This window comes from Drosophila persimilis, unplaced genomic scaffold, assembly GCF_003286085.1.
Source record: "Drosophila persimilis strain 14011-0111.01,24,50 unplaced genomic scaffold, DperRS2 tig00000824-arrow-arrow-pilon, whole genome shotgun sequence".
Classification (NCBI taxonomy): Eukaryota; Metazoa; Arthropoda; class Insecta; order Diptera; family Drosophilidae; genus Drosophila; species Drosophila persimilis.
This window is the reverse complement of record NW_020825358.1, coordinates 727,692-866,858: the sequence shown is the minus strand read 5'-3', so window position 1 is coordinate 866,858 and position 139,167 is coordinate 727,692. Positions and strand designations below refer to the sequence as shown.

At 43.6% G+C, this 139,167-nt stretch overlaps 15 protein-coding genes across 18 annotated transcripts; 4 read left to right on the top strand and 11 right to left on the bottom strand.

Moving 5' to 3' along the window:
- Positions 1 to 10,262: 10,262 nt before the first annotated feature.
- Positions 10,263 to 19,845, bottom strand: LOC6600300 (fatty acyl-CoA reductase wat). The gene is made up of 12 exons (XM_026993286.1): positions 19,815 to 19,845; positions 19,664 to 19,743; positions 19,277 to 19,582; positions 18,992 to 19,120; positions 16,955 to 17,074; positions 15,968 to 16,066; positions 15,266 to 15,422; positions 13,992 to 14,181; positions 12,748 to 12,891; positions 12,155 to 12,274; positions 10,601 to 10,864; positions 10,263 to 10,402 (listed from the first exon to the last, which is right to left on the bottom strand). The coding sequence occupies exons 1-12, from the start codon at positions 19,837 to 19,839 to the stop codon at positions 10,291 to 10,293; spliced, it is 1,746 nt and encodes a 581-aa protein (XP_026849087.1). The 5' UTR covers positions 19,840 to 19,845; the 3' UTR covers positions 10,263 to 10,290.
- A 3,420-nt stretch (positions 19,846 to 23,265) lies between these two features.
- LOC6600302 (RYamide receptor) lies at positions 23,266 to 42,107 on the bottom strand. The gene is given in 8 exon segments (XM_002025320.2): positions 23,266 to 24,366; positions 26,001 to 26,192; positions 26,291 to 26,517; positions 26,592 to 26,713; positions 26,786 to 26,934; positions 28,838 to 29,040; positions 29,511 to 29,749; positions 41,980 to 42,107. Coding segments are annotated over 7 exon segments (1,638 nt in total). The 5' UTR covers positions 29,584 to 29,749; positions 41,980 to 42,107; the 3' UTR covers positions 23,266 to 23,694.
- A 13,024-nt stretch (positions 42,108 to 55,131) lies between these two features.
- LOC6600303 (collagen alpha-1(III) chain) lies at positions 55,132 to 66,912 on the bottom strand. Of its 2 annotated transcripts, XM_026993282.1 has the most exons (13): positions 66,889 to 66,912; positions 60,553 to 60,685; positions 58,912 to 59,243; positions 58,609 to 58,837; positions 58,007 to 58,546; positions 56,860 to 56,898; positions 56,580 to 56,786; positions 56,459 to 56,513; positions 56,332 to 56,381; positions 56,161 to 56,271; positions 55,896 to 56,093; positions 55,545 to 55,599; positions 55,132 to 55,198 (listed from the first exon to the last, which is right to left on the bottom strand). In XM_026993282.1, exons 1-12 carry the CDS (start codon positions 66,910 to 66,912, stop codon positions 55,574 to 55,576), a joined length of 1,944 nt encoding a protein of 647 aa, XP_026849083.1. In that variant the 3' UTR covers positions 55,132 to 55,198; positions 55,545 to 55,573. The 2 variants fall into 2 exon arrangements, with proteins under 2 accessions (XP_026849083.1, XP_026849084.1); XM_026993283.1 differs by lacking the exon at positions 55,132 to 55,198 and having other exon boundaries at positions 56,580 to 56,729; positions 56,893 to 56,898.
- An 11,119-nt stretch (positions 66,913 to 78,031) lies between these two features.
- On the bottom strand, positions 78,032 to 79,205 carry LOC6600304. The gene is made up of 2 exons (XM_026993257.1): positions 78,395 to 79,205; positions 78,032 to 78,326 (listed from the first exon to the last, which is right to left on the bottom strand). The coding sequence occupies exon 1, from the start codon at positions 79,142 to 79,144 to the stop codon at positions 78,401 to 78,403; it is 744 nt and encodes a 247-aa protein (XP_026849058.1). The 5' UTR covers positions 79,145 to 79,205; the 3' UTR covers positions 78,032 to 78,326; positions 78,395 to 78,400.
- Positions 79,206 to 79,433: 228 nt separating this feature from the next.
- Positions 79,434 to 81,196, bottom strand: LOC6600305 (succinate--CoA ligase [GDP-forming] subunit beta, mitochondrial). The gene is made up of 4 exons (XM_002025323.2): positions 81,026 to 81,196; positions 80,794 to 80,941; positions 80,626 to 80,725; positions 79,434 to 80,526 (listed from the first exon to the last, which is right to left on the bottom strand). Exons 1-4 carry the CDS (start codon positions 81,074 to 81,076, stop codon positions 79,557 to 79,559), a joined length of 1,269 nt encoding a protein of 422 aa, XP_002025359.1. The 5' UTR covers positions 81,077 to 81,196; the 3' UTR covers positions 79,434 to 79,556.
- A 136-nt stretch (positions 81,197 to 81,332) lies between these two features.
- LOC6600306 (CAAX prenyl protease 2) lies at positions 81,333 to 82,555 on the top strand. Its single transcript, XM_002025324.2, has 2 exons — positions 81,333 to 81,795; positions 81,857 to 82,555. Exons 1-2 carry the CDS (start codon positions 81,378 to 81,380, stop codon positions 82,357 to 82,359), a joined length of 921 nt encoding a protein of 306 aa, XP_002025360.2. The 5' UTR covers positions 81,333 to 81,377; the 3' UTR covers positions 82,360 to 82,555.
- Positions 82,556 to 83,094: 539 nt separating this feature from the next.
- On the top strand, positions 83,095 to 83,711 carry LOC6600307 (bladder cancer-associated protein). The gene is made up of 2 exons (XM_026993277.1): positions 83,095 to 83,239; positions 83,361 to 83,711. Exon 2 carries the CDS (start codon positions 83,472 to 83,474, stop codon positions 83,709 to 83,711), a length of 240 nt encoding a protein of 79 aa, XP_026849078.1. The 5' UTR covers positions 83,095 to 83,239; positions 83,361 to 83,471.
- A 2,762-nt stretch (positions 83,712 to 86,473) lies between these two features.
- On the bottom strand, positions 86,474 to 97,674 carry LOC6600308 (putative uncharacterized protein DDB_G0268364). Of its 2 annotated transcripts, XM_002025326.2 has the most exons (7): positions 97,449 to 97,674; positions 97,151 to 97,256; positions 95,231 to 95,257; positions 93,815 to 94,012; positions 88,393 to 88,640; positions 87,033 to 88,324; positions 86,474 to 86,955 (listed from the first exon to the last, which is right to left on the bottom strand). In XM_002025326.2, exons 2-7 carry the CDS (start codon positions 97,244 to 97,246, stop codon positions 86,933 to 86,935), a joined length of 1,884 nt encoding a protein of 627 aa, XP_002025362.1. In that variant the 5' UTR covers positions 97,247 to 97,256; positions 97,449 to 97,674; the 3' UTR covers positions 86,474 to 86,932. The 2 variants fall into 2 exon arrangements, with proteins under 2 accessions (XP_002025362.1, XP_026849115.1); XM_026993314.1 differs by lacking the exon at positions 95,231 to 95,257 and having other exon boundaries at positions 86,888 to 86,955; positions 97,449 to 97,673.
- Positions 97,675 to 106,124: 8,450 nt separating this feature from the next.
- LOC6600309 (serine/arginine repetitive matrix protein 2) lies at positions 106,125 to 112,626 on the top strand. The gene is made up of 3 exons (XM_026993284.1): positions 106,125 to 107,137; positions 107,199 to 111,110; positions 111,221 to 112,626. Exons 1-3 carry the CDS (start codon positions 106,326 to 106,328, stop codon positions 112,245 to 112,247), a joined length of 5,751 nt encoding a protein of 1,916 aa, XP_026849085.1. The 5' UTR covers positions 106,125 to 106,325; the 3' UTR covers positions 112,248 to 112,626.
- Positions 112,627 to 113,103: 477 nt separating this feature from the next.
- On the bottom strand, positions 113,104 to 114,702 carry LOC6600310 (cytochrome P450 307a1). The gene has a single exon (XM_002025328.2). It carries the CDS (start codon positions 114,700 to 114,702, stop codon positions 113,104 to 113,106), a length of 1,599 nt encoding a protein of 532 aa, XP_002025364.2.
- A 469-nt stretch (positions 114,703 to 115,171) lies between these two features.
- On the bottom strand, positions 115,172 to 117,633 carry LOC6600311 (membrane-bound alkaline phosphatase). The gene is made up of 3 exons (XM_002025329.2): positions 117,506 to 117,633; positions 115,608 to 116,758; positions 115,172 to 115,535 (listed from the first exon to the last, which is right to left on the bottom strand). The coding sequence occupies exons 1-3, from the start codon at positions 117,621 to 117,623 to the stop codon at positions 115,191 to 115,193; spliced, it is 1,614 nt and encodes a 537-aa protein (XP_002025365.2). The 5' UTR covers positions 117,624 to 117,633; the 3' UTR covers positions 115,172 to 115,190.
- Positions 117,634 to 117,911: 278 nt separating this feature from the next.
- On the top strand, positions 117,912 to 119,797 carry LOC6600313 (membrane-bound alkaline phosphatase). Its single transcript, XM_026993250.1, has one exon. It carries the CDS (start codon positions 117,987 to 117,989, stop codon positions 119,553 to 119,555), a length of 1,569 nt encoding a protein of 522 aa, XP_026849051.1. The 5' UTR covers positions 117,912 to 117,986; the 3' UTR covers positions 119,556 to 119,797.
- Positions 119,798 to 120,840: 1,043 nt separating this feature from the next.
- Positions 120,841 to 121,947, bottom strand: LOC6600314 (collagen alpha-1(XVIII) chain). The gene is made up of 2 exons (XM_026993306.1): positions 121,838 to 121,947; positions 120,841 to 121,769 (listed from the first exon to the last, which is right to left on the bottom strand). The coding sequence occupies exons 1-2, from the start codon at positions 121,935 to 121,937 to the stop codon at positions 120,847 to 120,849; spliced, it is 1,023 nt and encodes a 340-aa protein (XP_026849107.1). The 5' UTR covers positions 121,938 to 121,947; the 3' UTR covers positions 120,841 to 120,846.
- A 1,255-nt stretch (positions 121,948 to 123,202) lies between these two features.
- Positions 123,203 to 126,294, bottom strand: LOC6600315 (transmembrane 9 superfamily member 3). Its single transcript, XM_026993237.1, has 5 exons — positions 125,870 to 126,294; positions 125,238 to 125,795; positions 124,448 to 125,181; positions 124,151 to 124,381; positions 123,203 to 124,090 (listed from the first exon to the last, which is right to left on the bottom strand). Exons 1-5 carry the CDS (start codon positions 125,975 to 125,977, stop codon positions 123,946 to 123,948), a joined length of 1,776 nt encoding a protein of 591 aa, XP_026849038.1. The 5' UTR covers positions 125,978 to 126,294; the 3' UTR covers positions 123,203 to 123,945.
- Positions 126,295 to 126,943: 649 nt separating this feature from the next.
- LOC6600316 (chromatin modification-related protein MEAF6) lies at positions 126,944 to 128,064 on the bottom strand. 2 transcript variants are annotated; one of them, XM_002025334.2, is made up of 4 exons: positions 127,866 to 128,064; positions 127,593 to 127,806; positions 127,405 to 127,536; positions 126,944 to 127,243 (listed from the first exon to the last, which is right to left on the bottom strand). In XM_002025334.2, the coding sequence occupies exons 1-4, from the start codon at positions 128,010 to 128,012 to the stop codon at positions 127,047 to 127,049; spliced, it is 690 nt and encodes a 229-aa protein (XP_002025370.2). In that variant the 5' UTR covers positions 128,013 to 128,064; the 3' UTR covers positions 126,944 to 127,046. The 2 variants fall into 2 exon arrangements, with proteins under 2 accessions (XP_002025370.2, XP_026849070.1); XM_026993269.1 differs by having other exon boundaries at positions 127,189 to 127,243; positions 127,308 to 127,536.
- Between the last annotated feature and the right edge of the window lie 11,103 nt (positions 128,065 to 139,167).

The window sequence follows — 139,167 nt, the reverse complement described above, 5'->3', positions numbered from 1 at the left end:
TCGAGTCCTGCCACCAGCATCCCACCACCTGCAGCAGCAGTGCCTTGTTAATTGACTGCTCTTCGTGCGCCACCCCCCCCCCCCCCCTCTTTGCTGACAGCCGCCACGGCGGGAAAAGAAGTGGCTGGAAAACTGTAGCAGGCTTGGGTGGATGGCGGCAGGATCGGGAGCAGCAGCGGCAGCAGCTCATTCTATTAGCGCATTTGCATGCTTATCTCATTAACACGAAACACAAGAGTTCCGGGGCAGGGCTTCGTTTTCTTTTTTCTTCTCCACCCAGAATACCCTTAACGTGGGGTAGTACATTTTGTCTCTCCATGACAGTGGTAGTGGGTATATGGTTTAGGGGTTTTAAAAGGAAATACGAGCAAACGATCGACCTAGACATTTATTCTTTATCGCTTTGTCGAAAGGAAGGGCATCTCTCCGGCCAGCTTTAACGTTTAACCCTTAACCTGCTGCCCCTTATTTTTTCTCGATTTTTGTTTCTTGTTTTCCTTTGTACATAATTTGCATGTAAATGTCGCCTGGTATGTGTGTGTGTGTGTGGGTGGTATGTGGCATTTTCTGAATCTCCTTCTCCTCCGACAGACGACCCTCCTCTGGCTACTTGTCTCCGTTGTGCAACTTTTGTGCTTTTGTCGTGGTTTTCATTATCCCTTGCCCGCGTGTTGGCTTTTTGCCGCCGCTGCTGCTGCTGCTGCTGCCTCATAAGCCACAGGAAAACCCGTTGGAAAACCGTCAACTCCCATAGAGACAGACCCGCCACAGACTGCAACTGACACATTTGCCAATATTGACTGTACACAGTGGACCATCCAGCAGAGGCTCCTCCTAGGCCATCATCTACTCGCTCTCTCCCTCTCTCTCTGGCCTCCCGTCTCACCATAAAGGGGGGCCACTCTGGCGCTTCCCTGGCGACTTGGCTGCTCATTTCCTGTTCTTTGGGCCTATGCAAACAAAAGCCTTTGGTGGTCCCAGGACCACTGGACGGACTCTCTTGACTCTTCCGTTCGCTCTTTTTACCACTCATTAGTGACAATTTTCTTGTAGTTGACATTTGCCACGCCCTCTAGTCGCCACCCCCTCCCGCTGTTTGCGGTTGGCAGGGAAAACTTTTTTGTGTGTAGACTTTCTCCGTCCTAACAGGAGAGCCCTATACGCTGCCAGCCTTGTCGGAGGGGGGGGTGGGGGAAAAAAATAGTTCATTTTTTATATGGCAAATGCAGGTACAGGATGCTGGTTACAGGATGCACAAGGATGCACAAGGATGATGGGGCTGTACAGAGAGGCGTGTTCAATTTTTGATGGAAAACCAATTAATTGGAAAAATTAAAATCAAATATTTGCCAAAGCGCTTCAACAACACTTCAACGGGAAAAACCTCAACAGAAAAAAAAGAGAGAGAACGATGGCGGGGATGGGGAGGGGGAGGAAAAAAAAAGGAAACGGTGGCTGGCAGAAGAGTGTTGCTCTCTCTTTTACCGACGTCAGATCCTAAGCATCGTCCTTCATTTATCCTTTACCCCAATGTGTGGCACAGAGAGTGTGTGGCATGAGGCAGCATTGAGGGGGGAGGATAGAACTCTCAATCAGCGCATGTTGGCGCCCACAAAACTCACGTGCAAACACTTTACGACAGAGACCAAGGGGAGGAGGACAGCAGAGGATCAGGAACCAGCAGGAGGGGAAGGAGCACTGGAAATATAAGCGCTCAGAAGGAGCAGGAGATGCAACAGCAGAACAGCAGGTGGAACGTGGAACGTGGACGCAGAAGAAGCTTTTCCTGCTCTCATTTTGAAGTGCAATTTTGCACAGCCACAGATTTTGCCACCCACTCGCCAGCTGTTCCCCCAAGTGTGCGGTAATTAATGCAATGGAGAAACGAACGAGAACGAGACAAAGAGGGGCAGAGCGAGGGAGAAAATAACGCCAGCCAGAGCAGAGGAGCAGACGAGAAAGTTACGCAAGGTGTGTGCCACACAGTTGGATAAAAGGTGAGCTATTGGCCAGATAAAAGAAACCGAAGAAGAGCAATGCTCTCCAGTGCCTTAAAGGGCAAGGTGGCCAATGCAAAGAGGCAGATCAATTAGTGGAAAACGTGTAAGATTATACTTAATCCCAGGAAAAGCAAATTTATTAATTAACAACGAAGGAATTAATAATAAGGAAGGGGTAAAAACCAAAAAGGTAAAGGATATGGAAACAGAAATTACCTTTTATTACCAGGAAACTATTATATAGGAAGAGAAAAATGATTGTTATCGAAGCACCAGACACTAGTATCGATCAAATAATCGAGCAAAGACAATAATTAATCGAACGGTCGATATATTTTCGATTATTCAATGCTTTATGATAATAGAAATCATATAAATAATGGAACAAACCAGGCAAAAAGTACATCCTTTCGATAGTTTACTGCTGGGATAATAATAGCCTAATAATTATCGAACTATCGATAATATAAAAGCAAAAAATTGCAATATTTGATAATTTAAAGAGTACTCCAAAGAACCAAAGAACTTACAATAATTGAACGCACTGTAAGCCTGCAAGCCCCCTTTGGCTCGGTCATAACTCCGCTTTGCCTCTCGATTATTTTTATGGAACCTCAAGCGTCATTAACAAAGGTTCAAGGTTCAATGCGCCCCATAAACTGTGGCGCAGCCCCCAACCGCTGCCCGTCTTTCCACTGGCCCAAAAAGGGAAAGCCTTCAAAGAAAATCTTTAAGATTCTTTGGAATGATATAAACAAACACACAATTTGGGCCACTTAGCTGCAAATGGACGAGGAGGCTATTAATAATTCCCATTTTCTTCTTCCTTTTTTTTTTTTTTTGGCGTAAGGTCAACCGCAAAAAACACAACAGCCCCACCTCCCCCGCAGCCCGCCCAGATAATAAGAAATATGACTTGAAGCAGGAACTTGAAGGAGAATGGCAAATGGGCGACCGCAAATGGGGTCCAGGCAGAGGGCCACAAGTAAACATGGCCGAGACGATGGGGGCTTGTAAAACAAGCCATGAACAAGGGTCCAGGGTGGAGAGGGGGGGGGGGGGGGGTATCATAAACAATGTAATAATAAGGCCAACATTGTGAGAAGCGAACGCCCTCTGGTGGCGGTAGGTGGCTGGCAAGTGGCTCCCCCTGTGGGGCATAAATCTTTGCTTAAAGCCGGAGGATTCCCCGTAATTGCAAGCCATTAGAAAAACGTTAATTGTCATTAAATGAGGCTACGGAAGGGATAACCATTGAAGGAAAACCCCAGGAAAAAGCTGCAGAAAAAGTAATTCCTTTTTTTATATGGGAAATGGCGGGGGATTCCCCCTTGGAGCATAAGGAAAACGATGAAATCCATGTAATAAAATTAGCACTTTGTCCATTCGGTCTTTCTCTGGGATTCGATTTGATTTCGCATGAATTCAATTAAGTTTTGGTGTTAACATTTTTCCATTTTCCTTGCTTCCTTTTTGCCCCCCCCCATTTTCTCTATCAATCCCTCAGTCTGTTTGACAGGATAATGAGCTGGATGGATGAACTGTCAGTGGAAATTTTTAATTAAATTCCAATTTTCCCATAACGCTTCCTGCCAAACGCTTTTCCCATTGTTTGTCTTTCTTTTGTAGGTGCACGGGGGAAAAGCGACAGGCAGGGGAAAATATGACTGCAAATAATTGCATAGCAAAGAATATTGCCATGAAAAAAGCTAGCCAGCAAAGTTTTGTCGAAGGATAGATTGGATAGAAATAATACGATTTTTTATGTGATTTTTAGACGGAGCAAAGGATTGGCTAATGAGATTTTCTACTGAATTTCATTGGGTATATGGCAGGGGAAATAAAAGGAACAACCAAAGATGCTCCAAAGATAAGATTACGATCTAAGAGGCTGAGATTTTTCTTTGATTTAAGGAACATCTTAAAAAAGAGCTAGTAAAAAAATGATAACTCTTAAAAAAAAAAGACTTAGAAAAGACTTGGCAGAATCTATACAGATCGTTCTTTAAGTTTATGACGATACTAGAAGAACATGGCTCATTAGGACAAATTTTAGACCAATTTTCGTTTAAGAAATGGTAAAAAAATAGTGCAATAAAGTCCCGCTTATAGAAAATTGATTAATTTATCGGTTAAAACAATTTTAGAAGCAAAAGCTTCTAAATTTTATGGCAGGGCCAACACTCTACCAAATAGCCCATATTTTGGGTAAATAATTTCAACTTTTGGTGGAAATTTCCGCCTAGTTTTTCAACCTATTTCTAGCCGTCAAGCGGCAGAGCACTCGAAACAAATCGATGGAGCCTTCAACCTTTCCCTTTTCACACAGAGAGCGAGAGAGAGAGAGAGAGAGAGAGAGTTTATCATACGCATAGCACTCGAAGGACTCCCCACTGGCCACTGGCCATAATTGCTAAGCGTCTATAAAGTTTTCCCTTGGTGTACGGCCACTTGCCCCCGTCCCCGCCCCCGCTCCCCCCAGGGCACTTGCCAAAGGCCAAAAAGTCGGCTGCGCGTTGGTTTACCGCAAAAACAAGGAGAAAAACCGACAAAAAAAACAAAAAAAATAGCACACGGGAGAAAATTCAACTAAAATAGAAGCGTTAAAATATTGCCAACATTTCCGCGCTTTTCCACAAAACAAAAAAAAAAATGGAAAACAGAAAAAATCATGGGAGAAAAAGTTTACACGGCCGCCAGGAGGAGGACCTCTGACCAGGAGGAACAGCAGCAGCTGATCCTCGCCAAAAAGCTTTCACAGGGCAGACTCCACATTTTGGAGTCTTGGAGCGGAAATTATGTAAATTTAAGTGTTGCTGCCCCATCTAGCCCCCTCTGTCCCCTGCCCTTCTCCGCCCTGCGCTGCGCTGCGCTGCCTACTGTTTTTGAGGCAATGAAAACATGAAAGGAAAAACGGAAAAAGGAAAAGCGCAGAGATGCCAACAAATAACCAATAAAAAGCAACAAGCAACAAGCAACGGCCCAGCGAAGCAAAAAAGAAAACATCACAAAGTTTTGGGGCACAAAATTTCCCACATTTGGGTGGGTCCTCCCCCCACCCCCACAGCTCTTGTTTTTCCAGGCAACAAAGTTTTGCCGTAATTGTTTTTGCATTTTGCGGCGCACACATCGTGAGTGCCGAGAGGAGGTGGAGCGTGGGGCCAGGGGGGGAAATAGGAGCCCAAATGTGTCCTTTGGTGTATTAAAAAGTTTTCCATTTTTTTCCGGGTGGTGGGGGTGTTCGGCTTTCCAGAGGGAAAGTCTGGCAACTGGCCCAAACATTTGTCGGGGGCGTCTCGTGGTCCATTGCCCATTAACATTTTATATGCAATTATGATTATTTTTCCCATTGTGCATTTGCGGTAATCTTTGGGGAGCAACTGTTGAAAGTTGCCGTCCAGCGAAATTTAATGGGTCGTCCGCTCTGGCCGGAATCGATAAATGTTTGAGGGAAATGCACTGCCCCGTCCGCTGTAAGCCCTGCCACATGTTGCAGAATGTTAATTGAAATGAGAAAGAGAGGAATTTCATTTCATTGCCGCCAGATGATTAAAGTCAATGATTGATTTAATTTCAGTTGCACGATGATTGCTCCATTCTCCATCGCCGTTTTACTCAATTGTTCCCTTCGTTTGTGAGGTTTTCCCAGCAGTTCTTTGGGGAAAAGACCCTTGATCCATGGAAATTGCACTCAAAAGTTTCACTTTCATTCGGCTCAAGTGTGGCAGAGAGGTGCCACTTAAGGGCCTGGAAATTATGGATTAGGCCCTGAATACTGGGAGACAGGATCAACATCTTTAAGATAGTTTTTGTGGCAGAATATCTGTGTTTAAATTAGAGTATTTGAAATTTATCGAGAATATTTTCTTTGAAATCAATCGGAATTGTTGCCGGGAATATTTTTAACATTTTTATTATTTTATTATTCTAAATTTACATATATTAAAACTTTTATCTGAAATTTTAGGATACATATTTATTGGAATAGTTATCGAAATATTTTATCGTTATCGTTTTAATATCCATTGCTTCTAACCATAAAATGTCATTACTCAACAAAATAGTATTAAAAATATATCCCTATATAGAGGGAAATATAATATTTAATCGCGTATTATAAATGTATCGATATTTTCTTTAAAATCAATTGGATTTTTTATCGATAATATTTTTGAAATTTGTATTTTATCAAATTTAGATAGAAAAAATATTTGAAATTTTATGGGAAATTGTTATCAAAAGTTATCGATTTAATATCGAAAAACAAGACTTTCCATTGGTTCTATCTACAAAATTGCATTATTAAACAAAATAATATTCAAAATGTATCCCTATATCGATGAATATATAATATTTAACGAGTATTGGAAATGTACAGATAATATTTTCTTTAAAATCAATCGGAATTTTTATCTAGGATATTTTTCAAATTTGTTTTTTTTTTCAAATTTATATCGAAAAAAATATCTAAAATTGTATTGTATTTTGTATTGGAAATTTTATCGAAAATAATCCATTTAATATCGAAAAAACAAGACTTTCAATTGGTCCTATCTTTAAAATTTCATTATTCAACAAAATAATACACGAAAAAATAACGCTATATCGATAAAAAATATAATATTTATAATGTGAATTTTCGGTATAAAAAAATATTTTAGAATTTTTCGCCATTTCTTAAAAGTTTGTACGAACCTAAATAGAAGTTAATCCTTCGTCCTAGAACCCTTTCCCCTTCGTGCCAGATCCCAGGGTATCGGAATGATCCCTGTTGATCCGCACCTGGTTTTGTTTTCTTGTCTAATATGATTTTGTATTCAAGCCATCATTCATTTCATTCGATTTTGCAGTCCGAAGGAGAGAGTCAGAGGAGACCTTGTCATCACCTGAAGTCCAGAGGCTATTCCATATTGACCCTCAACAAAGACCATTCTGTGCCTGTCCCTACATGCCTGCCCTGTCCTGTCCTGTCCTGTCCTGACTGACGACTGACTGCAAGCAGCAGCCATTCTGTGGTCATTAGCCCAAAACCAAACTTGACTTCTACTCTCCTGGCCGAGATTTTCTGCAAAATTTGCAAGAAAAAGGCAAAAACGAATGCGGTACAAAGGGATGGGATGGCCCAAAAATGTATCCACAAAATGCGGACGGCGACACAAATCTTCTTTATTGCTTGCTACGTTCTGCAAAGCACAGACTGTCCCTGTGCCACATGCCTGCCTCCTGTCTGGCTACTGCCTGGTGTCTGGTGCCTGCTGCCTCCTGCCTCCTGCCTGGTGCCTGCTGAGTGTGGACTTTGACAAGAGGACATTAGGCGGGGGCTAGCAGACGAACGACTAATGGCCTTTCTGGGATCCATTTTACCTGCTGGTGGATCCCTTGGACACAGGTGCTTGGGCTTACCTGCTTTTCCTGCTTTACCTGTTTTACCGCCTGCTGTCCATCCGGATAGGTCGATTTTAAATTAAAAATCTATACGAACCAAATTTACATGCAAAAATATACATTTCTGGTTGCCTTTTTGGAAGCCATCTTTATAGGGTATACACACATATTAAGGGTATTCCTGCCAGAATAAAATATATTGCTGGAAAAGTAAGGATTACTCTAGATAATACTGTAGGTTTTTCATTTCTGTGGCGTATTCCTGAAAAATACAAATATCTTTTTCGAATTCTGATTCTTTCGAGGAAAGATATAGTTTAAGGTAAATCCTATCTATTCTATACGATATAGAAGCAAGCCGCAAGTTGTCTACGCCCGGATCTCCGGCCGAAACGAGAGGCGCTGCCGCATGACGCGTGCCACGTTTAGGGCAAATGTTGGAGTCTTTAAATGAACAGATTTTTGGGTGCCAAGAGCAGGGCGTGTCCTGTTGCTTCTTGAATATTGCTCATACGCCGCATTGCCCCGGCTTTGATGCCACATGAGCGAGCGGTCATTCCTTGATGAGAGGATGTTCAGGAAAATAGAAGGATGTGGCTGTGACTTGATTATCACCACTCGCGTGCACTTGCCCCAGCTCTCCGCTGAGGCATGCATAAATATGTTGCATCTGGCATTTGACAGCTGATGATGTTGCACATTTCCCCCGCACAGAGTCCAGTTGTTGGCATCATATCCTTCCATGTCGGAGCTGCTGCCATGACCAGACTAATTATGCAACAAAAGCTGTCAAAAGCTTTGGGAAATATGAGGGAAATTCATGGGGAAAATATGCAAAAAAAAACGCTCCAAGGAAATGGCCCTGAAACCACCGGATAGCCAAATGTGAGACGATTCCCGGGTTCGATTTGTACTCCAGCAAGAAGGTACTTACCTTATCAGAAGGGGAACAGCGTGCCCCCTGCCCCCTGCCCCCTGCCCCGGCCACGACCCACAGTGCGCTATCAGGTAGCGCGGTAGCCAAAACTGTGCAGCCAAGTGGTAAAAAGTATTCCGCATTAATTCAAGCAAAAATAAATTATAAAGGCCAAGTAGAGGGCGGGGAGGGGGAGAGGGGCCCTGCAGGCTGCAGGCTGCTGCGTTCCCTTCACTTTTCGCTGCGTTGTGCATTTTATGACGTTTAATGTGTTTCTGCTGTCAGCAGCAGAAGTTGCCACTGCCACGCTGCCTTTCGTTGCTGCCACTGCCACAGAGTAGATGCAACTTTTTCTGTCAGTGTGTGTGTGTGTCTGTGTGTGTGTGTGTGCCGCGACGGCGTTGAGTGCATTTTGTTGATTTATAATAAAATAATGTAAAAATATTACACAATAATGAATGCACGACGCCGCGCCCTCTCTTTCACTCTCTTTGGCCAGCTTTCTTGCTATCTCTTTCAGCCCACACGTCCCTTTGCTGTCCCTTTTTTTTTGCCTTGGGATGAAATATGAAACAAGGAAATACTCGAGAGGTGGAAAAAAGTTTTCCCAACGCACAAGAATATGAAATATGCGAGAAATAAAACTTTTAACTAAAATTATATATGTATACCGTTATACGTTATATATCCACTTACGTATGTAAGTGCAAGAGAGAGAGAGAGGGAGAGCGAGAGAGTGTGTGTGTGTGTGTGTGTGTTTGTATTTGTCATGTTGTTTACGCTCACTTCTTGGGCCATATTTCTTCTTTCTTTCCTTCTTTCTTTCTCGCGCGTTGAAGCTACTTGAGAAATGCGTTTTCGGGACCACGTTGCTTGAGTGGGTGCTGGAATGCCCTACCTCAAGGGCTCAAGGCCATAGCAGATCTTGGAATGTACAAAGAAGATACATCAAAGGCCAAAGAAGCTCCACCAATGGACCCCTTATAACTAGGAAAACTCATCAGAGGTGTCAAAAAAAGGGTTAAAAGGCACCATATGTGTCTGGCCATCCTTTGAAGATCTTAGAAATCCCTAAGCGCAGAATCATAAAAAATAACCATCAAAATTTGGTTGCGATCGGATCATTATGAACAATGAACAAAAGGAGTTGAAGATTGGGCTCTTTGAACACCTGGCTTTCAGCCTGGCTTGTAGCCAGATATACTATGATAACGCTCTGACTCGAAATCGTCTTAAATTCTTCCAAAAAACTAAAAAATTCCGAAATTGTGCCTCGACAAAAACGTGCCAGTTGGTTGATTTTTGGTTTAATCGGTTTTATGCAAATGAATACAATATTTAAATGCAAATAAAGCCAGAAGAACTTAGTTCGGAACGAACTGGTTCCTTTAAAAAGACTCATTTCTTAATGCTCATTTGTGCCTCAACTCTCCAGTAATCCTTGGGTAGAGTATCCACAAACTTTGGGGCCACAAAAGCCCTCTACCCTCCCCGCACACCCCGCACTCCCCGCACTCAAAGTCAACACATACTAGAGCTCACATTTTGATGCGCTTCCAGATCGTGGCGTCCTTGCAACTTTATCGCACCAGAAATTGCATCATATTTCACGAGACCTCAGCGTGACAACAAAATATATGTAGGAAGTCCCCTCCCCTCCCCTAGCCCATCCTCCCTCTCCCCTCAGAAAGAAAGTTCAGGGAAGGTTACATTTACTTACCTGAGCAGCAGCAGGGGGGGAGGGGGGAGGGGGGAGGGGAACCCCCTTCCTGCCACCCTAAAACGTCTGTCAACGAAAAAATTATGACAGAGAAGAAAAAAAAAGTTGTCAAAAGTTTTGTGGCATTCCGTAAATGGAGTACCACACGGCGTATGAGCGATGCCCGAGAAAAAGTCAAAAGATGCTTTAAGAAATGATTTTATTAAGAGCCAAGCAGCAAACAACTGCTGGGATCGTTTGATTATAATTTATAATGAAACGCGAGGTGCTCAAAGTGCAATCTTTGGCATAATTTTGAAAATCCTGAGATAAATCTTGAGCATGCACATAATTAATGAAAGGCCAAATGTTGTCTTCAGCAGCGTGTGCAGGAAGAGCATCCTAGGAGCAGGTGAAGAGTCCCAATTGTAAGAGGAGAAGCAGCAGCAGGAGGAGGTGGCGGAGGAGCAGCAGCAGGCAGGAGCATGCAAAAAAGGCCGTAAACAAAAGTGTAATTAAAAACTACTTAGTGGACCCAACCGAACCGTCTCTCTCTCTCTCCCTCTCTCTCACAGAGCAAAGAGGAGTCGTGCGACTCACCTGCGATAAATAGTTTTGCGCTGCTGTAATTTATTATCGTTAGCGTTATCCTTAAAGAAGTAGCGCCTGATGCCACTGAGGTACGAGCGAAAATATTCGCTCCAATTAATCGTGGCAATGTTGAACTGCAGCACCGTGCGCTCGCCTCTCGGCAACAGCTCGTTCAATTCGTCAATATTCCGATGCGAGAACTTCCACTCCTTCAGACCGAACCAGGCCATCATATCGATGATGCGAGAGATTTTCCTATATGCCTTAACATAGCTACGAAAGAGAGAGAGAGACCAAAACGAGCAACGGGATGAGATTGAGAGATGGTAGAAATTGCTGTCAATACATTTGCTAATTGGTTGACCCAAGAGTTCACGAAGGAGCTCTGCCACTGGCACTGGCTCTGCCACTGGCACTGGCTCTGCCACTGGTACTGGCTCTGCCACTGGTTCTGGCAGTGGCTCTGGCTCTCTGCAGCTACATAAATAAATGGAGAAAATGCTCAGGCTAATGCGCTCTAATTGCAATTTGTTAAATATTACGTATACGTTTTGTTGTCGGACGCTTGCAGGACATAAGGAGCTTGCAAAGGTGGAAGAACTCGAAATGGTGGAAAAACGTAAAGAACGAAGTGCAGGTACACTTTCGGAGATTTAAGCATAAACATGAAGGGGATCCCCACAAATGTTAAGCGTTTAATTTTGTGGTATTTATTTGATATAAAAATATTCCATAAAATAATGAAATTTCAAATTATTTTATTTGTGATTTTTAAGCACTTATTGACTCTTAATTTGAATTATTTTTTGGAGTAAATTTAAACGAAATATTGTGATTTTAATAGAGTATTGATGGGTCACTATTTCTATGGAATCTTAAGGCATGCTTTTATACCTTTCAATAAAAAATTATATTGATCTATTATTCGTGATTCCCCGATCATCGGTGGTAAAAGAAAAAAGATCATTGAGGAAAGGTCATTGTAAAAAAATCAAAGAAGGGAGATCGTTGAAGACACATCTGGGAATATTGATCGTTGAATGAAATCGTAATGTCTGAGAATGAAGTCTTTACCTACAAAATATTATTAAAAGGATTATATTATGGATAAGATCATTCCAATTATGAAGCCCTCTAGCACCTCCAGCACCCTATCCACTAACAAACCCCATATCATAGTCCCAATCTACCGTAAGGTATACCCTAACCAGCCCCAGCCATTCAATTGCCTTTCCATGTTCCATTTAAAATCCATTCAATGTAGCAAAACACCCAAAACCAGCACAGAGAAGAGGGGGGAAGGACAGGGACAGGGAGACGGGGAGATGGGGAGATGGGGAGAGAGACAGCCGTGCAACAAGAGGGAAACATGGGCAATGACTGCCACCTTGGAGAACATATTCTCAATATATGTGGGCGTGCAAGAGCAACAAGAGGGCGATGTGGCTGTGAGGCAGGGCCTGGAATGGAATGGAATGGAATGGGATAGGTCCATCCATGTGGATGTGGAGACCAGCTGGAACGGACGCTGCTGGGTTGGGGCGGGGCGGGGCGTGTACTTACATGCGCTTTTGTCCGGTGACCATGGCAATTAAATCTAAAATATAAGCTGGGATATTGTGCAAGAAAAATGCAATTGCACAATGCAGAGGCTTCGATGGTATTATAACGTACGAGAAGCACCTGTGACAATAATGCGGTCGATCGAAGGATATCGTTCGTATACGCCCGGGCAGGATATGTGCATGTGGTAGAGGATTCTCCGACCGTTTGGCATTTCAGTTCGATTTGGTTTTAGTTCGTTCGCACCCGAAAACAGTGGGGAGTTCAACATTGTTTAAATCGCATGTTTTTTTTCGAAAGGTTTGTTCGGTGTTTCGGTGTTTCGTTTCCGTTTTGGTTGTTTCAATGTATTAGCGGCAGGGTGGGGCCAGATAAATATTCCATTCGGCCAAAAATCCAACAATATTTAAGCATTGGATTAGACATGCCATACAATGCGGCCATCGTTCGTGTTTCGTTTCGTTTCGTTTCGTTTTTTTTTGTGGGAGAAATCCAATAAAGAATATTTCATTTATAAATGTTGGAATGTTTTTAGAGCAAAGGGTTTTTCGTTTTCTGTGTGTCTGTAAATGTATCTGTATCTGTATCCTCACCAAAGCGCCTTGTCGAAGGGCTCGTGAAAGCCATTGCGCGACAGTCGCATGTACTCGCCCCAGGTAATGTTGTTCACGTCGGATACGTAGTTGTAGACGGGTAGCTCTGACTTGGAGTCCGTTTCGGTGGCACTTATCTTGAATCTGCGAAGAAAGCGAACGAGATTATGGAACCACTATCAAAGGAATCACTTCTATAAAGAAAAAGTGCTGGTTTTCTACTGATTTGATTGGGAAATAAGTAATTAAAGGAACTAAAATCGTGGAAAGTATCAGTTGGGTTAAAATGCGAAGTTTAGCAGAAGAACTAGTTCATAAAGTGAACCATTAGCTCAAATCTTTCGAGAAAAAACATGTGCCAGAAGTGCCATCCACTGAACTAATTGAACTAGTTCAAATTTGAGTAGTAAAACTAGTTAAACTTTCAGTTTTGGAACCAGTTAAACTTGTAATAGATGAACTAGTTCATAAATTGAACCATTAGCGAAATATAGCTTTCAAGAATTGAACTAGTTCAAAAATTCAGAAGCTATTGATCCGCCAAAAAGGCAAGTAGTTCTATTACAATTACATTTATAAATGGAACTTGAAGATACTTTTATAGATATAGATTAAGACAAACAGAATTCCGAGTATCTTGATGTTGCGGCACGTGCACCTCTACAGAAAGCAATTCCGACTGGTTTAAATATAGTTCTTGTGGCTCAAATGAGGATTTTAAAGGGATAAAAGACGGATCTGGTGCTTAATATAGATAAAGAACTAGTTCTATGGGAACTTTTGCCCAACTTTTAACTGTCTAATGTCAAAAAACAGCACTACTTTCAAAGAACAACTATGATGCCATTCGAGATATCTCTGGCTTAAAGAACAAGTTCATAGACTCGTATCCTCCGCTTAAGAACTGGCGCTTCCAATCTTCATCGCGATACCACGCTTTCTCTCGCCGAATACTTTCCCAATGTATCTGTTGCCCAAAGGCTTATCCCGCCTTAATTTCACTGCCTTTGGTATTTACGAATTTTCCACCTTCTTTTCTGTTTTCTGTTTATTTTTTTCTTTTCTTTTTTTTTACTTGCTTTTCGCAAACATCCGAATGCTATCAGCTTACGGGTGGGAACTCTTTTACAACTCTTTTTACACATCCTTTGGCACCGCTTCCGCTTTACGTGCAGCACCGTCTGTGGCAGGGTGTGGGTGTGTGTGTGTGTGTGTGTGTGTGTGTGTGTGTGTGTGGCACTAACCTTCTGGCTATATCCCAGGCGGTTGCTATCATGGCATTCACCACATAATCGGCGGGCACCATGTTCGCCTTGCATTTGGCCGTACCGTAAATGCAACGGACGAGTCCCCGGGCAGACCAAGTGCATAAACCTGATGGCCCGTACAAATTATCAGTCCAGCCGGGAAATGGATCCTTGTACGTTGACATTACTGCAAATAAATAAGAATTAATGGCTGCTTTGTTCGAAGGAATGGAACGCCAGGAAGGGAGGGCGGTAGGGAGGGCGGTAGGGGTCCGAATCGGAATCGGAGTTGCAGTCCGGACTTTGGTTGTTGATTTTAGCCAACGTCAAAGCGATAATGGTTTCGAACCGGTATGGCTAGAGTCCTTTTAACCATTCCCCATGGCCACTCCCTCTTGCATGCCCGCTTCCACCTATTTTTTTTTTTTTACACAACTTTCCTTTCGTCTATTTGCCATTTGCTAACTGATATTCCACTACTTTGGAGAGGGTATACAAGACTGGCAGCATAGCCGAATGAATCTATTGATTCTATAGATTTGTATGTGTTAAATTAATCATCATTTGGAGAGGTAAATGTTCCATTTCCATTTAGGGTTAGAGCATACAATCTTCCATCAATTGTTGCCATATTTTGCACATTTTTTCCCATTGCCTTTCCTCGTTTCCACTGGGCACAGGAGGCAGCTTAGGATACTGGCTGCTGCTCCTGCTGCTCCTGCTGCTCCTGCTCCTGCTGCTGGAGGATGCTTTGGCATTTTTGTGTGTTAAAATAAATGAAAATTTGTTTGTGCTTTGTTCCTCGAGAGCATCGGCAGACATCCTCCTCCTCCTCTACCCGCTCTTACGTTTCGTTCGTTACGTTACGTTGCGTTTCAGGATAGAAAAACTTTTTCCACATGCATTTATCTGGTAAATCCCAAGCCCTCCCTCCCCATCCCCCCACTCTCTCTCTCTCTCTCTCTCTCTGTGCATCGAAACTCCCAAACGAAGACAATGCTGTTGGCCATTTTTCACAAAATTTTAAATATTCCTTTTTTGTGAAAGGAGAGTGAGAGAGGAAGGGACGGAGGGGGGGACCCTAGAGTATCTCCTGGCAACAGGACTTCCTCCTACTTCCTTGTGGTCTGCACATGCACATGCCCTAGGGGTATTTGTGCTAATTATCTGACAATTAGTTTGTTAAGTCAAGTCTGAAACCGCAATAAATATACCAGACAAGCAGTCCTCCCCCCAGAGCCCACCGCCCACTCACCCACTCACCCACTCACCTATGGGCGGTCGAAAGATGCCCGCCGGCATGTGGAGTGCCCGATGATTCACCAGATTCTCTGCACACTTCTTGGTCATTGTATAGGTGTTGGGCATTTGGCCAATTAGGCAGTGGCGCATCTTCTCCAGCGTTTCATCATCAAAGGTGCGATAGATCTGCAAAAAAAGCCCCAGATAGAAGCGTTATATATTTTTCAATTTAAATAACACTCATATCGAATATCTCAAAAAAATGATATCCTATGAATGCACAAGTGGTGGCTATACCCTTTGCAGAGGTAACAAAAAACTGCTTCCATTTCTGGAGTAATTTTAAGGAAAAACCGTCAACGAATATTTTTTTGGACACCATGAAAATTTATTTGAGAGAATCACATAAGGTAGACAAATAATATATGTATATCTCCCAAACAAATCGTTGAATTTTATGAAGAAATTATAGCATTTATGGAATATTTTTGCTAATTTTTGAATAAAGAATTATTGTACTCATCAAAAGTAGTCGAATATAATAGATTCACGTTCCAAATTAAACAAATATCTCCCTTAGAAACGTTAAGGAGTAGAGTAGGAGTCTCCATAGGGTATTCTTGAAATCTTGAAACTTCCACGTAGGGTATCCAAACTTCGTTGTGGCCAATTTGCACAAGTTTTTGTGGTATTTTCGTCAGACATATATTTGTATGGGTAGAATTACGTACCTGTATGATTTTTTCGTAGCCAATTTCGTTCTCGTACACTTGTTCGTTGATAAATTTGCGATTGCAGTTGCAGTACAGTGTCGAAATGTGGACAAACGACTGTGTGGACCCAGGGGCGTAGGCGTAACCGTAAATGATGTTGGAGGAAGGACAGGAATCGAACGAATGCGTGTCCGAATGTTGATTGAATTGTGTTGGAAATTGTTTGCCCGCGAATCCCCGTAAAATATCCAACAACGAAACAGTTTAAAAACGGGAAACGGGAAAGAAAGAGAGCGAGAGAGAGAGAGAGAGAGAGAAACGTCAGTAAATATTAAAATTCATATAAAAATTTCTGTATTGGGATTTACAGTTTTTGGTTTCTTGAATGCGAATATTGTTTAAATTTGTATCTCTTTTTATTTGTTGGTTTATTTATATGCAAGGAATGGAAGCAAGCTTTAAGGAGCTTTTGATTGAATCCCCACAAATATGTATAAAGGTTCCCTTTCTATCTTTTATCACCTCAAATCTCACATTTATATATCATTTCTCTAGAGGTATAGGACTTATAAGGATATACAAATAATATATAATAATAAATAATAATAAAAAATAATAAATAGTAATAATCAATAATAATAATAAATAATAAAAAAAGTATTAAATAAATAATATATACGTTTAACATAATAACCAAAAATTATAATAAATCAATTGACAGATTTATTTAATTTTTTTATATAATTATTTAATTTTTTCCTTAATTTCCACATAATACCGATGTTTTCCAATATCTTAAGGATTCTTTAATCACTTGCATTTACCAATACCCTATAAGCAATACAAATATAACCGAAGTATAGCTTTTTAATACCTTTTTAGACCAAAGATCTATTGGAATTATATGCAAAAACTCTCTGCTCGATGATTTCTCTCAAAATACTGACAATCCCGTATCTCTTTGATAGCAATTATGTGATTGTTATATCGTAATTGTTGCCTTACCTTCAACTGCTTCATTTCCATGGACAAATCGAGTATTTTCTTGGTGCCCAAGACATTTATATCAATGGCATCGCTTAGCTTTTCATTGAATTTCACCGATGCCACAACATTGAATACAATCTAGAGAGGGGGAGAGATGGATAGGTAAACCAGAAGACCCAGGAATTGTAATGCATATTAAAAATTGAAAGAAAATTCGGTGTGGAAAGCAAAAGAACAAAAGAAAATGCTCATGCAAAATGCACAAGTGATGTGCATACAAAGCAGGCAACAAACGGGTGGTGAGGGGGGGGGGGGGGGGGGGGGGGGCATTTCTGGCTGTGCCGAGGAATGTGTTGGGGCCTGCGTTTTGTGATAACCTCAAAGTCAGCAACACTCAACATCCACCAGATACAGATGCGGATGCAGAGTGGGGGAAACAGAAGGAGCGCCTGCTGGCGGGATGGGAACTGCAGTGCGACGCGTGCATCGAACATCGACAACAAAGCAATTTTAGTTTTAAAACAGTGCAAGCGTCGGTCTAAGCAGACCAGACCAGACCAGACCAGACCGTACCAGGCCTCGTCCCCGTCCTGTGCCTCGTCCTGAGTGACTTGTATGCAAAATGTTTTCACAAATATACAAAAAAAAATATATAAAAAAGTACAGTACAGAGAAAAGAAAAGCGAAAAATAGAGGAACAAAAAATAAAAGCGACGACCAACGGATGCGGATGCGCCCGGCCGTCAGGACAGGCCAGGACAGGACAGGACAGGACTGGGCAGGACAATGGCCAGCGCGCATGCCAAGCACTTGAAGCATGCACAGGAATTTTCATTTATTTATATATTGTGTTTTATAACCGAACAGCAGGAGTAGGTCCTGGAGGAGCAGCAGCATCAGAAGGAGGGGGGGGGGGGGGGGCCCTCTACTCCTCTTCTCTACACATTTTCACAGTTTTACGTGGCGGCGGGTTTTCAATTTTTGTTGAAAAGTACAATATATATATGTATATGTATATACTATGTATGTATGTATATGTATACAAATATATCGTGTTCCCCTTGTGATCAACGAAACAACAAAAGCAATACCCAAGGAGCCAGGCTATAAGCGATATATCGACCGAAAGATACCTCTTATGCAGATCGATCCAAGCGTAAACAAGTATCTTTCTATCTGATAATCCATCATCTAACTGAACTATGCTATGATTTTTGTTGTTTCTTAAAGAATTATTTGGTTTTTATGTGGAAAATATTTGTAATTATACCTTTAAATGTATCTGTAAGCCCCATACCGGTGGGGTTTCCATTGTAGGTTGTCTGACGAATGCCAAGATCTATGATCTGTCGGCATATCGGTAGCTAATTTGTCTAAAGATCTAAAGATACATCAGTCGAACTTCTTTATAACGAACTCCTCTTGTGATTCACTATATGGAAGTTCGACTGTATCTCCACCAAATGTGAAAACCAAAATCTGCAACAATCCTGATGGCTTTCGGCATTTACCTCTATGGAGATATTTACGAAACTCTCCGCCTATATTTTGTTTTTTTTTCATCAGAGATCTCTAGCCCTCTGAGATCCCCAAATCTTCGCCTGTTGTTTCTGATGGATACTACTCAAAACACATGTACCCGACGTAATGCTGGGTATTGAAAAGGAGGGAAACGAAAGAAATAAACTGACTGGCTGCCTGCCTGCTGTTGTCGTAAACATTGCGCCTGCCTTTGGCATGCAACGTTTTACGTATACGTAATGCACAAACCAGAGAGAGAGAGAGAGGGAGAGAGAGAGAGAGTGGGAGAGGGGGGCGTAGAGAGAGAGAGCGAGTGAGTGCCAGGACAGGAATCGGGGGACCCATCCAGATAGGCAAACACAACAAAAGCCCATGAAAAAGTTGCTCCACACAAAAAGTCCATTGATTGAATTGCCAACAACCGTAGAAATGGAGAGAAATGGAGGAGCAATGGAGAAATAGGAGGATATGGCGGCAGGGGCACAGGATGCGGATGCGGATGAGAATGAGGATGAGAAGGAGAATAACTCTTACCTGGACCTCAGACGAGAGCATTGCTCGGTCGGCGGCATCAATGTCCAGGTCGATGGCACTGTAATCAGCGCGTATCGGATGCACCTTCGCCAACAAATGCGGTGACTCCTCGCGCATTCTATTGAATATCTGTAGCAGCAGCAGAAGAAGAGACGATGGGTGAGTGGTGAGTGAGTCGACATCGTTGCATTGTCCTTGCTCTACCCCCCCCCCCCCCCCCTTCCACAACCCTGCCAGAGCTGACGTGGCTGGCAGTCTCCCGCATCCTGTGAGGATGACACTTACCGATTCATTGAAAAATCCCTGCAAACGCTCCTGCACGCTCATGTTGTCCTTGCTGCGTATCAGCATGTAAATTTTACGCAATCCAAACGAACGGAGCAATTTCTCTGTTAACACTTTGCCAACGAAACCCGTACCGCCCGTAATGAGTACGGTGGCGCCTCTATAGAAATCCGTAACGGGTGTGCAACTGCCACTGCCACCAGCAGCAGCAGCACCACCAGTGGAGGGACCATCATCTCCTGCACTGTTTGTCCTGGTGCTCGAGGCTTGTGCGGCTGCCTCCTCGAAGAGTGGCTCTTCCTCTGACTGATGGTCCTGCTCTTCCTCTGGCTGATGTGCCTCTCCCAGCTCCTCTGACTGATGTTCCTCGTGGACAGAAGGCCCCACATTGCTGCTGCTGTTGCTGCTGCTGCTGCTGCTGCTGCTGCGTCTCGAAGAGCTGGTGGAGGAGAAGGCCTTGCGGATGGCTAAAAGCGAGAAAGGATTCAAGAGTATTGCAGTGGCGATTGGTGATTGGATTGTTAAGGTATCGCCCCACTTTTACTAGGATTCGTTTCGTTCATTTCGTTTTGGTTCTGTGACTCCTGATGATCCGTTCACTTCAAGGGTAAGAAACACATTGAAAACTTTTCAAAAATAAACCTCGCACGGGGATTTTCCCCTTTTAATCAATAAACGACAGTCATATATCATGAAAGATTTTCCCACCGCATATGTCCAATTATATGACACACAGAGAGTCCCCCCCTGCCACCTTGCCACCGCCACAAGAGCAGATAGATCCCACCACCCGGTCTCAGGGTCTCATGGTCTCATGGTCTAACCCAATTATTCTATATGCTATATCCTCCCTACCTTCCTACCCACCTACCCCCCTACCGCCTGCCCTTCCGACTGGAGGGACATTTGTTCCATTTTTAAATGTGTTTGTGGGCTGACATTGTGGTTGCATTTGACCCGATGACCTGGCCCGACCAGCGGATATGTCTGGGGCCAAAACCTCACGCTATATGGCTTTCCCTTTTCGGCCCGCTGTCCCTTTCGTTCAAGGTACATTTTAAACAATGTTAATTATTCAATTATCAACAGGAGGACACACTGTGCCGCCGTGCAGCCGTGTAGCCGTGCAGCCGTGCCGCCTGACCATCGTGTCCTTCTAACCAGAGGTGTGACTGTATGTGCATGGGTGTATCTGTGAGGGTGCAACTGTGGGTGGGTGGGAGTAGTGCGTGACTCCCACCCTCCCACTCTCCCACTCTCCCATCCCCATCCCTATCCCCTCCTTCGTGTGAGTCGCAGTTGGTTCTTGTACATCGCGTGTCACTGCCGCCTGCTGCTGCCTCTCGTGGCACAGCATATGTTGTTTGATTGTCAGCGAAAAATGAGCCACAAGCAGCAGGCACACACACAGATACACACACACACACACAGACAATACCTCATTGCGTGACATAGTTGTGGCTGTTGCTGTTGTTGCCTTTCATATATTCGTTGTTGGCAATATGCAGCGTCTGGCCTTTGTTTGGTTGGCCATAACAGTGGGCAAGGGACATAGAAATTTAAAGAATTTAAAAGGGAAATCAATAGAGACACAAAGGAAACTTTTTACGATAGTCAGGACTATTTTTAAGTGAATTATTGAAAGGGTTCTAAGCGGAGATGTTTATCTTTTGATTATGGCATAATTTACTCAAGAATTCTGTGGAGGGTTAAACAAAGAGTCGATTAAGGCTGAAGAACTCTGAAATGCTCTCTAAATTCTATATACATACATTTCTAGGCATAAATATGGGCACAATACTTAATTGTCTTGAAAGGACTGTACCTACTCTGAGATCGAACGAAGTTTTCTATACAACAAATTTATTTCCAGAAAACTGTAATTTCGTCAAATTTTCAGTACGTTTTGCTCTCCTTAAGAATTTCCTTATAGCGAAGATTTTCTTTACTACGATTTGTTTTTACGCCCGTTACTCGAATGCTCATGCGTTTTCGATCCCCCTATAAAGAATTTTCTTAAGATATATGGACACTCGACTGTGCATGTTCCAATGTTCCAATAGTGTCTTTGAAAGGCTTAACCTAAGCCTCCTTCTACAACAAAAGGGATTCAAAGACTATCTAGAGATAATATAAAGCTTAAACACCTTTGTGCCTGCTTCGAATTCCACTTTAAACTTCCATCCTCGAAAGAAAAGCTCATCTTAAGACATTTTTCACGCGCCAAAAAGTCCGACTCCTGAGGCTTAAACCTTAGCGAAAAATCAAACCCCAAGATTTCCGGTGTTTGGCACCTTCAAAGGGTTCGAAAGCTTTTATTTGAAGCATCTTCAGCTTTCAAGTGCCCGCGGTATCCGGTTCGAGTCTCCGCTAAGCTTGACATCTTTTGAGGCGCCCAAAAGCTGCACACAGGCGGCACAGAGCTTTCGTCTTACGAGAAGAAGAACTACACTTTCTTAGAGGATCTTTATAAGAGATTTCCGCCATAAAAGAAAATCCACTAGAAAAGAGCTTTCGATGCCGGAGAAAATGAAGCGGAAACTGCCGCCCATTTGTGGGGTTTTTTCATTACACAAATTTATGACCGCCCGCTGCTGCAGCAGTAAAAATAATTATAATCGCGTAATAATTCGCAATTAACATTCCCAATTTTTATACCCGATACTCAAAATGAGTATTGGGGTATATTAGATTTGTGGTAAAAGTGGATGTGTGTAACGTCCAGAAGGAATCGTTTCCGACCCTATAAAGTATATATATTCTTGATCAGCATCAGTAGCCGAGTCGATTGAGCCATGTCTGTCTGTCCGTCTCTCCGTCCGTCCGTCTGTCCGTCTGTCCGTCCCCTTCAGCGCCTAATGCTCAAAGACTATAAGAGCTAGAGCAACGATGTTTTGGATCCAGACTTCTGTGATATGTCACTTCTACAAAAATATTTCAAAACTTCGCCCCGCCCACTTCCGCAAAGGACGAAAATCTGTGGCATCCACATTTTTAAAGATACGATGAAACCAAAAACGCAGAATCGTAGGGAATGACCATATCTTTTAGACTGCAGAATCTGAATTTTTTCTCGCCCTGTCTCTCTTTAACACACACGTAGCATAGGCGGCTTTTCTTAGAGTAAAACATTAGCGCCTAGATCTCAGAGACTATAAAAGCTAGAGCAACCAAATTTGGTATCCACACTCCTAATATATCAGACCGAGACGAGTTTGTTTCAAAATTTCGCCACACCCCCTTCCGCGCCCGCAAAGGATGCAAATCTGGGGATATTCACAAATCTCAGAGAGTATTAAGGCTAGAGTAACCAAATTTGGTATCCGCCCTCCTGTTAGATCTCACTATAAAACATCTATCTCAAAATTTCAACTCACCACCTTCCGCCGCCCCCCCCAAAGGACGAAAATCTGTGACATCCACAATTTTGAAGATACGAGAAAACTAAAAACGCAGAATCATAGATAATGATCATATCTATCAGGTTGCTGAATCAGATCAGATCAGATCATTTTTATAGCCAAAAGGAACAAATCAATTTGCAGTGGCTACGCAGCGCCCGACGTCACGCTCAGACTGATTTTCTGTCTCTCTCGCACGCACTCTTTTTCGTGTCGTTTAATATTCGCGGCGTCTGCCGTAGGAGAGCCATACTGACTTAGTATCGGGTATAACCGTAGAGTTGCGGTGTCCGCAGCAACTCACAACGTTCCCCCTGGCTTTTTTTTTTTTACTCTTTGGTTTGCTTAATGACTTGAAATGTTTATTGGTTTTCATTTTGGTTATTTAATACGAGAATAATTACATTAATTAGCCTTTCTTTTTTGTGGGTTTTTTTTTGTTTTGTTTTAATGAAAAATATGGTACACTCACACATATATACAGACATTGGGATACATATAATCGGATTTCAATAATTTATTTTAAATGCTACTCTTAATTGTTTTTAGGTGATTATCAGAGCTCGCAAAAAAAAAAATTGTATCCCAAAAAAAAATTTTTTTTTTGTGTTATAGAATTTTGGCAAATGTGTATACAAAATCGGGTGTATTTTTTGTTTTTTTGGGGACCATTTGCGAGCTCTTGATTGTAGTTGGTACATATTTCGTTTCAAATTTGATTTGGTGAAAGCTTTAAGGTTTAAACACAAGATTTTTCAAGCAATCTTTACATTCGTATGTAGGTATACAATATTTAGTGCTTTAAGGAACATTTAATTGTATCTGTAGTTTGAAAAGTTTCTTCTTCCATAATTATAATACTGTACAGGGGCCGCACTCATCTCACAATCGATACAAATCCGCTTGGAGCCATCATTTATCCGGGGGATTCGCAATCACACTTCATTAAGACAAAAATCACAGATACCAATATCTTCCTAATCATCCCTACCAGAGTATAAAACCAGCCGAACCATCCTAGAGCTGATCCCATAGAGCCTTCTGCTGTGGCAAGTGGACGCGGGACACCTCGCTGAGTATGCAGGAGCCATCGCATTCCGTTTGACCTCCAATTACCTGCTCGCAAATGCAGCTGGTTCTGCCGTCCGGCCGTGCGTCCACATTGCCGTTTAGCTACTCGCTGGGGGGCGTGTGTGATGGCAGCTCCATGAGGGCCATATCATCCTCGCACTCGATGACATTCGGATGCAGGGGCTTGAAGTTGTTACGTCGCCATGGCGGCATGGCGCCGACACTGGCCCCGGGAGCACCGTGTACCGAGGGACCGGCAAAGGTAACCACACTCTGATGATGGTAGTGTCCTCCTCCTAATGCACCTCCCCCTCCCCCTCCTTCTCCTCCTCCGTTGTTGTTCTGGCTGCACAGCAGGCTGGCATTGTTGCCGCTCTGAGCCCCATTTCGTGGTAAATGCAAACCAATTTTGGTGCCATTGTTGAAGCCCCCGCCGCCACGACCGGCGACGCCGCCAAACAGGTTACTGCGAATGCGCATCGAGGAGTTGGCATAGGTGGACCTGATGGAGCTGGCCCGCGTGTGCATCGAGAAGGTTCTCTCGTGGGCATCAAGACTGGTCTGGAACTTGCAGAAGCAGGCCGCGAATCGCTTGTTGAACTCCCGCTTGAACTTCTCCTGCAATTTAAATCAAAGTTTTAGTTCATTAGAAACCAGAAAATCAGCAGGGCCTCATGCACCCTCATTGCCTAATGAATGACAGCCAAAAGAGCCCAAGAAAGCACTCCACTCCACTCCACTCCACTCCAATCCACTCCATTTGCCTTTTGAGGGGCCGTAAAAATAGAATATTTGTTGAAAAAAGTTTTCAGGAGGGGGCGAAAGTTTACGACTTTTCGTAGATCCTGCTCTCAATCTATCTTTCACACACAATTTAAGTGTCGAAGCAAACAGAGCCCCAGGGTTTTTCCATTCGTATTTTCCCTTTTACGGCTGCTGGTTTTCCTAGGGCCTAAGATATTTGTGAATGTCTGCGGTTCCGACTTCGTCTCCCTCTCCTGCTTAGACGACTGTAGGTGTTTTGTTTATGGGCTACAGTGGAACGTGGCTTTAATTAACTTTGACAAAGTATTTTTCGTTTTCCCACCAAATTTATTTTTGTCATTCCACGCAAAGAAAAATTGACAAAAAAAAAAGTAAGAGGAAATAAGAAAAGTTGAATGCCATGCTAATAAATCGGCGAAAAAAAAACAACAACAAGAAAAATCGTATGTCAAAGAGAAATCGATTTTTAAGTTGAAAAGGAATTTAATTCGAAATAAATAATTTGAAATTAGTTCGAATGCGGGATTTGATTGGGATAAACTCTCATTACGGAAGTTCGGGGCTTGAGGAGCTCTTTAATTGCAGCAGAGTGTTCGTTATTTAATTACGAATTGAATTCAAATGATGGGAAGATGGTTCCATTCGTTTTTGGGTTGGAAAAGAATCGATTTTAAAATTTTTGGCAATGATCGGGAATATTTTCTTTGAATTTATTCCTAATTGTGGTCGAAATAGACATAATTACTGTGCTAAAAAATACCTAAAGAAGTTTTAAGACTTATTATAATTTTTTTTTTTTTTTAGTATTGTAAATAATTTTTACTCTAATAAATGAAATTTCAATTATAGAAAAAAATGGTCTTAATTCTAAATAGATTTTGTTTAAATTATACTTTGTTTTAACTATGCCTAAATATACATAGATAATACAAAAAGTTTATAAATTATTTAAATTTTAATAATAAAAGTAATAATAAAAAAAATAGCAAATATGCCAAAATATGGTCTAAATTAGAACTTAATCTTGTTTAATTTGTACCTAAATATTGTCTTAATTATGCCCAAATCTGGTAAATTTTTAAATTATAAATAGTGTCTTCATTATTGTAGTTTAATGATAAAAATGAAGAAATATTTGTTCTTAATTATACCTAATTCTTGTCTTAATTATATTTACACCAGCTTGGCCTAAATCTGGTATAAATTAAACCAAAACCTGGTCTAAATTGTACCTCAAGCGATGAAAAATCTCCCAAAAAAGGGTGATTACTTTATTTCATGCCGTTTCCCATTGTAGAAGAATGTTTAACCCTGGTATACCCCAGACAATTGCTAGCCCCACTTAAAGCCAAAGCCTGAAAACTGAACTTTTAGTGGCATTTGATGGCCTATTCCCTCTGGCGTTTACCCGCCCTAAACAAGCGGCCCCTGGGCCTGGACACACAAATGCAAATCAGGACACGAAGAGCACACAAATCAGGACTCACATTGTAGATGCCATAAATAAAGGGATTGTAGCAGCTATTGCTCATTGCCAGCCAGTCGCAGCAGAACCAAACGATGCTAATGAAATGGTAGTCGTTGATTTCCGGAATCGTCACATACAGAATATTATAGAGCTGCAGCGGGAGCCAGCACAAACCAAAGATAATCACAACGATAATCAGCATTTTGATGACCTGCAATGAGAGAGGGTGAGTGGATGAGTGGATGGCAGTGGATACAGATTGAAAAGGAAATTAGAGTCACGCTCCAGCATCCAATGCCGTGCTCCTACCTTCTTCTTGTTTTTGAGCAGTGTTATGTCCCGTGAATCCTGTGCATTGCCCGGGGCCCTCGTGCCCCACAATCTCACTGCCATTTGGATGTAAACAAAGCTGATGACACAGAATGGAACCAGATACTGCACAAAGACCAGCGAATATCGAAATGTCTGCAGCTGGTCATCCGATAGATTCTTGTTCATGCAAAAATTTCGTGTCACATTGAAGGTCTCATTGTTTTCTAACCGAGTGTGTGACGTGAATGGAGATTGAGTCATAAGATCGTTTAACCTATGCAAATTGACTGGCACTTACCACGAAACCTTTCGGTCAACTCCTCCACACGAAAGGCAATGGCAAAGGGCACGGCAAAGAGCACAGCCAACATCCAAATTCCGGCAATTATGAACTTCGATATGAACTTCGTGGGACGTGCCCTGCAAGCGCAAGAGGCCGTCTTTAATGAGGGCTCGTTCTCCTCCCCAGCAAAATATTATAGACAGACTTACCTAAGTGGATTAATGATGGCCCGATGTCGATCTATGGCAATTGCGGTCAGTGTGAACACCGAGACATTCACGCTCAGTGCCTGAACGAACGGACAGAAGCTGCACATGAACCAGGGCAGGTTCCAGCTCTGCAGTAGAGCCGCCTGGAACTGTAATGGAAAAAGGAGATTCAAGCCGTGATTTAATCAGACAGAAAAGGGGAGGGGGCGCCCTCCCAGTTTCAGGGTCAAACATCATTAATAGAGCCATTGGACCCGAACAAACAGCTCTCTCTCTCTCGCTCTCGCTCTCTCTCTCAACAAATGGCCCAAATCTCTGCTGTTTTCTGCTTTTATTCGTGTGTACCACCATTTGTGCGAGTGGGTGCCAGGGCTTTTTGTGGTTAATACGGATATTTGAGACACGCGCTGTGCTGTGTCCTCGCTTTGCCCCAGAAAATTCCATCGTTTCGCTCATCTTATCAATGGCACTTGTGCTGGCGGCGTATCTGTTGTCTCTGCCAGATTAATGGAAATTAATTGCATAAAATGTGCTGAAATGTCAAGCGGGGAGCTCAAAGAAACAGTTTGGGGCTCATAAGAATGGATTTTGTACCATGAATTTATGCCTAAAATTATACCTGACTTTGCGCGAAATTATACTAAATATTGGGTAATAGCTCTAGATAGATATTTTTCGTATAAATGAATTCTTAATTCTGGTCTAAATTATATTAATTTTTTTGTCAAAAGCCCAATTTTTGGTATAAATTATACCTAAGTTCTGGTCTAAATTATAAAACAACTTTTGCCGAAAACCGCCAGTTTGATAAAAGTTATACCTTATATTTCGCCCAAGCTCTGGTCTAAACTATAATAAATTTGATGTCAAAAGGCGCAATTTTTCGTATAAATTGTGCCTATGTTGCTGTTCAAATTATACCTAAGTTTTGGTATAAATTATAATAAAAACTTTTGTCGAAAAGCGTAATTTTTGGTGTAAATTATACCTAAATTCTGGTCTAAACTCGAATAAAAACTTATGTTAAAAAGAGAAAACATACAATTTGTATTATGCACCTTATTTAAGTCGAAACTAGACCTAATTGATAGTCAAAATGATGCCTTAAATTTTGGGTAAATGCGAACTTAGGTTGTGTCTTAGGGATACCTACAATCTGGTCTAAATTCGACCTAGATCCGTCTGTAGTGCTTTCCATTGAGGTATAATTTAATAACTTCATATTCTTGTCTCCTTTGGCAGGACTATCTTTAAAATATCGCCTTGACAACATGCTTTGAATAAATTTGAATAAATGGTAAATATTCTCCATGAGTTCGTAAATACAATTTGCAATTACTTTTTGCATACGAAATTCGTACATATTTGCATGAGTTTTATTTCCCTCGAACAGTGCACAAGCTGCTGCTGTACGAGTTTCTCCAACGTTTTGTCGGTCAAGTTATTGCACATTCCATGCAAACAAAATCAAGCCCAATCGATGGATAAATACTTCCACCTAATAGCTCTTGTCTGACCAAATAGAACAGACCTTCTCCCAATATCAAACACTCGTTACACATGAAATTGTAATTTGCTTTCAATTGCTAGGCAAAAAAAAAAGTTTTACCCATATGGCTTTTAGCACTTAATTCGATGAATACTAATCCCATTAACACGTAAACCGAAAAATCGCATTAAAATTTCAAATACTGGGTAATATTCCATTATCATACCGGCTCGTGCCCGTACTCGTGCATAGTTGTGCAGAATGAGAGTCGTGGAACGATGGCATGGAGTCGGAAGAGGCTCTTTCTAATTCCAAACATGAACGGAAATTAAATTGATGCACGATTGTGCCATTCCATTCCTGTGGTCTTGCTGTGGGTCCTTGTACCTTGTATCCGTCTGTCTGCCTGCTAATGTCATTTGCTTGTTTGATTTATGTTATGCCCCTGCGAGGGCGCGTTTCATTCAAGTTCGAAAACGAATGCCCCGTTTTTGGGCCCGAAATGAAATCCAGCTAATTGGCAGTTAAACAATAAACCATTGGGCCACTGGCCCATAACTCACCTGAAATGGTATGCAGAAGAGACCTATTATCACATCGGCAAAGGCCAAATTGGCAATATACATATTCGTTACGGTACGCATCTGCCTGGTGGTGGCCACCACCCAGATGACCAGGGTATTCCCGATGACGGCCACAATGCTGATGCCGCCATAGAAGATGGACAGCAGTGCCACAATCTCGGCGGGTGCGGCGTACAGGCGTTCTGCAAAACAGAACAAAACAACAACAAAATTGGTGGAAAAGGAAGAGGAAAATAGTTGCAAGGAAGCTGCCCTGTCGCCTAATCGGTTGGCATGTCACAAACAGTCGCAGACAGTCCCAGGGAGGATTAATAAAAGTATCATCTGTCATCTGTCAGTCAGCGGAGTCAACCACTTGGTTTACACTCGAGGAAATTAAATTTGCAGTACAATAATACTCGTATATCCATCTGGGACGTAGCGGTGCTTTTCGGCTGCTTTCCTTTAGTCACCTTTCACTCATCTGTAATTCATTTGATGTAATCGCCCCCGCCCCCTCCCCAGTCCATGAATAATGCAAGATCAAAGAACTATTCGCCAACGGGGGGTCCTGTCAAAACAGTACCTTAAACCTGGCAATGCTTTTGATTGATGAGACACGTCATGTGAAGGGCCCAGAGGGATTAATGTTGCGATTTTGTTAGTTACTTACCGAACTCCGCCTCCTCCTCGGCCCCCGGCAAGAAGTCCAGTCGTGGCTCTTGCTCTATTAGTTCCATGGCCATGACACTATGTTTTCTCCTTTTTCTTTATATTTGTTGTAATCTCTTGCTTCCCCAAGAAAATATTGATCCCCTACGTCAGCTTCAACTTAGTTGCTGTCGTTTTGCTCTTGGGATTATTTATGATGTGGAATGCATTTTATGGATTTCTTATCATCATTGCTGCAGGCTGCAAAAAAGAAAAAACTCTAGTAAAAACCGTACACCATCCATATTCAAAGCAGTGGGGGAAATGCATCTTAAAAAATGCCAAACAAAAGTAATCTCAACTTTCTGGCTCATGCCGCGAAGAGTTTTTCAGTCTCCAGTCTCCGGGTGGGTGGCTGGGTTGCGTATGAGGTATTTTTCAGGTAGAATCACCTGCCAACTTTATTAAACAGTTGAAAGGTTTACTTTGTATAATTAAGAAAGTGCACATCCCCCGCACAGTTTCATGTGGGAGCTGTTTTAAAAGTATTTGGATGTTATTTTCATGGCAAAATGACGCCAGCGCCGCTTCATTGGTTTTCAATTTTTAGAGTGGTCCTAAAACGGGCTCCCGCCGAAAGTTCAATGAATCCACCGAAAATGAGAGTCTCATTTGGGTTTTATTGACCATTTATCGGTTGGTTAACATTGTGCCGGGCGACTTGTTAATTTATTCACTAAAGAGTCAACATCATGGTTGATAGACTTGTTAATTAATTGGGCAACTAAATGGATGTTTTATTTCCGATTCAGAATTATTGTAGGCGAAACATTGGCAGACTGTGCGGCACGAAAGCGTTGAAACTGTTCGATGAGGCATTATTTTAAGCGGCTTAGGCCGCAATTTTGAATGTGGCTAAGAGAGATGTACATGTACTTTAATATTTTATAAATAATATTCACATTTTTTGAATTTAAGCCAAAATTATACCTAATTTGGGCATTAAATCTACACTTTGTTAGTTGAAAATAACCTTACATATTTTCTAGCTTATACCTGATTTAGGCATAATTTATACCTTTATTTTTTTGTAATTTTACCCCTCATTTTCGCAAAAGTTGTGCAACGTTTTGGTATCAAATAGTCACTTTAGGCATAAATTATACCTAAATTTTAGGATTATACTTGGCTCTGGTATAGAATAGTCATGATAACTAGCTCGCACTCAATTTCGACATAAATTATACCAAAATTTAGGTATAAACTGGTATAAATGTAGGTATAAACTATACAAAATTCAGTTAAAACTTGTATAAAATGAAGGCTTAAGTTACTCTGCTTGAAATTTCCTTTCCAAAGTCTATACCTCTTCAAATCCATCCTCTACTCTAGACACTTTCACCCCCTTTCTTTCCAGGCACCACCCTAACACCCCGAATACCAAATTTACTAAAAGCATGCTTAAATTGTCCCACATTTCTCTCGTAGCTGCACCTCCAACATACATACGAGTATGTGGTGATATTTTCGTAGAAACTATTACCCTTGTTGGGAGTTTTCGTGCCTTGCTTTCCTGGGAATTAGCATTTCGCTCAGTAAGCCTCTTCAAAAGCGAGACCCCAAAAGCCACTCAAAGCCTTAAATTAGTATCATTGCCGTGGCTCAGCCGAAGCTGCAAATAATATGCCAGCTTAGGACCTAATCCAATCTGCACTGTAAAAAAAACTACAAGTCGAGCTGTGAGTGGGTGTTCCGTTCAGGGCTTTGCCACCACAGCCACTAGCTCATTCTGTTCCTGGCGCTGCATCAGCGTCAACGGTAATATGGCTCGGCTCCGACATGGCTAGACCACAGAGCGCGCGGTGAAGCGGTGAAGCGGTGGCGTAGAAGAAGGAAAAACAAAGCTTTGGCACTCCGTTTAGGCGCTCCTTTCAGAAAATGCAATTAGTCTGGGCCAGATTTTCTAATTAACGTCAAAAGAACGTCTCTTGCTCTTTTGCGGGTCTTGATGCTTAAATTGCCTTCGATTTTCGATGGTCAACTTCGGGCTCATTCAAAAGACACCTTTAAGTATTTTTCAGGCTTTTCCACCCAATTAAAAACATTAAAAACACTCGAGTACAAAGAAAACCGAAACAGGGCTCATGTCAACAATTAATTTGTGAATTTTACAGTCTCTTGACTTCACTCGTGTGCGCGCGTCTCTTCGCTTCACAGGTGAGAGGACGAAAGGCCTATCGCCCCCTCGAATCGAATCAAAAAACAAAATTGAAAAATTTTGAATAGCATTTTATGGATGCTCAAGCAGCCGAATGATATTAAAAGTGTATCCTATTAGATCGTACATCAAAGTGAAAATTTCATATTAGATCGGGCAAAAAAAAAAACCATCAAAACTCAGCGACCGGAGGCAAAGGACCATCGGGGGGCCAGTTGTGATATGGAAATGTCTTTCCCTTGGGTGGCTTTTCGTTTGAAATAGCACAAGCATTACACATACGACACATAAGCTGGAATCGAGCCACATCATGTGGCAAGGCTTAGACGGGCCTGCCAGTCCCTATCCCAGACCCAGGCCCAGTCCTGTCCCCCGTGCATAAAAATCACAATACAAAAGGCAGCAAAAATAATGAAAAATAAAGAAGGAAGAATAAGATTGGCCATGAGGATGGGCATGGGAGAGATGTCCAATAAAAGAGCAAACTGTAGGCAGTTTTCGGGGGGTTTTTGGGTAGCCAAGAATTAAGCGTGTCTCCCAGGCTTCTCTTTGTTTACAATGCCAATGGACTCTGGACTCTAAGCCTGCACATAGACAAGTAGTAGGAGTATATTGCTACGCTTTCTTGTCTTTGATAGGTCTTTTGGGATAGTGTTTGTTTAAATAAATAATCTCACGGCTATTGGGCTTCCATTGTAATTAGAAATCTTTATGGGTAATGCATTCCATTTAATGTCTGAACGACGGGGACATTTGTACTCGTAAATTAAATGAGCTTAACAAATATTGTTTAAGGATTTTTACCCGAAAAGTTGCTTAAAGTTGTTTGGGCCTTAAAATATTACGTATTTTGCTGGTCTTAAATGTGTCTAAGAGAGGTATAAATTAAGCATTTAGCTATAATGAATAAAACATAACCAGAAACTGTTTTTTTTATACCAAATATAATTCCAGATTTTATACAAAAAAAAAAATATGAAAGTACATAAATTAAATGGAATTTGATTATAAATAATTTTGGTATAAATTATACCTTATAAAGCCCACAAAATTTTTAAAGTAAAATATAATAATAATATATAATAATAATAATAATAATATATAATATAATATAATATAATGTAAAGTAAAATAATATAAAATATATTAATATAAAATATTCAAACATTTTAGTTTTTTAATAAAATATAATTTGTTGCATAAAATAATCAAAATAAGATCACTTTTCAAGTTATACCTAATTTGGGCACTAATTATACCTTATTTTGGTATAATTATACCATATTTATGTATAGAATGTACAAAAAAAAAAGGGATATCCTCTAAATGATGCCTAATTTATGACTCATTTTTACCCATGTTATTTTTATACCCAATTTATACCTTTTCTGTGATAAGTTACCAAAGTTAGGTATAAATTATTTCTCAAAAATTCCAGCTTATTTCGGAATCTAAAATGTGGTCGAGACCCCCCCAGTGGGTAACGGAATTCCGCTCCTCATTTCAGTTTTGCTCGACCGCAAAAGAGAGCTTTTCATAATTTGTTTGATTGTTTTTCCCTTGACATTCTGTTGCCTTTTCGTTCGTTTGCCATTTCTGTTATTTTCCAACTGAATTTCCTGCCACTGGCTTCTGTGGAACCCATCTGGTCGATCCCTTTTAATTTGTAATCCACTTACAATTGCCGTGCGGCGGACACTTTCAATTATTACAAAATTGCTGGCCACTTGAGGTATTTTAGACCGCAAAAGCAACAACAGAGGTGGAAAATAATCAGCGGCGTGGGAAAAACACCAGACGAGTGGAAATTCAATTAAAAATGCATAAAAAAACAAATAATTGGATAATTAATGCAAATTGCAGTAAGATGTTGACCGCAACCACAAAAGCCACAACCCATTCTTCCTTGAAAACTGACTCAAAGAATGCACAACCGCACAGGAATTTTCCCCAAGTTGTTTCCCCCTTTTCCGAGCTCCCTTCCTGCCTGCTGTCGCCTGCTATCCATCAAAAGGTACAAGTTAACTGCCTCTCATTACGGCCGCACTTCTTTTGACATTGTCACCTGTCTTTGCCCCATAATGTCCTGTCAATTTGTGCCCCCCCCCCCCCCCCCCTTTCGTGGTATTCGTGGGTGATGTAGGCGTGGCTGCAGGTCCTACCTAGAAAATTAGCAAAGCATGAAATCTTTTACAAATTTCCTGACCATCGGAAGCAGGGCCGAGGACAGAAAGTGTTTCTCTTGGTGGCGGGGGGCAAGAGGTGTCTCTTTCAAAGACACGCAACACCATTGGGTTTTTTGCCAACAAAAGCCATGGAGCTATTTTTCTTTAAAGATTTTGTGGGCAGAACAAAAATGGTGCTTCATTGGAGTCCTGTTGCCAGGCTTTTTGTGAGTAGCCCGTGAAATCTTTTCTTTAGTATTTTCTGTGGATTTTTTAAAGCTAGCCCTTACCTTCAGATCTCTATAAATCCAATCTAAAACTTGATTGGTAGTTCTGGAACAAAAGCAGGTCAGGGGCTTGCCTTGTGGCCTTGACGATTGAAGGATTTACATGCTCCTTTGAGTGTAAAGATCAGGATCAGGTTCCATAAACTCTAACGAAGAAGTCATGAATCAGTCCATAATTTTGTTCTTCATTTTTGACAGCCTCTAAGAATCGCCCATCACCCGTTGCCGTCCATCCAGCAATAGTTCTTAGTACTTAGTTCTGTTTTTATCACTTCTCAACACAGCACGAAACCACATCTCTAATCCCAATAGTAATCCAATAAAAAAAACAAAAAAAAAACACCAGAAACACATGAAAAAAACACCATGAAAATGGGAATAGGCAGGAAATGGCGAATGTTTTTGGGTGTGTGTGTGGGTGGGGTATTAATGTGTAATTGTAATAAATGTGAATGTTACCCGCCGGTGCTGTAGGCAGACGATGAGCAAGGACACGCACGCACCTTCCAATAAGTATTCCGGTTAAATGAATCCCCTATTTGGCGCTCATTTGGGTTTTAGTTTTAGCCCGTGGGGCTGAAAAAAAAACACTGAACAAAATCCGTTTTGCGATTCCGACGCGACCTTCAGGTTTTTCGCACTTTCAGAGTTTTGAAGTTTCAGAATTTCACTTTCCCGCTTTCGAGCGTGTGAAGCGTGGCTCCTTAATGTAGTCCTTGCCGTACGACTATCCTCTATGAACTGTTTGGTCTGGTGTCTATGGCACAACTGTTGAACCGCCCAAAACGAGCGACACACACGACGAGCAGGCGAGCCGAACCGAAAGGAAATGCCAAGGAAAATCGAGGCAAAAACTCAAGTCTGTTCAAAACACAACAAGTTGCACTTCAAACTTGTTCACCGTCGAACAGGTTGCCGAAAAAGGGCAACAACGAATTGTGTAAAATAATATACAAATATGATGAATTTCCCCCTCCCCTCCCCTCCCCCCCAATAACCAATTAAAAGAGTGGTTTATTTCCAAGGGCCCCCAAACCAAAGCGAAATGTAACAGATATTCCGGGTACTCGGATGCTGTTGTTGGGTTAACGAGAGGATTTCCCTGCTCGGTTTACTGCTCGACTGGCATGCCATGTCATCAGCTTGAAGCGTTTTCCGACACCTGCCACCAGGAGTTTTCCCCGTGCGTAATCTAGGCTTTCATTTTCACCCACGGAAGTTCTCTTTCAATGGTAATTAAATTACGTTTTCGGTAAAAGTGTCAGTTTTTATACGCTTTCCGGTCGCTTCCCGAAACCGGAAATTGAATATAGATAATCTTGAATGTCGGTTTTTTTGATTGATGTCAGCAAATCAAAGCATTTCAGCTGTGACAGTATTCCCCAGAGATCATAAATCAAAATTCAGTGGAGACATCTCACGGCTCATTGAACCCACGAAATCCTCGGGGATGGCGGCTCCCATTTAGCATGCTCTATGATGTAGCGAAATATTTGGCATATTACATGGCATACATTAAATGGTAATGTGGTTTAACCTTTTTTAGTTTTTTTTTGTTTTCTTTCATCCTAGATTTTCTAAGCCGATCACGTTTTCCAAAACCATTTTCAAAGCACCCTCTTTTGTGCCCTCTCAAAGCACTTTTTCACGCTCTCAAGCCCCATTCTCACGCTCTAAAACCATTGAAAGAAGAAAAAACCCCTTTAAAAAAAAGGGTTTTGCTAACTAAATTTGCAAACTGTTCATCGAAACCCAAAATACCTCCGTATAGAAACATTTGATGGTAGTTTATTAAGAGGATGGCCCTGCTGTCACAGGCAAAACCTGGGTAAATGCCTTAAACAGAGTACATTACAGGCAACACCCTTAAAGGCAGACCTTAAACTGGCAACCAATAGAGCACTCCTTTTGGGGCTGGGCAGGGGGGGAAAGGGTATCAACTAGTCTAGTTTCCCAAGTGTGGGTCCCTTGAATGATTCGACTCGGATTCGATTTGGGCCTTCTCTTAGGTGGAATTCTGGCTCTGGCATTGGATATAATTCTTTTGGACACACGTGGACAGGTGCAAATGCCTTGCCTCCAGGGGGGGTGGGCTGTTGGGGATGATTGGATTGAAACATATTTTGTGCTTGTAAAAATTGATTTCATTTGAATGCCAGCATGAGGACTGTGCCGCAGACATTCCAGACCATTCCCAGAGACCCTCCCCCACATTCGAACTCCTTTTGGCTGGCGTTTTATGTATTTTCAAATCAAATGAATTCCAAGTGTGGCAAAATTATAAAAAAAATACCAATCAGGCACGCATGAAAATTATTTAAAATGCAATTAAAATTCCAGGAACAAAATGTGCAAATTCTCAAGTCCTTTTGATAATCTGTTGAGAGAGAGAGAGGGAGAAGGGCCTTTGGCTGTGAGATTTGCAAATCAAGCGATGGATTTATTATTTGCATCACCGGGCACTTGATGAAGCAATTGAAGTGCAGTTCAAGGCACTTTTATGCCTCAGAGGAGCAGCCAGAGGGGCACTCGAGGGAGCAGACAGAGGACGTGTTTAAGGAGCACTCACAGGAGACAGGCAGACAGACAGGATTGCACTGCCAATGGCAATTACAGACCTAAATCAAGTTAATCAGCAGATTTAAATGCACAAAAAGAGAACCATTTGAATCCCCCCACACTCCCCCCCCCCACATGCACGAAGGACACAAAGGAAAATATCAATTTATCAGGTAGCATGACAGCATGGCAGCATAATCGGGTGGGGTGGGGGGGCGGGTGGCAGAGGGAAACCCAAGAAGTCTGTCTACGAAAAAAGCGATACTTTTTGTGGCCAAAATATCAAATATTCAATGGAAACTAATTGTTGGTCGGACGAATGCTATGAATATTTATAGAACCGTCACTCACCTGTCACAGTCCACAACTAACTAATGGACATATATCCCACAAATCAAGACACTAACGAGAGTCCCAGGTGCCCCGGGATTGGGTCGTCTGGGGGTCATCCATGCTCGTAAATATTTAACGTTGTAATTATCGGAGTAAAACAATTAAAACCGCCAATAATTGGAGGATTAATACAATTTGATAAATGGAAAAAAACCCCAAAGAAAAATACAATCTATTATGTGTAATGCGAAAAAAAACTTTCAAAATTTTGCTTATAATTAATTCGAATTGTTTTTTTTTTTTTTTGTTCGCTTCATTGGAAAAGTGGCAAGTTGTGTGTTCATTAGCAAAAGTATTTCCACCGGATTCAAGTGAAAGTTTTTCCCCCTCTTAAAGTCTTGAAAATTCAAACGAAACTAAAAATAGACTTGAAAAGTTTCCCTCCTTTTGGCCTGTGGAAAAACGACAAAGATTTGCAAATAATAGCTATATCTTTCACCCCTCCTTTCCGTGTTCCCCCGTTGGTTTTTTGCAGACATCTTCAATGGCTCTTCAAATTTGCATTCCTCTGCTTAGACCTGTCGACAGTGGCTGGGGTGGCTGCTGCCATCCTTTGTGCTGTCTTTGTGAAAAGCGTGAAAATACAAGGACATTTTTTTCAATAAAAGTCAACAACAGTCGGTTGAAAAACAACTGGAAAAACATGTGAAATTATTAGCATATCATCAGCAAATGGATGGCAGACGGAAGCAGCCTGTTGAGGAAAATTCCAGGCAGAAAAGTAGAGCAAAAGTTTAAAATAGAATTTCACTGGAAAAGCGTAAAGCGAAAAGCTGCATCTTCAAATTGGTGCCCTTAATACACCGAAAACTTAATCCTTTTCAGGAGAGCTTTGAGAAATACGCCGGCGGATTGCTGCCGGCCATTATTCCGTTGAAATCATGAGAATGTTCGGCGCCCACACAGTCTCAGGGCAGGGCTCCTTTGCTCCTCGCTCCCCAGTCCATTACATGCCGCCTGCTACCCTCCATCTCCACCTCCACCTCCACTCTTTTCCGGAAAGCCTGAATCATTCCTGGCCACAGCAACAGGCAGGCCGGTATGCTACCATTGTCTACCATTTCGTGATTAATCGGTGATTTCATATATGTATGTAGATCACTGGCGGTCCAATACCATTGTTCCTCCGTTCCTCTAACATTCCAGTCGCTTTTTCAGAGAATTTGCCGCCTTATTTCGATTTTTTCCGATGCATTTGCAAATCATTTAAGAACATTGACCTTTTCCAAACGGAAATCCTTTGCTTTCGAACCTAAGAACCCTTGAAGGTTCACACACATCCACATCTTTGAGTGGAAATTCTCTGTAATTACCCAAACAAAAAATGTTGAGCCAACGTTCAGCGACCCGCGAAAAAACAATCTCATGTCGTGGCCCGGCTTCCCCCCCCTTCGATTCAATTTGAAGTTGAAGCTAATTTTTGGCAAGCATTCGTGTAATGGCAAGCCATTTGCCATTACAGATTCCAGCTGTTCCCTGACCTTTTCAAAGGAGCGAAGGAGCTGCTGCCTCTGCTTTTGTCCTGCCATCGGTAGGGGAGCAACAAAGCCCGAAAGCTGCCTTAAAATGAGCGAAATTCCCATCCCCAAAGGTACAATTAAGCCCCGTACGGAGAGAGAGCATCCAGTGCAGATGCAGCAGCGGGAGCAGAAGCAGGAGCAGGTGCAGGCGCAGAACACCAATGAACAATGGGTTTTGCTTTTTACCGAACAATAACGATATCAAAATATTGGCAAAAAGACACCATAAAAAAAGGAGACACAGGGCAACATCAAAGGCAAAAGACAGCAGGCATTGTTTGCTTCAAATGCTACCTTAAATACATTTTCAAAGTTATTTCCAGCCAAAAAAGTAGACTATAAATATTGCCTGTGGAAATTGAAATAAATTAAAGAGCCCAAGAGAAGCCCCTGGCCATTGTGGGGTCAAAACGGCAGCATAAATTATGTAGAGAGGGTCAGACAGAGAGAGAGAGAGAGAGAGAGGGAGGGAGGGTGCGAGAGAGAGGGAGGTTATGCAATCCTTTTCATACCTTCAAGCCCTGATGGATGATTGTAATTAATTTTGTTATGCGATATGGCAGGAGATGCGAAAAAAGTCACTCGAGAGCGAAGACAGCCAAGATCATTATCAACATCATGGCCATCGTTTCGGCTAGCAATTAGTGGTTTTATAGCAATTAAACAACAGAAATACCAGACAAAAAAACACCACCAAGAGCCAGACGGAACACACAACACATACCCGGCAGAAGGAGAAAGAAGTCCTAGAAAAAGGGGGGAAATTAGAACAAGAAAAATCCATTTGAATGCGTGTACCCTTTGCGTGTGTGTGTATGGGCCTTAGGGGTTTTATTTAAATATTTTATGGCCCACGTACAGTGAAAACCTCCTTGGAGCGACTTCAATATTTATTATTAATATCAGAACTATAAACTTAATTACATTGAAACCTCTCAACTGCCCCTCTCTCGCTCCCCCTTTGGCTGCTTTGTGGGGAAAAATATTTCTATATTTACCTACCGTAGGCCCTTCACCAGAAGGTGGCAAGAGGCAGGAGGCAGAGCCAGCGGCAGGTGGCAGGGGGCAGCCTTCAAGGCGGTTATCTCGTTTATTATTTTATGCTTTTTGGCTTTGTCTTTGGGGAAATTTCACAAGCTTGAGGGACTCCTGTCGCACCTGCAATAACACCCAGAGAACAAGTCTAATTGAAATTCTCTTGTTATTGGTCTTGTCCTGGCAACGCAGTGGACAATACAAACAAAAGGGGAAAAGGGTGCAAAATGTGAGGAAATAAGATTTGAAAGGAAGCTACTGCCTGCCTGGCTGCCTGCCTGCCTGCCAGTCTTTTGTTGTTGATACCCGTGGCTGTGTTATTCCGAGATACTTTTGGCTCTCTTTTGAGATACTTGTAGCTGACTTTTGGGTTACTTTCAGCCGACGTTTGGGATACCCGCTGGCTTTTGAGATGAGCTAAGAAAATGGTCTGTCAGCATGAGATCTTGAAAGCCAGGGAAATCCCCATTTGTTTTCGCTCTCTTCTCCATATTACTCTTTGCCCAATTAGCATTTCCTTCCTTCTGGCTTGCTCCTTTGTTTGAATTCAACTGAAATATTTACACAACTTAATTCCAGTCTCACCCCCGCCACACCACGCCCCCCCCTTGGTTTTTAACAGGTAAGCAGAAGAGCCAAAGACCCACGGGAAGAATCCGCTATGAAAATATTTGGGCATCGCAAGTAAACACAAGAGGAGGAACGCTGTTAGTTGCTTCTGCGACCGCAACTCTACATATATACCCGATACACAGTCAGTATGGCCATTAAAGGGGCTCTGAGATCTGTGATGTGAGATGCCACACATTTTCGTCCTTTGCGGGGGCGGACAGGGGTGGGGCGACATTTTGAAATACACTTGTGCAGGCTCGACATCACAGGAGTGTGGATACCAAATTTGGTTGCTCTAGCTCTTATCGTCTCCGAGATCCAGGCGCTCACTTTTTGCGATAGGCAAAGCCGACCATGAAACGTGTGTGTTAGAGAGAGACAGAGCGAGCAAAAATGAAATTGTTTTCTTGATTCTGGCTGTAATAATTATACGATCTGGTTCAGAATTTGCAGTCCAGAAGAAGTCCAGTCACGATCTACGATTCTGCGTTTTTTGTTTTCTCGTATCTTCGAAATTGTGGATGCCACAGATTTTCACTCTTTGTGGGGGCGGTAGTGGACAGGGCGAAGTTTTGAAATATACTTGTAACAGTGACATATCACAGAAGTCTGGATACGAAATGTCGCTGCTCTAGCTTTTATAGTCTCTGAGCGCTAGACGCTCGTAGAAAGACATGGCTCAATCGACTCGGCTATTGATGCTGATCAAGAATATATATACTTCATGCGGTCGGAAACGCTTCCTTCTGGACGTTACACACATCCATTTTCACCCCTCTACTCATTTTGAGTATTGGATATATAAAACTGAATATTCCAAAGGGGTACAACACTCTGCGGGTACACTGTCCACCCACGTGATTAGGGCCATACACTTCATTGATAAATTCCACCAAAATGGACTTTAAATTGCAAGACTCAAACGGTTTTTTATGGGTTTGTTTATGCGAGAATTAAATGATGGCCCCCCATCCTCCCCCACCCATTCACCATTCCCCATGTCGATTGGTATTTAATATTCTCATTGTGTTGCATGGTAATGCTCTTAATTGTAATGAAAATGCGTGTTTTGCCATTTGTGGAAGTCCATTCATATAAAGTATCCACAGATATACGAGGTATTTGTTGACTAAAAGGGTTTATAGGTACTTTCGAGGCTTTAAAATGAAGGAGGGTGGAGTTAAAGAACCATTTCTATTGGGACCTCTGAGAGTAGATTATATATTTAAAGTGAAAGGGAGGCTGAGGGAGGCTGCTGCATGACGCGCGACTTGTGCAATGCGTATCTACAGGAAGTAAAGCTACATTATAGCTAGAGAACTCAATTCTAATGGTCGTACACTAGTGAAACCCATAAATCTACTTAACCAGTTACCCATCTATAAATCTACGCTATGCTTCACTCGTTTCTTCCTCGATTAGTTATAGAAATTCGTACCAATCAATCCAGAAAATGTTTGAGATTCAATCAATATGTTTTTCCTATTTTTTGTATAATATTTAAAACTTTACTTTTACTTAAAACTTAAGATAATATAATATATGTATAATAAATATATAATATCCCCCAAATCACATACAAATAATAATTAATATTATAAAACAGAAAACAGAGAGAATATCTTTGAGATACATCCCAAAACATGGAGTATCTGTTAGTCGTAAGATTCTTACTTGGTTATTGAACGAAAAATTTAATTACTTTTTCGTTGGATTTAAATATTGTTGTAATTAATAAATGGATTTCTCATTTGGTGATTTCCGCCTTCCTTCGGTCCGGATAGTCCTTCCGTCCTGTGGGCTGGCCTCCTCGGTGTCTAATTCGATTTTTGGCCAGCAGCCCAGAGAGCTCTCACACAAATTGTATCTAAATTTATATATATATTTTTTGGTTTCACACTTTCGAATGTTTTTTTTTAAATTAAACTATTTTTCACTCATTTCACTCATTTATTTGATCAATCAATTTAAGCGTAAATTGCAGCCAATGTCGTCTGTCGAATGACAAATGGAAATTCGATGGTGCTTTGCAACAGAAAAAAAAAGTTTTCGATCGCGAGCCACGAGAACCGCACGATGAAAGCTCACGGAACCAACTGATGGCAGCTCCAGTGCCTGTTAATTTGTGTTTTCTTTTCGTGCCGGTTTCCCATTGATTCCCCTACCCCAAGCACACGCACACGCACACGCACAGCTACAGCCACACAGATACAAAGGGGGGCAGGCGCGTTTTTTGTATATGTTTTTATAAGAAAGAACTCTGACGTATGCGCGGAGTGGGAGCCACCGCACACACAAATTTCAGGTGCAGCCCAAAAAACAAAAAAAAAAAAACAAAAAAATCCAAACACCAAATTTCCAGGCCAGGCCGGGAGTCTGGGCGTGTCTCCCGTTTTATCGCGCGGGATATTTGCTTACTGATTAGTTCAGAACAAAACAAAAAAAAAAAAAACATTGATTATGCGGTGATAAGTGAAAGTTTCGATTGCGGCAATTACCATTTAATATTGGATCAAATGTGTTTGTCTTGGGGGGTTTTAATGGACTCTCGACTACGAGTAGGATCTGTATCTAATCTCTCCCTCACTCGGCTGGGCGTAATACTTGTGATTAAGTGTTTAATTTGTGGCAGACAGACAGTAGACGGTCTTGTACACTGGACGAAAATTAAAGTTTCAACTGGAAAAAAGGTTACATCAAAGTTTCCCTTCAACAAAGTAGATACAAACAAATTCGTCTATTAGTCATGGGGTTTTGGGGGCACAAAAATATTCGGGCAGACACAGGATATTAGGTAGAGTGGCATTGAAAGCAGACACACACACACACGGGGACACGGCACAAGGTCTGGCTGGGCCTTGGCAACACAATGTGTCCATCATTGACATATTATTTGGTAACCGAAACGAACAATGAATGTCCAACGCATAGACAGGGCCCAAAGGCAAATGAGTGAGGACCAAAAATAACAAGAAAATTGAGACAAATTTATAGAAGAATTTGGAAATACACACCTGTGCCATTGACCGGCACAAAAAGCAGGCAAATTGAAGCAACATTTAGGTAATTCGTAGGAAAATGTTTTCCCTACTGCTTTAATCTATGCACCCCCCCTTTATTGCAGTGCATAATGGCACACAATGGCCCCTAGAACATGCCGCAGTGATGTAGTCAATTAAATTGCCTTTCAATTACCCGAGAGCTCGATGTTCGATGTTCGAATATTCAGACAAAAAAAAAAGGTTTAGCCAAACATCAATCAATTAACGAATGCAAAATAGTTTATAAATGTGTAATCCAGCAGATACAGATACTGTTACTGTGTTACTGAAGAACACTTAAGATTGTTATTCAAACAGCGGTCTGCCTCCGGCGCTGCCTCTTCCTCTGGCGCTGGCGCTGGCGCTGCTGGCTCTGGCATCATGGCGTCCATTAGCATTTCCATGTGAATTGAATTAAAGATTCAAACTAATTTAACTCTTAAATTTCGCATTATCATCAAGCGACTAGAAAACTTCGAAACTGGTAAACTGGTATTCGGCTTTGGGGACAGAACACACCGTTAATTTTGTTTAATTAATTCAATTATTACTTTATTTTAGGCGGTACTACTAGAGTATACTACAAAGGGGGTATAGCCATCATTTGGAGTCCTGTTCTCAAAGAGTATGACAACCAGAGATGCGGGAAACAAGCTGGTTCTTTTTTCTTCCCACCAGGAAGTTGTATCTGGATGGGAGCAGGAAATGGAAGAGCCTACACGGTATCACTACGGACCGAAACCGGCCTAAGTTGGACAGGCTCCTAGCGAGCCTACCTCCCAACCCGTGAGCCATTTGAAAGGTACTGAAATGCGGATCGGACCCTTATGACAGCCAGAATGAAGAAAACTAGCTTGGCCTTAGAACACCCTTGATGGCTGAGCAAAGCGCTCGTGAGTCCAGATTGCCGAATACCTTAGGGTATCCCAATGTCGAGACACTTGCACCTGTGCTCCAACGTTTCAACTGGTTGGACTTTATTTTTATTGGGAAAATATCCCCCGCATCGTGGCGGGGTCTCCCGTATACACTTCAATTTTCTTCCGATAAACCCAAAAAATTTATGGATGCGGGGGGGGGGGGGGGGGGGGGGGGGGGGGGGGGTCTGTTCTTTGATTATTTCACTCGTTAAGTGAGTCTCTTCCTGAAAGTCGAGAGACTCGATAAAACTTCCCATGAATAATTTTCCGAAAGATTTTCACGTAACTTTTGTTTGGATTCCCTTTTTTTTATGGCCATAATTAAATGCATTCCGCATCGCTGCAGACAGCGAATTTTAACAAGCAATTGGCTTTGATTTACATCCTTTAAATCGATTCCATTAGGGCAGGCAGACACTCCCATTCCAGGCGTCTTTCTCCCGTTAATGGGAAAATCAAACAAAACAAAACAAAATGGAAATATGATAATGATTCTGAATCATTGTTTATTTATTGTCTGACTTCCTTCCGATGTGGCAGTGGCACGTGCTGGGGCAATCATTAGTTTATTCTGCAGAGCAAAATCATCAAATCATCTTTTCCTTTGCGCTTTTGTTGCACGGACGTTTTTTGGACTTTGGAACACTGGGACCCGCAAGCACGTGGCGCCCCTTTGGGGGGTGTTAATTGGTTAAGCATGCCATATAAATGGAACTTGCTTGGCGAATCGAATCGAATCGAATCGAGAGACAAAATTAGTAAAGAAGCAGCTAATTGTTGATTAGCAGGTATCTTCGTATCTGACTTTGACACGGTAGCAGGGTACAGCTGTCCGCAAGGATCCCAACTGGTTTCAGAAGGTGTGTGTGCTGCTAATGGATTGACAGCCATCATATAGACGCCATAGAAGAGGGGCGTTGGCATTTCTTTCACAGAACTTCCCCATTTTTCATGGCTCCATCCATCCATCAGGTTTGAAGGCCTACAAATTTGATTGGAAATTCAGTTTCTCCGCATTGAATGCCGCTTAACCCCTTGATGGTTGCGACGGGGGGATTATCATTTGAAGGCACACAATTTTCGGACCCTCTTTCTGTGGAAGACAAAAAAAAACATAAGCCCCTCATTTGGCCGAATGTCAAGTTTTTTCTGGCAGCTCAATTTTTGCTGTTGGGATAACGACGAGGCACACACCATTCCCCCTTTAACCAGTTCGTATGACAACGGAATTCATATACATTTTATTTCTTAAGAAGTTCTCAAGTTCGTTCAACCAATTACCACGGATCTCTCGGGAAAGTTGCTGTGCAGCAGCTGCAAATTATAGAGTGCCATGAACAAGTTTTCACCATAATCCTTCCTTTGCCCTGTGCTCCCCTAGTTTTCCCCTACTTTCAGCAGCAGATAGTACGTGACAGGAAGCAGCTGTCGGGCTGAGGTTTGGCTGTAGGAAATTCCCAAAAGTTGATATGCCTTTGAGCCTTTTCTGGAAATTTTATTGGGAATTGGGACTGCACTTAAAATATTCGTCGGCCTGCAACAGTCTTTAAATGGCTATGAAATGGTGTCTGGCATTCCACAGGGTTTCCACGCGTGTCCAAAGGCTGGGCCTGAGAATAGGTGCATCTCTAGAAGATGGTGGACTCCCCAGTAAAGCCTCATCGGTCCTGCATTGGAGCATCTGATTAAGGATTAAGGTCTCCTTACGGTTAAGGGAGATTTCGATTGCTTTCGTTGGATCTACCAGTTCCTGTGGAGGAGTCCCTGCACCAGAAACCCCCCCCCTACCATCATCTTCTGTAGAACAAATCCCCAGATAGGGGCGCAACGAGCTGAATACCTTGCAGGGCCAGTATGTAATAAACGCAGACCTAAATACAGAAATAGTATATTATGCCATACAAATATTTGTACAGAGTCCCCAACGAGGCGGCTTTCCGTACATGCAATAATTTTTGCATTATTTGTTGTTGTTTGTGGAGCCCCGGGATTCGGCTTTTATTAATTAAAATGTTGTTAACATTAGATTTTGAGCGCGTGATGCAGTGCAGGCGGCATTTAGTCCGAAGCCGCTTGGCAAATAAATAATTCCATTTCCCGCAGATACGAATATTTTTATCGGCTTTCAGTGGTGTTTTATTTATTGTAGTTTTTCGCGCGCGGGGCGCTTTAATTATTTCTATTTGCCTTTAATGTGGAGCACAGCGTCGTGTATCGTGTATCGTGTACAGCGGGCAATAGCAAACATTGAAAAATGAATTAAGACTCGAATAAAAAACCCCACCAGCAAAGATGAAGAAGACGCAAAAAAAATGAACTCTTTTTTTTCTGCGCTCAATTCCATTTGATGCCATAATATTCAGTTCTTTAATGACCTACGGAATCGCCGCTTGTTATTGTTTTTTTCTTGTATTCTAAACATTCTAGGGGAAAATATTCCATACGAAATGGGTACACCCTGGATGAGAGGGTGTTCTGTGTTTGAGGAGCGCCTGGCGACTGTCTTTCTGTCGGTGGAGGATTTTAGCTGTGCAAAATATTCCTTTTTATCCTTTATTCCTCCACCAAATTGTAGAAATGTCAGATGATTCGTGTATCGGTATATATTTCCATTCGTGATTGGCCTCAACAATTGTGTTTTTAATCCCCATTTATTATTTTAATTATTTTATTTATTTATTTCTAACGCCACAGTTGTTCTACTCTATTTTAATTGAAACAGAATGATTTTCTTGTTCTAAAATTTTTAGTATGACTAATATTTTTATTATGACTAATATATTTATTATTAACGCTAATACTAATTTTATTTTTTTAGTTATATTTGAGATTTTATTTTATTATTATAATTACATTTATTTTTATTATTATTATTATGCTTTTTACTATTATTTATATTATTATTTTTAATTTAAACAACATTTTTTTTCAATAGTTTTTAAAGTTTATTTCTAATTTCTCCCTAAATAATTTAGTTAGTTTTATTTATTCTTTTTTTTATTTATTTATTATTTTTCTTATTGTATTTATTTTTTAAAATTGTATTATTTATATTATTACTATTATTTGCATGACTTTTATTTGTATCATTATTATTTTTATCACTATTATTTTTATCATTATTATTTTTATCACTATTATTTTTATTATTATTATTTTTATTACTATTATTTTTATTATTATTATTTTTCAATATATCTCTTTTTTAAGAGTTTATCAAGTGTATCTATAATTTCTCCCTAAATAATTTTATTCATTTTATTTTTTTTTATATTTATTTATTTTTTTTCTTATTGTATTTATTTATTTTTTTAATTTTATTATTTTTACTATTGCTATTATTTTTTTGCTTTATTATTATTATTTTTCAATATATGTTCTTTGTTTTTAAGAGTTTATCAAGTGTGTTTTCAATTTCTCCTTCAATTGCATTTCTCTCCTAATAATATACATATATGTATATAATATATACTCGATATATATTTTGTATACCTTCTTTTGCCCTTCAATCACAAAATTATATATCTCTTTGCATCTGTGAATGCCCTTCTTCTAGGGTGTCCACAGGTTTGTAGCCCGCCAAACAAAACTCTTTATTTTCATTGGAATTTTATGCACATCATCAAATTATGTAGCTGTAGCCGTATCTCTAGCATCTCAGAGGCTTTGTATCTTTGTTTGGGCTTCTGCTGTTCGCTTTTTTTATGACTGCACGGAAGGGAGCTGCGCATTCGAATGGAACCAACTACCAAACGAATGGCAAATGGCAAATGAATGCAAACGAATGTGGAATTCTTTTCCGAGTGTTGTCATATGTGTTTGTTTTTTGCCGTAAGGGAAAATTACCAAATAAAATGAACTCAATTTTAATTGCTGTGGAATTCTTTTCAATGTCTGTTCCGACGATTTCCTAGACAATTTTCCACAAATTTTTGAAAGGAAAACTTTTACCCACCCTCCCTTTTTCTTTGTCTAGTTTTTTGCAAGGAATTTGCTTCAAGGAAATGTTTTCCACAATAAATGGTTGGGAATTTCAACAAAAATATGCATGAAAAATATAACCATTTCATTTTCCATTTTGGTTTAGCTGCCACACCAAATTTAAAGCAAACTTGTGGAAAAGCTAATGGAGTATGTGTAACATTTAGTAGCTTTAACCCTTCTTCGGTGCTGAGATTATTTATAAATATTATTTTTAGCTTGAATTTTTTGCAAAAATATTGCTTTATTTAACAAGAGAAATCTATTATCTTATCTCAAATTGCTCTGAACGCCTCTCAGCAACTCCGGAGGAGCAGCAGCAGCAGCACAGGCTCTTCGTGGAATGCATTTTCCCAGGGAAACTGGAGCTTCACTGCATTTACGAGTGGGTGGGTAGAGAGCGGTGGGTGGGGGGACAACATAAACATGACTTTACTTAAAATATATAAAAAAAACATTAAAAAAAAACGAAGCTGAAGTCTCCAGTAAAATGTGGAAGTAGATGTGGGTTGCAAAATTCCATGCCACAAGATGTTGCCTAATAAATTGTTTATAAAAGTTTTACGATACTTGTGTGTGTGTGTGTGTGTGTGTGTGGGTGTGCCGAAGCGTGACATCTGAAGAAGAAGTCTTAGCCATAAGTCTGTCTGTAGCCTGAAAAATAAATGTAGAGGATTTTGAGGCATTAAAAAGAGTTGCACAAATAAAAACCATAAGATACTTTTAAGCGGCCACTGTATCTGAGAGATAAGCAACAAATGAATGAGTGAATGAGTGAATGAATGAATGAATGAATGTGCAATTGGGCATATCCGTTGGTAATTTCGAATGTTTAACGACAAGGCAACAAATGAATTATAAGCAAAATTAAATTAGTAGCAGATTCTGTTTTATTGTTATAGAATGAAATGAGAGAGGAGAGAGAGAGAGAGATGAACGAGTAGAAGAGGAAGAAAATAGTTGATTAAAATACATAACAAAAGGCAATAACAAAGCGACAAACGGATGATCACAGAAAGATACTTAGTCATAGCCGCGATACGAGGAGGAGGAACCATAGCCATAAGAACGATCTGGCGTCTGCTGGCGATGCTCTGGCAGGCCCAAACGATCTGTGTTCTCGTAGTAGCCATAGCCGCGATTCCTCTGGCCCTGATAGTCGCGCTGCCAATATCCCGAGTATTGCCTCAAACCGCCATTACCTCCATAGCCGCCGTAGCCGGCATAGCCTCCCTGAGAGCCCAGGATATTTGTTGTGGGATAATAGCTGCCGCCAGTGCTCGGATAGCCGCCAGTGCTCGGATAATAACTGCCTCCAGTTGTGGGATAATAGCTGCCGCTAGTTGTGGGATAATAGTTCCCTCCTGAAGTGGGATAATAGCTGCCCGAATTGCCATAATATCCATTGTTGTTGTAGCCATAATTGTAGCCAGGATATGTTGGTCGCTGGTAATTATAGCCATAGTTTGGATATCCACCAGAGCCGCCACCAAAAAGATTCAAAACTGAAAAAAAAAGGAGCGTCCAATGTATAAGTACACATGCATGCCTCTACCCGATGGAAGACTAACACTTTGCTGAGGTCTCGGCCGTGGCCAAATCTCCGCCTGTTGTCCTGGTGGTGCCCACGCCCACCTGGGCGGGGGGCAGGCTCACGCTCCAGGCGCCTGCAAGCAACGCAAACTGCCAGAAAACAGGTTTTTTTGTTTATGGAAATGAACAGCAAATTGGACCACCAAACACTCACCATTAGCATAAATAGCTTGAACATATTTGTAGGACGCAACAGCAACAACAACAAACAAACAAAAAAAAAAGGAAAGTAAAGGAACTTCTTTGGATTCGGAGAGGCCCAGTGGTAGGCAAGACAACGTCTATTCGCAGCGACAGTTGTACGTTAAATAATTCTGCTTCTCAGACGGAGAGGCCAATTTATATTTTTCATTTTACGGCTGAGTTGCTACGTTCCTCAAACTTCAAGTCGCGCTTACCGTACCCCCGCCAGCAGAGATACAAAGATACAGCAACGACACCGCCGACACACAGAGACAAACAAAGAGCTCCCAACAACCCCACCCCCCACCCCAGCCCCATCGCCAGCCCCTTCCGCCGCAAACTCTCGCACTTGTCGCACTTTTTGTTGTTTTGTTTTGTTGTTTGTCTCAAGTTCAGTATTATTACTCATACGTCATGTAAACATGGCCAAAACGTTTCGTTCAAAAAAAAAAAATACCCAGAGAGAACTTCTGTTTGAGAGACAGACAGAACTGCAACGCAACCCCAACTCCAACCCCAAATGATACTCAATTCTAGACACTTTTTGTGCGATTATGTGGCATTATAAAATAATATTCGCAAAGTGACAAAATAAATGCCTCATTTTGGAGTCAGTGCGTGTTTAATTTTTCGTAGAGCTATTTACCTTTCAGATAACTTTAGCAAACACAAATAGTCAAAACGAAACAACCTCCGCTTCGATAATCCTCTCTCTCTATCTCTCTCTCTCTCTCTCTCTCTCTCTCTCTCTCTATCTCTTTGTTTATCCACAGTTCACAGATCGAATTTCTTTCAAGTGGGCCGCTCTTGCTTGCTTAGTATATCTTTAATTCCAATTATCCACAGAAAGTTTGTTGCACAAATATTTAAAAGACTTGACTCTTGAATGGTGTGCGGTGCGGGCTGGGTCTTGCATAATTACCGAACAGAATACACTCTAGATTTCATAATCATTGTGGAAGTTTTTCATTCATAAAACTCTGCAGTACTCGCACCGCTGGGCCCTTAACTGCAGAGGTGGCCACACCTCAAAAAGGGGCAAAAGAAACAATGTGTGAAATGCTATATAGGGTGTTACCATGCGGGCATTACACATCTTCAGCTATTGACTTGTCACATGGTCGTAAAATCCATCCAATGCCCCCCCAAAAAACTGGGTTACACATCAATTCGAAGGCTAAATATTACGCAAAGACAAAACAATGGTTTAAAGATCATCTTTTTGTTGTTGTTGGAGAAACAAGAACTACAGCCAACGATGGTCACCGAAATTAGAGTCTGGAAGCAGAAACCAACTTGAGAGCAAGCCTCGAAAGAGGGCGGCCACAAGCTCAACCTGGAAAATAAAGTCCTGATCTACAAAGCCCCTGTCTGGGAGCTGCGAAAACAAACCGGGCAAGAATCAGAAAAGGGCTGCGTTGGATCTCTAGTTCAGACATCGTCAGAGTCCTCTGCGTCCCACTTGTTGGCGATGAGGGGCCACCCAAACGTGCTGGCTCCCTCCGCCCAGCGCATCTGCCCAACGGGAGGATCTAGGATGGACCTAAGCCCTAAGAACTTGAGATAAAGACCCACATGCTACTGTCCCTGGACTGGAGCATGATTAAGTTGTATTCTCATTGTTTGAATTGTATCCCAACCCATACATCTCCATGTATCTCATTTTGCATTCGATTCTGCGTGTGGGTGCTTATTTTAGCTTATTTTGCTTTTGCATTCTCTGTCCAGAGTCTCGCTCGGACGCAGCATGCACTTGGCGTTTTATAATCCTAATCCTAGGTGGCGCAGTCGGAACGGACTCCAACAGCAACGACTGCCACACCATTGCCACTGTTTATGGCTTTCGCTTTCTATTTTTCCTCCTGATTTTCTTCCCTTAAATACCACTTCCAATACTCGCTCGATATTTGGCAGCGGAAGGGAAGAATACTCGTTGTCTGCCACAATAAACGTAGCTAAAAGCAAACAACAAGGTGGCAAGCAAAAACCTCGAACAAGAGACGACCCTACAACAAATGCGTGCAACATCTATCAGCACCGCAGACTCGGGCATTGCACCCTTGAAAACGCTCTGGGCAGCAGGGAATCGATGAACATAATTCTCACTTAGTTTTCCATAAAGTTTTATTTTCTAAATTTGTATCTTGGAATCTAATACGCCACGCTTTTCGCCCCTGACCCTGGACTAAGAGTATTCTCGGATTTACGCTGGCAAATTCCAGCCAAAAACGGTCTTTCTCTGGCTTTGGCTTGTACCAAGAATAAATTTGCATTCAACACCGTGCCCCGAGTCGCTCCAGTCAGGCAAAAACTTGAAATGAGGTAAGTTTCAGCCAGGAAAATGGTTTCCCAGAAGTAGAGTCCAGATTTTACCATTATAATAATTAACTTTACTTTATATATTCGGACGTCGGAGTCTACTTTTAGGAGATTCTTTTTTTTCAAGTTTTCATTCGAATAAAGTTCCACGAAATGCCCACGGATGGCGCCACTTAATGCACTGACGTCAATGCAACGTGAAATAGAGAGAGAGGGAAAGAGAGAGAGAGAGAGAGAGAACTCCCAGAGAAATATATATACATTTACACCTTTAAGAGCTTCAACGTCAACTTTTTACTTTGAATAATTTTGAATCTTTGAGTGGCTTGCCATTACAGAATCGGTCGGGAATTATCTGTCAATTTGTATCCAAATTTTGGGAAATTTAGTAACTCATTCGGTACGAATGCTCACACGGAATTTGGACGCTGTCGGAGGGGTTTTTGTTCTAGCAGCAAGGGCCGCGGCTCTACTTTTACACCCGGTATTCAATCAGTTTATAATTAAGCTTATATGTAACATGTTTAATGTGTTTTGAATATTATTATACCCGTCTCTCTCTCTGTCTTTTGGTATCGGCTTGTTGGCTAATGCTAGGAAGGGGTTCGGCTCACGCTTGTCATAGGAGATGGTCAAAAACATAGAGAGAAAGAGCGCTATCATATTAAGTCCTGCACTTCGAGTTTTGAAATATTTTTATTTAAATGTTTATTGATCCATTTGTGCGCCACAGTTGTCTCTCTCTGGCACGTTTCTCACACCAAGTTCAGCTGTGTTGCTATCTCGCTCTCCTCCGACAGGGGATGCACCTTGCACGATGAAGATGCATGAGAGAGAGAGACAAAAGATTTGTGAACGCGTGGACGGGGGGCGGCGGCAAATAGATTTGTTCATTCTAGCTATAATAATGATCCGATCTAACCCAGATTCGGCCATCTGGTAGATATGGTGTTTTCGTGTCTTTATGCCAAAGTGTTTTGGGCGAGGCGAAACTTTTAAATGCACTTGTAACAGTGCGATATCTCTGAAGCTATAGCTCTACTAGACTCTGAGAACTAGGCAGCAGACAAGACGGATAGACAGACGACTCTTGGGGTCGGAAACGCTTTTCTCTGGGCGTTAAACATCACATCCACACATCATCCACCACAAAACTATTCCCCTAAACCATTCCAATATCTATAGCCACCGTCCTGGCAAATTGGACGTCGAATGAGCTTATGGGGCGCCACATCATTGGTTTATCATCCACAATGGTGCTCTCTACGGCACTTCTATCTTCCTCCCAGTGTGGCTTAGCTGAGCAGGCGTATCACCTCTCTCTTTCTATCTCTTTCTTCCCGCTCTCTCCCAGCGTAGCTGGCTCTCTCTCTCTCTCTTCATCGCTTGCCCTCTCCCAGTAAGAAACGTTTTTAAATTGTTTTTCTTAAATTTTATTTAATTTCATTTAGTTGCTTTTTTGACATATAACAATTCAATATTCCGTCTCAATCGTGATTAGAGTAGACATTAAATAAACTAAAAACTAAAGTTGGTAAAGAAATAAGGAAATAAAACGAAATGAAATTATTAAAAAAAAAAATAAAAAAAGAATACACAAAATGCATAATAAACAACATGTCACAAAACAATTTTTTTCTTACAGTTTTCTTCTTTCACATTTTCGATCATCGCTCTCTTAAGTGCGAGATATTTTCGACTACAATTTGACAGGCAGATTAACACACAAGAAAAAAGCGAACACATCAATGGATTCTCAACTTCAAAACACTTAGACGCTAAGACTGGAAAGTGGATTAGTTTTTTTGGGGGAGATTTGGGAGGAGTTTGGAGGAGGATTCTGGAGCGGGATTTAAAGCGGGATCTGGGAGAGGGTTCTTTCATCGTCAGGACGTCGGGGCCGTTGTCTTAGTTCGTAGTCTCAACCTTGATCTTGTCGTCGCTAGTCTCCTTGACCTTTACCACGGGAAGTGGATCAGCCAGGACCTTAGCTTCTTCAGAGGCAGCTGGTTTTGGCTCTTCGGCGGTGGCTGACACTGGTTTAATCTCTACTTTAACCTCCTCAGAGGCGGCTGCAACTGGTTTTACCTCTACTTTGGGTTCTTCAGAGGCTGCTGCAGCGGGCTTAACCTCCACTTGAATCTCTTCGGAGGCGGCTGGTACTGGTAGAACCTCTTTAGCCTCTTCAGTGGCAGGAATGGGCTTAGCCTCCACCTTAACCTCTTCAGAGGCAGCAGGAACGACTGGAATCTCTACTTTGGCCTCCTCAGAGGCAGCCGCAACCGGTTTAATCTCTACTTTTGCCTCCTCAGAGGCAGCAGCCTTGACCTCCGCCTCGGCCTTCGCCTCCGTGGCCTCCTTTTCGCTCGTCTCGCGTTTCTTGTGCAATCTGCTGGGCAAATTCTGAGTGCAGGAACAGGGACACATGCACTGATCCTTGGGGGCGCCGCCTGTGAACACCGAATGCAGGCTGAAGGCATTCGGTATGGCCGCTGGCTGCACGCCCAGCGGGAAGGGATCGACAATGCTGTTCTGCTGCTTGTCGCTTGTGTATATGGAATTCTCATCGCAATTCGAGTAGTACTCCTGTGGCAGGATCACAACCGGCATGAGAGCGATGACGGCGCCCTTGGGTATCTTATCCGGCGGATAGAAGGCCGGCTGTCCCGGGGCTTGGGGTATCACGGGCAATTGTGTGAGTGACATGGCATTGATTATGCTGCCAAAGTTCGCTTGTCCATTGAAGCCGGAAAATTGTTTGTTAAAGTCAACAGAGGCAGGATTTTGGGGATAGTTGTTACTAGTGTGGGAGTGGGTGCTTGTGGTGCTTTGAGTGGTTTTCGATGAGTGGTGCGTCTTATCGTTGCAGACACAGGTGTCGCCGCTGTTCGGATACGCAGGCACATGCAATGGTGGAGAGGGACGTGGCGTTACTTTTGGTTCAACAACATAGGATTGTTGTGGTCGTGGCGTCGTCACCGTCGGCGTCTGTGGTACGGGTTGTCTGTACGGCGGTGGCTGTTGGGGCACCTGTGGCGTATGGTATTGTATGGGTGGACTGGAGACCTTTTCGAAGGGTCTGGGCGTGGATGGCTGGTAGACAGTGGGTCTGGGAGTCGTTCGTGGAGTCGTTTCGTATCGTGTCACCACTGCTGGAGTGGGCGGTGCGGGTGGTGTGTGCGGTACAACGTTGTGCGGTCTCTGTGGTACTGTATGGATATCAATATTACCGATTGTTACTGGTGGCTTATTATCCTTCTCAATAATGATAGCCGGGACCTTTGGCTGTACAATCGTTGTTGTCGTTTGGAATGGCGGAACGGGAACAGGAACGTTGGGAACAGGAACGGGAACATGGTGTTGGGAAGGTGGTGGTGGTTGAGGTTTTTTTGGTTGTGGGATAGAAGGAGGAATATAGGTTAGTGGTGGCTTTGCTGTGGCTGTGCTTGTGGATGGTTTCTTTTGCACATAATCATTATTCTGTTCGTAATTGGGCTTGAAATTGATTACGGGTGACTTCGGAGGTGGTTCGATCTTAATGGTCTGTGAGTAGGATGGTGGGGGTGGTAGCGAGATTTTACCCGGTTGATCTGGCGGCAGGTATCCGGGTGTGTCCTTGTCCGAATGCCTGGGATCGGTGGGCGGTACACGGTTGCCGTTTGGTGGTGGTGGCCCCGGTGGTCCTGGGCGGTCGGGTCCGGGTGGTCCCGGGCGGTCGGGTCCGGGTGGGCCAGGGCGACCGGGTCCGGGTGGGCCGGGAGGTCCTGGGCGTTGGGGTCCTTGCGGGTAGAAAATTATCAAGTTAGTTTTGTCTTTTGTGAGGCTGGGAAAAGGGGCGGATCTTACCCGGTGGCCCTGGTGGTCCTGGACGAGTGGGGCCGGGTGGGCCGGGAGGTCCATATGGTCCTGGCCTGGTTGGCCCCTGAGGTCCGGGTGGGCCGGGAGGTCCAAAGGGTCCTAGAAAGAGGGTTCCTTTAGGTTTCGAACTAAAATGTTTAAGGGAAATGTGAGACCTACCTTTAGGTCCGGGTCTAGTAGGTCCATTGGGTCCGGGAGGTCCTGGATTTTATGGAATCGAAAATGAAAATGTAAAATACTTTCCTAGGGAGAGGTTGGTCCTAAAGGACTATGGTTTATTTTTATACCTGGTGGTCCAGGTGGGCCGGGTGGTCCGTTGGGGCCGGGTGGTCCTTTCGGGCCTGGTAAAAGTCATCAAACATTTAAGAATCATCCTTTAAGTGGTTTCCCTTCCCCGTTTTTCTTACCTCCAGGTCCCTTGGGTCCTCCAGGGCCGTTGGGACCGTTGGGTCCTACACCGCCGCCGTCGCCATTGCCGCCGTTGCCGCCCTCGCCGCCGTAGCCGCCCTCGGGTCCAACAATGTGGACATACGGAGGTGCTGGCGGACCGGTGGGGCCTTCAACGTGAACATATTTGCCCGAATCATCGTGATAATATTTGCCATCATTAATACCTAACCCAAAAGAAAACACGATGCATGAGTATATGGTACTCCAAGGGATCTGTGGCGCTATGGGGGGGCTTACCTTTGTAACGTCCATCTTCACCTCTATATTTACCGTTGCCTGGAGAGGAAGAGCGTGGGGGATGTGGAAATCGTTCGATTAGTAAACATTTCATACAAGTTTTGTATCAATTCAAATTAACTACTAGTACAGTTACTAGCTACACTAATCACTAACTACAGTAATCAGTAACTAAATTACAATACAAAAAAGTGCTACAAAAAAAAGGATACAATAAGAGGAGGGGACTACCGACACCACAAGAAAAATCATAACAACAAAAGCGGCAAACAAAAAATAAACAAGGATAATGGTTGGTTAGTATCAACATCTATATAGCGTATGGGGGGTGTTAGACCAGAAATCGATCGATCAATGGCTATCGATAGTATATCGATTATAAGTGAGGTTAAGGAATTAAAGGAGTTCTTTGGGTTAGTTTTCCATTAGTGTTCCATTGCTCAAGCATTTCATATTTTTTTCTTTTTTCCAGGTGCATTATTTGTACAATATATGACAGTGTATGTGTGTGTGTGTGTGTAGGTGTGTGGTCTGAATGTGTGTGTGTGTGTGTGTATCGGTGCAAGCATGATTGATATAAATATACACACATATATCTGTGTGTCTGTGTGTGTGTTTTTCATTTCGTTTTCAACTTTTTTTTTTTTTGTTTTGGGTGCATATAAAATATATAGAAAGGATTTTTGTGGAATTTGTGCGCTCATTTAAAAGAGAGAGAGAGAGGTGCTCTAAAAAAAAAATCGTGCCCTATATCGCCTAAACATATAGTATATAGTGTGTGGTTGGGTGCTTTCTGGATATTGAATATTTGCAAGAAAAAAAAAATCAAGGAAAATGAATAAGAATATTTATATATTGCTGATCTTTGGCTGAAAGTAAACGAAAGTAAACTTAAAATAGTTTAAAATTTAAATAGAATTATCATCTAAAAAGAGACATAAACATAAGTTAAGGGAATCGCTTAAAGAACTACGAGAAAAGCCTGGAAGGAAGCAAAATTTGAACGAACATTTCGGGGATCGTTGTGCCCTTGAAGATATCAGTTGTGAGTAGAAGACCCCTCGCTATATCCTCCACAGATCGTTCAAATTTTGATCTCCAGGGTGGGAAGGGGGGATGGGGGATTTGTTGTTGGTGGAGGGCTAACCTGATACGTATCCAATGGCCCCAGGAAAACCGGTATCGGTGTGCGTGTAGGTGCTCGTGTAGGTACCCTCATCGCCAGGACGATAGCCACTGCCAGCACCGACTCCAGCACCACTGCCCGTGCTATAGCGATCGCCAGCACCGACGCCGTTGCCATTGCCAGGGCTATAGCGATCGCCAGAGCCGAAACCGGAGCCGCTGCCGGGACCAGTAGCGTCGCCATTGGCATTATATTGACCCGATCCCAGGCCTGTGCGATCTCCATCCTTGTATACCGGTTTTCCTGAGGCTCCGCCTCCCGCGCCGACAGGGCCCAAGGGTCCTGGGGGTCCAGGGGGACCAAACGGCCCCTTGGGTCCATTGGGTCCGTTTGGACCGCCAGGACCGCCAGGACCGTTGGGTCCAAAGCCACCGAATCCTCCATTGCCGCCATTGCCGCCTCCTGAGCCGCTGCCGCCATTGCCGCCATTTCCGCCGTTGCCTCCGTTGGAGCCAACCACATGGTTATAAGGATTGCTATCCGGCTTGTATTGGCCATCATCTAAAAGAACACGAAAGACTAGAGTCCGTGGCCGGGAGGGGATCGCAGAGATCGGTTCTCACTGTTGCTGCCCGGAAGCAGGGTGTTCACAGAGTGGAAGGATGGCGCCTGATCCCCAGGATACTCGCGATGCGTGTGTCCCTTGTCGGTGCCGAAGAGCCCTGTGCCCTGGGGCACCAGCGGACCCGTTGGCTTGTGGATGGGCAGACTCTTCTGGTCGGAGCCCTTCAGTACCGGAATGTTCACCGAGAACGAGGGTATGGCATCCTTGCTACCCTCCTTTTTCTTATACTAGAAGATCGATATATCAGTGAGGATTTTATCTGGAGAGAGAGTGTTCTCTTCCTCCTCCTTTGCATCCTTACATCATTCTCCACAAAGTAGGGCACACCCGACTGGGCGCCGTTGGCAAACTTGCCGCATCCAATGGGGAAGTAGAGTTCGTGCCACTGCAGCAGAATTCCTGGCGCCGAGGGACCACCATCCGTCTCATTGTACAGATGTGGGGGGAAGGTCTCGACGGGCTTCTCCGGCTCTACTGTCCTATAGCCATGGGCATCGGCCACATAGTGTGTGGCACGGAGCAGATGGTAGGGATCGATCAGGCCGTAGCAGCCATAGGTGACGCCATCGGGTCCACGGGTCTCGTGATGGAAGTTCCCTGTCTTTCCCACATCATAGCCATAACGATAGGCGTCTAGTTTTTCGATCGTTTACGAATTTGTGGGTGGGTGTTTGTTTGTTTGTTTGTTGTTGTTGTTGTTGTTGTTGTTGTTGTTGTTGTTGAAAGAGTAATGTTTTAAGAGGTATAACTTTGGGTTTGTGGTTTGTGTTTGTGAGAATTTTGTATGTGACCCTGTAAAACCTGTAAAATGTTGCATAGATATCCCTAAGAATCTCTATCGACCTGGCTATCAGATATCTGTTACCTAAACTCTCTTCTGAACCTAGAAATCTTTCGTAAAAGGCGCTGGAAGCTGCAAAGGTTTCGTTTATCCAAAGGCATTTTAATAATAAGATGCCGAAGGAAAGGCACGAGAGTGTCCAAGCAAAAGGGCTCTCTTTGCTCTTGTTGGCTCTCAGATTTGAGCAAGCGAGAGAGTGCTGCCATGCTCACTGCAACTTTTTTGGTGTCCTTCGTTACATTTTATTATTATATTGCCTTTGGAATAATCCTAGCCATATATGAGATATATATTTGTATATAGGTAGTATTATAGTATATAGAAAATGTTGGTGTTTTTGTGTGCTGTTGTTGTTGAGTTGTTGTTGTTGTTTGTTGAAGTTTTGTTGTTGTAAAAACTTTTTTTTAACTAGTTTTTTTTTTGGTTGGGTTTCTTTTTTTGTTGTGATAGGAGGATATGAGTATGCAAAGCTTTTTTTCATTTAAAATTTCATGTTTTTCATACAAGAAAAGGTATGTAAAAGAGAGAGAGAGAGAGATAGTGGCATAGAGAAGGAAAAGAGACATATAGACAAAGAGAGAGAAAGAGGAGGAGAGAGAGATATAGATAGATGGTTGTTTGATTGATTGATTGATTTGATTGAGCGTATATATATATATATATTTACAATTTGAATCTACGATTTCTACTGGGGTGAAATTTTTAGTAAAGCTGCTACAAAAGAACATACTACAAAGGACATTCTAATGAAGAACGAGGGCAGTGGTAGAGGTAGGTTGGTGGGGTGGGGTAGGGGGTATACAAATACTTAAGACTAAGGTACTACTAGTACTAACAACTACATTAACAAATTGGTTTTATCTATGAAAAAAACACTAACTAAACTGCATGGAATGGGTGGATAGTGGGGTTTTTTTTTTATAGGATAGATACAAATACAAGGAGGTTCTACGAAAATACTTTACATAAATTAATGTTTTTTTTTTTTTTTTTTTTTTTGAATTGAATGTGATCTTTGGAATGGTTTTATAAGCAGCTTATTACAACGTTATAGACAGCGGCGCAATGGTAAAGGGAAGGGGAAACGTGTTCGTCACTTACTTGTGTCAAAGTTAGAGGAATAATATTGTTGATTCGTTGTCTTTTGATCGTTTATATCGAGTATAAGACGACGATTCTCTGCATCGAATTTGGCAGAGTAAACGCATTGCACCAAGAAGATGCAAGCGACGACCTGGAAAAGCCACAAAAGAAAATGATTAATGGAAACAGCTGTTGAAAAGATTTGTCACATTCAAGGCACGCCCACAAACTCTTTAAAATGTATGTCTTAACTACGGCTTTGGTTCGGTTTTTTTTTTTTGGATGACTCAAACAGGCAACAACAACAAAAGTTTGGGAAGTTTTGAGCTCGTTTTTACTGTTTCGTACCATCCCCGCAGCAGCCCCATTTAGATCCGGTTCGATTCGTTCCCAAAAAAAATGCCCCAAAATGTCAAAGGCATAAAATAATCAAAGCACAACATTCCTCGTAGCTTGTGGCTTCACTCGTCAAAAAAACGTTTTGACGGACGGTTTTTTGGCTTAAGACTAGAACTGGAACTTGATTTTAAATATGCTAATTTCCTTCGATTTGTCACAGTCGCTGCGAAAAATGTCAGCCACTCTGCCGACTGACTGAACGTTCAAGAAGAAACTTGAAACTTGGCTCCCACTGACAGACACTTTAATGGACAATTAGCCGAGTTCTTAATGCACTTGTCGACATTTTGGAGTGGCAGTCGCACTAATCAGTCGAATAATCATTGAATCTATGCCACATTAGTAACTACGGTTATGCTGCGTTTAGTTGGGAGTTTTGATAGTTCTTGGATTAGCATCGATTCTTCGTTCTCCATTGAGTTAATTTAATTCATTCCACAGTTCCGGATTTGTGGCCATTTCCTTATCAGAAACGAGTTATTTTATTAGAATTCATAAAAGGCAGTCATATTTCCTAAATATTGTAGAAGGAAAAGACCTTCACATTATGCTAAATACAATAATAGTTCGATTGGTTTATGATCTTTGATAGATTGAGACTGCGATTGAGAGCCTCCTCTTCAATCAGCCTCTAATTATGTGCCTCCATCTCTTCGTGTGTGTTTGTGGGTCTCTTCCCCATGCGAAACAAAAACACAATCTCGTACATCATCGCATTTGTAATATTTTGCGCTTGCATTCGAACACGAATGAACGTGTCTCCCAACAACACAAATCCCAACCGTCTGCCACTCGCTGTTGGAGTGGGTGTGCGCTAGAAAGAGAGAGTGGGAGACCGAGCTTATCTCTGAGCGGAGTCCACGAAAATCAGCATTGAAAAGGAGACGAACAAAAATGTGCATTGCTCAAAAGACGAGCAGAAACGAGCACTGGGCTGCGAATGTGTTGTTGTTTTTGTCTTCTTTTGTGCTTGAGAGGCAGAGAAACATTACAACGTAGAAGGAATTTCTCCATACGGTTTTTATAATCCACCACAATTTAGGGCATTTAAACTTCGTTGACGCCCATTTCCATTAATCTGCCCATATCTGAGGGTTTTGTCTTAAGGTTAAAGAGAGATGTCTATGTATATTAATTATATTGGATAACAATGGTTAACACCCGCTATAGATTTTGCGGATAAGGTCAATAATTTCTGTTTTTCGTTTTCGCTATTGTGGGGGCAAATAAAATGAAAACCAAACCATGTGAAGGAAACCAAAGACACAAACAAAACCAAATAAATTTCTCATAAAAAACAAATTTATTTGACCATCGAAAACGGCATCGAAATATGAAATCTCATTAATGCAAATTGGTGGCATCGCATCGGATTGGTGCGTACGGTTAACTGTCTTTTGATTGGCATATCTTCAAGTTTAAATTGTTGCCAAATCGACTGCTCCCATATCTCCATGAAAAATATCTATAAAATGACTATAATTTATAATGCCATAATATCCAACAGCTGCTGACAACGGAGGTCGTTTCCAGCCACCGATACGGCAGGGGAGGGCCTCTGGAGGGAGGGCCCATCACATTTTTCATAATAAATAAAGTTCAAGCCTCGGCAAAGAGTTCAATGATTCATTGAGTGAGTGTCTCAGGGAGGGATTGCGTATTACAAAAGTTTTCCATAATTTTCATGTGATTATTGATTTTCTAGCATGCCCCCCCCCCCCACCCCCCGAAAGTTTGTCTGGAGAACTAACGTGTTGAAAGTTTGGGGCTTTGGGGCTTAAAAGTCGGTTCAGGCTGGGTTGGCAAAATGATTGATTGCACGTGGTGGGACTATTGGGAGGCACTGAAGGTTTAGTAGGGCTATATATTCCACACTGCTGGAATATGTTCCCCCAAAAGGTCTATAAAGTAGGGCCAATGAGTTCTTTAGGTATTTCCGAAGGAGAAAGAAAGAAACACTGCCCTGCAGACCCCTAGCTCCTTCCAAGGTAACACTCAAACTTCACCCTGATCTATGGCATATTGCTGTTTTGCATCCCTGTTTTTGGGTTTGGCCGCAGACTGAAACACCCATTTGTTATAAATAATTTGTCTACGCTTCAATGGAGGTGAATGGGGGCTGTGGCTGGCTGCTGCCAAGCCTCTAATCAATTTTCAATCAATTAAGAAACCAAACGCCAGGCCAGGCCAGAAAAATGTGGGCCACAGAGACACAAAAGAAGTGTCGGTAAGAGAGTATTACTTTTAAGTTGAGTTTCAGTCTGGGCTTCGGTTTGAGCCGCAAATGCAGTAAATCAAGTGGCCCGTCAGGTCCGAGGCGTTGCTCACATAGATCATTCGAAGACAAGTGGCTCCTCTGTGGCGGCATGACCCAAAAAGCCACAGAACTCTACGCCTTGAGAACGAACGCATGCCGCATGGTGCATGCTTCAAGCGTTCTACAATGAGCCAATGAATCTTTTGCCAAGTTTTCTTGCCATTTGTTGCTTTGCATAACTTGAAAATTTATTAATCGACTTATTTGCACGCACCAGAGATGTTGGTTTTTCTGTTAACATGATTTCAGCTACAACATTTTCATGATGATCATTCCGGGGGCTCCAAAAACACAGAAACCGGTTAAGACATCTCCATCTCCAGACTCTTGACTGCTTTTTGCCCTTTGGCGGTTTTTAGAGGCGAAACTCTCTGGCATTCAAGGTCAGTCTGGCATGGGCCCATTGCATTGAACAGCGAGAAAAATATGTTTAATAAACTACCATAAAAACAAAAAAAAATGCAACCGATTATGCGACGCGAGGGGAATCTCTGACCTTAATCGATGACACAAGTTTTTGGGATGCAGTTTCGTTCGTTCGATTGTTCGGGGCTGGGCTGCGACTGCATGAAATTGTGAAATTTCTTTCGTGCTTGTGAAATCAAATATTTCCATAAACCAGGCATAAAAAAAAAAAAAAAATGTCAAACAAACATTTTTAATGAACGCCCAAGCCTGTTACCCGGCAACAAATATCATCAGAGACAACAAAAGAATTATTAGAACTTGGCAAACTTTTGTAACCCACCAGAGATCTGAATCGATCGATAAAATTCGATTGGGAAACAGGTCGAACCTGATGTGGCTTTAATTAGCAGCAGCGTCTAGAAGTATTCTACCAGAGCAGAGCCAAAAGCTGATGGAGTTCATTCCTCAGACAGATCAAATCCCTCTCAAACAATGATGGGAATGTACATATACGAGTCTACTTCCTTCCCCTTTCCAAATCGGGGCAGATTTATGGGAATCATTAAAAAATAAATACCGTTTCATGGGTACATCTCTTTCGGGAGTGACATCATATTAATTTTAAATCGAAAAGAAGAAAAAAAAAAACTTTTACTTTCAACTTTTGGCATTTTGTGGGCACATTCGCATAACATTTTTCGTTCAAGCCAAAGACCGAACGAAGACTTCCTCCTCTGCCCACAACAGTCTTTGTCTCTGCTAATCGCTGTCTGGCAATCACCAAAAAACTCATTTGCATTTCTAGATTTTTCATTAAAGATACACGCACAGCACACACACACACTACACTCTCTATATATCTAAATATCTATAGATTTTGATATTAAAATCAGCCAAGAGATTCATAAATTAGAGCCAGACAAACCACAATCTGTTTGGTGTCTTTAAATATCGAAAGTTGGGCAAAAAAAAAAAAACCCATGGAGATGGAGAGTTGGCAGAAAGAATGCCTAGAATGGATGGGCAATAAAAGTGAATGGGACGTGGCTTAGAGTTCCATGAACTCTTACGTAAAGGGTTCAAGAATAGAACTTTGGAGCAGGGAGGAAGTTTGAAGGTTTGTCCAGCTCTTCAACAAATAGCTCTCCCGTTGGGCTCTCCAACTCCAACATCTACCAAGTTTCATACCCCTGGTTTCTTTAGTTCTTTATGTTCTTCAATCTTCTATTTGGTCTTCCGCTAACTGTAAACTTAATCCATGCAATGTCCCACATGTTTAATACTCCCAACACTCTCTTTTACAGCCGAAAAAATCCCCCTTATTTGTTTCAAACTGTTTATGAATGCCAGACACTCCACTCATGAGTACATTTTATGACTCGAACTCAACTTCTTGCCTACTACTGTGTCCCATCGGATTAAATCTCTGCCTCTCAAATTGCAGATGAAAATTCCGCGCACTCTTTAAAATTCCACAAACAATCTTCAGCTCTGGAGGGGGAGTGCGAGTGCTAAAGAAATCCCAGAATTCTGGGCCAAAACGAGACGATGGGCCCCTGTCAACGCTTGTTGCCGCAGGGCATAAACAATCTTTTACTCCTACCACATTTTTTTGTTCGTACGTGTCTGACAGAAATAAGCCGCATGCTGTCGTGATAAATTCTGTGAGCCACCAGCTTAACCCCCAAGCCCAAAAGAAGGGGTCAAGGGACCCCAGAGACAGAGAGAGCGAGAGAGACAGGCTTTTGGCAGGTGACACAAACCCAAAGCCAAAAACAATTTGGTTTCTAGTGCGAAATGGAGATGCTATCGCGGCATCATTATGACACTTTATATATACATTTTGGGGGTATCTGTATCTTTTGGGACAATTAACATGTTTTGGTTGGGTATTATCTAAGAATTTGCTGGGGTCTCATACAAATTAACACTCTTTTCGGATAGTTTTTTTTTTTTTGTTGGTTGTTAATGAAGCAAGTCCTTGACTTTAAATATCATGACTTTCTCAAACGGAACTAAGGCTTGGAATAAACACCCCAATCACCAATCACCAAACCCCAAAGTAACAAATGATTCAAAATCATTTGCATACCTTCCGATAATATCATTTAATACAAATTTATCTGTCACTTTCGACCAGAAATTCGCTTTTGTTTGGTTTCTTGTTTTTTTTTTTTTTTTTTTTTTTTTTTTTTTTTTTGTGCTGTGTCGCCGCATTTTTGGCCATTGACGCATCTCCTACTATGCAAAAAGCTCAACAAATTACGAATATCGATTGGATTTCAATGACAAAAACTGGGTAAAAACATGGGCAAGACGTTTTGCGTTGCGGCTAAAACAAATAGTAGGGCTACTCATCGAGAAACGCTTACGAAATTGCCGGTATTCGTCTCTTGTTTGCCTAGTAAAACGCCGGGCCCGATGAGTGCCATTGCTATTACGCTATTCCTATTCGTACAAGCCATTCATTTACCCCCCTACTCGCTCGTACTCGTACTATAACCATTCATTTCCCTTCCACTAAGTTGCATTCAGGCAAATACTCCGTACTTGTGCAAATAAACCGAAAATAGTAACAAAATTTGACCCGGACTTGTTGTCTGTCTGCTCATAAATTTGTAATACAAGCAAATGACATCGTTTCTGGAATGAAAATCGGAATCGGAATCGGAATCGGAATCATTCGTTTGTGAGCTATTGAGCTCGACAAATACTTTGCCGCATTTTGCTGCATTCTGTTGTGCTCTCGAAGCCTTCAAAACTCTACGGCTGGTAGGTGTTGCCATGCATAGTATGCCTTTTTGTTTGTTTGAAATCAAATATTCGAGTCAGACGCATTTTTTTCCCTCTATTTATTTGGTTTTCTTGTTTGTTATTAATTTTAGCGATTGCCAAGTGTTGAGGACAGACGGAATGGAGTTCAATGATTATTAAAAAAAAAAAGAGGTAAGCAAAGATATAATTTTTGTAACTGTTTTGGAATATATGTGGGTGGAAAAATGACTAAAAATCCACAAAAAAAAATATTGAAACTATAATTTCTTTTTTTAATAAAAAATGATAAAATATTATAGAAATTTCCAAAATTCTTTAATTAAACAAATATATATCTAGTCATTCCTTTGAATATCCAAATATCCTTCATTTACACACCCAAAACTTTTGAAAGATTTAAAAAAATATATTTCATACACAAAAAAAAAATTATAATTAAAAAAAAAAAAACTCACCATGCAACAAACTGCACGCGCCATTTTGCAACGAATTTTTTAAGGGTTTTGTTTTATTTGACACAACGCAACGCTCCAGTAAATATTTATTTAGGTATTTTATAAATTTTACAAATGGAATAAACTTGAGTTATCCAATTTCCAATCTTGAAAAAAAAGGAAGAAATATTCATTACATTATTGAACACAGATTTCACACTAGACAGTTTTTTTTTTTATTTTTTCCTTATTTCTTTTTTGTTTATCCTTGCAATTAGTTTAATTCTTTGTGTTTTTTTTTTTTTTTTGCATGTGAGATGATCACGGATCTTGTGAGATCTCTTGGGATCGTTTGAGTATTTATTTACTTTGGGGAGCCTAAACTAGAGCTCATACCGTGGTGACCGATCTGGACGAACTGAAGATGAACGCATCGCGTCTTAGCCATATAAACCAAGAGGCAGACGCAAAACGAAGCAAAAAAAAAAACACGAAACACAAATAAAAAAATAAAGACAGACTGAAATCGAATTTCAAGACGCGCTCAAAAAAGTGTACTTGAAAGCAGCAGCGCGACTCCAGAGGCAGAGCCAGAGCCAGAGCCAGAGCTGGCGTTTGTGGCTTAAAGTGCGTGAGTGTGTGAGTGAAACGGGTTTTAAACATATGATTTGTATACACTGTAAAGAGGGTGTTATGATTGAGATGATGGGATCAATATCTGAGTCTCTAGAGGCATCTCTAGCATATCTTTGGGTACATATGGGTACCCTCGGTAGCGTAGGTACTTATAATAGATAGATCAACGCTTGGCTTCTATGGGGACTCTTACTGCAGGTCTTCTCCAGACCTACTCCATGTCCTGCTTCCGATTCAGAGCTACTACAGAGCTTCTACTGCCTAATGCCGAGAGAAACAAGACTTTTTGACATAAAGTTATTGGTCTCTAAAGATATTTTCACTATTTATTACAAATTAAAGACCAAATTTGATACAAATGGACTCAAAAGCAGCAACATATCTCTCCCAATCTGCAATATACAAGCCAAAAGTAGAGTAATTCTTCAATAAGATCCTACTTTTTTGGTCTAATTTTCAAGGTTTTCTGTGCCACACACGATCCAAAGGGTTTGCCTAAATCACACATATGAGGAATCATAGGAAAGGGTATCTCATATTCAATGCCCAAAGCGTACATTCGTGGATTTTGTTAATTTATTTGGCCAAGCGCCGAGGAGAGATGAGCTTGAACTAAGTCACAGCCGGAACACCGGATCGTATACTTGATAAATCTCGCACTTCTCCGAGCAACACTCTCTCTCTCTATCTCTCTGTCTCTGACTCTTTGGGATCCTCTCTCTCTCGGGGAGGATCTGCTTGCGTGTCCCAAGAATTTAAGTTCACTTTCAGGTTATTCTTTTTTTTTGTTGGGGTTCATTAATATTTAAAGATTGCTTCTTTTTTTTGCCTTTATTCTGTTCTCTCAGTTTTCGATGTTTTATTGTTTTGTATTTTGTTTGTCCCGAAGAACGTTTTCAGTTCTTTTTTTTAATTGAAAATTCGAGTTTTTCGTGTTTTAGTTTGATTTAAGTTTATTCCTAATCGAAAAGTGATATTTCAGCTATGGATCGATGGATGGATAGATACAATATTTGTTGCTATTTTCTGATAGTTCTCTTACTATTTAGTTGGTTTATTGATTTAATTAAAGCTTTGGCTATCGCAAAAGAAGAAAAAAAACAGCATAAACGACTGGCTGCACGAGAAATCTATTGATTTCCGTATACTAATTTTGTTCGTTCCTTTGATATGCAAGAGGCGGCCATCATTATTAGAATTAATCATGGATCAATGGTGTTTCTATAAATGTATATTTTCTATATTTCTATATTTTGAAATGAACTCAGAGGCGTGCACAGCCACACACAGTAGCCACAGAGGAGATTAATGTTTAGAATGCCGTCTAGTCTAGGAAATTGCCCAACTTCTATATTTGTAATCCATTTGGCCATAATTGAGACACCTTTTCCGACACGTTTCCGTTTGATGATCCGCTTAGATGCGGCTTACGAATGTTTTCTCGTCGAACTGCCTGACATTTAACGCACTTTTGTGCGGATTAATTTACGGTTTTAGCTGCGGGAAACGTTTCTCGGCTGCTCTTGAGGACAGCAATTGACACAGAAATTAATCGGCCTCTTCTTCGGACCGTCTCTGGGGCGCATAAAACAGGATGAATTTAATGACAATGCTTAAGTCAAGGCGAAAGAGTCGAATCGAATATAGTACAATATATTGTTAACGATTTAAATGAAGAAAGAAATCGCCTCTGGGGGCGGGGGACACAGCATGCAGCGCAGCTGGGGATTGGTACGAGATCTGCATGCACGTGGGTTTTTTAAAAGAAATAATGTGCCAAAGGCTATACAGATCAGGGACCCACGTTCGAGGCTGTTCAGGCAGAGATATAGGGAATATTTTTGCGAAGAAATATTACACAGTAAGGAATTGATTGCATCATTGAAAGCCAGTCATTCAAGGATCTAAGGAGTCCTCCTGATCCCAGGCTTGGAAACCAAACCATCTAGAGGTGCCCAAATTTCAGCTGGCATTCCCCCACTATTATTCAGAGGAGAGCTGAATCCTTGATAGAAATACCCTGGATGTTCTTGAAATTCCATGCATTTTTAACCCTGAAAAAGCCTGGCATGTTCAGAGCATTATTGAAATGATTTCAAGTATTTTTCGTGCATTATTTGCAAGCCTCGAACTGTGCCCCAAAGTGGCTCAAAAGTAAACCATTTAAAAACTGATATTGTTTCTTTTTTAACCGAGCTCTGTTTTAACTTTAGTTCATATGTAAATGCATTTTTGACAGCTGTTTCATTGAGTGCTAAATTATTAAGCATAATTTCGAGATAATAAAAAAAGAAGCCAACGCCGGCAGCAAAAGTGAGTCAAGTGTTTTTGGCCCCGGCAAAAAAAAAAAAAGGGACAAAGAAATGCTGTATAGTATATTTATATTTAAATTGTATTTAAAGCCAAAATTTAAGCTCGAACGGAATTTAAATATAGTATACGTTTTGCCTGATTTTGCGAATTTTCAGCGCCCACACATTTGTATGATCACATCACATCACACACGCATCGAATCCACACAATATACACGACCGGAGGCTGTTTCGGAAACGACCTTTGTGGAGAACAAAACCACACAGAAAACCCAATAGATATTTAGCTATCATCAGTCGCAAAACAAGTTAAATTTTGAGTTAATCAAAATTCATAAAGTGGCAGAAATAACCGACCACAAATCGAAATAGAAGATATGTTTTTAACAAGCCTCAAATCTCAGATCTCAGATCTCAAGTTCGATTTTGAACCCCCCAAAAGATGATTGAACAAAACAGAATTCGAGTCAGCTAAAAGCCACGCAGATTGGCCAACATTTTTTGTGACCAAATTTAGAAAGCCTACCGCCACCATAAACCAGAGACGCCGAAAAGTGTGGCAGGCAGCAGCGGCTGGGGCAGGGGCAGGGGCAGGGGCAGGGGCTGTGTAAATACCAAATGTCACTTGGCTTGTGACTCAAGAAGCAATCGGTCGGTGATGCCTGGCTGCGGGAATGCAAAAAGCGTTTAATCGGACTCCATAAATCGTTCAACCGCATCGAATGAGTCATGTGGATGCGCGCAGGGCAAGTCCCTTGATCCCTGGTGTTGCATGTGGCATTCGTTGACCTTCAGTGCGGGAGAGCCACGCAGTGCCAGTGTCCCTTTGCTGCTGCTGCTGCAGCTGCTTCCGACTCCGGGTTGCACGCATCATCGGTGCTGATGCTGAAAGCTTATGTAACCCCAAGTTGAATGACTCTCTGCCCCGTTGCCCTTGTGGGATCGCAGAGTTGAAATCAACTATGAAATCCTGCCTCACCACAGCTCTCTTTTATTTCTCATGGTGTTCTTTTTGTGGCATTTCCGGGCGTTGCTTTGGGTTTTTGCCTTGATTAAAAAAAACGCCCAAGTAATGTCCGTAATCCTTTAATGTCATGCTGCAGCTGCTGAAAGGAGAAGTTTGTGCAATGAATGGCCTCCAAGTGAAAGGGAAACGAATGCCCGAATGCCCCGAATGCGTCACACAGATGCGCAGATACGCAGATACATTTACATCCGCTGGAACATCGTTTTGGGCAGCCATAAATTAAACAAGCCGAGAGCTGCGATTTACGATTTAATTTTATCACATAATTCTTTGGGAACCTTTCGCCATGCTTCAACAATGTTAGATACGGTTACGGTTAGATACGCAGATACAATTATATCTTCTTGAAGTTCTGGTAGAACTTGTGCCTCCATTCGCACCAATTTCGAATGATGTCATTGGGTGTTTCATTAAAAATGCATTAGTTAGGTCTTGTATTAATCAAAAAGTACCACACCAAAGGCCTATGACGTGTTCTGTGGCTGAAACAGTGGAGGACTGAGGGTATCTCAATATATGTGTCTTGTTAAAGAATTTACTAATCTCCCCATCATTTATGGGGTTTTTTTTTTAAGATTTATTATACAATATTTAGGGATTCTAAACAGGAGTGGAGTGGGTAGAAACGGGCAGCAGATACTTTATAACCAACGACCGAGGGGCGCTGCCGCACGTATTAAGCGTTTTCCAATATTTGTATTTTAATATTTCATTCGATTTGTATCTTGAATGAATATCCACAAATTTGCAGGCCCTCTGTTGGGCCCAACCCTTTAGGCCCTCAAAACCGCTCCTGTAACCCCCTCCACTGCCCACCACACAAATTCGTGAGAATTTCACTTGAGCCAAAAAGAATTTGCTGCCAATTAAAACTCAAGATAATGCCAAAAGACAAATGACAGTAGAGCCTCGTCTGCCAGACCGCCTGTCCGCCTGCCTGTCTGTCTGTCTGTCTGTCTCTCTGTGTGTGTCGGGAGTGACAGCCCGCAATTGTCGGTGGCATAATCCCCTTGGCCATTGGCCATCTTATCAATGATATCAGACACCCAGAACTTGTTTCTGTTTCTGTTTCTGTGTTGGCCAAGGTAGAGGTTGTTGGTAGTAGCAGCTGCAAACAGACATAAACAAATCATTTGCATACAAATTGTTGCCCAGTCTTTGAGATGCTGTGGAGAGGGGGGAGAGAGAACATACATAAAAACTTCATGTATCTGAAATTATAGCTAAAATTTAGATGGATGAGGGCGGGGCCATACAGGTGCTGCAGGCAGGTGCTGGGGATGTGGAATGAAGGCTGAACATGCCTCGGACAAAACTGCAAACAAATTTCCTTCACCTTGTTGCAATCAATCAAAAGACTTTTGCTGCGACACCATACGAGAGTCTTCGAGCCACTTCCTCGGCCGTTGGTAGATAGTACTTCCGTTTGGGACTCGAATTCGATTCGATTCGATTCGGGGTTTTTTTTTTTTGGGTGCGAGATACACTTTGAGCAGATGCTTGAGCGGGGCTTATGTTGGACACAAATATTCGCTCAAGTATGTTAAATATTGTTTCAAAATCCAGTCGGAGCATTAATACTATAAATATTTATTAATTTATAAGCGGAGGCATTTGTTTGATTTATGAAACCAAATTAAGCTCAAACTGAAAGCCAAGGCGCAAGACCTTTTAGCTGATTTTGTGGGCAGCTAAAGAGAAGGCCCACATCTAATAGGTTTTCGGCTTGAAAGTCTCTTCAAACGGTCGCCTTTTGACACTTTATTTCCCTTGGGGATTGTATTTTCCGATTGCTGGAAGGGACAAAGGAACAAAAGGGCTTTAGCTACCACAAACAACGACCACAAAATCGAAATGAAGACACAATTCAAAGGCGGGGGTCGGGGTCAGACGACAGTCACCCAAAGTCTCACTCGACTCTCTCCCTCTCTTGGTTAATTGAAACGGAATTGAACTTGGGGAGGAGATCTTTGACTCTCCAAGTGGTGATTAGAGCAAGGGAGATAGCAATCGTTGGTTGTGGGATTAGGACAAAGATAAAAACTTTGGCTAGATGGTCGCCAATTCCTCTTCCCGCTCTGAAGATCTGCAGTTCGTTTATTGGCCATTTAGGAGAAAAAATAATATTTCATTTTGGGGGTTTTCAGTAATACCTCTTCCCGGTGTGCAGATTTTAGACCAGTTTTCGTTTAAAAAATTGTACAAAAATAATTCAATAAAGTCACGCTTATAAAATTTAGCTAATCTCATAGAAAAATGATTAATTTAAGAGATAAAATTATTTTTCTTAAAAAAAAAAGGCATTCTTAATAAAAATACCATTCTTAAACTTATCGATTAAATTATTTTGTGCCTTTCAAAGATCGATTATTAATCGTTCCCTGCCATGTGTGTATTTTAAAATTCCCCAACCAATATTCCACCATACCCGCTCCAAAGAGGGTTCAATATCTCCCAAAACAAAAGAAGAGTGAAATAAACCTCTTAAACACCACACCTACTCTTTAAGATACGATGATATCAACGATGATTTAGCGACAGACGATTATACAGATTATCTTTGGTCTACAGGAATTACCAAACGCTAGAGACAACTCGAATGGAATTCGAAACTGAAGCAAAATTAAAACCAGTGGCATTGAGGCTTCGCACAAATAAAGACAAACATTAATCTGAATATCTGAAAATAAAGTAAAGATCAGTTCAAAATTAAACAACATTTAAGCGGCCCCGGGCACAGCTGCTCCTCGGGTGTCACACCAACAATTTTACGATCCATTTCGAAAATAAAAGCCAAGAAGAATTAGCATAGAAATAATTCAATTAGTCGCATTTTTGGACCGCCATTAGCACAAAAAACTTACTTAATATCGGAACATAATCAACAACAAAAAAAACAAAAACCTTTGCAAAAATCTAAAAAAAATAAACCCAAACCATCAAAAAATCAAGAACTATTAGAACTTTTACGATTGGCACACAGCACACAGCCGGACGTCTTTTTTTTCGCTAAAACAAAGTTTATTTGGTGGCTAAATAAAAAAAATAATAATAATATAGGTGTTCTGAGCAGAGTGTGCGCATAAATTAGAATTAGAGTATTCGAATTTGTTCCACACTGGTTGGATCGGTTCGATAGAGTGTTAATAGGACTTTTCTTTCATAATTCCAGACAAGTTTCTTATCTGAAAGTGCTGTGAAATGTATTTTACATACAAGTTATGGTTATGATCGCTGTCGCTGTCGCTGTGGCTGTGGCTGTAGCTCCTCCCAAAAAACCATATCTAATGAGGCGGATCAGCACTATTTTTATGTCCCCCAAAATGTTGCGTGTCCGGATTGGCCACTTGTTTGGGTTTGGTTTTGGGTTTGGGTTCGACTTTTGGCCATTTAAAATGATAATATCTCGATAAAGATGGTCAGAATTATGGTCATGGTGGAGGGATACTGGTTATGTTATTGCTGTGTGATATAATATTCTATAAAAACTAAGACTAAATGACACACCACTCTCCCTTCCCTTCCCCTCCCCTCCCGTCTCCTCTGCTCCGCCTAGAATGTTGTTCTATTTTAAGCGCTATTCTGTGTGAAGTTCAAGGAACTTGCTGACGCACATACAATGCCTCCACAACGGTCAGACTTTGAGTGTTCCAAAATCTACGGGTGGTCTGACATAACTGGATGATGGATTTTTTGGTTAACAAATTGAAAGAAAACACTGTTTAGAATATCTTTAGAAATTCCTTTTCACTTTCAAAGAAAGCACAAGCCAACGAAACTCGTCTTTTGCCAAGAACTTTCTTTGCCAGGAATATGGGCAAAGAAATCTGTCCGCTTTCGGGCGTTTGAAATTGAAATTCATTCAACTTTTAGCCATAAAGAAATGTTTCAGCTTTTGCGGGATGCATATATTAATGGATTAAAACTTGCCAAATCGAAATCCCAAGCAAAATCCTTGTTAAATCTCGTTTAAAGCACATTCTGAAAATACCCACAGCAAGAAAACAAGAATTCAAATAAATATAAACCATTAATTAGGAAACATCAGCCGGCCAGATGCCACTCTCCCGATCTGATCTTTAGGATCTATCTGTGGCGGATCTGTGGCGGACCTTTTAGGCGGATGATTAAAGCGGACAAGTTTATTTAGTAGTCCAGCAGTAGTCGCTCCAAATGGGTTTGCTTCTCCTGAACCAATTTGTGTAAATTGTTATTCGAATGTCGTTCTATTTGGCAAACAAAACGAGACCCAAACAAAAAATGTCTATAAACTTTTTAATGACCTTCGCGCGGCAGAGACTCAATCAATATTTATAGATTACCAGCAGAAGCCACAGCCACCAGCCACCAACCACCAGCCGCCAGACAAGACAATAAGTGGATATTTAGAGGAAAGTTTGCTTTGCGTGTGGCACAAACAATAATCAATCTAATGGACCATTGCTTATTTATTATAAAAGAGTTTATTTTTAAGAGTTTTGCGTAATCGCAGGCGCATACCCGCCATACTCTCGGTTTCGATTTGAGGTTTTTCTCATCATCAAAATACCATCGAAAGTCTTAACTCTTAATTTCAATTTCAATGTAGATGGTTGGTTACGCGTTCATTGACGTTCGATTTTGATTGAATATATTATGCAAAATGTTGGCAATTAATCTCTGTGGCCAGCCAGCCAGCAAGCCAGCCAGCAGTGCCAGTGCCTAAGAACAGGTCTATTGCCTTTTGTTAATGAAGCAGCCAGCCATCGGTTCTGTCGCGTTTTTGGAAATTAACTTTTTTAGATTCTGGTTCTTTGCATAGCATTCATGTTCTCAACTGTACCGTAGCGTCTGGTATCGTATGTGGATGGATAGCCGCATTTTATGCAAATGGAAAATCTTGAAACATCTTTGAAAACGAAATTAAGCAAAAATTTATTCTATCTTCTGTTTCTATATTTTTTGTTTTTTTTTGTTTTTAATTTTAATTTATTTGCTTAAATTTATTTCTCTTTATATATATATATATTATTACCCATACATAGTTGTGTTATAATCTTCCGTATTTCGGACAGTTCGGAAGATTGTTCATGTTAATTCCCCATGAAATAACGAATCTTAAATCAAATTTAATTACAAGACTGCTCCAAAATGCGGTGTCAATCAAGCCTGGGGGCAAACGACTCGACAATTTTCACACACAGTTTAAGTTTAGTTTAAGCCGCATAGTTCTTAATCCGTTCCGTGTAATAACTGATTTAAGCGGCCAGGCAATGCCTCTTAACGGCATATGAGGTCATACCGAGAGTACCGTGGGAGGGTGGGGTAGGGGGTAGAGGGGTAGAGGGGGGGGATTGGCATAATAAAATCCGTAAATAAATTCGCGTTTAGCACATATCTTAGCTGGACAGCCCCAAGGCTGCGATTGAGTCAGTCAGTCATGAGACAGGCATCCGGTTTGCTTTGAATTTGTTTTGTGCTAATCAGATCTGTAGCGAATCCCCATCCAACCATTCAACCATCCATCAATCCGAACTATCTTCAGGCCGATTTCACGCCTCAACAAGTCCTCACGAACTCTGACAAAGATCTCTCTCTCTCCATCTCTCTCGTTGGCGGTCGCTTCCTTTCCATAATGTCATTGCCAAGTCAGGTCACAAATATGTGGGTGTGTGGTCGATATTTCTCTCTTAATTATTCCCTTATAAGTCGGCGGTATATTAATATATTTCAATTTGTTATGGTTCCCATTTAAAAGAGTTTTTAAGTGTTCGAATAACCCGCTGCCCAGATGTGTTGACAAAATGATCTAATACTTTTGTTTTGCGGGGTTTTTCGAAAGGCCAAAAGAGCCTTCAAAAGATCAAATACTGTATTTCCATGGGAGTTAAATGAACAATTAATCAAGTGGAGTGGTTGTCACAGACATACCATTGAGAGACCTTTAAAATATTACATTTTAAACGACTGTAATGAGCATAATTAAGGGGACTTACATTGGTTTTGGCTGTGGATTGCGATTAGGATTCATTGGTAGCCAATACTGGGAGTATCAATTGAATTCTTTTCAAATGAATACAGAACTCCCTATCGATTCCCTGTCTTCCCTGCACTTTTGTTCTCAACTAAAATTTCCCAATTGAATGACGTGAAAACCAGACTTCAAAATCGTTTGGCTTGACAGACAGATTCTCTTCTCCCTCCCCGCCCGCCACACGTCATAATCAGATGCCCATATCAATTGTTACTCCAGACAAGCGATGCATATCCATATCCCAGGCATTGCCTCAGAAGCTGCACACGGGACAAAAGCTTTTGGTTTTCCCAAAACAAGCAGCGCCATGGGAACAGCCGACAGCCAAAAGCCGCTTGGAAAAGCAATCATTGTTCGGATCACTCGCTCTCTGGGCGTCCGCCTTGAACTCGCACGCATCGAAATGCATTCAGATATTGTTACATATTATTATTTGTTGTTTTCTTTTTTTTTTTTTTTTTTGTATACAATAAAAACTTTATTCGCTTTGTACATCAAAAATGTTACACATATTATTATTGTATATGGGGAGGTTGTATTTGTTTTTGTTTTTGTTTAATACATTGCTAAATTCATATGTAAAACAGTGCATTGGAGATTGGAGATTGGACAAATACTAATCTATAGATCTCTATTCAAAAAAAATACATATTTCGAGTATAAAAGGGATTCTATTCTTACAAATTATTGGACGTTTTCGCTTAGGTTTCTTGTGGTTTTTGTCTGGGTAAATGGTTCCTTAATTAAGGCACTTTCTTAGCAGAAGTTTATGCAATCCAAATGGGGGGCGGGGGGTGGTGGTTTGGTTTGGTTTTGGAATGTTTTGGTCGTCGCAGGTCTGTGTTGATCAGGTAGGTGGTCAAATCTAATAGTAATATGTATTTTAAGCACTATAAACTATACCAAAAAAGCTTCTCTAATTAAGGCACGAGTGTAGTATTTCGTTGCTAGTTTCAGCCAGAGCTCTGCGACTTTTCAAAAAGTGTACTATGTATGTGGCACGGGGGGGGGGGGGGCACGGGGTAAAGGGCGGGCGGCTGTCTGTGTGTTAATTGAGCGAAAAAGTTCTTGATATGCAAATTGTCATATACTCTACATAGATAAATGAGTCACTTTTTGAGCGTCTTGCATAAATACTGCAGAAGGAAGAAGATTTCGGATACATTCAGTCTTCGTTTAGAACTCTTTTTTCTCGTCGTCGGATTGGATGGATGATTCATAAGTACCAAAAACTGAAAGTTTCTTCTGATGTGATGCTGGGTTATAGGGTATTCTCCGACTGTCTGTAGTCGTTGTCGTCGTCGTCGTCGTGTCGTCGTCGTCTGGCAATTGCATAAACATTTCCAAGTATAAAAAAAAACTATATATAATTATTATGGTGAGAATTCTTCGTAGAACTTTTGTGTTGTGTTGTGGGGACGGAATAATGTTTCTCTTGATGCTGCTGCTGCTGCTGCTGCTGTGGCTTTTGCTAAAAAACAAAGAAGGTTAAACGTCTGTGTCCATGGCTTAGATACAGCCAAACCAAACGCCACTTACCCGTAACTATCCGCGGACCAGCTCGAATCGAGTCTGCGACTCTTTGAACTGCAGGCGCTTGCGTTGCTGGACATGCGCTTCGCTGAGGAATAATGTGGCCGCCACCAGGGTCAGCACGGAGCCCACACAGGCCAGGATGAAGGACCAGCCGAACCAGTTGTTGGCATGCTCCGGCATCCAGCCATTCCGATTGCCAAAGCCGGCAAACACAATGACGGCAATGGCTGCACAGACGCCAGCGCCGAGCAGAACATAGCCCACCGATCGGATCAGTGTGATGAAGTGCTTCTGGTCGGGTCCGGCGCAAAGGAAGAACACCAGCACCCCAATGGCACTGAGCAGCATGCCAATGAAGGCGAGTGTGTAGAAGAACTGTGTGGCAATCATGAAGGCTGGCAGCAGGAATCCACGTATCTCGTCGTAGCCCGTGGTAAATGGGTCATAGACCCAGCGACAGCCCACAAAGAACCGTCGCTGGCTGTCGTCGTTGACATCCGGCAGGGAACGGAAGCAGTGCACCCACAGGCCCAGGCGATCCAGCTTGGCGCCCGTAATGCGGTAATCGCTGACCAGCCAACTGGGCGTGGCGAAGGCAATGGCGATAAAGGCGAACGCGAAGATGAAGACGCCAACGCCACAGCTGCCGGAGAGGGTGCGTCGCTTCATGTTCACGGTGGGCTGTTGATGGTGTAGGTGGGTGGGCAGATGCTCCTGGGAATCCTCGCGTGCAAAATGAGACGACTTTTGCATTCTTTGTATGGGAATTTTGTATTATTTTCTCTGATTTCGATGGAATGTTTGTTTGTTGGGCTTTGGGTGTGGACTAGGGATGGTATGTTGACAATATATTCATAAATCGATATCGATAAAGCAGTGCTGCCATCTGAAACTCTGTTAACATGTGCGCTTAACAGCACACTTTTCGCACTCAACTAAATGTAAATGGAATATTTGGTAAAAAGTTTTGGAAAGATCTTCAAATATATAAAAGTTGGTCTCTCTCCTTCCTCTACGACTCGTCTTTTACACGACGCACCAATTATTGTAAAATAAAAACATAATCTGGGTTATATTCTTCGTTAAAAAACTTAAAACTAGAAGGCCTGTCCAATGTAAATGCTAAATGTGCGTCTGGAAGACATAAATCGCGCCATCCTTATCTCTAATTCAAGGCAGCTACCGACTTTTGAGCGGCATCATCCAGATCACTGGCCGTCTGAATGGGCAGTCCCGAGTTCTTCAGGATCTCGCGGGCCTTGTCCACATTCGTGCCCTCCAGCCGGACCACCAGAGGCACGTTCAGCTTCAGCTTCTTGGAGGCAGCCACAATGCCATTGGCAATGGTGGCACAGTTGACGATGCCTCCGAAGACATTCACCAGAATGCCCTTCACTTTCGGATCGGCCGTGAGGATCTCGAAGGCCTTGGCCACCTGGGCCTCGTTGACGCCGCCGCCAACGTCCAAGAAGTTGGCCGGTGAGCCGCCGTTCAGCTGGATGATGTCCATGGTGGCCATGGCCAGGCCGGCGCCATTCACCAGGCAGCCAATGTTGCCGTCCATTGCCACATAGTTGAGGTTGTACTTGGCCGCCTCGACCTCACGGGGATCGGCCTCCTCCTCGGTGATGTCCATGGCGAAGATATCCTTCTGCCGAAACTGGGCATTGTCGTCAAAGTTCAGCTTGGCATCCACCGAGATGACCTCGCCCTTGTCCGTCTCCGCCAGTGGATTGATCTCAATCTGCACGGCATCCACGGCCTTGAAGAAAGTGTACAGCTTCTGGATCTCCTCGGCGCAACGCTGGACGGTGTCGCCCTTGAACTCCAGGAATTTGGCCACCTTGATGAGCGTGGCCTCTGGTATGGGCTTGCCAATGTCCAGCGGGACAGTCAGAAGCTTCTCGGGCGTCTCCTCGGCCACGGCCTCAATGTCCATGCCCCCAGCGGGCGAGGCAATCAGCACGGGTCCGTTGTGCTCGCGGTCCAGCAAGATGCAGAGATAAGTCTCCCGTGTGATGTTCACGCTGCGAGCGACCATCACTTTGTTGACCAGAATTCCCGATTTTGGGGTCTGTTTGGTTATCAGTCGGTGGCCGATCATCTGTTTGCTCAGCGAGAGCACATCGCTCTTGCTGCCAAAACGAAACAATTGCGAATACGTAGAGAGGAAAAAGGTCAATTAATCGTGTTATCTGTCTGGTGCTGCCGCTGTGGCCGCTTCTATATCTTACTTTGAGGTTATGTGGACGCCTCCCTTGAAGCCATTGTCGAATGTTCCCTTGCCACGGCCGCCGGCCAGTATCTGCGCCTTCACCACATACTCGGGACACTCTGGACGTGACAATTAACATCAATTAAAGCAGTGATTACATAAACTCCGACCGGTTCTTGCCGCTTACCGAAAGTCTTGACAATCTCTGCGTCGGAATTGGAGTTATCCAAGACCTTGAATTGTTGGATGGCCACGCCGTACTTCTGGAGCAGGTCCTTGCTCTGGAACTCCAAAAGATTCAGCTGACGGACCTGCTGCTGCAGCAACAACGGGGTCTACATCGGGGGATAAACAAAGAAGACAAAGGTCAACTCTCTTTTTCTTTGCGGCTTAAACAGATGTTGGGGCGCCGGGGAAACCTTATGAACGAGCTGGCGTGTGCAGGCGGCTGCTTTCATCAGGAACGACATGTTGGCTGCACTTGAGAGGCACTCGCTGTGACGGATAATTGAATTCAATTTATTTTTATGGCGCAGCGCACTTTATTGCTGAATATTTTATGCCCCGATTGTTTAAATAAACGTCGCCGCCACCGCCGTTTGCTTATCACACAAGTGCGCGAGGCTGCCAGATCGCGGAACTCTGCTGTTACCGCAACAGAACACTGTTAACATTCATCCAGCGCAGCCCTGGTCGTGGAGCAGCTGTTTTTGTGTACTTTTTTCACATTACCTCTGTGGGAACAGAGTATGACGAATAAACCGCATTTATATGATTAACGCGAGCGAGATGGTAGCCAAAGCCACAGTACAGCCTGTGCTGGAAGCCCTCCCCAGCCAGGACACACTGCCGCAGATACCCATCATCACCTCAGTGACATGCTGCTTTGTTTTGTCCCTGCTCTATGTGGGCAGCCTCTACGTGTGGAACACGAAACACAATCGGGACCATCCGGCGACCATTAAGCGGCGCTTCACCAGCGTCTCGGTGGTGATGCTCTTCGCCCCGTTCTTTGTGTGGTACTTCTCGTCGCCGGAGCTGCTCAGCAGCGAGCCCTTTGCGAAGTTGCTCGGCTTTCGCTGGGAGGGATTGTGGCAGGCTGTGGTGATTCCCTATGGCCTGACAATGCTGCTGTTCGCGGGACCCATCTTTGTCAACTGTCAGAACGAATCGATTGGATCCTACTTTGGTATGTTCTGGGAAACCTGCTGAAACCATTCCGGATTGACCTTTGCGGCTCTATCATTTAGATCTGGACTACTGGCGCGGTTGCATCCACAACATCATGTGGGTGCGCAATCATGTGATGGCACCGCTCAGCGAGGAGTTTGTGTTCCGGGCCTGCATGATGCCGCTGATCCTGCAGAGCTTTTCGCCCATGACGGCTGTCTTTATAACGCCCCTCTTCTTTGGCGTCGCCCATCTGCATCACATCGCCGAGCGACTGAGCCTGGGCGTGGAGCTGAGCACCGCCCTGCTGATCGGTTTGTTCCAGTTCATCTATACCACCCTCTTCGGCTTCTATTCGGCGTTTCTGTTTGCTCGCACTGGCCATATAGTGGCGCCGTTCGTCGTCCATGCGTTTTGCAATCACATGGGTCTGCCGGACCTGCAGGATCTCTGGCAGCAGGATATGTGGCGGCGAGTACTGGCCATCGTTCTGTATGTAGCTGGCCTGGCGGGCTGGATCCTACTGCTGCCGATAGCCACCAGTCCATCCGTCTATGGGAACACGCTCTACTGGAATGTGTAGAAATATTGTCGTTCTTATAGCTAAATTATTTTGTGTTTTCTGACTGTGGCCATAGTATGACACGCTCATCTGTACTTATGTATCATGTTTAGATATTAATTGCATATCAAACCAAATGCTGACTGCATCCATTGCACCCATTATATATAAACATGTATATCAGCAAGTCTTCCGTGCAATTTAAACAAATTAAAAGTATGTATAAATCAAAAGAATATTCAAATTTGTGCGCCCTCGACAGCCCTGGTTTATAGGAGTTGCGAGAAAACGCAACGGATATAGGATTGTGGACAGGCTCTCATGAATGCAGAATCTAGCCAGTCTCTGTTTAAAAGGTATTTCCACGATATTTTATTCAAATATATTCAAATGGCCATACTCCGGTTGCAAAGCAACAAGTCTTTAAATGACTTGACTGTTGTTTTGTTGAACTTTTTTGCTTAAACCTTGTTTTAGTCAACAAATAATAAATGGGGGTACTTAAAAGTAATTCATCTTGTAGAAAATTAATTAATCAAAAGGATAAAATTATGTGGGCAGGGCTGAGAGATCTATCTAGCCAGTAAGATTCGACGGAATATCAAAAACGAGGAATATGTATAATATAACTAGAATTCGTCAGTATATTGACGGTATATTTCAAAATTGAGACGGTATATTTTGGTATATTTCCGGGAAGTCGGATGGTATTTTTTATCGATAAAGCCGCGGTCACACTGCCACACAATGTTTAGAGAATTCAAGCAAATATGCGATAAAAAAAAGAAACGCACAGAATACGAGCGACTTAATTAGCCAACAACGCAGGACGAACACGGAGTGCAACCCAAGGATAGGCGAGCAGACACCTGGAGAGAATTCGCGAGAGAGAGAGAGTTCTGTAAGTCGTGTGCTGCTGCTGACGTCTCGGGTAGCTTGTGCCCATGACAACCAGTCGAGATAGTAATTATAGAACGTTTAACTAAGCCTCGCCTCCTTTTCTTTCATGCAACGCGTTGCAGCCACGTCAACGCTTCTGGCCGGGAACACTTATCTACGCACCCAGACACGGGAATCACGTTACGGAACGGAAGGGAAGGGACACGCACACACTCCTCCATACACGATACACGATGTATTGCCTGCAATGCCTGCTGCCGGTGCTCCTCATACCAAAGCCCACAAATCCAGCGCTGATGGAGACGCACGTGATGTTCATAGTGCTCTATCTGGTGGGATTCTTTCTGGAGCGAAAGCCCTGTACCATCTGCAGCGTGGTGTTTCTCACCGCCGTCTCCCTGATCTGCTACAGCGGCGTGGGCAACTGCATCTTCTGGGGCAACTGTGAGGGGCATCAGTGTGAGAATGGCTAGAAAAGATCGACAAGCCCAAAGCCAGATCGTAGCGGTGGCAGTAGTAGTAGGCAACGAATTGGAATTGGCGTGGAGTGCAAGAGGAGTAGGAGGAGTGCTAATCATAATAATAATTATTATAACATGAAATTACGTTCGCGTTGTTACAGCTTTACACATCCTAACGAAAAAGAAACGATATATAGGAGACGGAGGAGGGAGTTAGAGAGAGGATAATTTGCACAAAAATACAAACTGAAAAATCGGTGATACAAGAGTGAGTGAGTCCGACCAGGCGGTGTAGAGAAGGAGTATAGAATGTTGTTCTTTGTGTGTGTTTTTATTTAATTTCCAAACATTGCTCCCCAACTGTTGAGCCCCCACACCCAAGAAACATCTGTCATTCTTTAAGTGTTAGTCATTTGCGAAACAAAAAAATTGTATTTGTTTTTAAGGCTTAGACGAAACGAATTTGATTTCGAAAGGTTTTACCAATAGCGCTACAAAAACGTATTGTACATCACGTAACCCACCCCATCCCCCCCACTCGTCAATGCAACTTAAAATTAGTCATACACACTATATATACATATATACACTTAAAGCTAATTATACAGAAAACAAAACAAAAAACAAGGATAATTGTAAAGATAGTACTGGTATGAGCCAAAGGAAGCTGCTGCTGACATCGGTTGTTCGTTCCCCCTGTTGCCCCCCGTCGTGTGTGCACATGCAAATTGTATATAAACATACGGATATATCTTACACACTGATTATTATATATGTATACTATATATAACTGATAAATATATATATGTATGTATGTATATTCTTAACTGATTAACAAAACAACAAAAAGTATGTAAAAAAAAACAAAAAATGTTCGATTTTTGCGAATTTGTATGATTTTGAGCCGCGAATGAAAACAGAAAGCAAGTCTAGAAACATAGAAAATAAAATATATAAATGATGCTATTAGTTTTTTAAGTATTTTGTCCACAATAGTAGATTGTGGGAGTCTACACGAGGCACACCGGGATGGGTTCGGATGCTCGATGAGAAATTATGAACCTTTTTAAAAAAATGTGTCAAAATATTATTACTACTGGAGCTCAGAAACCTTACTGAAGAATCCCATAGTTTCCAGCTCTTTTCTATGCTAATTTCCATCCATAATACTCTATCCGATCAGGGACTAGGAAACTAAGGAACTTTGACAGCACAAACCTTATTGCAGAAGATTTATGATATAATCATCTGAATCCCATAGTTTAAACCTGTTTCTCGTTCATATTTTATTGAAATTCCTTTTTGTCATCCATAATACGCAGTGTTCCCTTTGTATTTATTAGATGTATTCGATTTGTGGTGTAAGTATATGGGTTTGGCACCCAGAAAGAAGCGTATCGGACCCCATTAAGTACATTTATTCTTGATCCGTCTGTTCGTCTTGTTTGATGCCTAGCTCTCGGAGACTATAAAAGCTAGAGCAATAAAATTTTGTTTGTAGACTCCTGGGATATCACACAAAGAGCGAAATTCTGTGGCAGCCACAATTTTGATACGAGAAAACCGAAAACTCAGAATCATAGAATAGAATCATGGCCATGTCTAGTAGATTGCCGAATATGGATGCCGATCAGATCGGATTATTATAGCCAGTAGAAATAAATGAAATTGCAGTGGATTCGCTACCCCGTCTCGCGCTCGCGCTCTCTCTCTCTCTCTCTCTCTCTCTCTCACACACATACACACTCTTCCTCGTGCAATGTGCGCCCCTTGGCGGAGGGGAGCGGCTGTTGCTAGTTTAAAAAGAGAGAGAGAAAGAGACAATTGTAAAGAAAAATTGAAACATATACAATACAGAGTGAAAGCATTAACGTTAGAACATAACTAGCGGTCGTGGTTCCTCTCTTTCTCTCTATGTTTTGCCATATCCCATGACAAGTGCGAGCAAAATGAAGAGATCCTGAAGAGAGAGCGATAGCAAAAGACAGCATGCATCGGCTGCGATACCGATTCCGGCGTTAACGTATAATTACGTATAAAATATATTGTATAAGTTACATTAATCATAAGCCCACACATATACCATATATAGTCTCTCTAAATATAGAGCCGCGTCCCTTGCCGCGTCTTTAGCTTCAGTCTTGAGAAGAGACTCCAGAGAAGGCTCAGGAGTATTTCTCCATTCCCCACTGACTTTTAAACTCCCAATTGATTGTTCTACATTTCTACGGGCGGACATTTTCTTTGAAGAACGTCCAAACCCGAACCAAACTTTTGCAGACCTTGACTCTCGTTTTGGCTAGGCCTAAGGGCAAAAGAAAAAACCACCAAAATTCCCATTTTGATTTCCAATTATCCACAATTTTATTCGCTTCAAAATGTGTGTATGTGTATGTTTGGTTGTGTATATATATATATATATATGTATATATATTTATGTGTATAAAATGTACAAATTTCTCACATCGTTTTTTTTTTTTTTTGCTGCTTAGTTTTTTTGTTTTTTGGAATTTGATTAAATCAAGGGATCGGATCAAATCGGATCAGCAACAGATCTCAGCAGACGCTCTTTCTTAATTTACTAAACAACTACACAAGACAATTAATTCATTAAAAATACGATAATAATTTATGTACAAAAATTTCCATCGGATTTATTTTTTTTTTTTTCATGTGTGTGTGTGTGTATGCAGTGTTTGTGTGTGAGAAAAACAAAACTGTAGACAATTCAAAACAAAAAAAAAAAAGAGTACTGAAAGAAAAACTGCATTGGAAAAACTTTCACAATTTTCATTCATTTCACATTTTGGAGATTCACAGGAGATTTGCTTCTTTTTTTTTGGATTTGGATTGTGGAATGTTTGCTTGTTTGTTTGTTAGACACGCAGATACATAAAGATATATCAGATATATCGGATATATATAAATCATATATAAAATATACAAATATACGAGGGGGAGACATATAGAAGAAGGCCACAAAAAATATGTTTGGAAAACTCTTTAAATCTTTTCTTTTGGTTTTTTTTTTCTTTCTTTCTTTTGTTGCTTGCTTGATGTTTTTCTTTACTTTTGGGGTTTTTTTTATTGGGGACAGAGGCTGCTACAAATTGAATTCGTGGGGGTGGGGGGGTGGTTTGGTTGACTCCTTGGCTCCTCCTTCTACTCCTCCTTGGTTTCTCGTCGAGATTCGATTCGCAGAGCAGCAATCACAGGCGTGGTCTTCTTGTTACTTAAACGGAACGAGGCTGGACGACTGTCGAAGGGATTTAGAGAGTGGAAACAACATTTAGTCAAGGGATCCAAAGGGATCTAAGGGATGGATGAACTCACAGTGTGGTCGCTGCGACTCTTCGGCGGCGGCTCCTGCCTCGATCGCCTGCATCATGGGCACGGGAATGCGCACGGGCTGGGCCAGGCTGCGGCCATAGACCATGCGGCCGAACTGCAGCTGTGGTGGCTGATCGGGCATGGGTGGGGTCATGGTATCACGTGGCTGCTCGGGCAGTGGCTGCAGGATCAGGCGCTGCAGGCGCATCTGGGGCTGCTGCTCCGGCTGCTGTTGCTGCTGCTGCTGGTGCTCGCTGGTCTCCTGCTGGTGCTGCTCCGGCTGCTGCTGCTGCTCGGGCTGCGACTGGGGCTGCGTCTGGGACTGGGATTCGGTGGTGGCCTGCTCCGAAGAGCTGGACGAGACGTCAGTGCGCTCATCCTCCTCGCTGGAGGCATTGCCCTCGTTGGAGTCGGTGTTCTCCTCGGCGGCCAGGCGACGCAGTTCGTCGGTGATGCGGTCCTCGGCCATGCGCTGGATGCTGCGCAGATCATCGGCGGTGATGCCCACACGCTGCAGGGCCATGCCCAGGGGCATGTGCTGGATCTGGATCTGTGGCATCTCGCGCTGCTGCTGCTGCTGCTGCTGCTGCATCTCACGGTGCTGCTGCATCTCGCGCTGCTGCTGCATCTCGCGCTGCTGCTGGATCTCGCGCTGCTGCTGGATCTCGCGCTGCTGCTGGATCATCTGCTGTTCGCGGTGCTGGGCGGGGATCTGCATGGGCACATCGTCGGCCACGTGGATCTCGCGGAAGGGCAGCTGCTGCATGTGGATGCGCAGGGTCTGGATCTTGGGCTGCTGCTGCTGCTGCTCCTCGGAGGACTCCATGCGCGGGGCCTGCATCACCTGCGGGGGCATGGGGGGACGCATGGGCAGGTGCTGGAACGGGGGCGGCAGCTGGCGGATGATGATCGGTCCCTGCTGCTGGGGCAGCTGCTGGTGCTGGTGCATCTGCATGGCCGGCGGCATCATGCGCTGGGGCATGTGGGTCAGTGGCATCTGGTCGGGCATGCGGCCGAAGGGAATGGGCACGCGCTGGAATGGAATGAACATGGGACGCAGGGGCTCGGAATCCTCGTCAGAGTCCTCCTCCTCCTCCCGCTGCCGCTTGGCCTCCTTCTCCTCCCGACTGGCCTCGTCTCCGCCATCGCAGAAGATCGAAATGCGCTCCCCGGTGATGCGGGCCTTCTTGGGATCTGTCGTCAGATTCACGCCGAATGGCAGGGCCACCGTCTTCGAGGGCGAGTCGACAATCTCCTCGGCATGCTTGCGCTCCACCACGCAGTTCATGCGGGATCTATAGACAGGATCATGGGGTCATAAAAAGACTCAGGCCTTAACAAACCAAAAAAAAACAAAACCTACTTCTTGTTGTTCCGCAGAATGGCGGCTGCCAGGTCGCTCAAGTCCAGCTCGAGCGGCATTTTGCCGGGCAACTTCTGCAGCTCGTCGGTCTCATCGCTCTCCGAATAGGAGTTGTCCTTGTCCGAGGTGTTGTCCTTGTCCAAAGAGTCATCCTTGGCCGACTTGCGCATATCCTGGTCGAGATCTTGCAGCTCAGAATCATCGGCAGAGTTGGGTCCGCCCAGGAGAGGTTCAGCGCGGGGGAGTTCCTGAAAAGATGCCAAATAAAACGGGGGACAATTAGATGACGACCTTTACTCCTTGCTTTATCTACTTGGAATAACGGACAGGCAAATAATAAGGGAATACACAGCCAGCAGAAAAGATTATACACTACGGTTCGACATGCTCTTTGTGTACAGATGTACGGATGTGTACCTCCCACAGACACTCATTATCTCCCCCTCAAATTGGATAGGCAAATAGGGAAGTCTTAGATCATCTTATATCATCCTCAAATTGTTACAAAAAATTACTCAAAAAATTGTCGACTGTAACAGCAATTGTTCAATTTTTCAATTTTCTAGTAGTTTTCTTGACGGTTTTCCACCACCGGGCTTCAGGGCTTCAGCCGCTTCGTGCTCGAAACAATGAGAGATCCGATGTGGCTGCGATTGGGGCAGAGTCATTTGCCTGGCGGAGATGTGACCCCAACCTACATACGGACTCTCGTCAGAGTCGACTGCGACTGAAACCAAGAGTAAAATGCCATCGAAATAAACTTGTTTGTTGTCTGTTGGACGATGAAGCTCTCGAGAAGTCTAAACAAAACAGCAACAGAAATTACATAATCACAACAGTCACCAGCAAATGTCTATGTCTATGGGGCTCTCTGTGTGTGTGTGTATCTGGGGGATACGTGGCTAAGCATACTTCACGCCCAGCCACAAAACACAAACAGCAATGAAAATACAATTTATTTTATTTTGAAGCTCATTAATGCCAAACCATGAAAACGAGAGGGATGCACACTCTATAGAGAGCCAAAGATAGAGCGGGATGGAGCAGTGCTATGGTATGGATAATGCCTTATATATCCGGTTTGTGGATCGCTTATTTTGCAGGTCATCGTGTACTTGACAAAATACAAAACAAAAAAAGAGGTTGACATTGAAATAGAACTGAAGAGATCTCTCTCAATGGATTTCCTCTATGTAGATTTAAACAGCTGGAAGTTTGCTTTGGTATTCTATAAAGTTCTTTGAGTAGAATTCCCTATAAATGGCCATTAGTTCTCTTTGAAATCTTTGGAATAAGTAGCTTATATACAAGTTCTTGTCGGGTTTGCAGGCCTAATATAGTTCCTGATTTTCTAGGGAGTGTTTAAGGAAGTTCTTTTTAGGTTCTAGGCCCAGCTCTCTAGAGATTGGTTTGATTTCATCTTTTTAACGATATCTAAGCACAATACTCGGGTATTTATTGACATGTCTCACTCCCATAAGTTCCTAGAAATGAAGTGATTCGTTAAGCTGTGTATTTTTGTAGCTTTAAAATATTTTCACCTGCTTAAAGTTGCATCTATTATGGGTCTCAAAGTTCTCCACTTTATATCTCACAGATAAAACCAAAGGTTAAAGTCTCCAGACTCTCATAAAGACTCTCAGTAGTAACCCAAAATGAGTACAGTGATAATTATTTGAGGCAAAACTTTAACCGCAGCCACAAATGGCGTTCGTTCAAAGAAATCTCTTTTCACAGCAGCTTCCCAGAAAAACCACAGCAGTCTATCTGTCTGTCTGTCCCGTAAACCTGTCTCCAAAATGCAGATTAAACTCGAATCGATTCATCGCGAAATTGAGTCAAAAACCTGAGTCATGTGGCAGGCGGCAGGTGACACACTAACTGAAAATTTCACTTTAAAAAATATACGACTATGTACCTGAAAAACTGGCAAAAAAACAAACAAAAACGAGAGGCCAGAGCCAGCGCCAGAGCCAGAGCCAGAGCCGAAACCAGTCAACAAAATCCAGTCTAAACCTCTTCCGTTGCTGTTGCTCTACCGATCGCTGGCTTTAGTTTTTCAAGGCCAACAGCGGGGCTCGAGATAAGAGATCTATTATAATACAAAGAGAACATTTGTTTGCCCCTAATTTGTTTTTGTGTGGAAACGCCAGCGGCGCACGAGACGGAGATGCGAGACGAGACATGTGGAGAATCGACTGTTGGACGGACGGACGGACGGACGGACGGACGGACTGTCGAGAGGCGCATTAAGATGACAATTAAATGATTACAAATTGAATGCTTTGTGCAATTAAAATGACAGACAGGCAGTAGGCATTTGTTGTGCAAAAAAAAAAAAACAAGATTTATTTATAGCCCAACGACTGTCCGGACGGAACGGAACGGGACGGAGCCTGACGCAAGCCTGCAATTTGAAATTCTAGAGGCACTCCAGTAATTTCTTTAGGGAAATCATCCATAAAAAAACGCAAAAATCAATTTGCATAGCTCGTATGATAAGTTGTTCTCCCTCTCCCTCTCCCTCTTGCGTTTCAAGCTTTTATACATATATCTTTGTATCTTTGTGGCTCTGTATGGTCGCTGCGAGTACTTGTTTCTTTGTAGCTGTATCTACAAGTACGCCGTATGTGTGTCTTACATAATCGTCAGGCCAAAAACCATTTGCTTTGTCCCCAAAAAAAAAAAAAAAAAAAAAAAAAAAAAAAACCAGCAGAGAAGCAAAAGATACGAAAGAAACGAAAGACTTAAGCGCGCAACTCGCCTTAAATGGCAAACAGTCAACAACAGACTATGGCCAAAACCACAATGGAAGAGGGGCCGCTCGAGGGGGGGGAGTCCCCAGTCCCCAGTCGCCAGTCCATTGGTCTTCTGTAGTTGACTTTTGCAGATGCCTTCGGCTGCCGCTGGTTGTTTGCTTAGTTGGTGCACAGCGGCGCCAGACCAAAAACAAAAACAAAACAAAAAAAAAACCAAAAAACAAACTGACAGCCAAATTGCATTATGGCCAGGCCTGTTGCAAGAGCGATGGCCACGTGAGAAGATTGATCTTCATCTGGGCCAGATATTCACACACTGAAACCCAACCAAAGAGGGTTTTGTGTGCCCCAGCCTTAGGCAAGAGACGATACATCATAAATATGCAAGTCTTTTCTGCATATCTAAGATGATATAGGTATACCCTAGCGATGGTCCAAAGACTAATCTGTGCTAAAGCGGGTCTCAGAAAATGATTAAAATGTAATCACATACAGGTTTTTGGCGACAACATCAACCAATTTCGACTTTAACTCTAGCTCTGACTCATTTTTGGGTTTCATTTGGGAATCTTTAGAGTTCTTAAGCTGAGAAATTCACTGTGGTAGTATTGGTAATGGATTACAGACAGCTTAAGGAACAGTCTATCTATATAAATCTGAACACCATCAAAGAAAGAACCAGGGGAACTATTCGTATGCTTAGATTGGTTTCCTTTTTTAAGATCTATCCCCTCTCAATCTGTTGTCAGATCTGCAGGCCCCTCTCCCATCTTTCCAGCTAGCCTTTGGAATCCTCTAAAAATATCGTTACCAATTATTAAAGATTGTTCAAAGTTGAAGCCATGAACAATTTTCAATCATCTGCTTCATTAAAGGAAATCGTACAGACTTTCACGATCTTCAGAGCCATCTCTAGTGGCTGTCTGTGGCTGCTGTGGCTGCTGTGGCTGCTGTGTCTGTGGCTGCTTCTGCTATTGCCACAGCTGATGATCTCTGGCATTTGGGAATCCACATTCAGCGGCAACCACAATATGCTGCCGCGCCCACACGCCCGCTGCCTGAGAGAGGAGGCGCGCTTGAGTGGATTACGGTTTGTGTATGGTGGGGGCCTGCTTGCAACATTTTTTGTTGCCTGGCAGCCGTTTGCTGGCTGCTGGCTGCTTTCACTTTGTCTGGCATTTGATTCGCAATTGTCTGCCGCTCCGCTGTTGCTGTTGCTGTTGTTGCTGCTGCTACTGTTGTTGTTGTTGTTGTTGTTGTTGTTGTTGTTGGGATGGTGGATGGTGGTGGCTGCCTCTCCTGGTTATTATGTCGCAAGCTCCACCATTTTGGTGTCCACTTAAGCGTCAAATTATGGGAATTTCGCTTGATTGAATTTATCGTTGCATTCGTTCAGTCATTCACTCATTCACTCACTCACTCACTCACTCACTCACTCACTCATTCGTTTACATAAGCCACAGACCCCGATCGAATCGGGTTGAATAACCTCATCCTCATCTTTGGGTATTGAAACCACCATTGAAGCCACATCTATGATCTCTCTAATGCTGTTCAATTTTTGTGAACTTTCCACTGGCTACCATTCTCTAATTGAATATTGATGGTAGTCCCCCCCCCAGTCCCAGTCCCAGTCCCCCTGCACAGTCGCCATCATAATTAACTTGGCAATCACTTGGAAAATGATTAGCGAATTGTCATTAAATTTGAATTATGCGCCCTGCCCAGTCATCAGCCATCTTTATGGCCATAAATCTAACCATTTTATGGTTACTTTTTTCTTTTTTTTTTGTGTTATGGCCATTCGTTTAAATCGGTTATATACCCGTACATATGTAACGTTATATGGGTGAAATTTCACAAGGAAGCACGCAATTGTCTTATGAAATTGCTTATTCAATCAGTTTTGATTGAAGCGGTGGGCACACATCCATATATGGAGAAAGGTTTATAAACTATAGGAAGTCTTTGGCTTTTATAACCATAGAAATTGGTACGTTTAAAGCGTATAAATTACAATTACAACACAAAAACACTTTTCCCACAATGTCTGCCTCAGACATTTTTGTTTTGTTTTTTTGGCTTGTTTACCTCCAAAGAAAACCCTCTAAAAATCCATAATTTCTTGTACAAATTTCACAAAATTCAATGGCATTAAGTTCCCAGTTCCAGCCCAAATATTCGACATATTATACATCATAATTCTAGTGCCGGTACCGGTACCGGTACACTGCCTGTCACAATTCTACAACCCACTTTGGAACTAATAGCGCGTGCAGTCCAAAAAAAAACAAAAAAGCAGAAGCATGGCTTTCAGGGGAAATTATACACGGAATACACTTATTTTGTTGTCTGTTTTTCGGCTATCACGAGATTGTACCTACATTTTCCGGTAATTATATTTAATATTCGAATATTTTTATTGGTTGCTGGGGAGGGGAGGGGGGACGTTGCTGGTGCAACCAATCTGTGGCGTGTGTGTGGCAGAGCCAAACCAAGCGAAGAGCTACTCGTATCATTAACCAACCGATCTATTATTTTTCCAAAACACGATACGATATGTACGTACGGTATATCTGATGATCATTGAGGCAGAAAGGAGGATATACATCTGATGTTCATTGAGGGGGAAACAAAGAGGGTTGGATTGGACTTGGACTTACCTTTCCCACCTGTTGCAGGGTCTCGAGCATCAGCTCCTTCTCCAGCACCGAATCGAGGGCCTGGACCTGGTCGCACGAGGCCTTGGCCTGCAGATACGATGAGGCCAGAATGAAGGAGCCCAGGATAAAGGCCGAAACGATGACGGTGAAGGCGGTGATCTTGGCGATTTTCACCGAATTCGCCTGACGCTTGTAGGCCTGTAAAAAGAGAACACACAGAAGAACCACAAGATTAGCCATGAGAAATATATGTTTTGTATTTTGTATGCAATTTGATTTATTGTACGAGTACGTGCTGTTTTGTCTATGACCTCTATCTCTCTCTCACTGTGTGTATTGGTTTTTTTTTGGGGGGTCAAGCGACCTTAGTCTACAAAATGTTGCTCTTTAACCGGGCCGCTTCCGATCACGTTTCCCCCTTGAACTTAAGGGCAGACTTGAAATTTACTTTTGGAAAATATTTGAGTCAGCAAAAGAAAATAAAGAACAAATGTTCTTCAAGTGTTTTTCTTTCAAATGTTAATGGAAAGCTGACAGTGAATGCCAGTTAGATCATATCAAATATTTGCTTTTCTTTGGGCAGATCTTTTATTTATTGTTTGTTTTGGGCTTATCTTTTATTTGCTTTACTTTGAGCAGCGGTTTTTGTTTGGTTTTTGAGCAGAGGTTTTCTGCGGCTGTCGGCTGTGACTAATATCGAACTTTCTGCTTAAGGTGCAAAAATTTACAAGTCAATGCAAAAAGCATGAAGACCAAATATCAACAACAGATCGAGTACGAGTGTACATATACAAAAGAAAGAAAAACATTGGGGTTTGACGTTGATTGCATAACAGGAAGAGGCGGCACTCTCGGCTGTGGCAGAGGCAGGGGCAGAGGCAGTCGAGGTTCGCCGCAGAAATTGAGGAAATGCCAAGCCCAAGAGGAGGCCCAAGAGAAAACTCTTGAAGTGTCTTCCACTTCACTTTGGTTGTAGGTGCAGTCAGGTGAGGCCCCTGCCCATGCCTCCTGCCTCTGCCCCTCTTTTTGGGTTGGGTATACATGTATCTTCAGTTTTGTATCTTTCGAATGTGAGTATGTGTGTGTGTGTGTGTGTGTGTGTGCAGCGAAATGTGCAATGAGTGTGTGCTTTTTTTTAACACCTTTACGTGCGTGGCGTGGCTTGGCTTGGCATGGCGTGGCGTGGCCCCAAAATGCAAGTTGCGAAAGTGAATTTTGTGAGTGAGCTACGAGGGGGTTGGGGGGTGGTAGGAGTGGAGTAGTGATCATCGTCATGCAGTGAAGTGGAAGTGAATGGATCCGATCGTCAGCGGACACTCTACTCTACATATCGTACGCTAATGCGGGGTTTTAATCGGTGGTTAATTTTTTTCTTTTCTTTTTTTTTTGTGCAGACAAAAGACTTGAACGACAAACCTGATGATTAAAGTTAAAAAATCCCATCTGTGGTTGGTGTTTGTTGTGTGGTTTGTTTTTTTTTTTTTTTTTTTTTTTTTTGTTGGTGTGTTTTTTGGGGGTTACAGGGAAAATTTCATATTGTCAATCACGGTTTCAGATGCGGAGAGGGTTTTGATTTTTTTTGCATTCACAAAACGATTTTTGTGGTTAGCACACACACACACAAGCACACACAGAAAGATACATAAAAACAAGAAAAATACAGAGAGAAAAAAAAGGTTAATGAGATTGCACTGTAAGGTAGGGGACAGCGGGGAAGGGGATGGTGGTTGGGGGATGGGGGATGGTGGATGGGGAGGGGGGGACAAACGCTTAGCAATACTTAGCACATATGAATGGAAAAACAAACAATGCAGAAAAGGGAAAGCTCTTTGGCCAAGGGTCGCTCTTTGAAGGCTAACCAGCACCCAAGTGATCGAGTGACTGAGGCCCTGATTGATGGCCTGACTGATGATTGGTGGTAGGACACTGTGGATTGTTTTGAGTTATTAGAAAGGTCAGCGGGAGAGAGCCCCTGGGCTTTTGGAGATCTTGAGATGATAGGAAAAACGGGGAAGAACCAAGCTTTTGGTCTGGTAAATCCCCACCACACTCGTTGGGGAGTTGGGGCCATGCATTCCGTTCCCCTAAACCCCCCACAAATGGACTGCCTCCCCACAAAAACCTTTCGTTTTTCAGCACCTGAACAAATCTGTCCTTCAGTTCACCTCCACACACAGAGAGTGCACTTCAATCAGGGCCCTGTCTGTCTGTCTGTTGGATAACTGTTGGCTTTCACTGTAGGGATTGTGAAAAGGGGGGCAGCCCCCGCAAAAAAAAAATCTGTTTATGGCTGAGGCGGATGCTGACTGTTGAATGCCAAATGCAAACAAATGAAAAAATGAAAAATGGAAAAAATGCAATTTATGTAAATTTCCATTTTTACCCACACACAACGACAGACAGACAGAGAGACAGGGAGACAGGGAGACAGGGAGAGAGAGAGAGAGATCTAATAATCTAATATATACTATTATATATGTATATACAGATATAGTATGGCTGGGAAAACGGGTTGAACAACTCAAAGTACGAGTACTAATAGTATATCTTGGTATTTGTTTAGGTTTGTTTTTGTTTTTATCATTATTAGCGAACGTCGTGACTGAAGTATTAGAGGTCTCTTGTGGGTCTGGTGTTTCGATTTGAGCTGGTTTTCTATTTGTCTAACCATAATGGGGGTACACAGATCCATTCACACCTCGTCTCGAAGAACGTCAGCGATTGCTTATTTCTGATTGCTGATTTCTGATTTCAGGTTGTTGGTGTATCTTGCAGATACATGGATGCATGGACTGTGGCTGGGTCTCTGCGTGTCTCCCATGGAAATGTCAACCAGCAATTGTCAAAGCCACTCACGTTGCATGCACAATCCAGACAATAATAATTTTTAAAATTGCACATTAAGTGGAGAGACAGAGGGGATTGCAGCAGCAAATTGCTTATGCATGCAGCAGGCTTTCCTCCACCTCCACCTCCACATCCACCTCCTGCTCTGAGGCATAGGCGCTCTGGCTGATTGGGTGAAAATGCTGCTCACGTTTGCAGCTGCGTGCAGACGGAGACGCAGACGCAGACCCTCGCATTGCGCATACGCTCTGTGGTCCGCAGGCGGATGTGCCACCAGCAGAAGTCTGACCCTGGAACCCACTTGGCTGCCGAACTCAAAACAAATCTCGGCCCAAAAATAGCGCAAATAATTGCCAATCAAAATGGGCAAAAAATGGGACACGTTTTTTTTCCGTAATTAAAAGGGGTTGGAGCGGGAGGGTGGGGGATGGGGGATGGGATAGATGCATATTTGGATGGGTAGGGCTCTACTGTACGGTATGTACTTACCGGTGGCGGCTCACTGGCGGTGCTATAGACCTCGCTGGCCGCATAGTCGGGCTTCATTTGCACGGTAGCCATGGAGACGGTATCCTTCTCGGTCATCTATAAATCACTATAAATATGAGGATCTGATTAGATTTCAATGGATTTCAATGGATCCTTTTCGTTTGTGGGGAGGAAGGCTTGGGGGTAGGGGGGAAAAAAAAAAGTAAAATCCAAGGACATGCATTCCCTTTAGTTCACATTTGAGCACAGTTTCTCTTTCCACAATTTTCACTTTTCGTAATTTTTTCTCTTCACTTACATAGAAAATTTTTCCAAAAAAAATTCGAATAAAAGTAAAAGGAAGTTTTTGTTGAACTTTGCTGCGTTGTTGTGTTGTGTTTTTTTGTTTGTTTTTTTGTTGGTATTTCTTGATGAGCGAAAAAGTTGTCTGACCAACTTTTCGATTGTGGGTATATATTTTTTTTTTTTTAGCTGGCTTTTGAGGATAACGGAATACTACGTCTTTGCTGTACGACTGCCACTCGCCGTCTGAAGCCACAAACGCGTTTCGTTTCAGATTTTTCTACCAGATTTAAAACATTTTTCGACGCCAACGGCAGTGGCGCGCCGACTGCGGCAGCGACTGCAGGCCCCACAGTCACACAAACAACACGTACAGGTAGAGCAGAGACGCGGCGGCAGCAGCAGTGACGCTGACAGAGACAGCTGCAAGATCAGCGGCAGACAGACACGAACCGACACGAAAAAAAAAAACGAAACGAAACGAAAAATAAAAGTAAAACAAACAAAAAAGCAACAAAAAGCACACGAAAGCTGGCTTACGAACACACACACACACACACATGGAAGCGAGCTTTGCAGTCGAGCTTGAGCAGAGCAGAAACAAGAAAGCGAGTGAGAGAGAGAGAGAGGGGGAGACGGGTACTCTGGCTGTACCCTGCCAGATCAGATCGATTAGTTCTATGAAAACGTTATCAGACATAAACAGATGATCATACATATTTCATAGGAATGTAAACACAATACTGGGTACGTATTATTTTCGAGCCCCTGAACAAACGTTTTCCATGCTAAGAAAACTGTTTTCTGATTACCATTAACTGGAAAATGGTGTCTGGTTGCATATTAATGGACATATGTATGAACGAGTATTAGATTTGCAGCACAAATGTTTCTAGAATTTAGTTGAATTTACTAACAAAACACAGAAGTTTTCCTCACTACAAATCGATCGTTTCCCTATTATTCGAAAGCTGCTTTTGTTATCTTTCATGGCACAGAAGTTTTCCTCAGAAATAAACTCTAGTGTGTTTTTAGCAAAATTTATTAGAACCCAGAGCTTAAAAGAAATCAAACCTCTTATGGGATCAAAACTTGTGCCCTCTATAGCAAAGTTCTACAAAAAACTATGATACCCCAAGCTCAGAAATCGAAAAATAAGTACTCGCCTGTGTTCGGACAGTAGTCGCAGAGCTACTCCCGTGACGAAGAACTAAATTGAATATAATAATATAATTATATTGTATGATTTTAATGGAACTCGTAGTGCCTGGTACATACATATATTCTATACAACTACTTGTAGAACTTTTTGTATATGCATAGTTATATTTATTTGAAAACATCAGTTGTTTTTCAACCTTTCTATAGGCAAAACAATTCGTTCGGCATTCCCCCAATTAGTTGCAGCTAATCCAATTTAAAGGGCGACAAGCAGAACCAATTGGTCTATGGAAGCGTACATGCCTTAGCCGTAGGGTAGGGTATGGGTATGGTATGGGCAAAAAGCTCGGCACACTAAAAATTAAAGGTACTTCGTACTCCGCCAACACATCCACGCACACACACACACACACACACACACACACACACACACACACACACACACACACACACACATATGCATATAAACAGATCTCGTATAACTCGTATAACTCCCCGACTTTAAAAGTTGTTGGAACCGCTGCTGCTGCTTCAGCTGCTGCTGCTGTTGCAGCTACTCTTTCTTGTTGCTTTTGCACTAAAACTTGATGTTTTTGTTGCTTACGAAAAGAAAAAGAAAAACATTAATTTTTGTTGTTGTGTGTGTGTTGTTTTTTTTGTCCATTGTTGTAATAATTGTAGCTGGGGCCAAATGCAATGCACTTGTTCCCCTGCCCCCATACAGAGGCAATACAGAGTAGTGCTCATATTATAAGAGATACTATTTATATTGTATAGTATATGCTATATAGACAGCGTTCATCTTGATTGCCGGCCGCCTGCTGTGTGCTTAGATTATTCATAATTTCTGGCGGCATGGCACGGCATCCACTTTGGGGGCACACACAATTCTCAAAACGAATCTAAGGTTACGGGTGGGTATCCAAAAGCTTACTTCGAATTGATAATGATAATGCCTATCCGACATTGCTTATACGCCCTGTGGCCAATCCGTTTTTGTGTTTTTGGTTTTTGGTTTTTGGTTTTGTTTTGATTTTCGTCTTTCCTTCTTTCTTTCGGTGTGTTGTCTGTTTTTGTCTGGGTTTATATCATGCTAGATGCTCGTTTATTATCTATTTTTGGTGACCCAAGCTCTTATGTAAGCTAGAGATCAGTTGTATTTTTTTTTATTTTTTTTTTTTGTTTTTTGGTTTTTTCGGACTCTTTCTCTGTTAATTGCATAATTTTCTGGGTTTATGATTAAAATGTCACAAGCCAACGAACCAACGAACCAACGGAGCTGGTCAAACTCTCCAAGTGATTAGTCAATAGGAGTGAACACAAAAAAAAAAGAAGAGTGTTTTTCTTTGTCTGTGTTTATGCAACGCCCCTTCAAATGATAGAGCTAGAGAGAGAGAGAGAGAGAGAGAGAGAGAGGGGATGCTGATGGGCCTGGGGTCTGTCTGTGTCTGGGTCTGGGTCTGGGGATCATCCTCCCAACCAGCTAATCCCATGGCTTTCATTTTCATTTTACTTGCGCCTGGCTTTTTCCCCAATTATTAATTAGAGTTACATTTTTGATTGTGTTTTCTCATTGCATCACAGATTTTCCATTCATTTCCCTCCATTGAAAAACAGGGGGAAAATGGGAATGGGAACGCTTGAATCTCAATTTCATGGATAGCTTAACAGCTGCCATTATGGACTGACATTTGTTCTTCAAGAAAACAACTTTAACAACTGGAATTCCCCCAGCAGCAGCAAAAAAGAAAAATATATATATATATATATAAATCTGTATGCAAATCGCATTCGTCTCCGTATCCAAATGACCTGCCCTACGTTCGAACCAACGAATAGGAATAAAAATCGTATAGGTATTTCTAGAAAAACAACATTAGAAATAGCCAATTCCAATTCCAGGTCTAGTCCGACTTTATTCCAGGAATCTACATATATATGACCCTCCACCATGTCTCTGGGTTTTTTTCTTATCAAGAAATTATTTATTATTTATTAAAAATAATGGCCACAAGCTGTAAAAGTATTGTCTCGTTTGTAGAATCGTCTCAATTAGCAAATCTACGACAATGTCTGCCCCTCTGGCAGATGATAAGTTTTGAGTTTTGAAAGCTTTAGCTATAGATATTTATATATACATATACATATATAGATATGTATGTACATATGTATATCCCAACCATTCGTACCATTCAGGGAAGGGATCTCAGGCTTTACGATCTGGTGGGGATTTTTGTTTTGCACCGACTATAAACATTTCTACTCAAGCTTGCTTAGAGCTGAAAGATGCGCTAGGCTTGACTCGCAAATTGGCACCCGGCTTTGGCCACAGATACAACTGCGACTCCAGCACCGGCTGGAACTGCTGTAGAGATCCGGCGCTACGATCAGAGGTGGAGGGGGGGAAGTGGGGGCCTCTGAGGAGGTACCAAGCGGCGACGTGGCACCGGTCTTAGGCTTGGGAATTGTGTAAAATGGAAACAGCAGCAGCAAAAAAAAAAAACTGAAAACAAAAACTGAAAACGAGCAAAAAACAAAAAGCAAAAAGCAAATTCAATGCAGCCATCGAACGGATACACACACACACACACCTATACCGACACCGAAAGATACATGCGAGTATCTCGAAGATACAATGAGACGCCGCTGCCTAATAACTGAGGTTTGTGCATGTGCAAAATAAAATCGAAACAAATCACAAAAAATCTCATAAATAATAGCCACAACAACAACAAAAAAACCACAAAAAATGAGGCTTGTTTCATAGTTGAAGCTTGTGATACTCTCACAGATGGGATGCTACGATAGTAGGCGTATGATATAGGGATTTCCAGCATACCAAATCATTCGTTTATAGAAAAGACCAAGGAAGAACCAAATGAAGAGATAGATAGTGAGAGAGAGAACTATGTAGATACTCGTATATAAGCAGAGAGACAGATGCAACGATTGAGTGTTAAAGATAGCGAATGAACGAGAAGGAGGGCCCCCTGCACACTCGCTTCACTCGTGCACCAACCCCTGGCTCACTCGCTTCGGTAGCTCGGTATGGGAAATATGTACATATGTCTGACGACGCCCCAAAACTTTTTTATATAACAAAGAGATATCGAAAGACAAGGCTGCTTATAAGATGTGCATAGAGGGGCGCCTGTCAAAATACATACGAGTAATAACAAATTACGACTACAAGTTTTTAAATCAGATGGAGACCGTTTAGACGAGGTTTAAAACTCTCCTCGAAACCGTAACAAACCGAGACGAAAAGAGAGTGAAAGAAGGACTTTGATTCCTAGTGCATGAACAACTTCTATGAATCGTAATACCCTCTACAAAAGTGTATCCACAACAACGAAAAACCACAAAAGTTTTCGATCGTTAGCGCAGCTCTCGTCGTCGTCTCGTCGCCATTTTGGCTTTTGGCTAAAATTAGCTAATAACAATAAAAAAAATAGAAAAAGCAACAAACAAAAACCAAAAAAAAAAGGTAAACAAGCGAACCAAAATAAACCCAGAAAAATAAAGTTACGAACATCCGAAGAAAACCAAAAGCGATATAAACAATCATATGGGCAGGGCGGACATTGACGGGTAGGCGTTTGCAAGTGGAAATCAGAGTCAAAAATGATAGGGTAATAACGATCATACATACACCGTATGTATGTACATATATTAATTAATTGAATTTTCAACGGTGCCAGAATGAATAAATATTCAGCTTTATCCTCTACCAATTGCATTGGTAATACTTTTAAGATTCTTCAATAAATTGAATGCAGTTTTCTAATATGATTCGACTATAAATTTATACTCAATTCAGTTGAGTTTTCACTTCATTAATTATAAATTTTTCCCTACTTCATTAGTGGGAATCCAACTTCCTATTCGCTCGGCAAGTACATACATACATAGTACATATATTTCAATCGCATTTGCTGGGAGTTTGGTCACGGGAGACTGAACGAAGCGGCGAGTAATTACAAATGAATTTTCAACTGTTCAAAGATTACTTCCACGGGGATTTTATTTGATTTTTGTTATACCCCGACGAGTACACGTAGCGTACAAAGGTACGTACGTACATATGTACAATACAAAGTACATTTTAAACATACATACATATACTCGTATGTTTGTATGTACAGGACCAGGCAGCAAGTAGATCTAGATCTTAGATCGTACATAGGAACAGGTATCCCTTAGTCGTATTATTATCCATCTGGTTTCTATATTATATTACCCTCTCTGTCTATCTTTTCACAGAGAAACTGCGTTCTAAGAATTCATCAGCTTTTGCTGGCTAACTTTTTGTGTGTCCGGCTATTGGAACGAACGTGCGACCGCCGATTAACACCTTAATGTTAGAAACCCCAACTGGAACCCTCCACCCCTCTCTCTCTCTCTCTTTGGGGCATCCTGGGGACTGAGCATTGAGCATGTGATGAAAGCATGCCCATAAAAATTAAGCCAATTTGGATAGGAACAAAAGAAGTTTTTGTCTGCCCAGCAGCCCGTAAATTGACGGGGAAGATCTTCAGATCATTCGTGTTTTTTTTTCGGTTTTGTTTGTTGTTTTTCTGTCTCTCTCTCCCTGTCTCTGTCTCTCTAAATATTGCCAATTAGCGACGCTTCTGTTTTGAACGATCTATCCATATCTGTGTGACGGTATGGATGTGCATATTAGTATGGGTATGCGCTTGAAATAGTTTTGGGTTCTGCTTATACCCTCACTCTGGTTGTATTTCTTTTGATTCCATCAGAGAATGTCCTCAAAAGATAGCAGATGCATCTACAGATGATGTAGGATATTTAATAACTATTTTCATAACTCAAATCTCAACCCATTTGGAATGCCTTGTTGTCTTATCTCTGTCCAGAGTATGTATACATTTGAGATTAATAATGTTCTCTAGAACCTTCAATAAACCCACCCTAGAGTATAGTTATTATCGGCTACCTTTCAGCACTCTCTCGGTCTCTGTATCTCCCCCGCCCTCTTTTGGTTTACATTGTGTATTCCATTGCAATTATCACATTTTTTTTTTTTCTTGAATGGCGGATTTGTTAGTTTTCTAGTTCAAGCTTGGATCGCAGCGAATGTCAATGACTCGTCGTCATTGCTTTGTGGTGGGGGCTTTTTGGATTGGAACCTGCGGCTGGCCGGCGAACAGCATTTACCACCTTGCCATCTAGCATCTACTGTGGCATTTACCATCCTACCATTTACCATTTACCATTTACCATTTACAATTTACCGCTCTCATTTGTCACAGCCACAAACAGAGTGCCGTGCCGCCGCCCTCAATGTCCATCGAGCGTTGCGCTTTTAACGCTTCTCGGGTATTAATTGCCTGCTCTATACGTACCACAGATCATGAAAATATATACTATGTACGTGTACCGGGTTTATAGGAAAATTAACTACATTTGTAGCCATACATATTTGGCTAAATGCGGCATTAAAAAAATGTTAATGGGCAAGAGAGTTACGTTGTTGTGGAGTAGAGGAAGTTGGGTACTGAATTAACACAGAATTTATTGATGATACCATTCCATTCCCCCAGAAGTCGTAAACGAGGGGAAAGAATCAATCATTTGTGGGATGGAAGTACTATTCCGAATGTTGAATGTTGAACCTATTGTTTCACCTTGGATTCATTGGTTTTCGTCTCAATTTCAGGACAAAGCAGTCCCTCAACAGACCGTCAAGGCTTTCACACCCAGGTGCCAAACTCAAGATGTCTCGTGGTCGCCAAAAATATAAAAAAAAACCAAAGTCAAAGCCCCCTCCCCGCCTGAAGACCAGATACAATGGGCGGTTGGTTCCGTACGCACAGCGGCCGGCAGTCAGGCAGTGAGGCGTTTGTTCGGGGACATCCCAGTTGATTTTTCGACATCTTCCCAAACAATGGTGGCAGTGTTTTTTATTGCACATCCACTTAGCGGGTGAAGATTTTCAAAATGCGATAACAAGTCGCATTTCGGGAGTAGAGTCGTCTTTTTTCTCTTGGGACTTGACTTGTGACAAAGCTGAGAAGAAGAAAACGAAAAATCATTTGGGGAGCAACAGATTACACCGATAATGAGGGAGACCAGAGCCAGAGCCACAGTGAGGAAGGTTATTGTGGGGCGCCGCGAATTAATTTGCACCTTTCGCCTCTGGTTGCCGCGCAGTCGCACCAGCAGCTGTCGTGTGGCAGCGGCAGCAGCAGCAACAGCAGCCGTCGGAGAAAGTTGCATGCAAATCCACAAAGAAAGAAAAGCTTTGCTGGGGATGGGGCAGGGGATAGGAGGCAGGGAGATAGACACATGACGTGACGGGGCGGACAAAAAGTGCAGCATCCAAGTCAATTCGAGGCGCTCTCTTCTTTTTTTTTGTGTGTGTTTTATTAGCCATAGGCAACCTTTTCGCCAGACACCCGCCCACCACCCCCCGCCCGGGCAGCTCAGCCTCTGGGCAATGTCATAATCTTTTGTGCGGTGGCTTTTCCACCGTTTCGCTTGAGTTACATATTTATGTGTGCTTTGGGTGCAGCAGGCCCAACGGTAATTGTAATTTGTAATTTGTCATTTATTTGCACTTCGCATTTGAGTGCGCCCGCTCGCTCGCCCAGCCGTCAGCAGGAAGCGGAAATAAGTGGAGTTTGCTTTTGCCCGACTGCATTTCGATGTTTGATTGCGTTTCACGCAGTTTATGTTTAGCGAAAACTCGTGATGCATGTAAAAGTCGTTGCTGAACAAACAATAGTTTGAAATTAATTCAAATTTGTAATGTAAATTGATTTGTGGATACACTGTGTGCTGTTAGGCGCAAATTCGCATTCACACAATTTATATTTGGCGCGCACCTTTCGTATCCAGTATCGAGAGCCGTTTCAGGGGATTTGGTGTTTTTTTTTGGTATTTTTTCTATTTTGTCCAATCACTAACCATACAGTATATACTGTATGGTTAGTGGTCCAATGCAGCAATGTAGAAACCGTGTAGAACTCGTGTAGAAATGCCATGTAAAGCAATGTCCCAGGCCACATCAAGTTCTAATTCGAGATTAGCATTGAATCCTTGAATTCTGCCATCAAAATCTAAAAAGGAAAAAAAGGCCAACAAATTTTGAATCGCATACATATCCCCTGTAGGTGTCGCTCTTGGTAATTACACACAAATGTGTAGCAAATGTGTAGTTATCGTGTGTTACCATGTAAAAAAATAAATTAAGTGGACCTTCCACGATTCCAATAAAGATGGTACTTAAAATGAGCCACTTTTATATAAAATTGATTAGATTATCGGGTAAAACTACGTGTTCATGGCGTAGAGTCCTTGATGGAGGAACGAGGAACATGATGGATCTTAATAACAAATAATTCGTCAGTATATTAACGGGTATATTTTGAAATTTGTGACGTTATTTTGGTATATTTTTAAGGGTCAGACCGTATATTTTATCAATAAATCCGCGGTCACACTGATTATATCAACATCGACCTGAGTTATTAAAAAATGAAGTAAAAAATGGCATAAACATATAGTTCCATACATGAACCGGAACCTGCGGCGGTGGTTGGAGAGCTGAAATTGATGACATCGGCCCGTAATCCGCAGCCGAATTGATTGTACCTTAACTATATCGGCTTTCACTGTCAACCAGTGACAGCAACGCGGCGCCGCCATTGAAAGAAAAAGCGTGTTCTAAACAAAAACGTTTCGAGGCCACCGACAAATTGATGCAAGTATGTCACTAACGACGGCAAATGCAGCAGCAGTACCAAGAGGCGACGCAGGAGCAGGAGGAGGAGGAGAATCACTTGGAGGACTTACCAGGGAGCTGCACCCCCCGCCGACACAGCAGCAGCATCATATAAGGGCAATCGATGAATTGCAAGATGGAGACACCAGCAGCCTGGAGCCGGGCGAGGTGGTAACCCCGCCCCACCTCATCCACGGAGGCGCTAGCAGTCCCGCACTGAAGAAAGTTCTGACCAAGGACGCGAAGAGCAAGACATTGCGCAAGCTGGCACAAATCGATACGGACGGCGGCAAGGTGGCTCTCCTCGAGCGGGACGGCATCAGGCGCAAGGAGGCCAAGGGCAACACGCCACGCGCTCAGGAGAATGGAATTTCTCGTCCGCCCTCAGAGGATCCCGATGACAGCGAAGGTCTGTATTCGGACACGGACTCCTCGGGCGAGGAGCAGAGGAACGTGGAGGATGTGCAGCAGGCCAGGAAGGAAAAGCAAGCCGAGGAAGCGGCTGCAGCCATGCCGCCGGCTGACCCGTCGGTCGGCCCTCCATTTCTCGGCCACAACCCGCTGCGGTTTCACATGCGCCCGCCGTTCTGCGAATATACTCGCATGGGGTTCATGCCGCGAATGCCGCGAGGCGGATTACGCATGCGCCCTCCCTTCTTCAACCGGCCCCCCAACCGAATGGGTGCGCCCAATATGGGTGGCGCCCCGCCCCCAGGATCCTATGGACCAGCACTGCCGCCTGCCCAAGGACCCCCTGTCAGCTCGGGGCTCGGCAAACGCTTGATGTCGGAATTACAGTATGTCTTTGAATTATTTGCGAAAGAAATCTTGTTTTAAGATCTGTTTGATTTGTCACAGGTGGACGACGACGCAGCCTCCCATACAGTACAACTTTAACGTGGTGTCCGACTGCTCCATTGCCAAGCACAAGGCCTGCCAGGAGAAGGCGGAGTCAAGTGGCAAGAAACCGCCACTCAAGGCCAAAGAACCTGCCAGCGATGGCCTGAGGGATCAATCGAAAGGCCGATCTGCGGATAAGCACAAGGAAAACGCAGCCAATGAGAAGGACGGGAAACGATCCAAGGAAAGGAACAGCGAAACTTCCAAGGAGAAGAGTGCCGAAGCCCCCAATGAGAAGAATAGGAAAAGTTCCAAGGAGAAGCATCGACGCAGAGATGTGTCCAAAGAAAAGCTTAGAGAAAGATCCAAGGAACATCCCAAAGATATGTATATGCCCAAGGAAAAGAACAGAGACAGATCCAAAGATAGGCACAGAGAGAGATCCAAGGACAGGCACAGAGAAAGATCCAAGGAGAAAAAGTCGAAGGAAACCACTCGAGAAAGATCCAAAGATGACAAAAAGAATGCGAAGCGACCTAAGGACTTGAAAGAGAGCTCCAAAGAGTCGCATACAAATCATGCAGAGAAGCCAAGAGATTTTCCAAAGGAGATTTCCCATAGGGACAATAAGGAACAGCCCAAAGAGCATCGCTCGAAGGAAGGAGTGCACGAACAATCAGCTGAAAAGCGTCGAGAGCCCTTGAAGGATAACAAGTCGCGGCCAGGTTCTATGGAGAAATCCTCTGCAAAGTGTTCCAAAGAAACCGCCAAGGACGACAGCTCCAAGGACCGTTCGGGGGAGAAGCCCCGCTTGGACAAGTCACATCCCACGGAAAAGAAGCGTGAGCGCACCAAAAAGCGCAGTCGAAGCAGGAATCGTTCGTCTGAGAGTGAGGATAGGACGCCACCGTTGACGCCTCCGCGCGAACTGTGGCTGCCGCTGCCACCGCTGCCGCCGCCGCCGCCGACTGCTGCCAGTGAAGCGGTGGACATCGATGAGAAGCCAAAAGGTTTGGATATATTCGCCGAATCCCCGCCAAGACAGCAAACTGTCCCTCAGATAGCCCACGTGCCCAGCCCTGCCTTAATCATCAATCGGAGTACGACACCGCCTCTGACAATGCCACCAGTGGCACCCACCGCGAAGGCAGCTCCCCTGCTCAAGGCCAGCGAGATTTACAGTCGCATTGGAGCCCTGCTCGAGGACAATGACCTGCACTTGGAGGCCCTGCTGGCCACCAAGGAGCAGCTGCTGCGCCGCACCAACGAGCACAAGGAGCTGAAAGAAGCACCCAAGAGTGGGCCCCAAATGGAGGTTAAAGCAGCGGCGCAGAAGGCAGTCAGCAGCGACTGGGAGACAGCAGATCATGGCCAGGTCCTGCCGCGCCGTGGGAATCCCTTCAGGAAACAGGAATCAGTATTAAATGAGCGAAGATCAACATCTCGAGCAGCCAGTGCTCTGGGGAATGGCAGCGCCTGGATGTACCGCAGTCAGTCGCGGGAAAAGGAGTCCGGCCATCAGCGACACAGCGACGAGTACAAAGAAATCAGCATTAAGATTGAAAGGAACATCTCCCCGACACCGCTGCCCATGCCAATGATTGATGTAAGCCACATCAAGCTGGAGCGGAATGCGACGCCGCCTTTGGACACGGAGCGGGAGGTTCTCGTGCGGAATGGTGCGGTGGCAGCCAATGCTCCTCCCCCGCCACCGCCAGCCACAGCCCAAGCCAGAGCCACAGCCACAGCCACGGACAAAGGGTCGCAGCAGGAGAGTCCCGACACCGACGACTACATCGACAACTGGGAGAACGACGACTCCTTGAGCAGTATGCCCAAGACAGCTGCTGCCACCAGCATTGCTCCACCATCGGCTGCTATCCGCCCGCTGTCCACCGCCGTGGTGGATGAGGCAACAATTAGTGGCGACTCGAATGAGGACGACACGAATGATCTGTGGAATGCCAAGAGCACACCGCCGCCAAGGCCGAAGGGACCAGCCATTCCATTGGGCGGTGCCAGCCAGGAGCATCTGGTCAACATCTATGACAAGTTCATGAATAGTATTAATATGTCCAGCGAGGGGCAGATGGTGGCGGAAGCCACAGCCTCCAAAAATAGTTCCTTAAGCAATTCCACTGCCGAGACTGAGACCTCCTCCGGCTCCGACTCGTCGACCAGTAGCAGTAGCTCCGACGATGACGATGAGTCCAGCTCAGCGGATGACGACGACGATGAAGAGGAAGAGGAGGAGGAAGATGATAATGATGCTGCTGCTGATGCTGATGCTGTGGAGCAGGAAGCGGCTGAAGGGCACCTTTCGGAAGAGGCAGCCCTGATCTCTGTGGTCTCCGAAGCCTCTCAAGAGTACGCACCAGAGAAGGAGCAGCAGCAACAGCTGCAGCTGCAGCAAAAGAAGAACAACGTGAGCAAAGATTTGCGCAAGCTGAAGAGCCTCGAGGACAATCTGGCCAGGATTCAGATGATGCGCGAGAACTACGATTCGGGGGATGAGATCTCCGAGGAGCTGCTGAAGATGGAGTCCCTGTTCCTCATGCAGCGGAATGCCATCATGGACAAGTATCGCAAGCAGGAGCTCAAGTCCCAGCAGGATGTGCAGGAGAAGCTGGAGCCACGCTCCCCCACTCCCGTGAACAGCATCTTCGATGACAATCGGGAGGCCATCAAGCTGACGCTGTCGCCCATGAAGCTCACCCGAAAGCCGGCCATCTTTGACAACGACGAGACGGAGCACCCCCACCCAGCGCAGCAGCAGGCCGTGAAGGTGAAAGTGGAGGAGGGCCAACGGCAGCACCAGCCACAGATCGCCAGCCAATTGAGGCGCCCCAAGGAGATAGCAATTGTAAAGCCCACCATCGTGGCGACGCGCACCAGGCCCAGGATTCCACGGAGTACGACGCCAGGCGGAGGCAGGCGTTCGGTCAGGGAGAGAACTCGTTCGAGATCGCCCTCCAGGAACCGAGAGCGAGCCTTTCGGCGCGGCAGTGCGCGGGTTTCCAGCCGGGGAAAGGACTCTTCCCGTTCACGCAGCCCGCGTCCCCGCTGGCGTCCCCCCTCCCCCCGACGGGGCATTCGCTTGGGAAAAAAGACGACCGGCATGCGCAGCCACAGCAAAAGCGTGAGTCGTAGTCGGACCCGTAGCAGGAGTCCGAAGCGCAGCAGAAACCGCTTCCAGAAGGTGGGAGGAGGCAACCGACGCCGCGTCTCCGTGTCGCCGGGTCCAGTGAAGTCCCGGCCTCCCCGCTCACCGCCAGTGCATCGACGGCGCTCGTATAGCCGCGAGAGGGAGCGCCTATCGTCGCGATCTCCGCTGCTGTTCAGGCCCCCGTCGCCGCCCATGCGTCGCAGCTGGTCCTCATCCCACTCGCGTTCCCGCTCGCCAGCCAGAAGAAGATCACACTCCAGAACGCGGTCATCCACCAGATCGCGTTCCCGCTCACCCCTCGACGGCCGACGGGAGGACAGGGACTTTGCCGACTACTTTGGGGAGGACCAGAACCTAGAGGCGGCCGCCTACTACTACAACATGTCGCTCCTGCACGGAGAGGCCGGAGGCGAGGACTACGATACCTATGCGGCCTACATAGACTCCGCCTACCACATGGAGCAGGCCTACGCGCAGCTCACCGAAGCAATGGAGATGCCCGCCGGTGTCTACGGGGAGTATGGCGCAGTCATGGAGACATCGCCGGTCCTGCGTGAACTGCCCAAAGCTCACGTGCCACCAGGGGCTGCTGCAACTGCTGCTGCCTCTGCTTCTCCTTGTGAGCTGCTGGAAACCAAGGTGCCCAAAATTGAGCCTGAGCTGCCCAAAGATGCAGCTGCTCCTCCAGTGGCGGTGTCCGTGGCTGTTCGGAAGGGAAATGTCCTGGAAATCGTGCCAACGGCAATCGACGAGGATGAAGACAGGTAAAAGAGAGAGATAGAGATAGATAGAGAGAGAGATAGATATAAAGAGAGAGGGAGATAGAGAGAGTCACTTTGGAATAAATTTATAATCAGTAAACCCCCTCCCGCAGGAAACCCAAGAAGCGTGTCAATTTTGTGGACAGTGTCAAGCCGAACAATGAGAGCGACAGCGAGGATCGTGTTATTGTCATCCGCGCCGTGGACCGGGCCATACAGCAGCACCAGGAGCGACGCGCCAAGGCTGCCGCCAGGCTGCAGCGCCTTCGGGATGAGCTACTGGCCGCACCACCGCCACCGCCACCAGTGACGCCGAAGCCCCCAGACCAGGAAAAGGCGGTGCTCGTGCAGAAGAAGTCCAAGATGCGCTACTTCCACCTGGATCCGCTCAAGCGTGAGATTGTGGTGTCGCACTCACGCGTCCTGCGTCCGCCCATGCCCCGCTTCGATCGCAAGCACTTTGAAATGCTGGTGAAGACGGGTCGCCTGCCGCCGCTGCCGCACGGCTTCCTGCGCCATCGCCCGCCCCTGCTGCCCCGGAACGCAGACCCCGCCACCAAGGCGGCCATGCTCAAGGAGTACTTCAGCAAACACCCGCCGCCTCAAACGCGAATGCAGCTGCCGATGCCCATGCGCATGCCGATGCGGATGCCGACGAGAATGCCCATGCGAATGCCAATGCGGATGCCACTGATCATGCACGATGGGATGCCCATGCCCATGCCCGTGCCCGTGCACAATGGGATGCCCTACTTCCTGAGTGGACCGCCACCCTCGTCGCCGCCAGTGTCGATGCCCATACCCGTGCTGGGGGCCCACCCGTACCAGAGTTATCCGCATCCACATCCACATCCGCATCCACAGCCCGCTTCCATGATGCCAGCGCCGACCAGCGGACTGCTGCCCATTCCCATGACTGTGGCACTGCCAGTGTTCACGCCACCGCCACTGCCCACGTTCACGGTACAGCCGGTGCCCACCATTCGGGAGATAATGCCAGTGGATATACTGCAAAAAATAGGACCGCTGCCCAAGACGCTAGATCTGGATGGCGGCTCCACGCCCCGGGCGGACGAAGTGAAGCTGGACATCAAAGAGGAGCCCTTGGAAGAGGCACAGCTCCTGGTGGAGACCCAATAGCATCCAGTCATCACAGAGCCATCCCGCAGCCCGATCCTCGATCTTCATTTCATAGAAAATAACTTTAGATAATTCTATCTTTAATACAAAAACCACCCCCTCTTTATCTGTAAGCCCAAACCTCCTAAAGGTTTTCTCTATTTTTTTCCCCATTTTCAAAATTGTTTTAAAACTTTTTTTTTACGGACTTATCATGTGAACAAAACGCATTTATATATAAGATTTTTAACATATTTCTTAGTGACTAAGATAGGCACGATCCGACACTGAACATTTATTTGTCCCATGATTTCTAAAAGAAAACACAAATTGTAAATATACGAGTGTATCGGAATAATCCACGTGTACCGGCAGAAACTAAAAAAAAAACAAAAAACATTACATCATATAAAAATATATATATATATACTATATTGATGCATTGAGGCGGTGAAACGAATCGAATCGTTTACTAACAGTGCCACAGTGCGGCAGTAGAGAGGTAGTTCCCAGGGAATCTCCGGCATAAACCGAGCAACCATAGTCCCAAAAAGCAAACATTTCACGCCTTCGAGTCCTAAATTATTATACATATGCAGTTTTTATGCGTTCCAATTGATTATTTATTTTTTTTTAATTATACAAATTAGTTGTTAATTATGATTTAATGCTGAGGATACCTGATGGACTGCTGTCCTCGTGCTACCGCACTGTGTGGGCACTGTAGTCGATCGTTTAGGATTTTAAGTACCGTAATAGCTCTTAAGTTGCGGCGGCCCCCTTTAAGGATGTGCTGCTACCATTATTTCTTTTTTTTTTTTTAGATATAGCCAAATATAAAAAAAAAATACTTCTTACTGCCTAGATGGCTGCCATTCTATGCCCTTCGTGTGAGGAGCAGGGGAAAACAGCTGGCCGGCAAGGCCAGGCTGGCGGGAGTTATCCTAATTGTGGTCGGATCCCCGCTGGACACGTTGTAGCCCTGCAGGAGGTTGGCCAGGAGCAGGAAGCCGAATCCTCTGACCAGATTCTGGCCAATGCACGTCCTCTTGCCAATGCTGAAGGGCAGAAAGTGGGGGATGTTCTTGCGGAGCTGGAACTCCTTCTGGTCGCTTTCGATGCCCGAATCGGAACCCCTGGAGTCCCTTCTGCCTTCTGTCGATGCCTCCAGAAACCTTTGCGGCTCGAACTGGTGCGAGTCCTCCCAGTGCTCTCGACTCCTGTTGAGCACATAGTTGTTGATGAAGACAATGGTGCCGGCGGTGACGCCATGGCCAGAGATCACCAGATCCTCGGTGGCCACATGCGGGACAATCGGAGAGGAGGAGTAGCGCAGCACCTCAAAGATCGTAGCCATCGTGTAGGGCATCTGGTGCATATCCAGTAGATTGATTTTGCGCTGCCCCTTGGAGGATACGGCATCCACTTCGTCCTGTATCCTGCTGCCCACCTGCGGATTTTTGGCTATGTAGGCCAGGGCCAGCATCACCAGATTCCCCACAGCCGAGTGGCCGCCGATGAAGTCCTCCAGCATAAAGATGATCGTGTTGCGTGAGACATCCTTGTCCTCGACCAGACTCTTGAGCAGCGCGTCTGTGAAGTCACTGTCCGGCTCATCCACATCGATGTCCAGCTCCCGGTGACTGATGATCCGATCCATGATGAAGCTCCTTATGGTCGATGACCAGTGGACGATTTTGTTCAAGTGGCGCCGATAGAACGGGTAGAGCCAGGGCAGAAAGTCCAACGGATGGCCCTGATTGATCTCCCAGAAGATCTCATCAAAGTACTGCACAATCTTGTGGAACTCCTCATCGTCGTAGTCGAACCTCTGGGAGCACATATACTGGCTGAACATATTGGCGCAGGCCCGCAGGAGAAACGTCTTCACATCGAAGGGTTCTCCGGGCACCATCTTCGCGTCTATCTCACGGATAAAGTGCTCCATTTCCTCGCAGCCGATCTGGGACATTTGCATGTAGAACGACGAGGATTCCCGCGGAGAGCAGTGGCGCCGGGCCATATTGCGGCGCTTCTGCTGGAGCTGCGACCAGTCGCAAAGGGCCAAGGAGTTGCTCCTCTCGCCCCCAAAGAGCTTGTGATATCGCAGAAAGTCCGGTCGTCCACTGACCACCTTTCCATTCAGATTCAGGACCTCGCGGATCAGTTCCAGATTGTTGACCACCAGGCAGCGGGTATGTCCGAAGGTCAGCGAGTAAATGTCGCCATATTTCTTGGCCAACTCTGTGAATCCCTCAAAGGGATTGTCTCTGTATTTATCGAGAACATTCAGGTTTCCAATGATCGGCCAGGGTCTGGGCCCTGGGGCCTGTTCATATATTTGTTCACTTTCCGTAGAGGATTTTCCGTTCCTTATGGTTACGCACACGCGTCTCCGCGATTTGTATAGAATCCGAATGTAAGACGTGACTATTATAGCCAGTAAAATGGCAAAAATCAAATAGACTATAGACATTTTCGCGTAGTTCTTGCCACTTGGGCACATAAACAGCAACTGCTGATGGCCCAGCGCATCGAATCAACAGGTAACCTACGTCTAGGGTCCTTCTCAAGGCTCTGGGAATGTTCCAGACATACCTGGAACCTTGGGCCAGAACTACCTGTAACTCTAAGGGTTTTTTTTGCCTTTCGCAAGGAGAACATGTATCGTCTTGAACGAGACACTGATAAGAGAGGGACGGATAAACCAGTAGGATAATGTGCATATTTATTACAGCTATTACTTGTGGACCATGGCGAAAAAAGGACACAAACCAGCTTAAGAAGCTCTGGAATGGGATTAGATGGGTTTTTATTGTTATGGTAAGATTATTCCCACATTTAAAGTGCAAATTATTATTATTTTATTATTTTCTGTGATCTTATGGGCACGATCCGTAAAACTAAGATATTCTATGTGGGTGTACTTATTTTGCTTCTTTCTATGTCAGACTTTATTTGGAATTACTCTTTGAGTTTATCCTCCGAAAAGGGACCCATGTTGGCGGCATAGGCCATCATGGCTGGAATGGAGCTTTGCTCGTAGTTTCCGGTGAACAGATGCTCGAAGGGACCCGAGGCGAAGACGCCCACATCCTCGGCGCCATGGGTCTCGCTGCTCAGCGGAACAGTGGCCTGGAAACGGAAATCCGCAGCCGTTGTGTCCACATGGGAGAGATCCAGGCGTCCGTTGTCATCGCTGTAGGTGTTCGCGCCGCTGCCAGGGCCATTGGCATACGAGAGAATGGTGAAGGGCAGCTCGTCGTCCGCCTGATTGGGGGCCAATGAAAAGATGTTCTGGCGGCGGCTCTACAGGAGAAATAAGGGAAGGAAGGACCGATTAGAAGATTGATCGCCTGACTGAAGCAACTCTCAGCTTACAGGATAACCATTTATGGACATGGTGTGCGAGTGATCCGATGTGACCACAATCAGAGTGTCATCCTCATTTGTTAGATCCCTGGCCAGCTTCACAGCCGCCGCGAACTCCGCGGTATCCTCGAGCGCCTTGTGGGCCAGCGTGGCATGATGGGCCATGTCGATCCTGCCGCTCTCCACGAACAGGAAGTAGCCCTGATCGTTGCGACTCAGCAGCTTGATGGCCGACTCTGTCATTTCGGAGAGCGAGGGCTCCGCGTACTCCAAGTGGGAGCGCTGCCGGTCGCCGTGGTAGGGCAGATGGGAGGCGTCGAAGAGACCCAGCAGATAGTCGGTCTGGTTGAGATCCGTTTCCTTGAGGCCCTTCAGCGACCAGACATAGTTGCCCTTCGCTCCGCGATTGGCCTTGTCCTCCTGCCAGTCCTTGATCAGATCACGGCCATCGTTGCGCAGTCCCCAATTGCCCTCCTCGTCGTGCATCAGCTGATCCCGGAAATAGGCCCGTCCGCCGCCCATGATCACACGCAGATCCCGGCCCACGTTCCACTCGACCAGCTGGCGGGCAATGTCCGTGTTCACTTCGGTGCTGCAGCCGTAGTCGCTGATCTGGCCGTCGTGCTCCCAGTTCCGCTCCGCGGTGTGGGCGTAGACGCCAGCCGGGGAGGCATGAGTCACGCGTGCCGTGGTCACCAGTCCCGCCCACTTGCCCGCCTCCTGTGCCCACTGGCCAATGCTCTGGGTGTGGGTGCTGGCGTCGGCGCCTCGCACACAATCCGCTCGCTCCACCTGGGCATTGACGCCAATCGTGCCGTAGTTGGCCTTGACGCCCGAGAGGTAGGCCGTGGCCGTGGTGGCCGAGTCCGGGGTGCGCTCGTCCACGGCATATGTCTTGGAGAGTCCCAGGTAGGGGAACTTCTCGAAGTAGACCTGCTTGTTGCTGTCCCCGAGGAAGGCACGTGTGGCCGCCACCGTGTGCACCGACATGCCGTCGCCGAGGAACATAATCACATTCTTGGCACGGTTCTCGTTGAGTTTTTCATGGGTGGCCAGCTTATCGGCGAGAATGGTCTGGGCCTTATCGTGCCAGAAACGTGTTTCCAGCTCCTCGTCAAGTGCCACAAAGTCGCGTGATGGCAGCAGACGGGGATGTTGGTCTATTTTTACAATCAACAAAAATTATTGAACTTTGTATTAAAATCTAATCGTTGGTTAATCAGCTATAATTAGGGTTCATAAATATGGTAATGGTCTATGATTTCATTTCTGTTTTCAATAATCATCTAATCCTTGGATCTAATCCTTGGATCTAATCCTTGGATCTAATCCTTTGATTCAAACGAACCAGGACACCCGTGATTTCCGGCCCTGCCATCCGCAATGCCCCCACCCAATTCTCGACTTTCTTCGAACATCCCGTACAGATCTAATCAATTCCAAGCTATTATTATATTTGTGCCCCAGACTCTTCAACTTTCTTTCTTCCGCCATAAATATTGATCCAATCGATATCTAATCAGCTCAGTTTGACTTTCTTTCCATAACACTTTAGCTCTTTGGCATTCATATAACCTTCCGAATCGTGTCAATTTATGATCCCATCGTTCGGATTGAAGATTTCCCCGTTTTACATCTGCTAACCTCCAAATCCAAGTACTTGATGCTTGTGATTATGAAATAATTAACATCGCAAATGATTTACGTTTGAAAGTAACTCAAAAATAGATTTCAGATAAGATTCCGATCTTAATAAGCGAACAAGATTTCAGATACACAATCGCGGGGCATTGGTTTTCTATTGGTCGTAGATAGGAGTATGCGCGTTTTGGGGTTTTCAACGAATGATCGTTGACGACCGATTGCTTTCGGTTCGTAACGTTTAACGTACGAACGGTGCCACTTACCATTCTCCTGCTCTTCGGATAGCCCGGCCCGTACTTTGGGTGGGATCGCCGAGGACGAGACCAGCGCGACCACAAGCGCCAGAGAGCCCAATATGAGAGGCACAAAAGTTTTCTGCATCTTCAGACGGTTGCCGTTAGACTGTCCAAATTAGCCGAATCGAATCGGTTATATAGCCACCGATTTTGCACACTTTGTTACTGTAATACTGCTGTATAGTACGTGTATTATATGATTGTGTTTTTGTGATTTGTGGAATCTAAAGTGGCCATCGATTAATGATTATCTCGAGTGGCGAATGGAAACGTGAGTATCACGGTCTGGCCAAGGAGGAGCCATAAATTCTAGCCCCTGGCCACTGCCCTATCGACTCCTCACACGAGCGGCACCTGATCTGGATCGGGGGCTATATAGCGGCCTGTTATGTGCTGAAAAGTACAGTATTCACTTGGCTAACGCAGTGAAAGCAACGTGGAGAGAGAAATGACTCTGACTCTGAAGTTCTTTGTGGGCCTGGGCCTGATCACCCTGGCGCTGGGTGCAGCGGTGCCCAAAAGGGCACCCGTAGATGACGAGGAGTCCATGCATCCGCATCTGCCAAGGAGCGCCCGTGCCAGGACGAGCAGTGAGGAGGCGACCCAGGCATACTGGCACGCGGCCAGCAAGCAGCTGCTGCGGGAAAAGCTGAGCCATGTGCGAAACACGAACCGGGCCAAGAACATCATACTCTTCCTGGGCGACGGCATGGGACTGGCCACGCTGGCTGCTGCCAGGAGCTACATTGGCGGCGAGGAGCAGAAGCTCTCCTTCGAGGAGTTCCCCTTCACTGGCCTCTCGAAGGTCTACTCCGTGGACAAGATAGTGCCGGACAGTGCCTGCACCTCGACCTCCTATCTGTGCGGCGTGAAGGCCAACTACGGAACCATCGGTGTGAACGGCCATGTGCTGCGTGGCGACTGCCAGGCCATGGCCAATGCCAGCAATCATGTGTTCTCCCTGGGCAAGTGGGCTATGGACAGCGGAAAGGCGGCCGGACTGGTCACCACCACGCGCGTGACCCATGCCTCGCCCTCGGGCGTGTATGCCCACACGGCGGACCGCGAATGGGAGAACAATGCCCTGCTGGAGGAGGGCTGCGGCGAGCAGGCCGAGGGACTGCAGGACATTGCCATGCAGCTGATATACGGGGAGGTGGGCAGCCGGCTCAAGGTGATGCTCGGCGGCGGCAAGAGGAACTTCTACGATCCCGAGTTCTATGACAAGGGACGTCGCACCGATGGCCGCAATCTGGTGGAGGAATTCGAGGCGCTGGACGCTGGCAACACCTTCGTGAAGACCCAGAAGAAGCTGCTCAAAGTGAATGCCACAGAGACGGGTCGTCTGCTGGGGCTCTTCAGCAGCGGCCACATGCACTATCATGTGGAGCAGCTGGCCGATCCGGAGAACAACGAACCGACTCTCGAGGAGATGACGGAGAAGGCCATCGAAGTGCTGGAGACCGAGGAGGAGGGCTACTTCCTCTTTGTGGAGGGCGGCAAGATCGACATCAGTCATCACGATACCATGGCGCGCATAGCCCTCGACGAGACCGCCGAGCTGTCGAAGGCTGTGAAGCGGGCCCGCGAGATCACCAACCCGGAGGACACCCTGATCGTGGTCACCTCCGATCACTCGCATACGTTCAGCGTGGCCGGGTATCAGCCCCGTGGCAGCGACATCTTTGGATCGGCCAAGGCGAACGGCCTCGATAATAAGCCCTACCTGCCCCTCAGCTATGCCAATGGCAAGAGCTTCGACTATTACTACAACACGGAGACGCACCAGCGGGAGGATCCCGTCGTCCTGGCCACCGGGGACTTTGATCAGCTCTTCCCAGCGATGGTGCCACTCGAGTCGGAGACGCACGGTGGCGAGGACGTGGCCGTGTTTGCCTCCGGTCCGTGGGCGCACCTCTTCACTGGAGTGTACGAGCAGAACACCATTCCGCACATGATGGCCTTTGCCGCCTGTGTGGGCGATGGGCTGACCGCCTGCCAGGCTGCCACCAACTGATTGACAGCCAGAAGGACTCTTAATTAGGGCTTGACCACTTGACGATTCTCACGTCCGCTTTATCATCATCAATATCAATGAATACTCAAAAGATTGATAGATGCCTGACGCACCGTTCCGCCTGAAAGGAGCTCAAGAAACGAAATTAGATTGGGGATTACTTGTACATTCTATAAGACATAATTTCCAATCAATAAATACCACATATATATACATATATAAATATATATATAATCAATATAGTTGAATTTGCTTATCTGTTTCAAAGATTTTCACATGACTTTCATGACGTTGAGGGTTTTACCTCTGGGTATATTCATTCATTATATTCATATAATCCCCTGTCCGTCATGCTATATCTAGATTTTCTACCTTTGAAGAGTTCCTAGGTTCCTATGTACCTAGTCTCAATACTCAATATATATTCTCTGCCCAGTCAAAGGTTCTTTACTAATCGATGGCAGTATGATGAAATCCATTTAGTGACGTATAAAGTTGTACCTTTGGGCGGATAAAGTGTGTAGTGTCTGTTATGATCGGGATCTCTGACACACCCTAGATTTATAAGGTCTACTGATTGTCATAGAAGAGAGGTATCAGAAGAAAGAGTGGTATCTGTCAGGGGCTCTCCTAATCTCTGACAAATAAAACCCATAGCGTCACATGATCTATTCAATGTGTTGGGCCCCAACTAATCCTATCAATGCTAGTACACACGAACCCAGATACGGTCTGATCTGACGAGCTTATCTTTACTCATGAAATGTCTTTCAAGTTCTGTGAAATGCATCTGATGACGACGAAAGAGCAGAAAGCGGACTCTGATTTTAGCAAACGATGACGATGACGCGTATCACTTCTGCTGTTTTGACAGCCCGTCTAGCTGGACGTCTGATAGACATCTTAAGCTCCCAGAAGCCAAGTGACAAGAGTCGCCAAATCATGTGGCAATATAAAATATATTGCGCAAAAATATATGCCCTATCTATCTGATAATTGCTGCAGATACAAAAATCGTATTTGTATCCCAGCCATTTCTGGGAAATTCAATTTGAGGCCTTCTGACGGTTGAGACTCAAATCGAAAGACCTATCAAATGCCTGATGGGAGAGAAAGTCCGCTCTTGGATCGTATCATTACTAAGAAATTCGATTTGCCAATTGGATTTCCAAGAAATGCATCTAAACATAGTAAAAAGAGCTGGCTGGTAAAAAAAAGTGGTCCGATCAATCTAAATGTAAAAAAAAAATTCAGTACTTTATTTATAACTTATTTGGGAGCTGCCTGTGTCTCAGAGAATGACCGCGTATCGATTGCCGCTCCTTGGCTGCATGAGTGTGGCATACTTCTCCTTCAGCTCGACCAGAGCCCGCTGGAAGCTCTCCATGCTGTTGCCGAGCTGGCTGGGATGGTGCTGGGCGATGGGCGCCTCGGTGGGACGCTCGCCGAGCAGAAGGATCCGCCGCCAGTCGCTGGCCTCGGAGTTGCCGCGCAGGAAGTCCTTGCCTCGATTGCCACTGACCGCGAACACAGTCTCGTCCAGGACCTCGGGCGTTACGGTGGTCTGCTGCTGCTCGCCGGGCGTGGCCTGGGTGGGCGGTGGCGTTATGCCCGACAAGGAGGCCGACGTGGGCTGGAGCGGTTGAGGCGGCTGTGGCGCTGGATTGGTTGCTGAAGCACCCAGGGAATCGAAGAGTTCATTGGGAACATCCTTTGGGGGATCGATCCGCAGCACCTGGCCATCGGGCGAGATGTGGTAGAACTGTGCGCGTCCAGTTAATCCCGTTCCCGCACCCGAGGGAATCACTATGATGTTGCCCACTGCAGAGGTCAAAGCGGAGGCGGCATTTCCACCGCCTCCTCCCACCTGAGTGGACAAAAATGGTGGCACGGGAACTCCCAGAGGAGGAGGGTATGCCCTGATCGGTGGCGGCACTGCCGGACACGGGAAGCAATATCCAGGCGGGCCTGGGGGTCCGGGAAGACCTCTCGGTCCTGGAATGATCGGCAGATTCGGAGTGAAAGGAGGCGTGGGTGGATAGGGCCAAAAGCCGCCACCATGTCCTCCGCCAATGCCACCACCACCGCCACCGCCACCGCCGAAACCAGCTCCAGGCGGTCCCGGAGGTCCCGGGGGTCCTCGCTCTCCAGCTGGACCAGGATCACAAGAGCATTTCACCAGCGAAGCCTGAACGCCTGAGCAAATGCAAATGCCTGTAAGCGAAGGATGTTTAGTAAAAGAAAGCCCGGTCCGGTCCAGCCCGTTGTCTGTCAAAACTCACCCAAAAGAAGGATAGCCAAGAGGACAGAAGATCTCATGCTGTGGTTGCGGAAGAGACTGATCTGAGCAATGACCTGGGATCGGGCTTTTATAAGGTTCATCTTCAAACCGCCGCAGAGGCTGGATTGACAGACATTTAAATATGTAAATAGAATCGGAAAATACATTTTCCCGCATCACCTTTATCGGCCATAACTGTTCTTGGCCCACAGCATCGAAAGGGAGATGGGCCGCACATCAAATGGAAAAACGCTATCAACATCCATCGGTTCTGACATTTATGATAATTTATGCAACAAGTTGGCTACATGCCTACATATATACGAGCGTCATTAGCCAGAGACCAAGCCACGTTAGAGACTCACAAACTGGGTCAGCAGGGTTCTATTCCAATGGATACATTGGTACAGAACCATCAGCAGTGCATCTGATGTCAATCAAGTCGTAAAATTTGTTTAAATCAAACCATTTATGTGGAGGTGGGCAGAGATGGGGACCGCTTGGTGTCACATTAAACCCTTCAGTCCATACGTTTTCTTTTACGCTTCAACACTTTCCAGAAAATTCCAGCAAGCGCCGTTATAGTTTTATCAAAATTAGCATAAATTACCAAACGAATCTTTGGTTCTTGTTGGACTGGAAATGAAAAGGTTCTGCCCGCCCTGTTACAGTTCCGACATGTCGGAGCATACCATTGACTACACAAAGGCCCCCGAGAATACACGCGCCATTAGTGCCCCACTCCTGCGTCCACTCCATGTATAAGTGGAGACTTCCAGGGAGCGCCATGTGACATTGGACCCCTCCAGAGCGCTTAGATAAGGGCGGGGAGGCACAGATAGCGGAACAGACAAAGGAAACTCCGACTATCGTCAGAGCATAACCCACTCTGCCGTGCCCTATACGGACTCGAAGTATGCCCAAAATACTATCGATAATCCGACACACAAAAAATGTCTTTATCAATGGCGCTGTCATGGAATAATCCCAAAAGTACTTACCCCAGCTATGCCTCTGTTGCCTCCCTGCAAATCGAAAAAGACAACAAAAAAAGAATAAGAAATTGGCGCTTACGCCTCCACTCTAATAAATTGACAGATAAGCTTTTGAGAGCAAATTAACAACAAATATTTTAAAAAAATTTAAGAGAGCTGATTAACAACGATGGTGATAGCATCTGATGCAGCTAGGCTTTGTGGGGGGGTTTCTTGGCTTTTCATATTGAATTTATTATTTATTATTTATTAGATTATCGACTATTGCTAATCAGCACATTTCATCTGCATCGTACATAAACTTAATTGGCGCAAACAAATTCAAGTCACATTTTGTTGCAATTGCATAGATTTGATAAGTTTTCTAGGCATACAATTTAAATAATATATGTATTTAGACATAGGCCATAGCACGTAGCCGAACAGTACATTTTTCGAACCCAAAGATCTCAAGTGGGAGGGTTTTTCTTGTAAACAATTCGTGGAACATCAAATACTTTTAATTTTGATACACAAGAAGATGAATATTAAGATTTAGAATAAGGTTCAGTTAAGATGATGTGTTTCTGTTCTGTTACATGTTTAATTATTTTGGAGAGCGAGTTAGCTGATGAACAACAGAGAGTTATCGCATTGATTAGATCAAAATGAAGTGGACGAAATTGATTAGTTTTCGAATTGATTGCCATTGTTTTATGGCATCATTAAATGCAACTAACTAAACTCTCAATTTGGATCCAATACATTTTTACAATTGATTTGAAGTTGTTCCATTTTTGTACATGATTATCAAACGGTTGCGATATTGTATACATATGTACTATGGCCATGCCTATACATAGATAAATTGAATATATAATCTTTGGTGCGAATACATCGGACTGGCATTCATTTTCACACCAACATGAGAAGTGATCTCTGAGAAACTAACAGAAATAAACAGGGGATGCCAACACAGCGTGGGAGGTCGAATGGAGCAAAAGAAAACACGCAGAATATTGTTAACTAAAGCTCTACTAAGTAAATACAATAGTAGACTGTTTCCGATGATATACAGATCTGGGAGGGGGGGTGGTGCGCGGTTGGGGGTTGGGCGGATCATCTGATCTTCATCCTAGTCTATTTTCACATTGGAATAAATTTTGCGCACGAACAGATTCGTGCCAACATAGCCGACAGTGCCACAAATGATGCCCAAGGCGCCGCTAAACAGGGCCATATAGCCGAAGTAAAACGCCGTCTGGAACAGGCCAAACATTCTGAAAGGCAAAAGGGATTAGAATTCCATATTCATTCCAGAATCCAAAGGGTAGACTCACTTGGTTTTAAAGAAGAAATAGTAAAACGAGTAGGCATAAACATAAATGGAGGTGGATCCCGCCGCCATGAAACTCGTCCACTGCCATCGGTAGTCCTCTGCGTTGAGCAGGAAGTACGTGCACACAATCGTCACACAGACGGTGACAATGGTCAGGATGGTGAAGACCAGCAACATAAATCCATAGACATAGTAGATTTTGTATGCCCAAAATGAGGTGAAGATGAAGTACCTGAAAAATGGATAAATATACAAGATTACAGGATGTCTCTGCGATATTCGGAAGGTTTTTTCTTACATCTCAATGAAAATAGAGCCAAAGGGAAGAACCCCACCAAGCAGCACAATGATCAGCGGTTCCATGTACCACTTCTTTTCGGGAATAGGTCGCGGCACCGCATTCACGCGACAGGGGAAATCCGGCTGGCCATCTAGATTGCGGCCCACCACAGTGCCCACGAGGGTCAGCGGCAGGATGACGAACAGGCAAATGCACGTGACGGCCACCATGGTGCCAAAGGGAATGGCGCGGGAGGCATGGTAGCCAATGGCAATGAAATTGATAAGGAAAGCCGTACCGCAAACAGCCACAGGCACTGTGAAGGCCGAGGCCAGCATCTGTCTGATCCAAAGGCGTCCACCCAGACGGGCATAGAGCGATCCGCCAAAGTATCCATTTATGGGCGAGGTGGCGGCATACACAAATATCGCCGTGGACAGCATGGAGCCACGTTCCGTGTAGAGTTCGCCGACAATGGCAAACATGATGACGCAAAACACAACAGAGATGAGCTGATAGCCAGCTCCGACCAAAGCAGAGAAGAGCAGCGTGTGGGGTGGGGAGCGGAAGACATCGCCATGGACCTGTTTCCAGCCATACTCATCGCCCAGATCGCGCTCCATGTCGTCCACCTCCTCATCCTTGCTGTAGCGGGCATAATCCTTGCGCAGAGTGCGCATCAGAATCATGGACACAAGGCCCACCAGGAAGATGACCATCATGAAGCTGTTGAAGATGCTGAACCAATGGATCTGTAAGAAATGAACGCTTAAAAAAAGCAGCGCGGATGATGTCATGTATTTCTCACCCTGTGTTGGAAGAAGTTGGGATCTAGATACTTGTCGAAGCGGTTCTTGAACTCCACCTTGCTGGACTTCCAGTTGACCTCATACGAGAAATTGATCTGTGCCCCTGGCTTTAGTTCCTCCCGCCCATCCGTCGTCAGTGTGATGTCCACAATCTGCTGGCCATTATAGCCAATGTCGAACCGTTTGTGCGTGAAGATATAGTACTTGCCATCGCGATCGTCCCGTTCGCCCACCTTGCCCCAGATGGGCAGGCCATCGATGTACATCTGGTACCAGTACTCATTCATCACCGCATAGGTGAAGGCCTTGACGCTCTCGTCCGCCAGCGTCACCATGCAGATGGTGGATCGCTGCACGTCCGTCTTGAAGTCCATCTCGTAGCCACTGAACTCCAGCTCCACTCCCTGGAGAGCCTCGCTCAGCGTCTCGTGGTAGTGGGAAATGGACGACTTCCCACCGCTGCAGAATGGCAGCGAGAAGTAGGCATACGTCTCCTGACGATTGTGGTACGGCCCCACCGTGTTCATCCACAGGACCACTTCCTCTCTGTCATTGTACTGGAATGGGAATCGGATTGCGGAATGCGGAATGCAGTTCGGTCAGCAGTTAGAACAGGTGCATGCAAACTCACCTTGTGATTGTGCTCGTCTGCTTGCGACTGCGACACGTAGCAGCTGCCGACGACGAGCAGACATAAACAAATTGCACGGAACCGTAGCTGCTGTGGCATCGTACCCATGCTGGCGAGAGGTGCGTGCGTTTGGTTGTCGATATTGAAGGGTTTGTTCAGCAGGAGCTGTTCCTGTGCCAAAAGTCGTTGAGTTCCCCCAACAGGATATGATGTCAAATATGTTTGTTTCAACAATAATTTTGCCGACAGAAAAATATTTCTCGTTAAAACTACACATTTGCTACATAATGGGAGGAAAAAGAGGGTATGTACAACAGGCAAAATGGCCCAGAAAATTCAACGCAGGCTATGTAAAATCCACCCCATATTCCCAATGTACTTTGCCGATTTTGTCTTCAAGGTATGTTGTCCTCACACGCGAGGTGAAAGTTCGTACGAACCCTGCAATTTGCCTTGGCTGTTTTTGCCCGTTGTCCATACCCCTTTCTATAGCCCATTCATTATGAGCGTCTGACCTCAAAAATATACCGAAATATACCTTCTCATTTTCAAAATATACCGATGAAAATCTTACTTAACCCACTAAACGCCCTCTATTTAAACACGAACACCTTGAGCTAAACCGCGGAAAATAGTACTGTTATTAAATTCTGTTTTTATTCATCTTAAATGACCAAGATATTTTTCAACTGAACTTCGCTTAAATTTTTCAGGTTTTATTATCTTCGTGTAGTGTATTTGAATACCCCCTGGTCTACAATGGTCTACAATCATATTACTCGATTTTGATATTCGGTGGAATATTACTAGATAGCTAGGACCCTCTGTCCTGAACACATAATTGTATCCGACTGATAACAATATTCTACACGAATGGCTAATTATTCAACTCCCTTTTATTGAATTTTTCATAAGAAAAGGTTTAAACAAAAAATTCCAAGTTAGTTCTGGTTCGGGAACTAGAATACACGTCATTTGGCCGTCAGCTGAAGCTACCCAGCTGTACCTTCATCGATTCAGTGTGGCCAGACTGAGCAAAGTCGGGTGGCAGCAAATTAATTGAAAAGACAACCATTTAATTCTACTTTTCTTTTATTAATTGTAATTAAAAAGTAATTTCAAATCTGTTTGAACTCATTAAGTGGTTTGTTAACTCTCTGTTGTGAGGCCATCCTTATCATCGATGCCGTATTTTCTTGTTTATGTGTCCGCTCTTCTTCGCCGTGGCACTGGAGCTGGACGTGAGTTTGCTTTTTGTTGTGGAAGTGGGTGTACCCAGTAAATCTTTGTTGGTTCCTCCGGATCCGCTGCTACCCGTACCCCCTCCTCCCCCACTGGCAGACAGGCTTCCCTCATTCCGATGCGAGGGTGAATCTGTGGGGATAAAAGTGCGACACGTTAATGAGAGCATTTTTCAGGATATCCCAGCCATACATACATTCATTCTTTTGGGTTATTTACAAACTAAATTTATGTAAAATAATATGCATAAAGGAATCGCAACCCGTCGGGACCTGATAGCATCTCCACCTTACCCTTTTCATCTTTTGGTGTGCTTTTGATTGTCGTGGCCCCGTCATGGGCTGTGGTCGTATGCTGGTTCATTGAGATCTGATTGTCGCTGGAGTCCTCATTCGTTATGGAGTCCGATTCACTGGCACGCTCGGCTGGCAGAAGGAAGAGATGTGTAGAATATGTTTTCTTAAAGGCTTTATCCACTTACGGTTACATATAGCCATTGAGGTAATGCTGGATTTTGAGAACAGGCGCTCGGCTTCCTTGAACTTTCGATTGCGTTTGTCGGCCTTTGAGTTGGTGGCTTTGTTGGAGGTGAGGTAGCGTTCCCAGCCGCGTATTATGTTGCCGCACAGTTGCGTGTCCTCCAGATAAGAGCCCTCGAAGGCATATATCTGGCGTTCCAGGTTGGCCAGTTGCTCCTGTGGGTCACAAGATTGATATAATTTGTTGTACAAACCCGTGTTTGTGCATGTCTCACCGAAGTTTCGGCCTTCTTTTTTATGAGGTCCGCCAATTCCCCGCGCGAGTCCAGAGTGCCACCCTTGGCGTTGGAGTTTGTTTTGCCCGACTTTTTCGGCTTGTTCCCGTTCGTTTCGCTGGCATTTTTATTTGTTGGCGAACTCATCTCGTGCCTATTTTGTATTTTTGTTTGTTATTTTTCGTAAAATTAGGTAAAACTGTTCACACATGTAAACAATAGCGATGGTGATCAGTGTGACCGCAGATTATCAATGAAATGTACGGTCTGACCCTCAGAATATACCAAAATATACCGTTTTAGTTAGAACATATACTGATGAAAAAAGAACTTAACCCACTAGGCCCCCCTCTATTTACACAGAACATAACACCTTGAGTTAAACAGCAAAAAAAAAATGGTACTGTTTGTAAATCCTTCAAATCCATCTCAGATCAGCAAAATTGTCCATCGACAGTAAGTGCCTAATATATTTTTTGCTCGCGGTTGGGTGTCACCTGGTGCACATTATCTGCGTTTGTTTTGTGTTTGATGGAAATATCGATTTGCACTATATCGATATGAAGAGTTACATTCATTTGTCCATAGAGGGCGATGTTGTTTTGCTCACAGGCGCCGTCTGCTGGAGTTGAAGTGTAAATTCAATGAAGCGGTTAGAATTTGAATTTGAAGAAATTAAATTGAATTATGCGTATTTTTCAAAATATGTAATTGAATGCATAAATTCTCACAGCCATCAATTTTAATGGATATAGTTTTTCTCTTGCGCTGCAAAGTAATATCCCCGAAGTTTTCATATGTATATGTATTTCTTAATTATTTAATTTACAATTTTCCGCCGATGCGGCCGCCACTTTACATTGAATTTCTTTTTCCGGCGCCTCTCTGCCATTGACCTCGCTCTATGGCATTTCTTTGCATGCGTATTTCCCAAACAAAAGACTGGGTTCATCTTCAGCACCATCATCATCATCGTCTAACGATCTCCATGGTGGCGGCTTTCGTAGTTTATTGACCCAAGTTCCCTTCTTCTTTTGGTGCCCAAAGTTTGTTGAACTGCCGAAAAAAAAAAGTGAAGCGCTAGCTACCGTTCTAGCTGTGCCTTCGCTCTCTCTCCCTCTTCCCGCTTTCCTCTCTTTACCTTTCCCACTGCGTAGGCCTTTCGCTCTCTGTCTCTCCCTGTTTCTCTTTTACTTGGCTTCGTTTTGGGCCTTCGTTTTATGGCTCGCGCCTTGCCTATTTCACTTTCGTCATACGCGGCGTATGCGTGATTTTATTTCGCATCGCATCGCGCGCTCGCTTTTCTTTGTTGACCAACGCGGAATGAAATCTGCTTGGAAAACGATATCAAACCGAAGACGAAGACGAACTCGATTAGAAAATGAAATCATAATGCCACGGAAAGAAAAACCACTGGAAAGACAGCAAAAGCGAAACGGCAACGACCGTTGCAAGTCTTTGACTAAAACAAAGTCTGCTGCCACGTTCCACTAACAGACTGAGAGACAAGACCAACTGAACTGAACACTGATGGACTAACCGACTGATAGACTGACTGACTGACTAACTGACTAACTGATAGACTGCCGCCTTCTATGTGTGTCAAACATTGGCGCGCGCGTTCGCCAAAAGCAAAAAAAAAAAACTTTCATTTTATTTAAACAAACACACACAAGGCGCGGCCGCGGCGGCGTCTATTGCTACGGCCTGGGCCGTGGTCTTCGTCTTGGACTTGGACTTGGAAAAACTTATTTTCATTTCGGTTTTAAGCTAACATCTTGGCAGTGCCACCCGCCCCTCCCCTACCCACCCTTCCGCTCTTGCCAATTGACTCCAGTTTACAATAATTTTTATGATGAATTGCTTGGCCGCGTGTGAAATCTGCAGTAGGCAGCGGCAGTGGCAGCAGCAGCAGCAGCAGCAACGGCAGCACTCGCGCCACTGGCTGGGGGAAAAGTGGAAAACTGCCAGAAAAGTGGAACACAGCTAAAGAAGCAGCAACAACGTTGCAAGTGCAACGGCAGCGACTGCAGTGGTTGAGGCAGTGGCAGTGGCAGAGGCAACACTCTCGACTAATTAGCTGCGTTTTAGAAATTCAGGCGGCAATGAAAACAAAATCGAGTTCAATGCTTACCACGATGACGCTGTTGTTGCTGCCGCTACTGCTGCTGCTGCTGTTGCAAGTGTGTTTTCGACTTTTCCAAGAATTTCACATATAGCAGCGCTTTCCCGAGTGAAAATGAGTCTGCCAGATTTTGGACAGAAATGGAAAACTGCTTAAAAATGCTTAGCAAAAAGGAAAGAAAATGCTAGATTTAAGCAAAGAGCGGGAAAAGCCAGGCCACAGAAAAGTCCATACTGAAACTGAAGCAAGGAATGGAAAATTAAGAATCTATCAAATTGATTCAGAAAATTATTCACCCCCAAAAAATAAGAAAAATCTAAGCTTAATAATGGCATTCATTAATCGAAGAGCAGGGAAAGAAATCAAATCATCATCGACCCTTTGTGGATGGGTGGCGGGTGGCGGGTGGCGGGTGACAAGGGCAGGGGAAGCAGCGCCGGCACCAGCAGTGACATCATACACGTAGTAAGAGATAGCAACAGAAAATGCACTTGCCGTAAAGCATTCACACACTCGCACACTCGCACAAAAGCTAAGTCAAAGCTCTCTTAAACTAGCGGGCTGCTCTCTTTTACACGAAACTCTCTTTCTCTTGCACTCTAAATCAAGCGCACTCATTCGTTCGCCTGCTCTCTCTCCCTCTCTCTCTCTCTCTCTCTGTCTGTTTGGCCAAAGCTCTAGTTTTTGTTGTTGTGCAAAATGCCGGAAGAAACTTGATCTTGATTATTTTCTATGCACTCGCGCTCTGCTCTGTGCTTGTGAGTGTGTGAGAGAGCGAGCGCGAGCGAGTGCGCAAAAAGTTCAAGTTGAATGTCGCGGCCATCATGGGGGGCTGTCTCTCTCTCTCTCGCTCCCTCTCTCTGTATTTCTATCGCAGCCCATGTGTGTGGGGCGTCACAATTTGCATTTGCTGTGTGGGCCTCTCGCATGCAGTTTTTTTTTCGTTTCGTTTCGTTTCGATTTTGTTCTAAACAATTTGAAAGCTTTTTTCCATCATCATTGTAGTTGTTCGTGTGCATCGCTCTCGCGTGCATTTCGTTTTGCGATGGGAGGGGGCGCGGTGGGGGTGCCAGCGCAGTGGCTGAGGGGCAGCTATAGAACTATTTGTGTGTGGGCTTCAACGAAAATCGTAATTGTTAGTCTAACGAACACATACCACTCATATTAACAATACATTTCCCCAGATTCACTACGGAGTTGAATGCCTTTTGTTCGGTAATCTATTTTAATTGTTTTAACCCATTTGGCGGGCGTGATAGCCTGACACTGTGTGTTGGCTCGTTGAGGGTTAAGGTTTGGCTTTGCACCAAGGGAATTGAGGAAAATTGATGGAAATTATGAATAATTGTTAGCTAGTTGGGTGCTTTTATTTGATTTGGAATGGGAATTTTCAATAGTGTATATTCTGATTGGAGTGCAGCACACTGGACACCGGTATCTCTATTGATTTTCATCAGGATTACCAATATTTCTACATACTCGTATTACCTGATGCTCTGCTGTGTGCTAAGCATTTTCCTTACAATTTTCTAATGGCCACTTGAGTATGGCTGTGTACCTTTAGCACCTTTTTGAGTATTACTACCTTGGTTAACTAATCATTTTTACTGACCAAACGAACCCTTTTAACTGTTTGCCCAAAAACAAAAACAAAAAAACGGTATTGACCAACATCAAACACAAATTCCCAAGAAAACCAACAAAAAACACGAGAGGGAGATAGGAAGACAGAAATGCAATCAAAGTTAGGTAAGAGAACTGACCTTTAACAATGCTGCACACAGATCGACGACGACGACGACGACGACATCTCTCCAGCCTCTCCATCGAAGCTCCTCTTTCACTGCCGCTCTTTCTTTCTCTCTCTGTTTCTACCCAAAAGCAACATTCACCCAAAAACGTCACAAACATTCCTTTTTCAAGAGACAAGACAACAAGAAACACACACAGAAAACTTTTTTCCCAAAGCAAACGAAAGCCCAGCTCAGTAAAAAAGAGAAAAGCAAACTGAAAGACGGAAAAAGAATGAAAGAAAAAAACCAGGAGAGAAGGAGAGCCAAAGCCAGCGGCCGAGCCAGAGCCAGAGCCAGACAGATGCGAGAGAGCGAGAGGGAAAGAGCGTGGTGGCAATGGATGGTAGAGGCAGAGTCCAAAGAGGTGGGAAGAGGAGGATGAGGAGGAGGAGGATTGGTAGAGGAAGACCAAACGGAATGGAGTGCACGAGGCGAATGAACTTTTGTGGCGCTTCGTTCATGCTGGCTGCGCGATGGCATGAAAGTTATGCAACTCCACACACACACACACACACAGACACACACATACACTTTGGCAGACACACAGACAGCGCGAGCTTGCTTGAGCTGGGCTTTCGGCTATCCACACGAAGCTCCACGAGCGACGAAGTCAGTTAACTGTTTTTCAGCCACTTCGTGCTGTGATGTGGATAGAGGGGCAGCACCAAGAGGAAGAGAGTGCGACAGAGGAGAGAGAGAGAGAGAGAGAGGAAAGCAGGCGGCGACGAGTCGTTGACTTTGCATAAGTGTGCCAATTTATAAAACAGTTCAAGATTACCGTGGCCTTCAACAGCAGATGGAACACACGGCAATAACAGCAACAGCAACAGCAACAGCAGCAGCAGCAACAACAACACCAAAAGGTAATCACCTATAAAATGGGGCTAAAGAAATATTGTATGAAATGTAGGTGTAAAAGAAATACTTGTGTATAGCTAAATCGAAATATGGTATTTATTGTATTATTGTATTATATTTATATGAGAGTAAACTTAAGTTTAAGTTAGTGGAACGATGTTCACTCTTAGTAAAGAATTTATTCAATTTAATTTGTTCTTCTAAAGTTTATTTCCCATCAACATATGTACATATCATCTATAAGAACATCTGAACAAATGGAACTTCTATGTGGAAATTTCCACTAAACTGAAAAATATGCAAATCATTTGATTATCATATAATTTTACAAGATATTTTGTTCCCTTCCAAGGAATTATTTAGTGGACCCTTAAGTTTATCTGCAACTAATTATATTAAATTCTCAACCTAAAAACCGAATAGTCTTTAAATATTTGCCCTGAAAACCAGCAGTTTAGGATCCCACATTTATAGATCCTTTCTTAGTTGAACGCCATTTTCCACAACGACGAATATTTCATTGAAATTTGATTAATTTAAATATGTTTTAATTCTTTTTTTAATTATTATAAAACTCGAATAAATGTGCATTCGGTTAGCTGAAAAAACTCGTATGTAGAACGCTATTTGGTGGCTATTTGGAGGGGGTATTCGTTCCATTACAATAATTCACGTATTTTATTGATTTACTTGTACAAACAGTAAAAAATTCAATTACCTTTCTGGGTACGAGAAATGCCATCGGCTAGAACCCTAAATCATTTCCCCTTGTGGCCTGGGCCCCTGTTCTCCCTTTGGATTTTCTTTTGCCCATTTTGGCCCTGACAGAACGTCACGAATTTGCCACGTTTTGTTGTTGCTGTTGTGGCTTGCAGCATTGCATTTGAGCATGCAGCAAACATTACTGTACATTCACCCACTTTTCAAAGTTCAAACACAGATACAGACAAAGACACACACACACACACAGACAGACAGACAGACAGACACAGAGAGAAAGAGAAGCGAAACAGAAAATTGCATTCTAACAGAGTTGCGCATGCGCAGCGCACACTCCGGTCTCTTGGTCGCTCTCTGTCTTGGTATTGGTGTGGCAATTGCAGTTGCAACTAGAAAAAGAAAGAAGCGAAAAAAAACTGCTTTCTCTTGCAGTCCAAAATCAAATTCGCTAAACTTTATGGCAAACTTCTAGCCAAGAGAAGCCACGCAAACAAAAATTGGTGGTAGATTTGAGCGAAATATTTGTCGGGCAGCTTAAACGATGAATAAAGGAAATAAAAGGTATAGAATTTATGTTTTTCATCTAGGCATACTTATCTACCTTTGGGATCAAAGATCTTTACTTTATAATCCAGCCAGAAGGGAGTACCCCTACCTTAAGAATTGGATTGTAAATATTCTCAAGTGATTGGAAAAACCCTGCTATCACAATTTGTTCCCTCACTCAGATCTTTTCTTTACTTTTAAGAATTCTTTCCTATATTTATTGGTGTTATTCCTCCAAAATACTACCTTTTATATCTATTATGGTATTAAAAGTTACCAAAAAAAGAAGAAAAGAAATGCCCCACAAGCCAAGTAAATCTCAGCTTCGTTTGGCCTCTTCTCAAGGCAGCAGAATCCGTATTCAAGCCACGTTAAAAGCAAAAAGTGGAAAATTGCATAGCTCCACTAAGAGCACATGCATCTGTGTATCTGTGTAGTGCGCACGAGTGTGCGTGTGTGTGTGTGTGAGTGAGCAAATGTACGGTTATAATGCACTTCAGTGCAGCATTTCACTTAGCGGAGCGAACAGCAAACAGTTCTCTGGCTTTTCCAGTCATTCGTTCTGGCCTGTGCTCGTTGTTTTTGCTGCTGCATTTCCCGCTGCTGTGGCTGTTGTGGCAGTTGCACACACTCTCTGGTTGCAAAAAAAAAAAAAAAACCAAATATATATAGAGAAAAGCACCGTTAGGCGAGTGTTTATTACGCTCCTGTTACAGCATACAAAGTGGGCAACAATTGACAGATGAGAACGCAACAGACGAGAGAGAGAGAGAGATAGACAGAGAGAGATAGGGAGAGGGAGAGAAATGTAGAGAAATAGGGAGTGTGGGGATCTAGAAAAGGGAGAGAGGAAACTGGGCAATTTTCCATATTTGGCTCTGGGGCAAAGGAAATTCGTCTCAATGGGAAACTCGAACAAAGTTTTCGTTGCCCAAAATCGCCCACGGGCAAAACGTTCTATGAAAATTCAGAGTAGTCCACCTCCCCCCACCCTCCCCCCCCAAAAAAAAAAGAATCGATCCAATCGCTCCGGCTGTACTCTATAATTTGAATGCTCTTTTCTTTGGAAGATGGAAAACTAGTGAAAGAGGTGGCAGATGTGGCAGACGCGGTGAGGTGCAAGAAGTAGAAGGCTGGGGCATAATTTCAGTTATTTGCAAGCTGCAAGTTCCTCGATCTATCGGGCGCATGAGGCAAAGAACTTCCGGGACAAGAGAACCGCAGCAGCACCAGGCAACACCACCAACAACAACAAAAACAATGGGAAGCTAACGCTGCCACAAACAACAACAACAACAACAACAACAAACTGCATCCAAGTACAAAAATTAGGTCACTGGGAATTCTTTTTTGTGCAACATTTTTTGCTGCTTGCCGCTGCCGCTGCTGCTGCCATTTCTTTGTGGTTAGAACTCTTTTTCTTTCTTGGTCTCTGTTGCTGTTTGGGAAGCGTTCCCAGCTGCAGTTTCTATTGAGTATGATTATGGCCAAGAAAGATATTTCTTGGCTAGCAATTTTCAATTAGTTGCAATTTTTGTACGTTTTTTTGTGGTTAACAAAATGCATTTTTGACATCAATTGCGGTGCCGGGAAGGTTATGCTGCGGCGATGAAGATGGCTGATTGCCGGCCAGATAAGAATGATATGTGGGCTGGGATGCTGCTAGATAATATCTATATCTAAATCTGGGAGATTGGAATGTAGGGTGAACAAAATTGAGAGATTCGCGGGGAGTAGGCAGAGTAGACTAAGATTTGATAATGGTTTTTTCTTGGTTTGAAAATCTAGCTACAATTTTCTTATTTATTAATGCCAAATAATGATTTAAAATGGGATAAATTTTTGGTTAAAGATGGCTGGAAATGATCTACAATAATCTACAATTTCATTAGCATTTTTAGGAATTGATAAAACATTATAAATTTCGAAAAGCCAGTCCATCTATCGCAAAAAAAAAAGACAGTCCGACTATTTTGATAATAGAAATTAAAGAACTTTAAGGGAAAGCATCGTGCTGTCTTGAATTCTGTCTTGACCCCCAACTAGATCTTGCATCTCGGTTGCCGAAACATCTTCTATCCGTTCTAATATGTAGTTCTTAAATTTCCCCCAGCTTCCTTTCCATTCTAGTGCCTTTCCCCTCAAAACACATTCTCTGCACCGCTAATACTCGTTCGCTTCTCTTTTTTTCAGTTGACAAGACTTGACCAGAATGACCCAAACACAGCGCAATAGGCCCGATCGGTGGCCGTTCGGTGGCCGTTCGAGTACGTTCTTATATGCCCTCCCACATTCACTCAATTGGCCATCAAAAGCGAGTGACGGGTAAGTCAGAAACAGCGTCTTTCGTCTCATAAATAGCCAATTAAATGGAATGTATTTCATAATTGCATTTCAGAAATTGCCTCCATCAAGATGGGGAGGTGAATGTTTCCCAAAAGCCAAAGAACTTTGGCTTGGAAAAACTCTGTTTTTCTGGTGGCTTTTTTTTTGTTTGTTTGTGTGTGTTTTTTGCGCCTTTCCCTCGATAATTTTCTTGGAAAATGCTTCTTTGGGGGGACCGGTTTGCATCTTTGGGCAGCAAAAGAATCGCGAAGCTACCGCCGAGTACTGTTATATTCTGCTGCATCTGCACCGCTCTTTCTCCCGCGTCTTTCTGTCTTTCTCTTTCGCTGTCTTGTCTTCCTCCCTCTCTCTCCGACTCTGTGTGTGTGTGTGTGTGTGTGTGTGTGTGCATCTGTATGCAAGTCTCCTTTCGCTGTGCTTTTTGCACACATTTTTCAAATGTAAGTTACTTGCGGTCATTGGCTTTAACTGCTTCTGCTTCTGCCTCTACTTCGACTTCAGCTGCTGCCTCTCCTCTCCTTCTTGCTCCTCTTTCTCCTCCTCGACTGCAACTGCATTTGTGGCCCGACTGCTACAACTTTTTTATGCTCTTCTACTGCCTTTTCTTCTTCTACCTTTTTGTTTTTTGCAGAACTCTTTCTCTTCTTTGCTGACTTTTGCTACTGAATTTCTATTGCCTGCAACGAGCGAAAATAGTATCTTTAATTTTTTAACAATATTTTGTTCAATTTCATTTGGGAAATTAATTAATTTAACAATGTATTCCTTGTCTTAATTTTTTTTATTTTCTTTCAAAAACTATTTTTTTTTGTGGTTAGTTTTTTCTTTTTGTGGAAATTGTTTTCGTATTTTAAAAATTTGATTCTATTTTGCAGAGGACTTCCAATTTTTTTTTATAATTGTGGTCCAATAGAATTCATATTCAACAATATTTTATTTATATTATTAATATTAAAAAAAAATTAAAAACATAAATTGAGTTATATTTTATTATGTTTTATTTTAAATACTCTTGTATTTCTGTTCTATTTTTATCCATATTCTATGTTTGTATTTTATTCTATTGTCTTTCAAATTTTGTATGGTTCTACAGGTGCTCCTATTTTCGTGTGTGTTTTCCTGTGTTAAATATTACATTCCCATGAAAATTAGATTAACAATTTTGTTGCTGCTCTTTTCATAATCAAAGCTCATTTAATATGATTTAACCAGCGGCGGGCTTTTGATTGCACGCCCAAAAAACGAGCCCCGAAACAAAAGACTTAGGCAACGAACTTGCGAGAAGAACCAGGGAGCCGCAGTAGCAGCAGCAGCAGCAGCAGCAGCAGCAGCAGAAGGCGAAGCAGAGAGCAGTAGCATAAGAATGACTGGATGAAGAAGAGGAAGCACTGCAGACGAAACGAAGGCGCGCGCACGAAGTCCAAGTCGGAGCCGAAGTCGTCGTTCAGTTCAACGAACCTGCGCTCGAATCTAGGCTAAACATTCTCAGCTCTGCTGCGGCTGCGGCTTCGGCTTCGGCTGCTGCTGTCGCTGCCCGCTGTTGACGCTGCCGCTGCCGCTGCTGCTGCTGCTGACGTGCAATGAAAACGAAAAGTACCGTAAGCTAACCGCTACGCATGAGCCAAGACGAAGAGGAAGAGCTAGAAAGAGAGAGAGAGAAGGCAGAAACGACAGAGACGACAACGAGGAGACTTCCAGAACATTGAACGAGGCATTTGATTAGCAAAGGGGGGCAAAAGGTGTGTGTTTGTGTGTTTGTGTGTGTGTGTGTGTGGGGGGGGGGGGGGTGGTAGACCTAAAGAGAGAAAGGGGACGGGTGGGAGGGGGTTTTGACCAGAACGTGACGTTCTATTTGTCTGCTAATCAAATGAAGCCAGAAGCCAGAAGCCCGCTCTTGCCGGAAGTGGCCTGCGCCTTTATTAGCTTTTAATGGGAAAGTTATTAAAGCCGCAACCAAATAATATTAGAAATAAAAACGACACAGAATATACATATAAATATATCAATGTATAATCCATATAGAACTCTTCGGTGAATGCCACCAATATACAGGTTGGGAGTGGGAGTGGGAGTGGGAGTGGGAGTGGAACGCGTCGTTGGCTCATTGACTTTGGGCCATGTCTGTCAATTGTTTGTCGTCGAAGTCTTTCGTTTGCCTGTCAGCGTTGTGCTGTCGTTGTCGTCGTCTCCAGAACTGCGAAAGCAAAACAAATTGGTGAAAGTTGTTGGCCATCGTCGCTCGCTTTGTTTTGCCTGATATTCGCGTTCTTATTCGCAACAACAACAACAGCAGCAGCAACAGAAGCAGCAGCACTGAAAGCGGCTAAAAGAAGGTTCTCTCTGCTCCAAGCCCCGAACCATTCTTTCGTTTCGTTTCGTTCGTGTTACAAAAACGGTCGTTGAACCTGCCCAAGATTTTAACTTCAACTCCGTCGTGGAGTCCGGAGTTGGATCCAGAGCTGTAGCTTCGTTTTTGGTTCTTCATTTTTGTTCATCTGTAATAATTTGGCGTGTAAACATGCGGCAGAGGGAGGCCTTATGAAGTCAATGACTTCTGTGCGGAACATCATCATTATGGTGGTGGTGCTTCTGCCCGCCATGAACATCATCATTATCATCGGGCTTTTGCGATAACACTGGACTGGACTGGACTGGACTGGGAGGACTGACTCATTTAAAGAGTTTCTTTTCATTGGAATTGGCGGGGAATATTGCGCATAAGGAACTGGGCTAACGGGCTTGACTCAGTCTCAGTCTCACTCTCTGCCTCAGCCTCAGTCCCCAGCCACTAACCGAAAGTGTAATCGCAAACAACAACGAATGCCCCTTCTTCTTTCACTGGGCATGGAAATTTTGACCATGAATATGTGGCATCCACATCAACGGCAACAGCAACAGCAACAGCAACAGCGAC

Bases quoted from the DNA above. Each gene is read 5' to 3' on its own strand.
- LOC6600300 (XM_026993286.1), bottom strand. From the start codon at position 19,839: ATGAACGAAACGAATCCTAGTAAAA. The intron at 19,583-19,663 runs GTGGGGCCTTCT...CAGGACCATCAG, and splicing joins GCAGCAACAGCAGCAGCAAT to TCAGAGGAAGAGCCACTCTT. The intron at 17,075-18,991 runs GTAAGAGTTATT...CCCCCTCTCTAG, and splicing joins TGCTCTCGTCTGAGGTCCAG to ATTGTATTCAATGTTGTGGC.
- LOC6600303 (XM_026993282.1), bottom strand. From the start codon at position 66,912: ATGGCGCGTGCAGTTTGTTGCATG. The intron at 60,686-66,888 runs GTGAGTTTTTTT...TGGCTTTTCCAG, and splicing joins CGCGTGCAGTTTGTTGCATG to GTCGTCGCTTGCATCTTCTT. The intron at 59,244-60,552 runs GTAAGTGACGAA...TCGAAAAACTAG, and splicing joins TTCCTCTAACTTTGACACAA to ACGCCTATCGTTATGGCTAT.
- LOC6600304 (XM_026993257.1), bottom strand. From the start codon at position 79,144: ATGCAAAAGTCGTCTCATTTTGCACGCGAGGATTCCCAGGAGCATCTG.
- LOC6600305 (XM_002025323.2), bottom strand. From the start codon at position 81,076: ATGTCGTTCCTGATGAAAGCAGCCGCCTGCACACGCCAGCTCGTTCAT. The intron at 80,942-81,025 runs GTTTCCCCGGCG...CCCCCGATGTAG, and splicing joins CACGCCAGCTCGTTCATAAG to ACCCCGTTGTTGCTGCAGCA. The intron at 80,726-80,793 runs GTAAGCGGCAAG...TGTCACGTCCAG, and splicing joins AGAGATTGTCAAGACTTTCG to AGTGTCCCGAGTATGTGGTG.
- LOC6600306 (XM_002025324.2), top strand. From the start codon at position 81,378: ATGATTAACGCGAGCGAGATGGTAGCCAAAGCCACAGTACAGCCTGTG. The intron at 81,796-81,856 runs GTATGTTCTGGG...TCTATCATTTAG, and splicing joins ATCGATTGGATCCTACTTTG to ATCTGGACTACTGGCGCGGT.
- LOC6600307 (XM_026993277.1), top strand. From the start codon at position 83,472: ATGTATTGCCTGCAATGCCTGCTGCCGGTGCTCCTCATACCAAAGCCC.
- LOC6600308 (XM_002025326.2), bottom strand. From the start codon at position 97,246: ATGACCGAGAAGGATACCGTCTCCATGGCTACCGTGCAAATGAAGCCC. The intron at 94,013-95,230 runs GTTTGTCGTTCA...CTCTTTTTACAG, and splicing joins TTTTTAACTTTAATCATCAG to GCCTACAAGCGTCAGGCGAA. The intron at 88,641-93,814 runs GTAAGTCCAAGT...GCATCTTTTCAG, and splicing joins CCCTGCAACAGGTGGGAAAG to GAACTCCCCCGCGCTGAACC.
- LOC6600309 (XM_026993284.1), top strand. From the start codon at position 106,326: ATGTCACTAACGACGGCAAATGCAGCAGCAGTACCAAGAGGCGACGCA. The intron at 107,138-107,198 runs GTATGTCTTTGA...GATTTGTCACAG, and splicing joins CGCTTGATGTCGGAATTACA to GTGGACGACGACGCAGCCTC. The intron at 111,111-111,220 runs GTAAAAGAGAGA...CCCCTCCCGCAG, and splicing joins ATCGACGAGGATGAAGACAG to GAAACCCAAGAAGCGTGTCA.
- LOC6600310 (XM_002025328.2), bottom strand. From the start codon at position 114,702: ATGTCTATAGTCTATTTGATTTTTGCCATTTTACTGGCTATAATAGTC.
- LOC6600311 (XM_002025329.2), bottom strand. From the start codon at position 117,623: ATGCAGAAAACTTTTGTGCCTCTCATATTGGGCTCTCTGGCGCTTGTG. The intron at 116,759-117,505 runs GTAAGTGGCACC...TTGTAAAAATAG, and splicing joins ATCCGAAGAGCAGGAGAATG to ACCAACATCCCCGTCTGCTG. The intron at 115,536-115,607 runs GTAAGCTGAGAG...TTTCTCCTGTAG, and splicing joins TGTCCATAAATGGTTATCCT to AGCCGCCGCCAGAACATCTT.
- LOC6600313 (XM_026993250.1), top strand. From the start codon at position 117,987: ATGACTCTGACTCTGAAGTTCTTTGTGGGCCTGGGCCTGATCACCCTG.
- LOC6600314 (XM_026993306.1), bottom strand. From the start codon at position 121,937: ATGAACCTTATAAAAGCCCGATCCCAGGTCATTGCTCAGATCAGTCTC. The intron at 121,770-121,837 runs GTGAGTTTTGAC...CTTCGCTTACAG, and splicing joins CTTGGCTATCCTTCTTTTGG to GCATTTGCATTTGCTCAGGC.
- LOC6600315 (XM_026993237.1), bottom strand. From the start codon at position 125,977: ATGGGTACGATGCCACAGCAGCTACGGTTCCGTGCAATTTGTTTATGT. The intron at 125,796-125,869 runs GTGAGTTTGCAT...TTCCCATTCCAG, and splicing joins CAGACGAGCACAATCACAAG to TACAATGACAGAGAGGAAGT. The intron at 125,182-125,237 runs GTGAGAAATACA...CATTTCTTACAG, and splicing joins CCAACTTCTTCCAACACAGG to ATCCATTGGTTCAGCATCTT.
- LOC6600316 (XM_002025334.2), bottom strand. From the start codon at position 128,012: ATGAGTTCGCCAACAAATAAAAATGCCAGCGAAACGAACGGGAACAAG. The intron at 127,807-127,865 runs GTGAGACATGCA...TGTGACCCACAG, and splicing joins AAAAGAAGGCCGAAACTTCG to GAGCAACTGGCCAACCTGGA. The intron at 127,537-127,592 runs GTAAGTGGATAA...TCCTTCTGCCAG, and splicing joins CTCAATGGCTATATGTAACC to CCGAGCGTGCCAGTGAATCG.